This window comes from Pelecanus crispus, chromosome 18 (assembly GCF_030463565.1).
Source record: "Pelecanus crispus isolate bPelCri1 chromosome 18, bPelCri1.pri, whole genome shotgun sequence".
In the NCBI taxonomy this organism is placed as follows: domain Eukaryota; kingdom Metazoa; phylum Chordata; class Aves; order Pelecaniformes; family Pelecanidae; genus Pelecanus; species Pelecanus crispus.
In genome coordinates this window covers 3,697,798-3,839,264 of record NC_134660.1, presented here as the reverse complement: position 1 = coordinate 3,839,264, position 141,467 = coordinate 3,697,798, and the positions used below count along the sequence as shown (strand labels likewise).

Sequence of the window (141,467 nt, the reverse complement as noted above, 5' to 3'; positions counted from 1 at the left end):
TGTGTATCGCTTCTGAACGCTTCACACACTCTACACTTTAAGAAAAAAATAATAGAAGGCAATTAGTGGCCCTGAATGTTAATCGCTGAGCCTGCAAAGAGAAACTCCAGAATCATATTCCCACATCTGATTAGTCAGCCTTTGAAACAAATTGTGAAATATTTGTGCAACAAGAACACGAGGAACAGAGGAGAAGCTATCAAGCAAGTGAGCGATACAATTTGTTATTTGAAACTTCTACTAACCTTCTGCCCATCCTGAATATTCCCTGACATGAAGCCAGCAGCTTTCCCAGGAATCCAAGCCTCCTCTCTGCTCTCATGCCTTGTTCAGAAACTTTGCATACTCCAAGTTATTAACCAACAATATTTTTACTATTTCAGCTCTATAAAAACAGAAGGAAGGATTCACATAGATGACTGAGGAGAGTACAGGACACAGCAAGAGGTAGGTGGACAGGCAAACTGATTTAAAGCATGATTCATACCCCAAAGCCATTGTTGTCATCAAGGGATAAATCAGAGACTGGCCTTGCTCGTGATCAGCAGCATCAGTCTCACCTTGTGATACTTAACTCTCCGTTGGGATCAGCTGTGCCATGATAATGATGGCCCCGTCTATCCCTGCGTCTCGTACTGCTGCTTAATGGCTTCTTTGCTTTTAAGGCGACATACTACGTGCTTTTTGATTCCAGCCTAAGAGCTCATAATATAAGGGAAATGTGTCAAATAATTGGACTAAGTTGCCCAGACCGGTGGAGGAAAAATATTTTTCTGGTTTTGTGAATTTTATGCTTCTTTTCTCTTTATCACTAAGTACCGCCTGGATGCTGGAACCCAGAAGTAGCCTACTGAATCCTACCCGGGGGAGTCAGAACATTTCCTAGAGACAAAAGGAACAATATATCAGTTTATATTAATGTCAAACCCAGCTAATTGAAACTAAAAAATCTTTTCCCCAAATCTCTTGGAATAGACTCGAAACCATGAGGTACTTTAAATGATAAATCCAGCAATTTAGTACCATGTCCATTTGCTTTCTAACATTCTTAGCATTGGGATTCAAGCTTTCCAGCTTTTTACTGCCAGTAAGTTGCTTTGACAAATAAATGATGCTAAAACCTCGATCTGCTCTAGGAGTTTGGGTTTGAAGGGGAAAAAGAGCTACAATAACATAAAAGTTATAAAAACATGGCTTGATCTGGAAGCCCCAAGTTCTCAGTGGTTTTCCCTTCAGTGGGCAGTATGTCTAGCCCTAATTAATACCGTAATACCGTCCTTCTAATCAGGCTGTATGGCATTTTTTACAGGCATAAAAGCAATAAAAAGCCCGCAAAGTTTGTCCCAGATCCTGCCTCTGTCCAGCCCTTGAAAAAAAACTTTTACGTAGTTCATCTTCTGTAGAGGACTTTTACGGGTGTCAGGAAAATTTCAGGTACCCTGCATCGGTATGCACAGACATAAATGCACATACGTGTGTACACATGCATATACATTCACATTACAGAAGGGTCCCAATACAAATGGGGATGAATCGGTCTTAATTTAATTCAAATAAATAGAAAAAGTCATTGACAGCAACACATCTCAGTCATAGCAAAAAACATAGCATTACTGCCTGGTTAGTGCCAATGGTGACTTTGCTACGTCAAATGCACGCCGTCAGTCACTGTCACTCATATCGCTGCTGTGCCTGCTGCTTTTTCATTTGCACACGTGCATTTGTGAACTGTAGTGACCACTCTGACGAGGAATCATAGAATCAGAAAAGACCTTTGAGATCATCGAGTCCAACCACAAACCTAGCACTGCCAAGTCAACCCCAAACCGTATCCCTAAGCGGATAAAATTAAAATTCGTCTTTTAAATCCCTCCAGGGGTGGGGACTCCACCGCCTCTCTGGGCAGCCTGTTCCAGTGCTTGACAACCTTGTCCGTGAAGAAATTTTTCCTAATATCCAATCTAAACCTCCCCTGGCACAACTTGAGGCCATTTCCTCTCGTCCTGTCGCTGGTTACTTGGGAGAAGAGCCCAACCCCCACCTCACCGCCCCCTCCTGTCAGGCAGCTGTAGGGAGCGATGAGGTCTCCCCTCAGCCTCCTCTTCTCCAGGCTGAACACCCCCGGCTCCCTCAGCCGCTCCGCACAGGACCTGTGCTCTAGGGAGTCTCTAGTCCCTCTCCACAGTGACAGGGAAGGGAGAAGACAACCGTCTTGAGACCGAAGGCTCCTCCTACATCAGCAGTTCCATTACTGCCAGTTGGGTGGGAAATTAGAACATCATAAAGTAAACAAATATTACAGCAGAAAATCCCATCAGGTTTAGAGTTCAGAGCACGGCCATATACTGAAATCACATCTAAAGTAACAAAGGTTCCATTACCTCTTAACCAGGAAATGTAGCACTAATAACTGAGTCAAACTGCCATTTTGCTATGGTGTGTATAGGTAAAGGTGCAAAGCATGAGCATCTGCTGACATTTAGACTTTGTAAGTATAAATTGCCTAATAACAATCTAACCAGGAGAAATATTCTCTTCCAGTTCTCCCATAAAACTGGATTAAAATTAACAGCCTGAAGAGATTGTTACAAAATATATGGAGCAGAAACAAATTCAGGAAAACTGAAAATTCAGAAGATTAACTCGTATGCTTCAGTGATCTTCTCAAACCAGAGTAAGTTTAAATTCCAGTGCTGCATTTAACCCCACATCTACGGCGTTTGGGGATGTGGGATCAGTTGCTGGATGCAAACCTCCTGACAGCTGGCGCGTTTTGGTTCTGCTCCCATAGACAGGTCGGAACCACGTTTCAGTCAGGTTTCCTGGCAGAGGGGGGTCCTGGGAACACCGGAGCTGTAGCCTGCCAGCAGAAAGATCAAAATATGTATTGACTGGATACTTAAACATGTTATTCCGCATGACAGATACCCTTCTCCTAGTAAGCATATCAGTAGCTCACGCTGGTGGTGTTAGCTATAGAGAAAACATGTCAAAAATGGACAGCGTCCATTTAGCCTTAGGGATAACTTTCCCCTTTCCTTCATTTTCTCTTGAGTATCTACTTCTCTTCCAGGAGATGACGTTCAGCGAGTGATTACCTTGTTATCGCCGCGTCCCAGCTGTTACTGATACCTTTTGTAGGATAGAATCAATAAATGCTGAACGTGATCATGGAACTTTAAAGGAGACATTTGAACAGATAACAGGATGCGTGCACGTGGCGCAGCAGACAGCACCCGGTACGCACGGAAGCACGCAGGCCCCCTTTTTTGGCGTGCAAATCCCAGGACGGGATTTTTATTTTATGTTCTTGTCCCTTAACATTTGTAAGAGTGAAGCTGATTTTGATAGCCAGGGCTTTAATGGTTTTTTTTTTTAATTATTTTCACTCCAGACGCACGAGCGAGGGGTTTTTTTCCGAAGCTTCTTGAACCCTAAAGGACTTCCCCCGAAGAGACCTGAACATTGAAGGCTGTTTTTAAAAACGACTGCAAGCCTGCGTGGGAACGGGCAGGCCCGCTCGTGTGCCACGCCGGGCGGGCGGCGGGAAGCGCAGGCAGAGCCCGCCGCTGCAGCCCTGCTCAATGAACTTTTTTTTTTTTTTTTTTTTATGAATGGGAGCCCCGGCCGTGAATGAATCCCCGAGCTCTGCGATCCGATTGGCCTCCAGGGCTAAAGCACCGCCCACTTCTCGCTGGGCCAGGGCCAAAGGCGGCTGGGATTGGCGGGCGTCTCCCCGCCCACGGCTTCATTCACAAATTCAATGAAACAAAGGAGCGGCCCAGCCGAGCCGGCGGCCGGCGCGATGCGCTCATGGGCGGCCGCCCCCGGGCCCGCCACGGCCTGACCGGACCGGACCGGGCCGGGGCTGCTCCGCTCCGCTCCGCTCGGCGCTCCCCGGGCTCCGCCGCTGCGCCGGGGCCCCGCTGTCCCGGCCCGGCGCGGGGGCTCGTCCCGGCCGGGGGCCGGCGGGCTCGGTCCCGCCCCGTATCCCAAGTTTTGGGGGGGGTCGGGCGGGCTGTCCCGCCGCTCCCGGCGGGTGGCGGCAGCCCCGGCGTGAGGCTGCGCCGGTGCCCGCCGCGGGCGGCCGGGCGGGATGAAGGGGTACCCGGACCAGCAGGTGCCCCTCACCCTCCCCCCGGTGAGCGGCGGCGGCTCCGCCGGGCCGGGGGGCTCCGGGCCGGGCCCCCCCGCTGATCTGCTCCTCCCGGGCCGGGCGGCTCCGGGCGGCGGAGCCCCGACGGGCGCCGGGAAGAGACCCGGGGAGCCGGGCTCGCTGCCGGCGCGGGACTCGGGAGGTAAGGAGGGGGCGGCGGGGGGCGGCCGGGGGGGGGGCGAAGGCTCCTGGGCAGGGCCCGGGTCCTCCCCGCCGCGCCGAGCACCCCCGGCCCCTCCGCGCTCGGCTGAGCCGGCCGCCTCCCGCTTTTCCCGCAGATCTCTTCCAGGACTTGAGCCACTTCCAGGAGACGTGGCTCAGCGAAGGTAGGCTCCTTCCCCTTGCCCTGCGCCCGCTTGCTCGCCTTCCAGCCGCCCGTCCCTGGACCTGCCTGCTGCTCCCTCGCTTTGCTCCAAACGGGAAGGGTTTGGGGTTTTTTCCCCAGATTTGCCAACCTCTGCCTGGGGCGGGTGCGGGCGCCGGGCTCGCGCTGTTGTGCGGGTATTTGCTTATGAATGGAACTTGGCAGCTGGCCCGCCTGCCTGCTCACAATTTTTGTTTCAGGCTACTTGTAGCTGCTTCAATTTTATGCTAATTTGTCACTTATCTTTGTTGCTTGCCAGAACGTTGAGGGTTTTTTCTTTTTAAACAAACAATAAACTATTCTTTTAATTTGGGGAGCAAAGTGCTTCTCTCAACTTTTTTTTTTTTCCTCCTTCTTTTTTGCGATAATTCTTTGAAGGGACCTTCCTGGAATTTACACGCTGTTCAGTTTGCTGTCTAAATTGGTTTGCCTCTTAACTTCAAGGAAGAGAAAGCTTAAAATCCCAGGGAGTCCCGTTAATTCCAAGTGAAACTAGCTTTAAACAGTATGGTGAACTTGCTCCAATTCCAGTACTATAAATAATCAATTTTCTAGAAAATTCAAAACATATCCTCAAGTACAGACTCTTGATAACTATAAAAGTACTTACTATGATACAGGTACTTAACAAATATTTAACAACAATAACATAAAAATACGCATGGCATTTTGAGCAGGGTTATTTCCCCTAATTTTACCACAAGTGAAGGACAATCCTGTCAAACAGTTCTTTTTGGAAGCTTCCAAAAACGTATTTGCCAAATAAGTAAGATTATTAAGGGTAAAAAACCAAATCAAATGTTTTGTGGTCATTTCAAACTGAAGCGAAATGACACGGATCAGGCAGTATTCAGGTATTCAGGAGCAAGAGGATTGTCAGGATGCAGGAGGAATTACGCAGAGGCTGTTCCAGGACTGAAACGCTCACCTAAGTTGCATCAGAGCAGAAAAATACGTATTAGTTGCCGGTCATCTAATGTGCACACATGCTTGAGACTGGTTTCCCTTAAATCTTCCAAAAAACTTGAGCTGCCAATAGGATACGTTTGCCTTGGAACTGATTTCTGGTAGACTTTCAATTTTAGGCTTTCTCGTGTTTGATAATGTTTTTAGCTCACTAACCTGAAGAATTTGCATAGAAGCTCTCCCAGTACACTTGCCAGGAGCCGAGTGTTTGGAGAATGGGTTCACAGGTACCCTGGGGGAAGGGAAGGTCACCCGTGCTCTCGCAGCACTGGACAGAAAGAGGTCACCTGCTGTTATATCGAACTAGGAAATGATAATGCAAACCCTGTCGCATGTTTTTAGAGTATAGGCAGGTACCTTTTTTTGTACAGCTCATAGCGTCTAATCGGAGTCCAAGTGAAATCTCTGGGAAATTCAATGCATGTTTTAATATTCTGGCTTATGATTTTAGGCTGCAGGTATGGGGAACTTCTTTCTCCCATGGTGACTCCCATTTCCAGAATTTCAACAAGCAGGCTTGCCCTCTGAAGCAAACTGTCATTTGTTTTTCTGTATTCACCACTATGTCAAATTATTTTCCTGAATGGTGAAAATTTTTTTCATTAATGTCTTGTACTTGTCTATATGTTAGCATTTGTTTAAGAGATGAAGGCAACTGAAAACTTAGGAGTATCTTCCTAAACAATGTAGAAGGGAAAAGAAAAGAAAGTGAAAATATGAAATGCGTTATTTATTCTCTGCCTCTACCACATTTAGTTAAGAAATTTAGCTATTTTGTTATTTTATTTACAGTTCTTGGCGTTACTTTTGAAATAAAAGAGAAACAAACCTAAGAAGGGAGCAAACTGGAAATATAAATTCACAACAATCAGCCAGCTGTATGAAAAATGCTAACAAATTTAAACCACATATACGTGTGTGTGTGTATGTGTCAATATATATATTTGTGTGATTTTGTTCATAGGAGCATCTCTTTGTTAGCTTTTTAGAATATTTTTAATAGTGTCTTAACACCCGATTTCTCCTTTGCAGGGTAAAAGTATAATGTCTGCCTATAGATCACTCTTAAAAGAAGCAGATGCTGAAAAATCCTAGGCCCTGTTACTAAAAATCTAAAGTTTTCCTTTACACCATTTTTACCAGAATCTGTTAAATGCAGTGATGTGAAGCTGGCAGTTGGTAACTGTATGGAACTAATTTTGAGCCAAATCATTTATAAAAGTGATTTGGCTTTCAGAGAAACAAAAAAAACCTTCCTTGGAGAAAAGTAGCCCGGGTAGTCGTTACCTGTGCTGATTGCAAGCAGGAGAGCGATGCGGTTCTTCGTGCATCCGTAGGCAGAAAGCTTTGGCTATGGCGCCTCAGCCCTCGAGAGCGGCGCGGGCGGCGGCGAGGCGCCTGGTGATGCGCGCAGTCCGAGCGGCTAAAATAAGCCTGGGCTTGGGCTTTACGTGTCCGATTAGGTATCCCAGTTATTTTAAGTATAGATGCTGCTTTGGGGAGGACAGCAAAATGTCTGTCTGTATTGCGACTGTATGAAGCAGATAACGAATATAAAAATGTAAGTTTTCTTCTGGCAGCTGGCACTTGAGCCTTCTAATATAGGACGGCAGCTGCTGCAGGCACCACTGTCCAGCCGTGAGGCCACGTGCTCTCGCTCTGGCTGGGCCCTTCGCTTCGCATCTTCCCCGCGCCCGGGGGCGTTCAGTACGTACGCTCTCAGCGAGGCTGTCGGCCGTGCGACGGACGGCGGTAGCCTCAAGGCAGTAGGCTGTGAAATCCAAACTCAGCTCACACAATGCGATCCCTGTTATTCCTTCTATTGCAATGTTGCTTTTTAAAGATAATCCATAAAATGAATTTTGTAGGTTTGTGGGGTTTTTTTTCCCTGTTCTCCACCTTTTATCATTTATATTTCCAGTTTGTTGTCGTACAGGTTATTTTAAGGAAGAGTGACTGCAGTGCAAAGAGCTTGGCCAGTTCCGTTCTAATCCACTGCCTGTTGTTAAAGCAGTGTTGTTCCCTAAGGTTTATTTTTGGCTTGGCTTGTCTAGCTTGGCTTCAAGTGACTGAGATTAGCAGGCTTCCATTCCTCATGTCCCTTTGCTTTGACTACATCGCCTCTACTTTAGAGCTGCGAGAGTGCGAGCTTTTGTCCACTCCACAATACAAAAACTCGAGGTCTGCCTGTTATGTACCAGCAGCAGCAGTTCTTGCAGCAATACTTTGTGAGAGATTTTGTGAAACAACGATCTGCTGCAAGCTCTCCCTTCCCCGCAGTAAAAGGGGCGTACAAGTAATTGTTAGAGTATTAAAATATTCTAACAGGACACGTGCTATGGTTAAGGTTCTCCCCGCAGTCTCTCCCAGGGCACACCCAAAAGCTTAGCTCTTCGTCAGACCTGAATTTACCGTGTTAGTTGCTGTCTCTATGCAGGACTGCTCAGGAGGTGGACTGGGGCTGTATCTGAGCTAGGCTCTGAGGAAAAAATACCCGTGGATTAAAATACGGGCTAAATTCTGCTTAGTAATGTGTTCCTGACATCAGGATGGCGTGCCTCTCTTGCTTCCTTAATGCTTTTTCTCTCTGTGGTAGGGAAGAATGCAAAGGTGTTTGTAAATAAATACAGATGCTGCTGTCGGGGAGAAAGCCAGACTGGATCACTTGCTTTGGTGCCCTATTGCTTAAGGATGTGATTGCGGGGTGTGCTTCAACAGAACCACACGTCCCGGCTGTGCAGGCCGTCCAAGAGCACTGTTCCGTCTTGCTTATACAGCTCTGCGAGGGGCAGACAGGCACAAACCATCCTGTAGGAGGGGGCGAGCATGCACAATTATATTTACGGCTGGAAAGTCTGAATGAATTGTTTCCTCTGCGCATGTGCCAGGGCAACGTTGATTAAAGCTTTTCTTGGAAAATAAGGGAAGCAGGAGCTAGAGGAGACTATGTGTGGCTGATTTCTCTGAAATCAGAAAAGCACCAATTACACGGACACTGTTTCAACACAGGAATTTTAGTATAATAGCACTATGGACTATTGCAACATTTGATTTTGTATGTTGGAATAATCTCTCAAGGACACACCTGTGTACCTTGCTGAGTCAACCCGTAGGTGAAGAAGGACAATAAAACCTTTTTCTTCCACTGTGCCATTTCATTGTTTTATTACATATTTTGCAATATTGCAAACTTGGCCATAAAGCCCCATCGTGGTAGGTGATCCATGAATGGACTGATCGAAGCGGGAGATAAGGGGCAGGTGAGGAATTCGCATGAATGGTGCCATAAGGGTCAGCACAGCTGCCAGGCTTCACCAGATACCAGCTTCCAACCACTGCTACGCCTTTCATAGGCATCGCAGGAAGAACAGTTCTGATATTTTAATTTTAAATAAGCATTTACTCCAGGAAGTGATGAAATATAGCGTGAAGTACATAGTGAAAGACTCTTTGAGTGCCTCCATTTTGGACACTGTGGGGAACTCTATCCCTGTGGGCTTTACGTGAGACTAGACTTTGCAAAAGCTGTAAATCAGAATAACTATGAGCCCCCGAGTTATGAAGAGGCATCAGCTTAAAGTGTGCTGCTGACTTTCCAAGTCAGCAGACAAGCACAAATGAGCCGCACCAGTTTGTCTAAAGGAGGCATTAAGCCTGAAGCTTCTTAACATTGAGATGTTAATGCCATTAACTATTTCGAGATGTTAATGTCATTAACTATTTCGGGGCTTACCACATTCGGCAACACCCTGTTCCAGCGAGGTAGTCTGTTCCAAGGTAAATGAGGGCGCTGCAGATTTTCAGATACCTTTATTAGACAATCTTTGAAATAGTCAAATATCTTAGACCTCGCTGTTATTCTTGGAGTTGTACTAACAATGCTGTCCACAGGGCAGATGCCTAAAAATAAGCTTTACTGCACTGATTTGTGGGGAAAGAGCAGCTGTTTGCTGTCAGGTTCCCTATGACTACACCAGCACTTCCTCTTACATTTCCCATTTGCGAAATCCCACATATGTGCAAGGCGCTATTAACCGTTTCTCTCTCCTGCCACCGGATAATTTTATTTTTTTCTTCTGAAATGTTCTCCTTCTGCTGATTTACAAATTGAAGCCTATTCCACTAGTGCCAAGCTATCCGCTGCTTCTGCATCCTGCTGAAAAGATTGTATATGAAGGCATCGATGTTTCCTGTTCTGCCCATCACTTGGGCGTAGCCTTTCCAAATTTATCAGTTGGTAGTTGGTTTTCCTATGCTAAATGCTTAAAAATCCCTGCATGTTATGTTTCTAACGAAAACTGTCAACCCTGAGCTAATAAACGTGCCATTGTCCTTATTTCCGAGGTAAGGGAGAAAGAAACTGGCAGGCTGTTAAGGGATAAATCTGCAGGCAGAAGTGTATTCATTAATCCCAAAGGGAAACTATCCCTAGTCACTAAAGTGCATCCCAGCAGAAAGCTCAGACCTTCCCTGCACAGACTTATCTCTGCCTTACTGTTAATTATGCCATGCAAAGTGCCAAATCTAATTCTCCTCTCTCTCTCCTTCCCCCCCTCCCCTGGCAGCTCAGGTTCCAGACAGCGATGAGCAATTTGTGCCTGACTTTCATTCAGAAAACCGTAAGTAGCGTGGGGGAGATCGCACATCTCGGGGGAGAAGGGCAGGATGCACTTAAACCAAACAAATACGTAAGTGCAACACACAGACGCTGAGGCTAAAGTACTCCTTTTCTTTCTGCGTTGTTGTGACGGTGACAAAAAAACCCAGGCTAACTGTCCACATCTGGAGAATGCAAAAGTATTTCTGTGTGGTGGTAACTCCCGTGGTCCCTTACACAGAGCTGTTTCAACAGATGTGTGTTTTAGGTGGTGGTGGTGGGAGGGGTGAATAATTAGGCACCCCTGAACAGCTGAGAAAATGCATTACTGTGACAATCAAAGGTAAAATTTGTGCTATTACTCCTCCTAAAGCAAAAGAAATTGGACTGTACGTGCAATTATGGGTGCTGCGTGTTTTCAGGTGCTTTTTTGGGGTTCTGCTCGCCTGCATGGCCTCTGGCCGAGCATCTGCTGCCAGCGTGGCCTCTGTGAGATGCCGGTCCCGTCTGCTGCCGGCCGCAGCAGGAGGGCACGGCGTCGCTGAAGAGATACGCTCCTTTGCCTGCGCGCTCTGTTCTTGGGAACTGGCCGCTGGACAGCTTGCACGTGTTTGCACAGGAGTGTCAGGCTGCACCACAGCCGGCTGCTCTGAGAACTGCCTTAAGGATGTGATTGCGGGGTGTGCTTCAACAGAACCACACGTCCCAGCTGTGCAGGCCATCCAAGAGCACTGTTCCGTCTTGCTTATACAGCTCTTGCGAGGGACAGATAGGCACAAACCATCCTGTAGGATGGGGCAAGCATGCACGATTATATTTATGGTTGCAAAATCTGAATGAATTGTTTCCTCTGCGCATGTGCCAGGGCAACGTTGATTATGAGAGGAAATGGGCTTAAGCTGCGCCAGGGGAGGTTTAGGTTGGAAATTAGGAAAAATTTCTTTACGGAAAGGGTGGTCAAGAATTGGAACAGGCTGCCCAGAGAGGTGGTGGAGTCACCATCCCTGGAAGCGTTCAAAAAACGGGCAGAGGTGGCACTTGGGGACATGGTTCAGTCCAGTCTACCCTTGATTGGCTTAGAGTAGACTTGGTTGTGTAGGTTAATTGTTGGACTGGATGATCTTAAAGGTCTTTTCCAACCTAAACGATTCTATGATTCTATGATTAAAGCTTTACAGCTTTACAGGAACCTTCCACACCGTGGCCGTGCAACTCTTTCCGCTCTCCTCAGCTGGCCCTCGCAGCGTGCCACCGCTTCATTCGGAAGCTGGCGCTGGGCTAAGCCTGCATGCCTGACGTGAATGCAGACCGTTCTGAATAGTTCCGTGTTGCAAGCAGCCCCAGGAACCCGGACCCTGACTTTTGATGGGCATGTCAAGGCTACAAGAGGGTGCCTCACGGCTCCCTGGGCACATACACGTCGGGCAGCTAACTGAGGGTGGAGATGTCCATTCAAAGCTGGTGCGGTCAGCTTTGGAGCCCTTCCTATGCTGATACACCTCTCACCCAGGGCAGTTTTCCCCATGAAAACCAAACCACAGAACTTTTACTGGTTGTTCCTGCCGACCTCCTTCCCCTGGACTTGGCCCTGCAGCACAGCCAGGCTTGCGCTCTCAGTCGTATTTCTTGTTTCTTACTCTTTTTGACCCAGAACTGGGGAGAGGGCTGGTCCCACGTTTCACTCTGAATGAATGAACGAGGCAGTTGTAATGCGATAGCCGGTTCCAGCTATTAGGGTCTGGAAAGAATTGGCTACTCGTAGCATAGCTAGCTGCTTGAAACCTCAATGGAGTACAATGTGCTGGACAGAGCAATTTTTTTTTTTTTTTTTTCACCCCTGAGGCCCAGCCAATACATCAGCATTTTAAGATGGGTTCTATATATCTGTTTACTCCGTACGTTGAAAAGAGCTGCTGCAGACAGAAGGGAAATGGATGCCCCAGGCGTAGAAAGACCCTTTTCTCTCTCGACCCTTCCCCGGGCCCGGGGTGTTTGCACAGACGCAGGAGCGTCATGCTCGGGATGCTGAGTGCATCCCAGGCGCGGGGCGGGCCCGCTGGGCCAGCACGCTCACGCCTGCCGTCGGTTTGGTCGGTGCCAAGAGCTGTTTGTGAACGGGCCCCTCTGCCACGACGGGTGGCAGCCCCAGCGCTGGCCATGGGAGCCGGCTGGCCCTGAGAAGGAGCAGGAGCCAGAAACAACACGAGGCTCTGCTGTCTTATGGATTTATTTATTTATATCGATTCTGTTGAGCTGTTTGGATCCCTTTGGGTGCTGGCATGATGTGAAGAGTAAAGACAGGCTTTTCTGGTGTAGGCTAAAACCGAAGGCAGGCAAAAGGAGTTGGGTTTGGGTTTGTTTTTTTTTTCCCGTCTTGCTGAGAAAATTAATTTTGGGGAGGGATGTTGGCAATAGAAAGTGGCGTTACTATCATGTGCTAAGAGAAGCAGCAGCAGCCCTTTCTCCAGCCCTTTTGATAGCTGCCTGCTGCAGCTCCTCCGAAGGCACAGTTAGTCCTTTATGTGAGGGAGAACTGGCTTGAGGATGGCCGGTGCACACACAGCTCAGGTCAGTCCTGAAATAAACTCAGCAAAAATCTGAGGTATTAACAGATCGGGATGTTACTTTCCATCCTTAAAACTGCAGTCAGAGCTCTGAACATCCCAGGCTTTGTAAGCAGCATCGTGTCAGCTTGAAGAGGTGGGAGTAAGCTGGCTGGAGCTAGCCTTATTAAAAGTTGACAGTTTTGATTTGGGGGGCAGATCTTTCCCTTGTTTGAAAAACAAGCCTAGCCCTACGTACCTTTCTGGGGTTACTTTTCTTTCCTTCCTAAGTGTCAGTGACCTCCTCGCAGCAGCAGCAGCAGAGCCCAGAGGCAAAGGTGGAAGATGCTTACCGTGTCCTTCAGCCAGGATAAGCTTTTCTGAGGAATTAGTCAAGGAAGTTTTGCTCCCTGATGGATTTAATTAAGCGTAAGAAGTAATGATACCCACATCCTACTTCCTGGTGCTGTAAACTGCAACCCACGTTTGTTATTCATGAAATTCTAACCAGCCCAGAAATATCCCTCCTCGGCTGCATCAGGCCATGACCACAGACCAGTGCTCTGAAAATGAAAAGGAACCTTTTTACTTTTTTCCTGGACCATCGCTGGTTTTTTGGATGAGCAAAGCAGTTGCAAGATTCAGGGATGTTGGACTGTCAGCGTAGAAGAGATTCAACGGAGGGGAACCTGCATTTGGAAATGACGGGGTAGCTGCCGAGTGCCATCGTGGCAGCCTGCCGCCCAGGAATCACAGTATCCTGTAGAAGGGCCTGGCCTTTTTCCTGAGCGCTGAAGTATAAACCTGATACAATTGATGAAATTAGATGCTTCAAAGGGAGGCTACTGAGAAGACTGCAAGCTGCTCTTTGAACTTTGAGGTGTATTATAGTGAAAGCAAGGACTTGGAAGGCAGACTTCTGTTTTGTACTGTGCTTTAACACTGATGCAGTTCCTTTGGAAAAGGGATTTTAGCTATCAAAATTGGTTGGGTACTTCTGAAAACACTACTTGCATAAGGTGTCTGTGAGCACGTTAGCCTGGTGACAGCCTGTAATAGTATGCAATACATATAATAGTACTTTCCTACAGAAAACCTTCAGCTTTTGTAGCTATGTCTACAAAAAAACCTTACATTTATTGTCCTACAGTTCAAATGATACTATCAGAAAACCTACAATGTGTCATCATATTAGTGCGTTATAATTTAATGCAGTGCTACGCGGTAATGCTACTCATAAGACGTGCTTACCAGGTATGTCAATGAAAGAGCATTTTGCATGAAGCAAACCAAAACTTTGTGTTGAAAAATAGAGTATGTCCATGCTACCCCTTATGATATAACAGAAAACATCTGTCCCAGCCATGAGCAGCTTAGGAAATACCCACTCTAAATCTAAAGCACTTTTCAAAGTGCTCTGGATTATCACAGAACATGTTAACGCTACCTTAGATTTGCTCTTTTAAGGCTGATGTATCATACAAACCTTACTAAAGCAAGGGCACAGCTCAGGAAAGTCCAGTGAACAGTGGTGCGTATCGGTATTTTGTTTCTCTCGGAGCCAGCTGAACAAGGACAAGGTGGTGGCATCTCAACTGACTTGTTACTGGCTGATAAAAATACCTCTCCATAAACAAGAAAAGTGTCAACTCGATCTTTCATTTCTCTCCCACAGTAGCTTTTCACAGTCCTCCTGCTAAGATTAAAAAGGAGCCGCAGAGTCCCTCCTCGGACCCCACGCTGTCCTGCAACCACAAGCAGCCATTCCAGTACCACAATGGCGAGCAGTGCCTTTACGCCAGGTAACACAGCTTACACGGGGGAGGGACGGGAGCTGTCATGAAGTCAAGTGCTACTGCATTATCTAATAATCAAGCGTTACGACAACAATCCGGTCTGTCTGCTGGGTAAGGGCAGTGCACGCGTGCTGCAAGCCAAATTAACCAGTGGGTCAGCTCACGGCAGCCTGCTCAGGTCGCCATTTATTGCTCTGGATAGCTCGGACCAGCGTAGAGTAGATCTGGGCTTGCCTCTTTTTTTCTTCTCCCCAGCGCTGCTCCTCAGCTGTCCTGATGCTGAGAGCAGTCTTGACATCTGCCACGTGCCTCTCTCCCCATTGCTTGCCAAAATCTGTCCCGCAAGGAGCTCCCTGACCCCACTGCCCGCAGTCCCAGCTATTTGCCTGAGCTATAGTACGGCTTCTTCAGTACAGACACCTCCTGCAGCTTTCTGCTTCAAGGGTTATTGCTGTTGTGCGTGGGGGCAACCAGTAAGCAGAAAGAAAGGAGTTTATGCTGGGAGTTTTCTGGCCGAGGTGGCTGCAGAGAGGGACAGCGTGTCTGCCTGTGACGCGTTCTCCCCAGGTGCTGCCACAGCTCCTCGGAGAACTGTAATGCTCCAATGTCTGTTTGACTGTCCCAGTGCCTATGATCAACCCAGACAAGTTGGAACCAAGTCCCCCAGCCCAGGAACCCCGAAACAGTCACCGCTCCAACAGTTCCCTAGACAGGACAGGAGCTTCCTGAGCCCTGCGGGGCCACCCTACCCCACATCCAGCTGTGGATACCTCAACGAAAACAGGTGAGTTACTGCCAGGAGGAGGCAGCCACTGGCCAGAAGGATTGCCCTCCTCGGTGACTCAGGGAGGAGGGGCTGCGGCATCCAGATTAAAGCACTCGGCTTCCAGCAATGACAGGATTCCCCCCGTCCAAAGTACCTGGCACCCACCACTGCTGCCTAGGGTTTGAAGAAGTCTATGACCTTAAGCCCGTCAGATTCTGTGAGTGATGGGCTGTGTAGCCGCCCTTGGAAACATCTTTCATTGGGACTTTCCTTGCCCCAGCTATGCGTGCAGCTCCTACAGCCCTAGTAACAGGCTGAGGCCGAGGAATTTTCTGTCCCTCAATCAGCCCTGCACCAGGGCTGAGATCGGAGGGCCAAGAAAGCAGCCACCCCATGTTCTCCCCCCTCTTCTAGCTCTGCGTACCAGCCACCTGTGGAGATGTGCCGTTCCTTCCCCTCCTCCCAGGGCATGGCCCAGGAAGACCCCATTGCCTACCAGCGCCAGATGTCCGAGCCCTGCCTCCAGTACCCTCATCAGGGCTTCAAACAGGAGTACCACGACCCGCGGTACGAGCAAGCGAGCCGGGCGGGCAGCAGCCACCAGTACCCAGCAGCTGTGGTGATCAAGCAGGAGCAGGTGGACTACGTGTATGACTCGGGTAGGCAGAACCAGCTCTTTCTGACTGCATAAACCAGGCACCGGTGGAGGTGAGCAACCTGCGTCACCATCCATCACAGGTGGTCTTTGGGCTTTGAAACAGTACTACTTCATCTTCAGGAGCATGTGTGGTCTGGGAAACTGGCTGTGTAGCAGGAAATGCAAACAGTTCTGCCTGTTTGCTGCATCCAAGAGAAGGCTGCGACATTCACTTTCTGTACCATGTTCTGAGAAGGACTTTCTGGTAGGTAGAGGAAAGCTTTAACAAGTTTTAGGAACTAGAAGGTGATGTTAAACCCATTCAAACTAGATTAGAGACATGCATTTTTTTTTTTCCCCAGGGAATAAGTAGCCATTGGGGAGACTCTCAAAATTCATAATTAGCCCACTCACCATCAGAAATGGAGAAAAGGGAGTTCCCAGTTTCACAGGGAGTTTTTGTCTTCAGAGGGATGTGTGAGCTGAAAGGGAGAGAAGTGAGGTCAGCTTTTAAGAAATTATACTGAAAACATTCTGTAAATGGCTGCAGAAAGGAAGGAATCAAATATCTTGGACCTTGTGCAGAAAACCTGTCTCAGATCCCTGCAGCAGGAGGGGACCTTCAAGCCCTGGCAGAGGAAAGCTGCTCTGGGTGCAGGGATTGCACTGCACAACCCTGAGCTGCAGCTCACGACACGGTCTGGCCCTGTGCCTTTTCCCTGACTGGAGGCAGAAGAACTGAATTCACAAAATGGAGGCAAAGATGCAGGTCCCCCAGCCCAGCTGGTGGGTGTCAGCTTTCCCTGCTGAGGTCTCTCACCGGCAGCTGACACCCACGGGAAAATCGCTGCAGCAGGTCACGGAGAGAGCTGATGCCCCATTCTGGAGCTTACCATGGAAAATAAACCAGCTTTCTTCTGACAAACAGACCTGAAAGTCTGAAATTAAAACAGTCGAAAGAGACTTGGGTGGCTAACAATAAACTGGCCGATTCCGAGGACAGGCATAAGCGCAGACAGGGGCTGGGCTGACTTGGCTAAGTGCAAGAGAGCTGCTCCGTGTCTCTTGCAGTGTCAACCTCCACCTGCCACTTCCCCATGGAACAGGGCACGCAGAGCAGATAGCAGAGATTTCAGAGGATCACAGGGGAAAAAAGTTTATAATTCCAAAAATAGCTCTCTAGATACCAGATCAGTCAGGTAATCCTCTTATTGTCCCACAAGGGATAAATCTTATTTTTTCAGCAGACCTGTCTAAAGACTTGCTACCCTGCCATCACAATACCCTCTTCTAGAGGGAATGGTGTTTCTGGTTTCCTGGTATTTTAATGGACATTTTGAATTGTTTCCTTTAGCAGACATAAATACATAAACAAAAAGCTCCTGTGAGGGTACAGAATCCACCCCTGTGGCTATGCTGACATTACACTTTCACTGGGTCCTTCTGTCCAGACAGGCGAAGACAATGTGCAAACCCAGAAGAATGCTTTTTGTGAGAGTAGTTTACGATTGTAATAATACGCGGTCTGTCAGCTGAAGAGTACCCTTCTGCCCTTAGCATCAGCAAAATGTCTGCTGAAAGGAATTGCTATACACAGGAGTATGAGGGAAACGTAAGGTAAATCTTTCCAAAGCTCCCAGTTACAACTTCCATTTCAGCTGTGGATGGAAAATAGGTTTAGTTCAGAAAATGCAGGATTCAGAAAACACAGGATATGGAAGATATAAATTGCAGTGCCCAGGCAACAATATGTGCTGCTCAGAGATCTTGAAAAGGCTTTCTGCTTGTTTTCAAACTCGGGCTATTTTTTCCTTTATGTTTTCTCGACTGTTTGTGAGAATGCCCTATCATGATGTGAAAAAGCCAGGGAGACTTAAGACATCTGAAATGACATTTGTGAGACACTGCCTGTAGTAAACTTCAGCTGCTGCTGCTCTCCATTAACATCTTCATAGTACCCCTGGAAAAATGTAATGCCTTCTCACCTGTGAAAACAGTAGCAGATTGCAGAGTTATTTTAAACTAAGATGAGAGGAAACGGCCTCAAGTTGCACCAGGAGAGGTTTAGATTGGATATTAAGAAAAATGTCTTCATGGAGAGAGTGGTCAAGCATTGGAACAGGCTGCCCAAGGAAGTGGTTGAGTCCCCGTCCCTGGAGGTATTTAAAAGACGTGAAGAGGTGGCACTTAGGGACATGGTTTAGTGGTGGACTTGGCAGCTAGGTTAGTGGTTGGACTTGATGATCTTAAAGGTCTTTTCCAACCTAAACAATTCTATGATTCTAAGATGAAGGGGAGGTGTCATACAAATTTAGCCTAATGTCCAAGATTTTGTATTGAGTGGCGTATAGGTGACTGACTGGCTATCCTGGCCACTCTGAAGGAAGTCATGTGATAGTACCACAAACATTTACTAGTGTAATTCATGATTGGAAGCATGATGAAGACGAAGTTGTGGCGGGATGGCTGAGACATCAAAAGTTATCAGTCTGCCACTAACCCTTTAGGAGGGCCTTCAGAGGACATTGGTTAGACAGCTGCATTTACCTGTCCACCTCTGGAGAGCAAGATCATTCTGCCTCTTGTGCTTTTTAATTAAATGAGTTTGTTAATTGTTCTGCAGATGTTCCTGGCTGTCCTTCCATGTACATAAATGTTGAGAGTTATCCAAGCCATTCAAATACAGAAGATACGTTAGGTAAGAAACTCAGTGACTGTTGTCTTTTCCCTGCATTGCATTGCCCTCTAGTACCACCCTGCCTTTGTCCATCACTGCCTGTGTTGCTTTCTCTTTCAGGCTGCAGCTATGACAAGCAGATGAGGTCCTTCACTGATGATGTCTGTGTTGTTCCAGAAAAATTTGAAGGTCAGAGAAAGATTGGCTTCCAGTTTGGGTGTAAGATAGGGTTATCCAGCAACTTTGCTAGCCACTTGACCACTATCTACATAGTTTGTTACACTGTGTTCTTGCAGGTGTTAGCTGTGGTTCCTACCTGGCTTTTTGGTATCCCATTTCTTGAGCTTTTTTAGCAGCAAATGGGCCTTCTAGCACAAGTAGCTTAATTGAGAGTTTCATCAGAGCTCCTCTTGGAAGAGCTGCTGGTGAATTGGCTGCTCTGTTTTATGTGAACTGAAATATTCCAGGGAAACATTTGTGAAATGTGCTTTTTTTTGGTGTGTCCCCCCCCCCCCCCAACTGTTTTTGCATTGTTACCCTTAGAAACACCTTATTTGTTCTTCTCAGCAGGAGACATCAAGCAGGAAGCCGGAGGGTACCGGGAAGGACCTCCATACCAGAGACGGGGATCTCTCCAGCTCTGGCAATTTCTTGTGGCTTTATTGGACGATCCGACCAACTCCCACTTCATTGCCTGGACTGGTAGAGGGATGGAGTTCAAGCTCATTGAGCCAGAAGAGGTGAAACCATTTAGCTTCTCTACAGGCTCGGGGCAAGCAGCCACTGTTTCTGAGGCTGCAAATTCCCAAGAGGCTTTTGCTCTGCCCTGTGAAGGCTCCTGCCTGCCAGTGGTACTCGCTAGACCCTGCAGCAAGTCAAGGTTTTTAGAAGAGGTCAAAATACTTGGGTGACACAAATATCAGGTTTAAGAAAGGCTGCTGGTAAGTTTGGAGTCTCAGCAATGCCGTGAGTCAAATTACCCACTGCGTCCACTTCCCTAGACACTTCACTCAAGCTTGCAGTGACTTGTGCTGCCTTATCACGCTCCACACTTGAGGCTGACATTGAGGTTTGGAGTTTTGAACCCTACTGGTCACAGAAGTTTTCATACAAATCTGGAAGAAACTATGTCCTAGTCTAAATATATCAAAATGACATTAGCTAAGGTGTAATTTCTAATGCTGCCAGGTTCCAAAAAACCCAGTGATACCTGACAATATCTGGGAGATGTGTCTGTAATATCTGTTCATATCTTGCTCCAATTAGAGCTGCGTTTAGCACTGTTCTTGCTACCTATCAACCTTTACAGGCACTTTTAGTGCAGATGAGTTGTTTTGGTGGGCTCACATATGCCTACAACAGATTTCTGAGTCTCACGGACAAAGCTGAAAATCACGTAGTAGGAGGAAGAAAGGCACGTGGGTCTTCCAATGGAGGTGTTCCCCTGTACTTGGGCTCCTGGTAAACATGTAATCCTTGAAGATAAAAGTGTAGCATAGGATGAAGCAGTCCTTTAGCATCCTCAAGCTTTCAGAGTACTGGAGAGTGAGACGTGGTGACAGCAAATGAGCTCTGTAGCGGCAAGGAGAATGCCTCTCTGTGATATACGGTGCTTCAGTTTGAGTTCTACTCTTCTTGTTGAAAAGCTGCTAAATAATTATTGTTTGAGTCTGTTATTTAAGTGTTGTAAATGTTTCTATGTGCTGTGGTACCGTTCCTCAAAAGAGAATCAGCTGGATAATGTTCTTTTGCCCTTGGGTTGGGTTCACAGACATTCACACGCTTTGATGCTTTATTCTACAGGTAGCCAGGCTGTGGGGTATCCAAAAGAACCGTCCAGCCATGAACTACGACAAGCTGAGCCGATCCCTTCGCTACTATTATGAGAAAGGCATCATGCAGAAGGTCAGTTTGCAAAGCAGATGGGTCTTGTGCCTTTAGTGATGTTTGTCAGAGACAGGAATTCTTACAGGTACGGAATGTACTTGAGCTAGCCAGGCACCCTGAGCTTGCTTTCCCCATAATTTCTCTTTGCAGCAGTTAAATGAGGAAGGTAGAAAGGAGCTGAATCTAGGCAACATATGGGAAGCAAAACAAAGGGGAATCATGATTTCTTTCTTTTTCTGTAAATGTCTGCAGTCAGGATAGTGGGGGTTTATGGGGCTGCAAGGACATATAACCAGTCTGGACTTGCTGTTGGTGAGAGAAAGGCTGCCTGGGGGTTGGTCCTACGTGGTAGGGATGGTCTCTTCCAGATCCAGGGCACCAGAGAGGATAACTGGGAGTGTAATTATGCCACAGTACAGACAGGTCAGGAACTGTTGATGCTGTTGCTACCTGGACAAAGAGTCGGCTGGCAGCATCCCATTTCCCAGGAGCTGTTCCAGGGATGACCAGAGCAGCAGGGAAGCAGGAGGACAGCACAAGGAGAAGTTTACAACTCTGATGTGTCTCAGGGCAAGGGACCAGAGCAGCCAGATGGTTTTGCAAGCCGCCTCCGCCGCTGAGGAGCATTGCCTAGTGCTGCCTGTGTGCCTGCAGCTTCGTCTCCTATCTTCCCCGCAGGTAGCTGGAGAGCGCTACGTGTACAAGTTTGTGTGCGAGCCTGAAGCCTTGTTCTCTCTGGCCTTCCCTGACAATCAGCGGCCAACGCTGAAGGCAGAGTTTGACCGGCAGATCAGTGAGGAGGACACAGTGCCTCTCTCTCACCTGGATGAGAATGCCGCTTATCTGCCGGACCTTGGGAGCCTCCCTCCGCAGCTTTACGGCAAAGGCTACACGTACTAGCATTGCTGGGAGCACACTGTGCCACCCTCGCTTGTGTATATAAGGAGATGTCTGGTTAGTACTCAATCACTATAAGCATTTTTCCAGGCCAGCCTAGAGTGGCACTAAACTATGAATACCTGCTTGGGTCAGGAAAAGTGTTCAGGTACACATGTGGATAATCACCTGACAGTTGACAGGGCTCTTGTGTGCTTGTGATAAGACCCTCATATTTGTCAGGATGGGACTCGTTCTCAGCAATGCAGACATCTTCCAAGCAGCGGAGCTGCAGCAGTGCTGCAGCTTCAGCAGCGCATCGGGTAATTGCTGCCTCCAGCCGGAACAAACGAGCCTGTGGCAGTCCCTCTCTTTGGCGAGGGAGGAGATGCTGTCCTACTGGGCTTTTTTTCAGATATGAGGATGCTACAATGCTGCTGCCGACTCCATTCCTCCAGTACACGTACTGAACCTCTGTAGAGCCTGCCCTCTGACCCACACAGACCCACCGCTGCAAGGCCAGTCTCGCCTTCTTCCCAGGATGGCTGCAACACAGTGGTCACAGATCGTATGCCTCCGCTGTGAACTGCTTTGTGGGAACGGGGAATGCTTGTTGTCTTGTATGTGCATGCTCCTGCCTCATCCCCTCCTTGCTCATAAACACTTCATGCCAGGGCTATCTGGTATTTAGGCACTCTGTCTGAGCAGGGTAGCTGGAGGCACTGGCCAGGATGAGAGCAGTCCTGGAGTACACGGCACTACATACGATTTAGGGGAGCTGCAGAGCTGCCTGACTGCATTGCTCTGCGGCACAGGCCAAAGCCAATGTCACCTTCAGGTAGAGGGATTGCAGGAATCAGCAAGGCCTGAGCCCCCAGTTCATTGTAGTGTTGTGGCTTTTCCAAACTGAACAACTTCAACAAACATTCTCAGGATCTTTGAAGACCTGTCAGACTCTTGAGTGTGCCCATCCTGGGCTTGGCTAGAAAATCATCTGAGGCAAGAAAAGAACCTGGTGGAGGTGTGTTAAGAAAAATGCTTTACAAAGTAACCTAAACCATGCATAGTTCTTAATATCTGAATTTAGACCTAACCTCCACAGATGTTTGCATGTTTGAGGGAAAGCCTGGTGTGTTGGAAAGGCAGCTATCTCTGCAGCCCAGGGCAGCACATGCAGCTGGGCTGGATTTGACTGGTTTTCCACAATAATGAAAATTTATAACAGGCACCTCCTCCTCATTGAGAGGTGCCTCACTTTTTAATTAGCAGCTCCAACCATGTGCCCAGTTAGACAAGGAGCAGTACAGCGTACCCATACAGAAAAAGCCTGTTTCCTACTGCTTCAGATGGCTGTTGAGCATCGCCAATGCTGCCAGCATGGTAGCCTGTAGAGGAAATTCTGTATGTTGACCGAAAGCCTGATTTCCCCCATGACTCTCCCCTGCATGGCTAATGCCAACCCTCCCAGCCTTGCCCCTGGGCACGAGGGCCAGGAAAGGCAGCTCTCCCTGCCTGAGGTGAGGCTAGATGCTCGGAGCAGCCTGTTCTGCTGCTGCCTTTGTGTGCCCTGTGCGCTCCAGAGCCTTGGTGTTCTGGCAGCTCCTGGCCCTCCTGCCTTGCCCTGCTCCCACCTGGCAAGCACACGTCCTCCCGTGTCCCAGAAGTGAGGGTTGAAGGGGAACCCTTCCATTGGTATAAGCTGCCTTTACTATTTATGAGTGTAAAAAATATTATAATTAATAAATTGGTCTATGTCTTTGGCCAGTGCACCTTCATTCAGCCCCTGGCTTAGTCCTCCCTTACCTTCTGAGCTTGCTTCGCCATTCTCCTTGGCACCAGCTTGCAGCTTTGGGTTGCTGATCCAGAGAGTTCGGGGACGCGTGTTTACTTCTGAATCTTGCTGGAGTTCAAGAAATGAACGCTTCACTCCCTTGGCATCCTCACAACCAGGACTGAAAGGTCACAGTGAAATACGTAACCTCTGGCTGCACGTGGTGTCAGGGGAACCGTTCTCCGCAGCGGCAGAGAACATCGCCCACGCTCCCACAGACAGTACGCTGGCCACTAAGACAAGCTGCATGGTTCCAATTAGCTTTTCCCTGAACTTCATCTCTTGAGCAGTGGCACTTGCAGGTTGCTTGCTAGGGAAGTGAGCGTGTTCCCACCTGCTGAGCTGGTAGCGTCATCAGGGCAGCGCAGGGCACGCCAGCAGCTGGCACCCGGCCCCATGCGGCAGAGCCGAGAGCCCTGCCAGGGCAGAGCCACCCACGCCGGCCCCGGCGAAGGCTACAGCAAGGACAGGGGTTGCCCTGAAGCAGAGGAGCCCTTTCACACTGCACCTTCCTCGAGAGAGTCAGGTACCTCCTGAGGGAAGTATTTATGCCTTCTGGAGGCAAAATGTAGGTGCGGGCTGTACCCTGCTGCAACACCGTGTTTCTTATGAATGAGCCTAGTAGCTTGCTTTTATTCAATATCTCAGTCTGCAGGATTCCCAAGGAATTTGCATTTATCCAGTGTTCTTTGGGCTACCCTCTGCCCAGCCAATCTTCCTTCCAGAAAGGGAATTCAGGGAGCCAGTTCACATTTGGATGAAATTTTACCTCCATGTTTCACTCAGGTTTGTCAAGTCAGTGCAGCAGATCAATAGCTGCAGAGCAGTTCTGGGAATGAGCAAGATCAGGTTCTCATAATTGAGGGGCAGTGACCTCCAAAGGGCAGAGATTTATAATAACCAGATCAGAGAGTTGGGAGTCAATCAATACACTCTGTGTTCCCAGTTCAGCAAGACAGAGGGGCAGCTGGTTCGGGAAAGCTGTTGGAGGTAAGAGGCAAGTGCCATAAATCTCTCATGCTGGTCCTGAACGTGCCAGCCCCATCCCACCACGCAGAAGATGTTTCAGCTTTGCTATCCAGTCACTCACGTTCCTGTTCATACAGCGAAGTTGCAACAACTTGATGCTTGAGCGGGGAGAAGTGCACGTTGCTGCGTGACGGCAGAGACAGCTGGTGTAACACACCCTTAAGTCACTATCCCTTCACCATAGAAATTCACAGCTGAGCTTTGCTCTACATTAGGCGGGTAAGACAGACATCATTTTTCTTCACAGAAAACCCTCTAAAGACACAGTTCTGCTCATGACAAACATTCTGACATCTGGATGCAAATATACCTAACATTCTCACACTTTTTCACTATTGTTTACTCATTATATTCAAGATTTATTCTAGCGGCTTATTCCTCAGGATGTGATGATGCTTTGGGACCAGCCAGAAATAAATTCTCAGCAGTTATTTCTTCCTAATATAATTTTTTTGAGAATTTTTTTTTTCCACGTGGTTGCTATTTTTGCAATGGCTTTGCTGTTACTCTTGGTACATCAACAATACAAAGCCCAGCAGGAAGAACCATAAATCTACTACCCAGAACATGATGCAAAGTTCCTTTCTGGTTATAGTAAATAATTAACATGTAACATTACAGCATGTCCCAGATGTACCCTTAGAGCGTACTGTCTCGGGCAAAGGAATTACCCCTGGTATTAACGGGTTGCCAAGCAGAGCTGAACTATCTGATGCAATTTGCTGCGACTAACCCAGGAAATATTTCTATCACCAGATTCCATACCCTGAAATAAGTGTGAATAGTGATAATGTAGAATGAGGGCAGCAGCAAATCTCACTTCACGGGTTGAGCACTGAACAGGAAGGCAAGAGAATTATTAGCAAGTGCATTATTCATCTCTTTCAGGCTGTATACAACACGGATGGCTGATGTCATCTGGCTAGGCAAAGCCTCCACAACGGGCCTAGGGCCCGCAGGCAGCTCAGAAGGGTGATGCATCATTCCCAGCAGTGCCGAGAGGAGTGCCAGGAGGAGATCTGCCAGGAAGGAATTCTGGCCTGGCCAGGTCAAGACTCCAAAAGCCACACAAACCAAGCGGCGTCCCCTCAAAAGATGAGGAGAGCAGCAGATAGCCTTCTGCCCCTTTGGTGCCGTTCCCGTCCCACCGCACAGAGCCTGGCGGGAACGTCGAGCTCTCTGTACCAGACACTCCCGTGTACAGCATATTCTCATTCACACCTGTTTAGGAGGCTCAGCAGAGCAAAGGAAAGCAGAGCCAGCCATGGCCCCTTCTGGTCAGTACTTTTAACCTGAGCCCAAGAGGGACTTGTCTCCTTTGCAGCACTAAGCCTATCAGTTACAGCGCGGGGTCAGCGCGCGGGACCCACCGCTCCCTGCTCCGGTGAGCCATGAACCTTTGGCTTTGAGCTTCCAGAGGGAGGTAAGCAGCTCCCGCACAACCCTGTAAAACACCGCCATGGAGGTTTCCATAAGACAGAGTCTCAGGAAGAACTTGCGCTTGCTCTGCTCAGCATTCAGGCTTGGGGATGCGGCGACCGCAACGGGAGCAGTGTCTCATTGACGCCATTCAGCCAGCCGCAGGGCAGCACAGGTAATTCCAAGGGCAGTAACACCATGACATTTGACTCCTTGTAACGCTTTATGGAGGTATAACATTCCCGGGAAGGACGTTGGCGTTAGTTTTGTTGATACGCTCAGGAGATTCATTCTGATAAATGAATCGGCCCTCATGACACCTACACACATCTCCCCATCCTCCTCCGCACTTGAACGGCAGCAACGTTGTAATCTACCACAACGCTGGAAACCATTTTGCACAATGAATATTGATCTCTCCATGCCTTGATGGCTGACACGTTGATGAGAGGGCAGAGGGGGAAGTGGCCGCCGGTGCGCTGAACGGAGGCAGGGAAGAGCGAAGCGAACTCCATGGGGGTCTCAGCCTGCTTGGCCTCAGCAGGAGAATACCACCCCGTCAGCCCCGCGGGCAGCGTTTACTGCCCCAGAGCACACTGCCCTCCCCGCAGCCATGGAGGGCAGCCATGCACAGCCCTCCTCCGCGGCCCGCTCCTCTTTCCCAAGAGCACGTCGGCAGATACCAGCCTGCGTGGCTGTAAACTCCTTAAAGGCGTTCCCGTGCCTGCTCTCTTAAGACAGAGAAGCTGAACAAACATATTCCTTTGCACCGCAGGGAGTCACCGCTTAGGAGATTAATAACCATTCTCTCGGCCGTTGCGGAACTACGGGCAGGCATCAGGTGCGAAAGCAAAGCAGTGGAGCGGGGGGCATCTCAGGGGAGACGATCAGCCGAAACAGCTCATGCACCTGAAGTGCCTCTGACGTTCCTGCTGAGCCGCTGCTTTGTGGCACCTGTTTCCATTTCCCTGAATTAGCTTCAAGCGTGTTTTGAAGGCACTGCCGTTGCTGTCCTTTTCGCTTTGATTCTGTGAGACGGCTAGATGACCTCTAAAGGTCCCTTCCAACCCAAAGCATTCGATGATTCTGTGATCCCCCCTCAGCAAGGGGGGCATGTCCCACTGGCTGACACTGCATCTATTAAACTGATTTCTACCTATTTGAAGATTTCCATATAATTAAAGGATCCTAATACAAAGGAACCAAAGCCCATGACGGGGAAGAGTCACTGAAGGAAAAAATGCTTTTAAGCAGCCCAGCAGATATGGTGTTTTAAAAGCACTTGCACAAACACGTAACGGAGAAATCATGAAATCCACCTACTTTTGTTAAGAGAACATAGCAAGAAATCAGCCCGGTGAACTGCACTAACATCTTGGCACAGGCTGGGGAGAGCCCAACTCCAACATTTATGTCTGTAGGGACCAAGAGACCTCACCAGCCCACAGGGTCCCTGGGAGGTCTGCCAGGCTCTGATTCTGGAGAGGTTTCTTCAGGGGTTGTTCTAATGGAAAGAGGTCAATCCAGGGGTTGTTCCTGTGGAAAGAGGTCAATCCACTCCCTTGCCAGGTCGGGGTCCCTGCCAGCTGGAGCCCGCTTGACCCCGGCTGGCCCTGACACCTCCCACCACCTCGGCCCGGCCCTGCGACGCGGAGCAGTGTGAGCGAGGTGACTTTGGCTGCCCCAGCTCAACACCGGCCATTTTAGCTGAACGTCGCCCCGGCTTCTCAGCACACAACAAATACAGCCGAGTGCCCCGCGCTCTGTCAGCCAGTGGCCGTCCTTTCAGAGACCGCACGCTCGTCTTTGCAAGCAGCAAGGGCTCAGGAGCTGGCGGGGCCTGGGGAAGCGCCCAGGCCCGAGGCTTGTGCTGTGTCGTGGTTTAACCCCCGTCGGCAACCAAGCACCACAGAGCTGCTCGCTGAGCCTCACCCCCGGCGGGATGGGGGAGAGAATCGGAAAAAAAAGGAAAACCCATGGGTTGAGATAAAGGCAGTTTAATAGGACAGCAGAGGAAGAGAAAATAATAATAATAATAATAATAATAATAATAATAATAATAATAATAATAATAATAGAACATACAGAACAAGTGATGCACAATGCAATTGCTCACCACCCACTGACCAACACCCAGCCAGTCCCTGAGCAGCAATCGCAGCCCCCGGCCAGCTCCCCCCAGTTTCTATACTGAGCATGACGCCGTATGGTATGGAATGGCCCTTGGGCCAAGTTGGGTCAGCTGGCCTGGCTGTGCCGCCTCCCGGCTTCTTGTGCAGAGCATGGGAAGCTGAAAAGGCTGTGACCAGTGTAAGCACTGCTCAGCAACAACTAAACCATCAGTGTGTTATCAACATTCTTCTCCTACTAAATCCAAAGCACAGCACTATGCCAGCTACTAGGAGGAAAATTACCTCTCTCTCCCAGCTGGAACCAGGGCATGCTGGAACGGAGCAGGCTCTGCGCACGGCAGCAGGAGACAGCCCAGCAATGCTGCTTTGGCACTGTGCGCTGATCCAGTGCTACTCAAGATACCCTGAGGCAGGAAATATTCTACCCTGACTGCCCCCAGATCCTGAGGCTAATTAAACGCAGAAAAGACCCCAGAGACCCAACAGCCCCCGAGATGAGACTCACAGAGAGCAGCCCCCATCCCTTCCCCTCCCGAACAGAGGGCCGGGGCTGGGAGCTCAGCTTTCTACACCGGCAGCAGCCACCGCTGTGCCCTCAGGGCACCGACCGACACCCGCGGCGCCCCGCGGGTCCTCACGCCTTCGCTGGCTCTGCTCAGCTCCACCGTGCAAAGGAGCGCTCCTTACCTCTGCTGCACAGGAGCCCCGCTTGCAACCCAGCACGTGTCCTCAGCACACGGCGCTCTCAGAGGGCAGGCTACCTGTGGTCCTTGTTTGGTGACAGCTGGTGCCTTTCTGAACACCCTAAATCCTGCATGCAAAAGTGGCCAGGGAATTCCCGCTGATCCTGCTTCAGAGCAAGGCCGAGAGCTTCATGTCTGTAGAAAAGAGCTTGAACGTGAGTGCAGCCCAGAGGGTGGAGAAACCCAGCATTCAAATCACTTCACGAAAAAGCAAATCCACCTCAGGGCCATGAGTCCACCTCAACTTTTCAAGGATAGGGCAGAAGCTTCTACAACACACACGTCTAAGTCCTAAATGGATGTGGTGGAGAATTAACCAAAGGCAAGAGAGGTGTAAGAATTTATAAGGCTTCTCCCCACACCTCTGATAGATTTTATGTTTCCTAAACTTGAAGAAAATCTAACACTGGCTTTCCATCCACAGGCTTTTCAGACACTGTCACTGTGGCAGACCTAGACGGTAGAAACTAACATTCGCATTCCAAAAATAGCCAGGATCCGCCACTGACTGAGCACGATCCACTTCCACCTCCTTGCCTTTTTTCTAGTAAAAGTGAACTAATACCGAACTCAAATAGGAGACTTTTCTACACTCAACAAAAAAGTGCTACTTTCGGTGTAGCTTGCAGAGCAGAGCTGTTTGGACAGACCCACAGGTCTACCAGCTACAAGAACTACAAGATCATTTTTGATCCAAATAAACCAGCGTATCCGTATCGGTGCAGCCCTGCTTCTCCACCTCCAGTGTACAGACAGACCAGCCAGAGGATTTATGTAGGTTACAGAACATACACATACAAAACACATTTGCTAAAATCAGATACTCACTCACTGTATTCCCAGCTGGCTTGAAAGAACAATACATTCATAAATGAAAAATTCCACGAAACTGCTAATGGGTCAGTATCACAGCCTTCTGCAATTGTCACAGGAATCTCATGAAAACCGAATTACTAAAAAACAAAACCCCCATTGTGTGAGTAGCACATTGCTGTCACACTGGCTCTGGTAACAGGCCCATTAATGAGGTTAAGGTAGTTACTATAACAGATGGAGCATGTGTGGGGCTGGCTGTAAAAATCATATTTATCTTTCTTGCATTAAGGGCAAAAGGTTGGTTTCGGATGTGTGTCAGCGTGTGTGCACGTACACGTGAACGTGAGAGTTATTCTCTTGCTGCGAATCCTTTGCTTGCGACAATCAGCGTGGAAATGGGCCTAAGGCACATGCTGCTGGAGTTTGAGACCAAGGCGTGTTCGCTCCATCCATCCTGAAAGATCCCATCTCCACGAGCAGAACGAGGTCCCCAGCGAGGCGAGGAACACCACGTAAACCGCTGGGGACGCAGAAGGGGGACAGGAACCAGCCCATGCTACTCACACTAAATGTTCCACAAGCCACAGTGCTGTTGAGTAGAGAGGTTCACAGATGGCGTGGAGTTCCTCAGAGGAACCACTCAGCGTTTCACATTGCTTCTTGGTCTTCCAGGAGGAGGAGGTGGGGAAAAAAGCAACCATAGCTTGAGCCTTCATCTACACCTCCCCGGACGGCTGGTGCCATTCCGCCAACCTCTTGCAGGAACGGCACTCATGATCCTTCAGTTTATTCTTGCTTAGTTACTCTCACCCCACCTGCACCCATTTTTCCCCTCTGTTCACTTGTAGCTAACTACTGTTAGTTTGTTCTCTGCCAGCAGGCATAAGGATAACCCGGTGCTTCGCCAGCCTAAGCTCTCCCCCCCGACTTACAGCTGAAGCCTCTTTTCAACACCTGAACCAAGCATTACTGGAAGCAGGAGCCACGCAAGCCCGAGGGAGGGCCTTTCGCTGGCTGTATTTGCTGCCATTGCTGGCAGTCGTGAGACTGGAGAAGGGGCAAGCACGTCTGTCTCCTCCTGCCACGTTCGTAGAAACTTCCAGCCCGCAGCAGCGCAGCCTGCAGCACGAGACCTGCCAAAGGCAAGGCGGCTACTTACTGCTGACAAAGGGACACGCGCAAAGAGCGCGCACACGTACGTACTTCTAGCACTCGGGAAGTCTTCAGCAGTTATGCTAAATGTAACACCTCCAAAAACATTCCGGACTAGACACGTGGCCTCTGCTGGCAGGATTTTTGCCTTCAGGTACAAAACTTGTGTTACCAGTTCTAGCGTGTGAACTCAGCACAGTCAAAATGAACCAGATCTACAATTTATACCATTTAAAAATAAGGCAGTTCATTTAGACAAAGGCAGGCTGGCAAGCGCTTACACAAGCACCTCCCACGGGAGAGCTCAAAGAACACTTTCCCCAACCAGGGGCTAAAATAGCTATTCAGTTCTGTAAGTACTGCCAGAATAAAGCATTAAGTCTGTGGTTTTATCCTAGGATCAAGCACCTTACTTTTAGGTTTTTACACAAGCTAAACCAACTAAAAATCACAGACACAGTAGAAGACGTTAGGATGCTACGCTCAGAAACCTCAGAGCAGTAACAGGTTGATAAAACTTGCTTTAAAAAAAAAAAAACGTGTAAGTGGTTTAAGTTTGTAAGCCAGCGTTCTTGTTTCACAGGCTAGTCCTGGATGTGGGGTATTCCCAAAGCAAGCAGCTGAAGTCGACGCAGAAAAGTTTCTGTAAATGAATTAAAGGATATTACTGAAAAAATTACACCAAGGAAAGAAAGAACACACAAAAAACAGATGACAATTGTTCACTTAAAAAAAAAAAAAAAGAAAGAAAATCCTCTCTGTTGATGCATTTTCCCCTACCACAAGTCAGAAAGAAGTTACACTGGAGAAGCAAATACAAAATGAATTTGGAACAGAAATACCTCGAGGTATGCTGTACAACTGAGACCTCCACTGTGTACATGTTTCTCTTTTACATCTTTCATTTCACTTGAAAGTCAAGTGCAAATTTTCATAGAATCATAGAATCATCTAGGTTGGAAAAGACCTTTAAGATCATCCAGTCCAACCATTAACCTACACTACCAAGCCCACTCTAGACTAATCAAGGGTAGACCAGACTAAACCATATCCCGAAGTGCCACATCTACCCGTTTTTTAAACGCCTCCAGGGATGGTGACTCCACCACCTCTCTGGGCAGCCTGTTCCAATGCCTGACCACCCTTTCCGTAAAGAAATTTTTCCTAATTTCCAGTCTAAACCTCCCCTGGCGCAGCTTAAGCCCATCTCCTCTTGTCCTATCGCTAGCTACTTGGGAGAAGAGACCAACACCCACCTCACTACAACCTCCTTTCAGGTAGTTGTAGAGAGCGATAAGGTCTCCCCTCAGCCTCCTCTTTTCCAGGCTAAACATTTTCATAGAATACAGTAACAGATGCAGCAGCAGTTTGTGGAAGGAAAATATGCTTGGAAGAATATTCAACAGGACAACCTTCTCTGCCTAATGCCACAATGAAAAAAGCCTCCAAACTTACCAACTTTCTAATTCTATTTAACTTTATGAAGATGTAACACCACGGGAAAGCTCAGGGCATTTATACAACATAATAAAAACAGTATATACAACATCCCTGCCCACCTTTGTACATAGATACAGATTTCCAATACAGCTACTTTTCAGTGTGAAACATTCTTCAAATTCATTGACTGTAAAACAACCAGCCAACTTCATTCTATTCATTTCAACAACAGTAATTTTAGCAAATGTCCCAGCTTTGGAAAAAAAATAAAAAAATAAAAATTGGGTATCTGCAGCTATGGAGTCAAATAAGTGTCATCTGTTTGCAACAGAAAAAGCAATTTACAGACAGTTTCAGCGTGGCACAGCACACACTGGATAGGCAATTTCTTTTTAAACAAGGAACTGTTACACAATGTTTTACAGACATTTTAGCTGTAAGAGCATATTCTATGAAAAAACCCAAGAGTTGTGATGTCACCAAACATTGTAAGTGGAAATAAAACACATGACACATTGTATAGAAAGTCTAAACATCTGTAACCACTTATGTTCACAGACAGAGCCGTGCTACAGAGTGGATGTGGTTAATTACCGCTTGATATACTAGCCTTCAGCACACAGGAGATGGTGATGAAGGATAAGACTTGCAGTCTGACCTGTGCCATTGTCCAAGTATAACTGACATTCTAGCCGGGTTTCAAGGGATCTTTCCTGCCTTATCCCAAAGCCACACATACTAAATATCTCACCACAGATGGCTTGCATAAAAGACAAATAGTTACACTGAACGGGAAAATGCGTGAAATAGGAAAAATGGAGAACAAGCAGCTCCCAAAAAACAGCCACTGTCCAAGAGCATAAGTAGAAATAAATTCCTTTTAGCAGGGTAAAGAAACAAACTATTCTAGCCTCTATTTGTCTGGTCATTCAGAACAGTTAGGTTGACGCACAACTATTCCTTAGTCATTAACTTCTTGTTGTTGTTCAACTCAGCGCCCAGATTTCCAAGATTTTATCTCTTAAAAGCAGAATGACTAAAGAAGTGCTTCAAGAACCGCTTCTGAAATGATGCAACACACCGAGGACACCCAGGACATTTGTCTCGCAGCTGTGGAATCTGAGGGGTAGCTGACATGAGTACACATTGCCCCCTTGTGCTTTTGCTCTGGAAATACTTATTTTCTGTTACTTTGGTAGGTAAGCTTCAATTGAATGTCCCTTCTTTCAGGACACTTGCAACAGTGTCAAAATCACAGTCCTAGAAATACAAAACCAGTAAGAGTCCACGAGGGAACTAGGCTCATCGCCGCCTGAATGCACGTGATATCCTCCAAGCGTTGGGCTCCTCATAGCGATTGTACAGGGGTTCCAGCCGCTGCTGCTTTTTCTGTTTGCTCAGCTTGGTTGGATCAGAAACCTTGAAGAAAGCTGGTGCAAATTCCACCAGCCAGCGAGGATCAATAGTCGTCACTTCACGCATATATTCCTTGGTGGTCAGCACCAGCTCATGATACACCACCCTGTGAAAAGGGACGGCAACTTTGGAAATTAGTTTTTCCAAACAAGAAGAGACAAGGCAAAGGCTGGACTTGCCCCTTTAGCTCCGTTTCACCCTCCTTCAGCATAAGACTCCTTATAAGCTCCAATGCAGGCTCCAAAAGAACCATCTTCTTTTTCCTCTCCTACCTCACAACTATTCTTCACATAGAACTACTTCATTCCATTTAAAACAATCTCTCTCTCCCCACTTCCTCCCCCCTCCCCCGCCCAACACTTACTGTTTTAAACTCACTTCCATAATACAGAAATAGAACTGCAGGCTTTGACTTTTTGAGCCAAGGCCGGGCCTAGTCTCATCTCTGCACAGGGACTAATTTTAGCAGCAGAAAGAGCCAAAAGCAGACTTGAAACTTTTCTCGCTCTGCTCATTACTGAGGAACCAGCAGCCTATACTTTGATCTGTACTCCACAAATAGTGCACACCACAACCTTTTCAGTTATAGAGTTTGAACTGAAATAGAAAATGACACAATATTGCCTTCCTTACCATTCTGGCTGCCTGTTGAAGAGAGCACTGGATGGGTGGATATAGACTACTTGCTGATCAATGAGCGTCCGATAACCTTCCTGGGGATCCTTCTTTGCTGCATTTCGGAAGAAGCCACTACAGATGGCCTTCTGGACTCGAACTGTTGCCTTCCCACAGGATACCACATCCAGCTTGTGCCTGCCAGACAAGAGTTAGAGAAAAAAAACATTACAGTTCTCCAGACTTGGGTGCAGCTACCAACATCAGATCAGCAAATTTTGTTTAGCTACTACAGTGTAAGAACACTAAGAAAACAAAGTCACTACTTGTCCTTCTTGACGTGCTCACCTGTCCATAATGCCCAGCATCTGCTTGCGGATATCCTGTGCCCTACGTAAGGATCGGGCCTGGATGAAATTTTCATAGCACCAGGGATTTGAAAATTTATTATTCTTCCAGGAATTGTACACAGCCAGCAGAGTGAGGTGGTCACCTTCTGTCTGATGGAACTTGGCTTTCTTTTGATCAGCAAGCGCTTGTTTATCCTAACACATAAAAAAATACGTGTCCATCAGGTACCTACATTGCAGAGACAATCCTTGTGCAAAATGAAGAAGGACATGGGCTCCTTGTCACTCATGCCATGACTTTTTAAGGCTACCAAGAAACAGATGATATAAGACTGAGAAGACAACATAAAATTTTGAGTGGTAAGTGACTAAGGACCAAGCAATGAGAATCTAAAGGTTACTGGGACTGCTCTCGCTAAGCCAAAACGACGGCCGTACAAAATGAAAGCCTACAACTGTTCTTGCCAAAGAGAGACCTCATGTGGACTCTCTGAAAGACGCTCCCATGGGTGACAAGGACCTGACCAGAAAAAATGAACTCCGCATTTATTTATTTTTGTTTTTAAACTTATACTTTTTATTCAATTTCAGCCCCTATTTTTGAAAGGACACTTCAAAGTAAATGGCTCATTTATACTGTAGAAAGTATCTGCATGCATTGAACTAGCTAGTTTTTTATTGGTCTAGAAGCAACCTCAATTACTCATCAACAAAGATGCTGAAGCAGTAGCGTTGACCCTGCTGACCTACCCACCTCTCCCCACTTCTCCAATCTGCAGATAAAACATTAATCAAACACTGTGGCTACACAGATCAGAACTGAAGTTAACAGACTGAACTGCAGCAGGCCATCACAATGAAGAAATAATGGATTCAAGAGGAGTCTGCTGTTGAGGAATCCTACCACAGCAGAGTCTGCTGCTTGCCAACTTCAAAGAAATCAGCACAGGATAGGATTGCCATGAAGAAATACATTCTGTGTATCTGAAAATGACAAAGCCATTCTGAACTCCAGAGCTGGGACTGACTTGGTTTAGGGTTGTATATGTTTACTGGGAAACGCAAAAGAGAATGTCAGACTTCTAACTTCCATCTTCCCACCTGCAAAGAAACTACCCACATCCACAGCTACGGGGTGTTTAACCAAAAGGTACATCAGAAATGTAACGTACGAGCACAGTCTAATCAAGCTACAGATTTATTTTGGCAAACATGCTCACTAACACCCGAGGTGCACACGAAAAACACCCAAACTATAACACTGCTGCTTCTTGGCTGCATTCCTTACCTTTGGCCTGTAGAACACGTTCTGTACAGACAGCATGGAGACTATTGTCAACATTTCCTCGCTGCATCCCAGATGTACAGACATGATCAACATCTTACACAACATAGGCTCCAAGGGGAATTCTGCCATCTGCAAGAAACCTGTTTCAGGGTACCCTTGCAACATCTTGGAAAATCTTGAGTCCTCTCAGTGCAAAAGAGAGCAATGCCCTTTCTTCCCTGTTTCCTTTCCAAAGCAACGTGCTTTACCCAGAATAACTTTACTCAAAATGAAACAAATTATTTGTCTATATTCACAGTCACAAGAATATCCCAATACTTACAGGAAATGTTTAGACATTAATAAAAGTAACCATATGAATAAGGAGATATAATAGCTGCTCTTAAAAAGCAGAAGATACCTAACTATGGTAAGTGAAAAGCTACCGATAAAACACAAGAGAATAACCAGAAAAGGAAACCAACAGTGCCAGGCACACGTTACACAACTACTCTCATGTCAGCCCCTAAATATTTGCAACCCAGCCAGTGCTAAGAAGTATTCTATTTTGCCTACCCTGCGCCCAAGTCGAGTGAGCAGTCCCTCATCATCCAGCGCTCCCAGGGTGTACAGCTGCTCCATGGCAGTTATGAGAGTTTCCATTGGGGGAGCATCCATAAAGTCAAAGGAGAGCAAATCATTGATGCCCATAGCCTGAACAGAGAGTGGAGAAAACCCAAGTTAAAACACTGAGAAGGAAGACAGCAAACTCCAGCCAGAGATATCTCATCATCAAACAACGAGGCACTACAGAACTTCAAGCAACCCTAGCCTCATGTCCTTATCCTGACTGTAACCACAGTCACAAATACATGGCTAGATTTCTACACTTCAGATAATCTGCACTGGCCCATGGCTTTTGCCCATCATTCAGTTTTCCGGTCTGCTTCTTTGGTACTGTTCCATACCCCTCTCGAGCGAGACGCTTCAATCGAGGAGACACATAGGCTAAATGCTGGTTTTGAGGACTTCCTGCCTTGTAAACCAGCATGGCTTGACAGCTCCAACAGACACTAAATATGTCTCCACCCTTCCCCTTTTTCCCAGAAAGGGGGAAAGGCAGCAACTTCCCCAGCTGCTATGTCCTGGGTTAGATCCAGTTTGCAGATTCCCAGAGGGATGGTACATGGTTAGAAGATGCCTACATTTGGAGATCAAAAACCACTCTAAAACAGTGTGTTTTATCTGTAACAACATAAATGTACCTTATATAGGAAATGTGTACTGCCCGTAAGATTCCTGTTTCCCAAACCTCCTGCAACTATTCCGTGCAGCTGAGACTTATAATTTAGGCAGATATTCAGCATTATAACCCTCAACAGAAAAATGCAGGAGCAAGCTCAGTGCCTGAGAACTGCATTCGATGCAGTGTCCCTTCCACGACACCGCTGTTCACTGGAAGGATCTGAAATTACCGAAGTAGTTCACGAGGTTCAAAGTCAGAGACTCATTTACTGAAACACTGATGACCATGTTGGCTTGCTACAAGTTGGTGAAATACCCACCTTCAGGGAAAGTACCGTACTGGCCAAATTTGTTCGCTGGATTTCAGGCACGTTGGTGGTTAGCATTTCATCTCGATAAGCACGCTCTGTATATAACCTATAGCATTTTCCTGGTCCTGTTCTCCCAGCCCTTCCTGCTCGCTGCTTTGCTTGAGCCTAAAGGTAACAAGGCATCTCGGTGAACAGGTGCAAACAGGCACAGGTGAAAACAAGCAAAATAACATGATTAATTATTCACAATTTTACTTGTATTAATGTAAAGAGACTTCCAGTGCAACCCAGGAAACTATGTATTCCTTAGGCACAGCCTCAAGGAGTCTCAGGGAGTCATCAAAAATGTGGTTTTATCACTGGCTCACTTTGATGTGCCATCCAAGCACATGGAAGCATTGAGACACACATTACCAGCAGGAAAAAAAAAGAAATTCAAACACAGAATGCCTACCTGTGAAATGGGTGTAACAACCAGCTGGTCAATTCCAGTCTTGGAGTTGTAAACTTTCTGCTTCACAAAGCCAGGATCGACTACGTAGTATATTCCATCGATGGTCAAAGATGTCTCAGCAATATTAGTGGCGATGACAACCTGCAAACAACAGTTTGATTCAGTACCAGTTCTGTCTCTGGTTGCCAAGCCAACCATGCTGCTCAGCTTAAACAATCCATTCTACATGATACGAGCAGTTTGTTATAAATGCAACTACTAGCATTTAACATCAAAAGGAGAAATATCTTCACAGAGGAATGGAAAGAAGTGTTATCTTAGAGTCAAAGATGGACAGGTTTTAAGCATCTACATTTGGTTTAGATTTGGGCAATACGGGAAAAGAGCATGATATAAATCACAATTAAAAGCAAGTGAAAGATCATTGTAAGTTTGTAAGCAGACTGCACTACTTTAGGGAGAATTTTTGCCTATCACTCAAGCACAATCCATATTTAGAGAAGAATCTTCCGGAGAATATATCTCTAGATACTCATTAGCTGTTTGGTAGGGAATTTACATCCATCCAACAGGAACTGCATTTACATTTCACTGAAGTTAATATCCTTTAAAGGCAGCATTAAAAAACACACCAAGAACATCCCACGCAGAGGTTTGCTACACCAGATGTTTTTATATACATTTTCAAAAGCTTAGATGGCGTGTATAGGCACGTACACAACCAAAAACATGCTCTAGGCTACATATAAGCCACCTTTTCTCCAAACCTACACCACTGTGTCTGAAGTTGTAACTAATAAAATCAGAAGTACTAAAGAAAAAAAGAGACACATGATTAGCGGTGTAATACACCCCACTATTAAAATGTATCAGCAGAAGATGAAGCCACACTTAGCTGAAATTACCTTTCTGCTTCCTGGTGGGGCTGGGTCAAAGATCCTGGTTTGCATTTCACTGGGTAAAGCTGAATATACTGGTAGGATAATTAACTCTGGAACATCAGGTCCTAGAGATTTCATCCTCTCATAGAGGATTTCACAGGCAGTGTCAATCTCTTCCTGACCAGTTAGAAACACCAAAATGTCACCTACACAGGAAGTAAATTAAAACATCCACAGAATCAACTCTGTTCAGTACAACTCCTGCATTACCACATTCCCATCCCTCACTTTTTCCATTTAAAGCAGAGGATCCCCAACTTTTGCTAGCCCCTGGGCAACAACTCTTAGCCAGAAGCCATACTTCAGTCTTTCACCCAACTTTGTCAGCATTTTATTTACTGTATTTGCAGACCACAGAGGATAGTGCCGACAGCATTTTGCTCACGTTACTAATATATGATCCATGACTTATAGAGAGACCTTGCTCCTAGGTATTAGAGTCCTTGAATCACCAATCACCCTAGAGCATTCTCCACTCACCTGGTGGCTCTGTTAAGTGGATCTGCATTACTGTAATCAGACTGGCATCCAAATAATCCGTCTCGGGCTCTTTTGTGTACAGAATTTCTACCGGGTATGTCCTGCCAGGAATTGTGAAGATTGGCGCTTCGTAGAAATACTGAGAGAATTTCACAGCATCCAGCGTTGCTGATGTCACTATCAACTTCATATCCTGCCGTTTCTGCACTGTCTGTAGCGGGACAGAAAGTCCTCAAGTCATTTATTGCCTTTGGGACTATTAACATATGGCACTTGACTTAAGTCAGAGAAATATGACCAGTAATGTCCAGTGTTTTGATGTCTGAGTAGAGGGGCAGCTCACACCAGTACCCAGAATTTCTAACAACGGACCACTAAAGGTCACATTTCAAATCTTTCTTAGCAGCACCTATCACAGAAAGCCTTTGTCAGAGAAGGAAGAGCAAAGCAAGAACACTCCTCTGCTCATCCATCATTATGAGCATCCCGGACTGACAGTTCTCACTGTTTCTGCTGAATTTTGCTTGCTCTGTCTTCACGCAGAGGCTCATCTTCTGAAAATGTGGACTCCAAACCCTTAGGAGCATTTGCTTTGCTTCAGAAGTGACTCTTAGAGCACATGAATGAACTTGTGTGACTCCCTTTCCCTGTGCACTCCTATCCATAGGTAGCATCCAGAGGACACTGAAGCAATAAAAATCAAATGCTACATTACCTTCTTCAGGAGTCCAAAGAGCACATCTGTATGTATGGTCCTCTCATGGGCTTCATCCAGCATGATAATGGCATACTGAGTGAGATCAGGATCTATCAAGCACTCCCTCAGTAACATACCGTCTGTCATGTATTTGATAACTGTTTCAGGGCTGGTACAGTCTTCAAATCGAATGGTGTAGCCAACCTAGAAAGAAGAGTTGCACAGAAACTGAAGCTACAGAACTAAGTTATTGGCACCATTAATTCCCAGTTTGATTACTCTGCAAGCTCATTTTACAGCCTATGAGGGAACAGGCACATGGACACACAAGCAAACTAGCTCCAGTACTGATTTTTCCTACTTTTCCTCATGCTTATTTTGGCATGTTCTTAAGCATGGAAATTCACCTCTTGTCCCAAGCAGCAACCAAATTCCTCTGACACCCTCTTCGCAACAGACATTGCAGCCACTCTGCGAGGCTGAGTACATCCAATCTTTCCTCTTGACGTATACCCCGCCTCAGCCAGGTATTGGGTAATCTGTGTAGTTTTCCCAGATCCTGTCTCTCCGATAACAATCAGAATCTGGTTGTCATGTACAGCCTAGAAAAGGTCATAACAGATACACTTGTCAAAATTTAAGAACAAACAAAACAAACAAACAAATCAACACAGTATATCTAGGACTAGACTGAGCACCTACTGCTCTTGCTCCAGTTGACCCAGACCAAAAATCATACAAGTGTTCTTACTGATCAAGTCAGCAACCTGCTTAACCGTTTAGCTGACCCATCCCTTGCCAACGTGATCCTAGTTTCAATTTTGACTGATGTCAATAAATAGCTGGAGCTTTATTAAAATATACATACATATATATATAATCCTTCAAAATAATTATTCTGAACTACAGTTCTGCACTTATCAACTGGCTATTCACCTGTCAAGATGCTAAACCAAGAATATTTATTTTGAATTACTGCTTGCTCAAACAAGAATGCCATTTCAAGAGTCTTACTTGTATCAGCTGCTCCTTCAGTCTGAAGATTGGGAGACTCTCTCTTTGCTCAATGATGGAAAGCTGGGTCTTCTTACCATAAGAAGCTTTGTTGCCACCAAATGCATGTTTCTTCCACTCTGGGATATCATTGGGCATCATCCCAATACCTCGCATGTTTGCAGCTATTTGCCTTCCATCCACTAGAAAAGAAACAATTTCACCATTATATTTAGGTTCATGCAGCACAGACCCCGATTATCCTGCTCCTATTGTTCCATCATACCTGGCTTCTATACTTGTGTGTTTAAGTATTTTTTATGTTCCTGCCTGTATACCCCCACTATTGCATTCATTTCCATGTAAAAAATTGCTTCACCGTCCATCTCACCTTTTAGTAATGCATCCCTGACAGATAGCAGGATATACCTGTACATTTCCCTTGACATTCCTATTTCCACTTCAGTGGAAAAGCATTTTGTCTTTGCCTCGCTTTTAAAGTGAGGCAGACAAGCACAGCATCAAGACACTCCTCCTGGGTTGCTCAGCTATCACAAAAAAGACAGAGTTCACACTTAGATGTGCTCAGACATACCATCAGGGAGAGGATCCACCCAGTGTGTGTTGAGTCCCATGGGGATAGAATCCATCTCTGCTTCTCTCTGGGCTTGTTTAAGTTCTCGTCTTTCTTTGGCTAAAGCACTCTGCATCATTGCAGCCTGGGACAAGGAACCATCTGGATTCTGGAAAGCAAGAAAAAAAGCGAAGATTTCAAGCACTCCCAATGCTTCAATTAATCTCTCTGTCATCACTGTCCTTTAGAAGCCTCTTCTGAAGATGCTTTAAAAGATCTTAACTTTTCATCTATTTGACTTCCTGGATATTTCCATTTGCCCAGCCTCATGAACTTCCATGGTCATGACTAATATGGGGCATCCCTACACTGTCTAGTCAGAGGGATTATGGGCGCAACCAATGAAAAACAAGTATTTCTCTACTACTTTCTACTTTTAAAAGGTAAGAAAAAGCAGAACAGAGAAAGTATGTTTAACACACGTACGTGAAATGGTTGCTGCTGCTGCAGGCTAATGCACATTTTGGTCCTATTATTCCACTTCACTGTCACCAGGTAAGTAAGAAAACAGATTTGTAAGTAAAGAAAGGATCTTCAGTTGAGTGATAATGTTTTTCAGGGCTCTGAGTAATGTCCAGGTGGAAAACTGGTCTCTAAATTCCCAAATATTTATTTAATTAAATCAAGTACATTGGTTTTAGTCCTGGAAATCTCTTACCTTTACTATTTTGATGGGACTCATATCCATGCTCTGTTTAGTATGACCTCGAAGGAATGGTGGCTCTTCTTCAACCAACTCAATCTCAAGGTCCTCATCTAAAATCCACAAGTGACAATTTTTATAGAAAAGTTAAAGATCTTCTTTCAGGTACATAAAAGCACCTCTTCAAACGGTGCTCCCTGTGTATTCTTGATTATGATGTAATTAGATAGTTTTAAAAGTGAGAACACCGCACGTAAAAAGAATGCACAGACAGGGCACATCCAAACATCACTAATAATAAGGCTAGAGCAACCCTAGTTCCAAATGTTTAAGATAACAGCAAATTCCAAGATGCTTCACATACACTTATATCATCATCTCTTCTTGAATCAAAACATGTCCAGAAACACAAGGAATTTACAAACAACAATAAGACTAATTGGAAATACTACCTTCCTCATCATCAACTTTAGGAAGAATCCCAGTCTCCTCATCAAAGTCAGGAAACTCTTCCTTGGAAAGCACATTAGCCGCAATCATCTGGGAACAGAATGAATACAACATGAATTTGTCCCCATGAACGAGCACAACTCACGCCTAGGTGGTCTCAGTTCTAATGCTATTGCCAGACTTGTAAAACAGGAACAAAGGAATGTAATTTCAGAACAAAGGAATGGTCCTACATTCTAGCACAGGTCTCCCCAAGTCATCCAGTCTCTGAGCAAATAGTCCTTTTGTTATTCTAAATGCCACCAGTGTGAGACAGCTGGCTTATGCATGGCAGGACTGCACTGATGATCACATACCACCTAAGTGCCACTGGACAAAGATCGCGATCCCCCAGGTCAGAGCGATCTCTGGAGGTTACCTGGTCCAACCTCCTGCTCAAAGCAGGGCTATCTTCACAGTTAGAACTAAGCTAGAAGTCCCAAATCACAAGGCGGCAGCAATTCAGAGGCGAGCAATAAGTTACAGAAACAAACAATTAAGGAGCTGTATTCTAGTTCATGAAACTCCCTAGCAATTCTGCTGACTGACACCCTATTTCCCCGAATACAAAACACACCTGTTTTATTTCCCATTTCTCTGGGTCTGAAATTCGGGTGAGGCGTTTCCGTTCAAGGCTATCATCCTCCACCTCCGGGGCATTCACCAGGGACAGGTGACTGGGTCTGTCCGGGTTTCTCATAGAAGTTTCTTCATTGGTTTCTCCAACCAGGTTTCTCCTCCGGTTTGGGTTCAAGTCTTCCCCAGTGTCTTGATCAACATCCTACATTAGATTAATTAATCAGTCAGCTCTACCTATATTACTCTTCTCCTTATCTATTAACACTGATGCTTCCTCTAACACAAGAGAAAAAGCAAGGTGTGTTTCCCAGCGAGACTACTACCAACAACAGCCCATACACAGAAAATGCTATTTTGCATGCTGCTTTTTTTTTTTTTTTTTAGCTGGTGTTGTGAGGTAAGTACACCCCAAGGCCTGGAACACTCTACTTTGCTTTGGCAATGACAGTGATTCATTTAAAATGAAATGCTTCTCTCATACTGAAAAAGGAAGACAAACACTGCAACAGCTTGAGGTTTACCTTGTCACTTAGCTAACACATCAAGTCAAAAAATTGTTAGGAACATTACATCAAAACCAAGAACCTACAGAAGATGAGTAAAAAGTAATAGGCCACTTAAACACAGGACAGTAACTCAATTTTTTTTAACTCCCACTTGAAGGGTTATGTATTCATTTTCATCAAAAAGAAAAAAATAAATAGCAAGAAGAGGCATAATCTTTAAAAATGTTGGCACCCCAAACTATTACAAGCACTACAGAATGTCTTCCATACCTTCATGCTCAGGCTGGTTTTGGATCCAGTGAAGGATAACACCTTCACTTTTACTCTTTGTCCTTTGCTCACAACATCGGCAACATTGGCAACTCGTCCTTCTCTTCGAAGCTCCGAGATGTGGACCAAACCCTCCCAACGCTTCCTGTAGGTGAAACAAACAGAGGGGCATGGCACATTTTACATTATTATGCCGACAGTCCTTCAGATCATTCAGAATCTGGATTAAAATATTTCGTTGCCAACTGATTGTTTGTGTACATTCATAAACTTTTTTATAAGGAGAACATTCTCTGCTGTCTGTCCTGGTTTCGGCTGGGATAGAGTTAATTTTCTTCCTAGTAGCAGGCATAGTGCTGTGGTTTGGATTTAGTAGGAGAAGAATGCTGGTAACACACCAATGGTTTAGTTGTTGCTAAGTACTGCTTATGCCAATCAAGGACTTTTCAGCTTCCCATGCTCTGCCAGGTGCACAAGAAGCTGGGAGGGGGCACAGCCAGAATAGTTGATCCAAACTGCCCCAAGGGCTATTCCATACCATACGGTGTCATGGGCAGTGTGGAAACTGGGGGGGGTTGGCTGGGGAGCAGCGATCGCTGCTCGGGAGCTGTCTGGGTATCGGTTGGCAGGTGGTGAGCAATTGCATTGTGCATCACTTCCTTTGTACATTATTATTATTATTGTATTGTTATTATTATCATTACTATTTTACTTTATTTCAATTATTAAACTGTTCTTATCTCACCCCAGGAGTGTTTCTCACTCTTACTCCTCCAATTCTCTCCCTCATCCCATTGGGGTAGGGGGAGTGAGCAAGCGGCTGCGTGGTGCTTAGTTGCTGGCTGGGGCTAAACCATGACACGGTCAAATTGATTTTTTCTGAAACAGACCTTCATTTTGGCATCAAAACCCAGCATGCCTTATTGTAGCCTCATAACTTCTTTCAGATACTAGCAGAAAAGAGAGCTCAGATGGAATAGTACCAGATTTCCTGTGAACATCAGAAGGTACCTTAGTCCTTCCAGCTGCACAAAGCATCCGAATTGCATTATACTTGTGACTTTGCCATTGTAAATGTCTCCAATGGAAGGCTCCTCAGGTGGTGGACGGTCTATGTGCTTGTCTCTCCATCGCTCATTGCTCCTCTCGATGTACTTCTCTCGATCCTTACGGTCCCTACTGGGACTCCGACTTCTGCTCCTTGACCGGTATCTGGATTTTCCCCTGTTCTTATCCCGAGTCCTAGAACGTGACCTAGAGCGAGATCTGTGCCTTCGTTTCCTGTCCCTGCTACGACTTCGGCTCCTCCTCTTTTTCTTTGCCCTAGCAAAGAAACGTTACAGATTTGCAGTGAAATTCAACAGAAGAACAGAGCAAGCAGGCAATACCAACCGCCAATACCCACCCCCCAAAGACATACTAGATGCCTACCGGTGGTCACTGCTCCTTTGCTTGCCCTGCCTGTCCGCGCTAGGCATTAGAGCCTCAAGTTCTTTAAGTGCATCAGCTGCCACTTTCACGTCATCTTCATCGAGCATATTCTGCAAGAACAGAGAACCATTCTATAAGAAGGCTGATAAAAAGTCTGTTACAGAGAATTAATCTACAGAAAGGATAATTACAAGCATATCTATTTGGAAGGAATGTAAGATAAAAAAAGATCAGACAGAATACGTGATCCAGGAGGGGGAAAAGAAAAAGTAATACAGCTACCCCCCTATTTTGCCACAATATTGAGACAATTCTGCTTGTATACAAGACAGCTTCGTCTCAACACCTCAGATTATTACAAAAATATAAAATGCAAGCCCCTTGTAGCATCTGAATGTCCAAAATTTTTATCTAGTTTGTAATCCATCGTTATTTTGAACATTATGTAAGAAAGGCCAGGCTACAAATTTAATGTCACAAGAGCTTCATCTTCCAGGTGTTCTGCAAAACCGTATCAACATGGCAACTGCTGTAACAGCTATTCCTGATAACTACATGCAATAATACCAGCCTTCTACCTCTTTTGTATTTCATTTCTCACAGTCCACTTTTACCCATGCATTAGCAGGAGACACTCATGTTAATGTGAAAAAACTTGAAACTAAGAGAAACAGGGCGGCGCAGGGGAAGAATTATGTTCACACATGCTCACAAAAGAAATCTGAAATTATGACCTTACCCTGATGTTGGGATTGTCTGGCCTGCAAAGGGCTGGAAACAATTCCTTCAACTTTTCCTTCTCCGATTTGGGTTTGACAGCTGTCTCTGGTTTTGAGATTTAAACCAAAAAACAAACAAGCAAACAAAAACCCAAAACTTAGAAGAGCTAGAACAATTCACTCTTGATTTTCTGTAACTTAATATAAAGTTTAATTTTCATCTGAATGCAAAGGTTGATATTTTACAGAGATTCAATTCAAAGATTACAATGGTACCTTCCTACAAATAAAATTCTCATCGTTAGTGAATCTGTGAAATACATAAATAATCTAAATAGCGTACTCAGTATATTTTTAGTGCCTGAACAGCTTTGCTAATCTACCACTACAACAGAGAGGCTCCCACTGCAACGATAAGATACAAAGTCTTGCCTTAGAAGACTAGAACAGTAACTACATTAATCTCACCAAACAGGGCCAAAACTAGAAAAAACTAAGAGTTTTGTTTTTCTTTTTACACTGAACCAATAAGAGGGACAAGATTATGCATACCTTTGCTCGTAGATGGCTTTGGTGGAGGCCGCATCGTCTGTATGAGACGTAGCAAATTACTAATAAGGGAATCCTGAAAAGTTTAATAAAATACTTCAGCCTAAGAAATGACTGCAACACTGTTTTTCGTCATTAGAAGGCACAAGTGAGGGTTTATTAGCAGAACAAAAAAGCAGCTCAATTCTGAAGATGCATGTTCATTTTTCAAAAATATCATTGGATTTCATGTACATCCTAAAAAGGTATAATAAGTTGAATCTGAAAATTATTATGGTAATTCCATTTAAGTGACTTTTCTGCTTGTCATTTTTAATCACCTATTTAATCCAGCCACAGTTATTTCTGAGGAACTCACGAACCTGGCATTTACATATCATAAAAAGACTTACGACAACATTTGCCTTCGTGAAAAATTGTTTCTTCCCTATTTTATATGCTCAACAAGACAATAAGCAGTTCAAGTCCTCAGAAGGATGCTTCACAAAAACTACAAAAGTTTTTAAAAAAGAGGAGGGCGGGGGAGGCTCGGCTCGATGAGACGAATACTCAACTGCTAACAGCACGTAGTTTTCCAACTGAAGAAAACCAATACTCGCTCCACGCACCTCTCTCTTCAAAACAAAAAGCTCCATAAAATACTCCAGGGCAAAAAGAACATGCAAGTAACATTCAGATCTCACTTACGGTGAACTCAGCGCCATTTTTTTGAAGAACTGCTTTAAATGCGTCAAACGTAGTATTTTTCTCAGCAAGACTTATCACAAACTCGGCTGCGAAGACAAAGCAGAAAGTAAATTAGAACAAATAACTAAAAGGCAGCATAAAGCACTTCACGTTTGGACAAAAGCTGTTCTCCCAGCCAGCGAGGTCTGTCCAGCTAGGGAGAAGCTGCAAGGCGATGGCAGAGGCTTCTGTTCCAAGGCCCGGACCGAAGCACTTTCCCACGCCCGCGACAACTTTTTTTGGAAGAAAAATCATGGGGTTTGGTTTGTTGTTTTTTATTTTTTCCTGAATTCGAGAAGCCCCTTCGCAAAACGCGCCCGGGCCGGCAGAGAGGGCGACAACAGACACGGGCAGCAGCGCCCCGGGCCGCGCTCGCCACGGAGACCCCCAAGGGCCGCGCTCACCCAGGTCCTTGTCGTTGATGCCCAGGTGGTTGTCCAGCTCGGTGCAGACCTTGGAGACCAGCGACAAGTACTCGAGCTTCGCGAGCTCCTCCAGCGCCGCCGGGTCCGCCATCATCGCGCCCTCCACCGCCGCCGCCGTCACTTCCGCCTCCGGGGCGCACCGGAAGTGATCGTGAGGGGGCGGGGGTACCGGGACGGCCCCGCCTGGGGCCGGGCTGCGGCACCCGGCTCTGCGGCAGCCGGCTCCGCGGCTGGCGGCGGGCCCGGCCCGCTCGGCTCCCTTCGCAGGGGGCTCGCACCCCGGCCACCCTCGGCGAAGAGCTCACCGCAGGGAAACCGGCAGAGCGGCCGGGGAGGGGCGGGAGGAGGATCCGGGGAACCACAGGCCTGTCCGCCTGAGGGCAGGAGCCATCACACGGCACGCACAGGAGAGCCAGGCGATCAGGGCCAGGCAGCGTGGGTCCATGGAAGGCGGGTCTGCTTGACTGACCCCCTCTCCTCTGACAAGGTGACCCGCGTAGTGCCATGGGTGTTGTCTGCCTGGACTTCAGTACTAAAGCCTTTGACGCTGTCTCCCAGAGCATTCTCCTGGAGAAACTGGCAGCCCAGGGCTTGGAGGAGCATACTCTTCACTGGATGAAAAACTGGCTGGATGGCCAGGCCCAAAGAGTTGCAGTGACTGGAGTTAAATGCAGCTGGCGGCCAGTCACAAGTGGTGTTCCCTACAGCTCAGTACTGGGGCTGGCTCTGTTTAACATCTTTATCAATGCTGTGGATGAGGGGATTGAGTGCACCCTCAGTAAGTTTGCAGATGACACCAAGTTGGGCAGGAGTGCTCATCTGCTTGAGGGTAGGAAGGCTTTACAAGGGGTCTGCACAGGCTGGATCAATGGGCCAAGACCAGCTTGAGGTTCAACAAGGCTCAGTGCTAGATCCTGCACTTGGGTCACAACCCCATGCAACGCTGCAGGCTTGGGGAAGAGGGGCTGGAAAGCTGCCTGGCCAAAAAGGACCTGGGGGTGCTGGTTGACAGCAGCTGAACATGAGCCAGCAGTGTGCCCAGGTGGCCAAGGCAGCCAACAGCATCCTGGCTTGTGTCAGGAATAGTGTGGCCAGCAGGAGCAGGGCAGTGATCGTCCCCCTGTACTCGGCACTGGTGAGGCCGCACCTTGAATGCTGTGTCCAGTTTTGGGCCCCTCAGTACAAGAAGGACACTGGGGTGCTGGAGCGTGTTCAGAGAAGGGCAGTGAAGCTGGTGAAGGGTCTGGCGCACAGGTCCTGTGAGGAGCAGCTGCGGGAACTGGGGTTGTTTAGTCTGGAGAAGAGGAGGCTGAGGGGAGACCTCATCGCTCTCTACAACTACCTGAAAGGAGGTTACAGCAAGCTGGGCATCAGGCTCTTTTCCAAGTAACAAGCAATAGGACAAGAGGAAATGGCCTCAAGTTGTGTCAGGGAAGGTATTAGACTGGGTATTAGGAAAAATTTCTTCACAGAAAGGGTGTCAAGCACTGGAATAGACTGCCCAGAGAAGCGGTTGAGTCCCCATCCCTGGATAAAAGACACGTAGATGTGGCACTTAGGGATATGGTTTAGTGGTGGACTTGGCAGTGCTAGGTTTGCAGTTGGACTGGATGACCTTAAAGGTCTTTTCCAACCTAAACAATTCTATGATTCTATGCATATGAGCTGGAAAGCCTCCAGAGTGAGCTACTTCCCCCCCGCCCCAGGATGCTTGCATCCACATATGGCAAGTGCACAGCTGGCCACAGCTGGCCAGTTCAGCCTCAGGCACCTTCCCTGCTCTCAGCTCTGCATCTTAAAGCCGTCTCCCCATCAAGTCTCCCATCTCCCTTCGTGCCCATGTACCTGCTGATGAAGAAGCTGCTGCATCACTGGAGCTGTACAGTGGCCGCAGCAGGGGTGAAGGCCTGCTGTACAGAGAGACGAGCCATCCATCTCTGGTCGCATAAGGCCCTTTATTTGTGAACAGATGGTAACGGTACAAGTGGATAACAGCGGTATAGAAGCACAGCTGGAAACCCAACAGCAGGGGAGGGAAGCACATAGCAGAATCCACAATATGGCAAATAGAAAATGTGATGAGCAGGGACGATTTCAGAACAGGACATGGACCTTCTCTTCATCCCTGCTTCAGGGAGGAAGCTGACTAGTTACCATTTCAGTGTGATCTCAGTGGATGATACAGTGAGGAGCAATACTCTGCAACAGCTCTGTAAGAGGTCCTGGTTTAGGAAGCGTATTTTGAAGACAGGATCAGAGACTTTCTTCAACTATTCTGATGCTTTGCTTCTATCCTTCAGTGGGACAAAGGCAGGAAAATGCTGAACTGCCAAGTAAAAATTTTAGTCCAGCAACTCCCAGGCTCCTATTTTACCATCTAGAATGCATCAGGCAGCATCTAAACTAGAACCTAAGGAATAATGTTTAACCCCTCCATCGTTTGGGGGATACAACTACCAGCTCTGGGAGGAGAAAAGGCTGCCAGGGCCGTTCCTCCTGTAAAGTGTGTTGGGTAGTTTTGCAGCTTTAGACAAAAAAAAAAAAAAAAAAAACACAAAAAAAACAAAAAACCCAACCACACCCACCCCAAAACCAGGTGTTCCCTGATATTCGTGCAAATTAAGCTTTTCCAGTCAGAGATTAACTCTCTCATGCTTGTTGAAGTTGAAGGCATTAAATGCCAAAGCATACAAGAAATCAATACAACAAACAGCATATGCTGGGCCCCACACACCACTCGCTGGAAAGCAGCGATTTTTTTGGTTTATGATACAAAATGCATTTTCTTCTTAACAAAACAGATGCCATTAAGGGACAGCTAGTGGATGGGCTTGTTTTAAAAATACACATATACAAAAAAGCATACTCTCATCTGCTATACCGGACAGCTTAAAACAGCAGTCACCCAAGAGTCAGTCTCACAAGGTGTTTTGGCACAACATGCAGTAGTTTTTCTTAAGACTCATAGATCTAGAGACATCAGTCCTGTTTCTCGCTCTTGTGCAGATTGTGCACGTGTCGTTAGATTCTGGTGAAGTAGATGCAATCCAGCTAAAAAGTCTCATCACAGTCCTTTTTCAAGTTATGAAATACTTACATTCAGGACAGAAGTGCAAAATTATGCAAGGAGGGAACAACTAAAGTTAGTCTGACTAGTAGGGCACCGCCTCCAAAGTAGCAGTGAAACGCAAGAGTGTGGCCCACTCCGATCAGCCACGCAGAGACACCCCACGCGCTGGCCCCTCTGCTGAAGCGTCAGCTGTGGTAAGGCACTGAAACAAGAAAGCTGCAATCTGAGGGCAGCAGAGTCCACACTGATAAGGCCAAGTATGATACCATCTTTGCATGAGAGATGGAACTCTTATGCAGGAAACACCAAGCCTCCTGTTTAAGGCATAGGTTGAGAAGAAGCCCCAGAAGTCTGTCTCCCTGTGAGTTGCCTTTGTGGTGGAATATGCCGCACCCAAAAGCTCTGCCAACCTGGCCCCGTCATGGTGGGCAGTGGTACAAGGCGTGAGGTAGCGTGGCATTCCCCCGGCAGTCCACATACTGGTAGTCTTCAAAAGCCAGCTGCTCTGAATGAGACAGGTACGTGCAGGTGAGGGTACCCCTGCAAGGCAAAAGCAGGTCAGAACTGCACTTGCGATTGTCCCAGATGAGACTTCTCATAGTGAGAGCTCCCATGGTGAGCTCCCGCTGCCATCCTGTTTGGTCCCTACGACATAGCCCAAGAACACAACAGTCAAGATACCCTCAGCTCAATTTCACATGTTGGAGAGGGAAAGCATCTTTCAGACTGCACTAAAGAAAGCCTTTACAAGATCACTACCATCAATCAGATGCTTTGGCCATTCTAGAAGCCCATTAAGACTTCCTACCCCAGTCTCTTCTCCCAAGTAGTTGGCGATAGGACAAGAGCAAATGGGCTCAAGCTGCGCCAGGGGAGGTTTAGATTGGATATTAGGAAAAATTTCTTCACGGAAAGGGTAGTCAAGCATTGGAACAGGCTGCCCAGAGAGGTGGTGGAGTCACCATCCCTGGAAGCGTTCAAAAAAGGGCAGACGTGGCACTCTGGGACATGGTTTAGTCCAGTCTACCCTTAATTGGTTTAGTGTGGACTTGGTAATGTTAGGTTAATGGTTGGACTGGATGATCTTAAAGGTCTTTTCCAACCTAAACGATTCTATAATTCTATGGTAACATTCCTGTGCCATTTCACCATTTACCTGTTCCCAAAGTGCTAGTGCAAGTCACAGTGAGTGGCTGTTTATGGAGTTAGCTAGACAAAAGCATATATTTTTCAGTCACTATCTTTCTGTGCCACCTCAAGAGCCCTTTGCATCAAGTAGTTTCTCCCAACACTATGCAATCCATCAGTGGGTAATATAGGCAGGAGGAGATGTGGTGCAGAAAAGTGTAAAATTGACTGGAATCATCTTCAGCTTCTGGCTAACGGAGAGCTTGCAGGTAGAGAGCACAAAGGTCCTGTCAGCCCAGAGCATCAGCTAAGAAGGACAGAGTTGCCTTAACAGCCAGAGCCACTCTCCATGCTGTTAAAAATGCACCATTTTTGCCATGCTTTGAGTAGCATGGGGCTTCTCTGCGTACTTTACCTGTTTACACTTCAGATCACTCGGCACCGATTACAGTTAAAACCTGCATTAAGACCCATAAAACAAGAAACTTGACAACACAGCCCTCCAAATTGCAACAGAAGACCAAGATTTAAACACCTGTGTTTCAGGAGATTGCCAGTGACATTTTTTAGTGACTTGGGAGAATTCCAGCCTTGCATGCCTCCAAGAGATTCACATGTTTTCTCCAATCAAACACTTTTCCTAATATTCACAGTCCATTTCCACATACAGCAGGTGTAAAGCCCAAGCTTTAGATTGGCATAAAAGACCATGACGCAAAAGCAGCTCCTCCTTCCTGAAGAAATCATGGACTCGGTGACAACAGTCTGCAGATGGTGAACCCAGAGGTCCATCTTCCAAGAGCGGCCTCACAACCTGGAGTCTGTCACCACAGATGTGCAGGGAGATCCTGCACAGGCTACACAAGGAGACAATTTCTGCTGCAGAGTTTTCCAAAGTGGCTTAAACTCAGCTAATGAAGACCACTCTGCTATCATGGCTGCATGGAGGCACTCTAGCACTGCTATACCTCATAAGAGCTTCCCTGTCTCACACATCGGGTTTAGCTCTCACTCAGACCCAGTAGCAACCTGTCCCAGCAGGATCTGTATTATAAAGCTGCAGTTGTGCTCCTTCCTCCCTAGCAGGGCCTGTCATACTCTAAAACACAGTCAAGCTGAGGATGGTCCTCTGGTCCACCCCCTGAACAGGAGCTGCCTCAGGCAACAGAATCCGCGGAAGAGCCTGCTTTGTCCTGCCTTGCTCTCGGCAGCTGCTGTCAGAACACTTGAGGCAATCATCCGCACACCCACACAGAGTCCAGGCTACTGAGTCTGCCCCCAACCCATGAGGCAGGCAGGCATAATCGAACCAGTCAGTACTTCTAGCTCTGGACCAAAGAATTACTTCCCAACAGCTACAATCAGCATTCCAGAAAGAATTTTGCCAGGCCAGCTTGCCTTAAGCAACAGTGACAGCTTAAGCCGTCAGTAAGCCTGAATCCAGGGGACTTCTTAGGGCAGTGAGGGCTTTGGAGAATTATCTCCTCCTCACACCTCAGCACACCTAATCCGGGTAACAGCACATGCACACTGCAGGCAGTCCTGGTCTTGAAGAACAGTGACTGCAGACCTTCTTGAAGGGAGCTGAGAAACAATGTAGGTGACATGGATGTTAGTTATAGCTCTGAACCAGGCATCACTTACTGTATATGCAGCAGAACATTGTGAACTTTGACTTTTGTCCAGGTGCAAATGTTACTACAAGAGAAAAGAGAGAGTTAATTTCACAGGAGCTGCCTGCACCGTGTTTTTCCTGTCCTCAATTATTCCATTGCTTCTCTGCTTCTCCCAAAAGGTCTGTCTGCAATACTCTTCACAACAGCTATGTAGGCAAAGTTCTTCAAGCACAGCAGCATTTACATCAGTAAAACATGTTTTTGCTGGCGTTACTCTCTAACTGGGGCTCTAGTAAGCATGGGCCTCAAATATACAGGGCACCACCCTGTCTGCACAGCAGCTTTGGTTGCTGTGAACTTCACACAGTTTGCTGGTCATTTGCAGAGAAGTGTAATTTGTACAAGGTACCTTTAGCTGCTCACAAATGGAGCATTTAAAGTTGACAACCTAGACAGGAAATTGATATCATCACTTACTCATCAGAATGTATGGCAATTTACATTGTTGAGCCAACACTAAGCAGAGAGTACCAATAAATAGAAAAGGAAATTAGTTTAAAATGGATGTACCAGACTTGTATCCAGATCAGCTCCACACATTAAACTGAAAAGGACACACTCACTCAGCTTCGCTCTACAGACAGGACCAGCACAAGAAATATAGTCATGAAAAGCCTATAAGCATTAATATCATTTACTAACCAAGGGAAGAAATATTCAATAATTACTCACTAGGTGTTGTCGTCCATTATCCTACTGGCCACCATATAATAGATCTGCAAATGTGAACACAAGAGAAAGGAGGAAGTACACAAGAACTAGTTATGTTTGTATACAATTCAGAGAGCTGAATGAAGTAGGGAGAACGGAACTCTTGTTAGGTGTCTGAACCTGAGTTTCAAGATCTAGCCTAACAGTTGTTTTTAACAGTAGGTAAGAAAATCAAATCAGAAGTTAGATCTAAAAAAGCCTTAAAAAGGTCATCTAGGCCACACACCTGACCTTTACACCAAGAATGGATCAGCTGTGCTCAAACTTTTCCCACCAGGGTTTTGTCTAACCTGTTTTTAAGCTTGCCATCATTTTAAAGCAAGCGTACAACCCAGCCCACTACCCAAAGAGCAGACATGTGCCTTGCCCAAGAATGTATCAGCTTCAAACTCAGCAACATGCAAATTCTTACAGCACCCCTTCCCAAAGTGAGATGTGGGAAGCTGCACGTGGAATAGCTTTGAGTATTTGGCAGACAGATGACAAAGGAGTGAATCAAGCATACAATAAGCACCTCCCCATCCAGGACACCCAGATTAGTTTAGGAAAAAAATGCAAGAAACAGAAGAGCTCACCTGGCTGCTCTGCAAAGGGCTCATATTCAGCAGGGTTTTCATGGTGGTCTTCCCTACTACCAGGGACTGGTGCAAAACCTCTACGTCTAGCTGCGCAACGCTGACCAGATAGAAGTTGCTATTAGTTATGTTCAGCATGTTCTAGGGAGAGAAACAAAAAAAGAAAAACCCCAAAACACAAATCACCTTGCAGCAGGGCCATATATTGCTGTTGCAAAGCTACTTTAAATATATACTCCTGCTATGACCTTACAGCAACACTGGACCACATTGTCCCTTTCAAATCCTCAGACGTACATCCAGCCTGGCCACAAAGGCATGTACGCTGCAGTGTCTCCCATGACAGTCAAAGGAGGACAACCAAGCAGCTCAAGAATGCAAAAGAAAAAGGATTCCCAGAATTAATCACAGTGCTGCTTCTACACAGCCCCTTCGGTCACTTTGTGCGACTTGCTCGCTCAGAGCCAGGCCAGCCACGCCTCTGATGCTGTAACACACTCTGGACATTGATTCCAAGCAGCCAGAGAATGGACTGAGATGGTGGGAATGGTACGACCGACTTCAGACAGCGATCAGTTAGTTAGCCTACATATGGAGTGGCACGGGAGATAAGCAGGGAGCCGTTCAGGTCCACTCTTTGACTGTGAGTTGAGCACTTACTGTCACATTGAGGTAAATACTGGTGGTGGTGGCATCAAAGCCAATGGAGGAGGCATTCAGCCCTGCAGGCAGCACAGTAATGGAGCGAGGAAACAGGAAGAAAATGCTGAGAGATGTTGTCAGCAGGCAGATTGTCACAGCAAGACATACATAGAGTTTCCTGCAAAACAGCACCAGGGCCACAATCATTCTCTTCGTTTGTCAGCTGCAAGCACCTGCTCCAGCTCAAAGGGAGGAGACAATAAACACTTGGGTGCCAGAAAACTGGGATGGGCTTGTGCTGAACTGTTTGCCAGCTACCATGTCACAGCAGAAGCAGGGTAGAGCCCCTGACACAGTGCATTACAGTATAAATTGCTGGAGATCCCCAACATCTGCTGTTGCTGAAATGACACAGTAAACACCAAACTTATTGCAAGTCAGAGCACAAAGAGTGAAACACCCAAAGTGCTGAGGCTTTCCTTCATATGCAGAAGAAACATTCAAAAGATGAGAAAAGGGGAAAATTTAACAGGACTTACGTTCGTCTAGGCTTCAGCCTCTGGTCACCATATGGAATCAGAGCCACCAGCTGCTTCTCTTGCTCTGAAAGAGGTGGCAGCAGATCAGAGACCCCACTAAGCACACAAGTAAGTAAAGCAAATTGCATTGCAGGACACTGCACAGCAGCCTAGTGTCCATCTGCACTCACTTCACAGGTGATGCTGCCCCATTAGAAGGCAAGTGTGATGCAACTAAGATTTCAGTTTGAGCATTCCCATTTCTGGGCAGAAACAACTCCTCCCCAGGGGCCCCAGGGCAGGCTTTGAGTAATTATCTAGAAACAGCACTACCTGCCTTCCCACCCCATCCTCCCCAATAGAGGCAGCCCACGGAAGTCACAAGTGAGCTGGAGGTGCCAAGACAGGACATTCCTAGACTGGATACAATAAAGACCAACTGGTTCGACCAAGGTCTTTAGGCAAAGAGACACGTACCAACCTCAGAAGGCTCAAAAAGCACCGACACAGCACACAGAAGAATCACCTACCCCTGGGGATCCTTCCTGTTCCCTGGCACGTTGGACAGCTGACATAACCTCGACGTGCAATGCCCATACAGGACACAGAGGACGTAGCAGAGTCATTAATACTAGCATAATTAGCGATTTCATCTTCAGCATCCAGTTGCTTGGGTAAAATCAGTTTGCCTTCGCTCTCCTTTTGGTCAGGTGTTTTCCCGAATGGTGAAAGTTTTCCACCCATAGCTGAAAGAAGAATTTTCTCTAGGTCTCCAACACCACCGAAATTGTCTCTGTAAACAACCTCCAAGAGCAGCACCATTAGCATTTGTAGTAGATCACAAGTATCCTAACATGTAGCAAGTTTCTTAAAGCACAGCTCTGAAATTGCTTTAAAAGCTGAGTTACTGCAAGCAACTCAATCTTTTAAACACTCAGTCTTCTAGACACCCTGGTTGCAGGGAAAGTGGCTGAGAACGCCACCCTACAGAATAGCATACCAGATTCTTTTTTTTTTTTCCTCGTAGTATTTGGTAAGAGAGCAGAATGCTGACTCAAAGCTCCTGAAGGTTTTGAGATGACAACATAGCCCAGAAGAACCACCAAGTCCTTGACTGGTCATTATTCACCTACATCCAACAGGGAACTCACGTGAACATCAAGGCCTTGGCATTCCCAGTCAAGCACAGCGTTACTAACAGCAACAGCAGCCTGACTAAAATCAAATGGCACACAAACAGAATCTAAAAATAGATAAAATAATCTAGTCTATTTTATAAAGTTAAAAATACTGTTGAACTCATTTTCCCAGGCTTCTGACAATCAAAAACTTTTACATCAGCTCCTAGTAACCCTCCCAAAAGCATTAACAATACCAAGCAGAGGAAAAGCAACTGTATTTTCATCACAAGGACATCAGTTGAATGTGGTTTCCTACCTGTGCCAGTCTTTCCTCTAGGCAGCCTTGTTTCAGCAACTTGGATATAGGTAGGATGTTTAGCTTTGATAAACAGCAACTTCTACGTTTGCCCAGATGATCTGGAGGCTTTGCATGAATAACCCCTCAGGGCTCTATTATAAAAGATACAAAACATACTAGGGACAAAAATCACTGTCTGGCAGCAGTGCACCAGCACGACAGAGTTGCAGAGCACAGGGCTCATTCCACAGCCCACAGCCGTGGGCCACAGCGGCAGGACATGGGCCGGTTCCAGGGGCAGCTGCTTTTTTCCTTGCTCACAACGGAAGAGCCAGGATCTCCCTTAACTAGCAGAGGCGGACAGGGCTGCAGCGCTGCCCATTTGGCCTTGGAGGGCCACAGAGGGGCCTTTCAGCAGCCCAGAACCCCAGACTGGGAAATTCTGCAAGACGCTGCGTGGAGGCTTAAGGTAATTCAGTGTTCCCCACCTTCTTGCAGCATGTGGAGGGGAAGGGAAGGACAAAGATGCCTGAAGGATGTGGGCTTTCCTAGCATGAAAAGGGCCTCGTTATATTGTACCACAAGTCCCCATTACCTGCAGTCTCTTGAGGGCCCCAGGCAGCGAAGCTGCAGCTTTACCTGCACTCTCAGTTAATGTTTACCAGCTTTTGAGAAACAAGCAGTGAGGAGGAGTGGCAACCTTTTCACGGAATGGGGACAACCAACCAGGGAAGCTGGGGAAGTCATGAGTGGGTATCGGACAGAGCCAAGGGCACAGTGGGTGAAGTTTAACCCCTTCATGGAGCACCCTTAGGGGTTATGGCGAACCTGAGGGGCTGCCTACCACCCCCCGTACTGCCGGGGAGAGCCCCAGGGTCTGCAAGGGGAAGCAGAACGCAAAGGCAGCGACAAACGCCCAGGGCCGGCGCTCCACTACCACGAAGCAGGGAGGGCGGAAGGGGCTCCAGCAGCTCCCCCAGCAGCTCCCCCGGGCCTGCCCTCACACCCCGCGGCAGGGCAAGGCCACCTGTCCGCCCGCCGCCACCGGGCCCCCCACCCCGCCCCGCCCTGCTTACCGGGCGCCCGCCGCTGCCAGCGGCCGAGCCCAACAAAGTGGAACCGAAAGCGCAGCGGGGCGGGCCCGCTCCAGCCGAGGGAAGTGGGGGAGGCCGCGGGGCAGCGTGGGGAACGGGGCCGCCCCACGTGTGTCAAGAGCCTGAGGGACAGCCGGGGGATAACGAGTTTTATTGTATGGAGAGGAAAGGGCGGTCCGCCCTCGCCTCCCTGTAAAGTGCTCACCCTACATAAGATACAGAGGTCGTATCTGCACTACAGAATATATTATAAATTATACCATGCATCCATTAACAAAATATACAAAGCCAACAGAAATATATCTTAAGCCTGAGCGTACATTATCTAAACCCTAGTAAAAAGTAAAGAAAACGGCATTTCACCCTTCACATTTCCATCCGCAATGAAGTCTTCCTCCTCAAACGTTTTAGTGTTTTGTTAGTCTGTAGAACACATTAACATTCTCAGTATGGAGGTACACACAGAAAGAACATGTGTCCTGCTGGGCATTCCAGACCAAAGCAGACAACCACACTACACTTAGAAATTTCACCAGCTACGGCACTTCATCCATGTCCTTTTCCTCCTCCTCATTCTGGAGTAGGCATAAGCCAAAAGCTACTCAAAACAGCATGCTTACGTTAAGGTGGGAGAAAAACAGTAGTTTCAAGTTACAGAAAGATCTTTATCTGGTCCACAGCAGACAGTTGTACTGGTGTACAGAGAGATGGGAAACACTGCAAAATAGTTCTACTGTATTTCAAAATAAACATTTAAGAGTATCTCTTCCACAATCTATAAAAATAGGTTTAAAACAAAAATGGTATGATACATTTTTTTTCTTCATTTATTTTAATGGTGTCTTATCTCTAGGAGTACTATGTCTTTTTAAAAAATTACTACTACTGATCACCTGGTCAGTCACAATACTGATACTGCTTCAGCTACATTGTGACAAAACAGGAACACCTTAGTTTGAAGCAGCAGTAATAAAATATTTTAGGATCAATGGTCTCTTACCACAGCAAGGGAAAAAAATTTTGCCTCAAAGTAAGAATGTAGCCAACACTGCTGTCACCTTCAGAAGACTGGGCTCTGAAGAGTTATCTATGGATACACCACTGCACAGCAGTGTATGTTGCTCATTTCTTGTGATTCTTCAGAATCAAATCTCTCTCAGCACATTTAGAAGGGAATTCTTAGAGTTCCAAATTAAATGTGGGCATCTAAAGCAAAATCCTGTGAGAAAAATGAATCCTACAGATGAGTCTATGGAAACACAGGAGCAGCTAGAAGCATCACAGGAGACTGTACACTTAAAACTGCTTAAGTTAATGCATTTTTCAAACTATAAGTCACACAATCCCTACCTCAAGCACTCTTCCCATTCCTAAACTTTACCAGAATTTGTACTCCAATTCAGGTCTAGGTTTCTACATGTTCTTCAATTCTTCTCTGTGGTATTACAGAATAAGAGGTTTGCACTATACTGAAAAAAGACAGCTGTCAAATTTTTAACATTTTTACAAAGAGCCTGTAAAGATTCTTAGAAAGGCCTTTCCTACCCTTACACTCCATTTTTAACAAAATACTTTATGTAGGCTGTATTTTCCTGTCAGAGATATGTTTTGCAATATCATTGCTAGAGATGGCTCAATTGCTGCTGGTAAATTCACTCTCCTGCTTCATTCTGCTACAAGAAACAATGACTTTCCTGGTAATTCATCAATTCAACAGTGGTTACACTTTCAGACTTTTGAAAAGTTGTTTGACGGTTCAAGACGGCTTTCATGTATGAGCAACCTTTTTCTTCTAAAAATCATTTGTAAGGTTTCGGTCTGTTACATCGCTATCACACATCGGACAAATCAATTACTAAATCATATCAGAAGAAACAACTGGCTAGTTGTGAGTGTCTTGTAAATTAGGCAAGACTACATTTTACAGCAGCATTTTACATTGGTTCCTATTCCAAAGCTTGTTAAAAGTCAACAAAACAAGTTTCCAGCTGCCTGGGGGCGGGGGGGAAGGAAATCTTACACAAATAAAAGGGAAAGTTCTCATCTGGGTGGAAGTTTAAAGTAATTCTACAGGATTCCCTGATAAAAGGATTCAGTATGAAATTAGAGACTTAAAGACTACTCATTTAACTATGAGTTCCAAATAACATTTCAAATTCGGGTCTCCAATTCATAAGATGCTATGACAAGCACTGTTTGACATTTCCATGAGAAAAAAAGAAAGTCAAAAGCTCAGAGAAAAGCCAAAGTTTCAGTCACACCTCCACACAGAAAGCAGCTGAGGAGCAGCCTGCTACTGTTGCAGTGTTTAGAGTTTACTCAATGCAGAGGATTCCTCCCTCCACCAGGAAGGTTCAGCATCTACCGCTGTACCAGTCACTGTTACTGATCTGAAGCAATTCTGTTACCACTTGAACCATATTATTGTTGTGTTTCTTCAGCAGTCGCAGGTTTAACTGCCTGTCACAAAATCCCATCTCACACAGACTGGACAGAAGCATGGCAGTGTGCTCTTCCGTAGCTGCAGGCTGCCGAAAACAAAAGACAGTAAGATAAGCTATAAAAAGATAATTTATTTTTGCCATTTGAAGCAGCGGTTCTGCATTATACTGGAACGTAATTAAGACACAGGGGCCCTTTTGTCCACAATTAAGCTGTTTATATTCACTTTCACTGTTCACTCACAAAGGTGAATCGCTACTCTTTCATGACACTAAGAGACATGCTTCTATCGCCATGGTATGGATTTCCCTGTCTGCTGGTGGAGCAGCATGCTTCAAAGGGATGCCATCAAGCTTAACATTTTACTGTTGCATGAAGTCCTATGTGGGATATCGATACATTTATAAAACATAGGCCTATAATTACAGGCCTATAATTTTAAGGTTGGCATTCTATTAAACTCACATAGCATTACAGGAAAGGCTTTTACCTGTTCTATAATGGGCGGTCCAGCAAATAGTGCTTTGTAGGCAGAAGCAGCAACTGACAAAGCTCCTTTAACTAGTTCTCCTGCAATGCTGCTTCCTTGAGGGTATCTGCAGAGAAGTCAGGTATTACTTTAGCGTCAGTAAAGCCAGGTGTTTGTTTCACATGAAATGCAAGTCTCTCCCTGTTGACGGGTCATCTGAGATTTAGTTCTTGTTAGAGGGAACAACCTATGATCCAAAGGAATCATTGCTGTTCGGGAATTGAGCTATCCAGGAAGCTTATTCCTTCTTTCTTGACACCTTCTATTACATGGTGGGTTTATGCTGAAGTACATTAATTTGCTTTCCATAACATGGCCGTTTGTGAAGAATTAAGTATTCTCACCCAGAAGAGTACATCTACCCATGAAAGTCTTGCACTGCAACACATCCATTCAGGCCAGAGTAACTACCATCTGTTTTCCATCAATTTTTAAGTCACTTAATATTCTGCTCAATGTTTTGTCTTATTCCTCGAGTCTCAGTATCTTAAGATGCTTAACTTTGTAGCTAACTTATAAAAATCCCTATTTTAAGAATCCTGGGATTTTCCAGACAAAAAGCCCACAAAATTTTAGAAGGATTCAGCTCGAGCTCTTCATACACTTTTGCTTGCCAATTCTGCATCCTTCATATTCATGTCTAAGTAGAAAGCAAGTTCTTATGAAAACATAGCATTACATTTTCAGCATATGCTTCCTTTAAGCAGCAAGGCCTTTCTACCAAAATACTGACTACATGAAATCTGTAAGCCAGTGCTTTTTCCTAGGTGTCTCATTAGCAGTTCTTAGTTTAAAACAGCATTTGGGAAATCATAGCTTCAGCTTCATTACCTTGGGTATTCTGAGCACTTCTGTTTACTAGCTAGAAATCCAGAAGATCCCTGTCCATGGCTGTCTTCACCACTGGGTTCTGGAACAGGAAGAAAAAAGTATCATATCAACATGTCCAGTTAATGAGAAGCTGATGAGATGCAACACGTACATAAATGGAAAGCAGTGGGATTCAGTCCAAAATTAATACTTTCAAGTTTAGTTACCCAGACACAAACTAGGTATACAGGATTCTCACTGCAGTCACAACAATCAAAAGAATTTTTAGAAGTCATTTGGCTGATTAGTCAGTGGGTGTTTACTTTAACATGACATGAACTGCTGTCTGAGCTCCCAGTGACTGTAACAGCAGCTTAAATACATAGCTCATTAACTCCAGAGCAAGGCAATTTTCCAGATGTCTACAAATACTTCCGAGTACCCTCCTACATTTCTAAATTAGTAACGCTCTTAGCTGATCCACAAAGCCAATTATTTCTTTATTCAAGTCTTCTATATAGTAAAATTTCAACATCCAGAGAAGAAAAACAATCATTACTTGGTAGATTTCTGCTCTCCGCTCTAACAAGAAGACATCAAATCCAATACTAGGCATAAGGAATAGGCTATAAACAACTGTGGATGCACCCTTCATTAAGTACTGTCAATACCTTCTCTTATTTGATTATGAGGAGTGGAAGAGACATTCTCTGAAGCAGATATGTTTGGTTCTTGGAATATATGATTCTGAAGAGATGCAAGATTCCTGAGAACATAAGGAAAAAAAAAGTTACTTTTGCTACTTTTGTTCTACATGTACACATGTAGGTAAGTTGAGATCAGCAGACAAAGAAAACTTCACATGCTCCCTTCTTTCCCTCTCTCACACACACCTAATCAGCGAGTACAGACTTTGTAAGAAGTCACAGAATTTAGGACATTCACTCCAGTACACGGACAAAACTTTTGTTGCAAGAATTTCTGTTCAGACACTGAACTTAAGCGCAACACCCTGCAGACTCTACAGCAACGCTAACATAACTGTTTTGTTCGTGTCCAAGAAGCATACCTTTGTGTCTGGGGCAAGGTGTCTGCAGTCTCTGGGGTTAATGGTACTACAGCCGGTGTTTGTGAAGTTGTCAAAATATCACTGACACTGTGGGTCTGTGGCTGGCTTCCCCCTTCTGGATTCTCTGCTCCTGTTTCAGGTTCTCCTCTCTTTTCCAAACTGGGCTGAGAAAGAGCTGAACTATACATAGACTCCCCTAAAGGACGACTGGTGTCAAAGCACTCGGGGAGAATAATGATATAATCCTCTGATGAAGCAGAGGAGCCTTGACTCTGAACATCGTCTTTATCATCATCTTCCTCTTCATCAGAATTGCCAGTATTGCTACAGAGGCTTGCTCTCTCACCAGTCAGTGGAAGGTCCGCTAACAGGGAAAGAAAAGTGAAGTATTAACAATTGTCTGTTTTGTACGGATAACAGCAAAGACAGTATTGTCCCAGATATAAAAGGCAAGTATTCAGGAACAACTGTAAGCCTTTGCTGCTGATATTAATGGTATCATTTTATTTGTCTATTGGGGGGAGGGTGGGGGGTAGTGTGAAAGAGTAACAGATCTTACTGTTAAGCCTATGCAGATATGCTGCTGCTATTAATGCTTATAATAAAAACAGGAGTAAGAGCTACATTGAGAACTTAAACAGTAGTTTTCAGCTCCTAAATTACATGCATCAGAAAGTTCAGAGCACTGACTTCAAGCTACACGTACAAAATATGGAAGCACCAACCATGCTTAACGTATGAGCACTTATTTGAATACCCCATGTCTCAATTTCACTCTTTTTTAAAACAGCTGTTAAACTAGCTGCTTGTTTGGAGTATTGACACCGGTTTTCTGATGTAATAATGATATTCTTGATCTAATAAGGATCAATTTCCTAGAACAGGTCTTCTTACACCTGATTTTTTTTTTTTTTGTAGCCCTTATTACAGCTTTATCTTAAATTCAAACCTATTTTACTTACCACAGTCATTTTCTCTCATTGCCTCTGACTGATGAATCTCCGCTTCCTTTTTCGAAGTGGAATTAGTTTTTATCCTAGGAGATTCTTCATTTATCACATTGCAACTGAAGGTGTCTTGCAAAGAGTCTAATAAAACAATCAGGAAAAACAATTAAAGCAGTATCACCACCTCCAGTGCAGGGCAAGTTGTGGCCAATGTCTGACTGCAAAAAAAGTAAAGCCACAGAAGCCAGCTGAAGACAGCACTTACTCTGGAGGATGTTCTTTTTTTGGGGGGGCCTATGGTCAGGTGCAGCATCCAGGGTTAGAGAGCGAATTACAGTTTCACAGACAAACTGAGTCCCACTCATATCTTCTTCCCCTTCCTCCTGGTTCAACAGATGCTCAGCTCTCCCTTTCACTATGCGAGTATCTGCAGGAAAGCAGGCTTCTGTCATTCCTTTGGAAAGGAAACATTACAGACTGTTTTAACACCACCACACGGAAACGTTAAGTATAAGAACAACTTTTTAGGCTAGTCAAGGCTAATATTGACTCTATGTGTTAATTCTTTTTAAAAACTGAAAGATTTTGGAATTCAGTTCAAGTTGAATGTGAAAGCAATTGAGAAGTATGGGGACCACACCCGGAGTGTGTGTGTGAGTACAGTCTAGTCTATAAAGGGCCAATTGTTAATTCTCCCAACAATTCCAGCAGTCAGAAATCAAGACAAGCGTTCGTATTTCCAAATTCTACATATATTACCTCTGCAATCGAACAGTAGCATCAGACTACAGGTTTCTGAGCCAAACAACTGTTTGTTTTTCCACAGAAGGGAAAGACAGGAGTTAGAATTCTTTTTAGACATCAAGACTGCTGACTGTATGGAAGTGACAATACCTTCCTCCCCTTGCCCCCAAGCTTCCCACGACTCCTGCTTACCAGACACTGGTTTAAATCCACTCCCCTCATTCTCCTCCTCTATCTGACCTAAGCCAGGTTTCTCCAGCAAGGGGCTATCACGTGGCAAAGGGGACATGCACGGAGTCATGTCTGAAAAACAAAAGTAGCAAAAATAATTGGCACTGAAGGAGTAGGAACCCTCCTTCCTCCAGCAGGCAACCTTTTAAGAAGTTATCCTATTTTAAGGGATATTCTTCCAAGACTGAAGAAACCCAGTTATCTTACAAGATAATTTGGTGAAATAAACAACTAGCTTTGCATTACACTGGCACTGGTTGAGCAAAGAAAATGGCAGCATTCTTCAGTGTCTGGAATCTTATGGTCTTGGGGATGTGAAGCTGAAAAGAAGCCAAGACTGAAAAAATCCAAGGGATACAAAGCACTGTCAAATATCTCCTCTAAGATTGCAGCAGGAACTGAAATTAAAAGACAGGAGAGCTGGGAAGACACTCCACCCTGAAGAGCAAATAAGCCTTTTGCACAAATAAGTTCAGCTTTTCATTGGGTAAACAGTTAACTCGGAGTGCTAGAGACAGCACACAGAATACGACAAGAACCTTACCAACAGGAGTATTGTGTGGCACTTGTTCCAGTTCCTGCACAATATTAATGTCCAACAGCTCAAAGGACAGCAAATCCTACAGAAAAAAAACACCACACAGTCTTCATCAAACCCCAAAATGGAATCTTATGCTGTATGTCCCAGCATCAGATCCCATTAACTTACAAGTTAAGCCTGCTCCACTTTGTTAGTTACTCGGCATGATCTCAGAGAGGGCAGTTTTCCCATAACGTACATCCACGTCATAGAATATGGTATGCAAATTAGGGCAGCAAGAGGCAAAGCCAAGTACTCCCTCTTTAGGGGCCAGAGAAAGAGCCAACCCTGTCACTCTTTATTGAGAATCTTAGCCTGTCCTGAACATACCTGCCACAGAGTGACAGTCCCTGATACTAATTCAAGAAAATAGTTCTGTTATATAAAATGCAATATACTCTTCCCAAAAATACAGCGGCTATTTCAGAGCTCAGAAGCTTTTTATTCTTATGGATGTCTATGTACCTAGATATCAAAGCCAAGGTGGTTTGTTTTATCTCTACCTGAATTTTAGCACTTTACCTGTGCAGTGAGGAGATCAACAGATGGGATATAAAATTCTCTCTCGCTTGGAAGATTTTTGATCTTTAAAGGAATAGTTGGCAGAGGTATTTCAGCCTGCTCCATGATTTCACTCATCAGTTGAACACCTGTTTCTGTCTTTGACAAAGCATCCTGCAAAGGGAAAAAAATAATGTCCCAGAAGCCCCTTAGGCAGGCAGCAAATAAAACAGTTACATGAAATGTAAAACCTGCATATCGTGTATAAGAACACAAGTAATTTGAAAAGAGATTTAATTCAACTCATTTTAGAGCCAAAAGAACAAGATCTAACATAAAGAGAAATCCTGTGGTGTTTCAGTTCAATCAAAGGACTAGACAAATAGCTGCAACAGACTGATAACTAATTCCGTATGCCTGTCAAAAAGAACGACCATTTTGGAACTTACAAATGCAATAGAAGTTGTGCTTCTTTTCTATTATAAATAAAAATCAGAAGCAAACAACTAAGAGAATCCCCTGGGAATCGATATAGTTAGGGACACTATGCCATTGCACCAAACAAAATTAACTGCTCCTTCTACTAGGCAATTCAGAACTGCCCCCAAAACTGTATGAGTTACTTGCCTCTTTGGTGCTGGAAGCTTTATCCTTCTGACAGGAGTCAGAATCCTTCCAATTGCTTTCTAGATAGTCAGTAGCTGGGGAGGGATCCACAACAATACTGCACCAGATCCTGGGCCCAAACTGTTCCCCTCTGTGTGACAGTCTCCAGTGAGAGGTGTAAGTTCCTTCTATATTAGGAGCTACAAACTCAACTGAAACAGTTCCTACTTGTCCCGATGGAAGGGATGGCACTACCACATCTTTTTTTTCAGAAGATGCCAAGGTCAGATTTCCCCACATAAGTTTCAGCTGAAATATACAAAAGAAAAAGCAAAAGTTAACTTCACAAGCTTCCCTGCAAACTGTGGGCAGTAAGGAGCACTTCAAGTTCCTCTGCTGAAAGGCCCTGCAGATACTGGGCATGGAGAAGAGGCTGCTAGTAAACATTCTCACATCAGTCACTATCACCACAAAGTAAGAAGATACCCCCATCTTTCAACAGGATCTCAGTCACTCACAGAAGACAGACTTTTTGAAGTCAGAAAAGCAACACACCTGTTGTAAACAAGGATGAACTGTAACATTATATCAGTACTGGAAGACATGTTCAGTGATGTTAGTCTTGATTCCTTTCCTCCTATAGTCTGCAATTGTAAAGAGTACCTAGACAGCTTATTGCCCCAGAATTCCCAGCTTGTGAATTAACAGGCCAAATGAAATCCTGAACAGGTTCTGACAGAGAATTCAGATTCCTAATGCATTCAAATGTATTTTCTAGAACTATTTTAGTGTGTAAAAGTAATATCAAAGGCAAGATACCTTTGTATCTGAGCTCCATTCCACATTGCCAGTATTTTTCATTCGCCAGTGTTTGATAAACTTTGTTCCTGGTTGCAAGTGAGTCCCATCTGGCAAATTCTCATCCACAAATACCGCACTTAGTGTTGGGACAATTGCTTGAAAGGGTTGACTAGGACTCCTGGGATCGGGGGGGAGAAAACAAACAAACAAAAAATACACCAAAACCCACTAAAACTGAGGAAGTCGTTCAGCTGCTATTTCACTGGCTAAAAACAGAGGAGGCCATTTAGTTTGTTTTTGTCTTTTATATCTAGAAGTGTTTCAAGATTCTAACATTTTAGCTAGTGCTTCCATTTTAAGTCTAAACATCACATAGCAGTTTGCTTTCCTTTCCTTAAGGAAAAAAGAAACACATCAAAACAAGATTTGCTCATTTGGAGGAATATTGTTATAATTACGGAAGGCAGGTTTAACAGAGAAAAGTTCACTGTTCTTCAGCTGATTTAGTCTGACAGCACTTTGGGCTATGCAATTCTGTTAGAGAAAGAAGTCATTATCTTTTTGATATTGAATCAAAAAGATTGTGCTATAGTTTAAGCGCCAGTGTCTTTTATTTGGCCTTACAAGGAATACTTTTCAGCAAGATACCACTTTTTTTTCCTGAAAGGGGCTCAAAAATAGATTTAACCCAAAGCTTTACTGTTAACTTGGGCACACTGAGAGGGGACTGGCAAAACAGCTCATATGCATGCCAACTTTCAAACATTAAAAAAAAAAAAAAAAAAAAGATTTAGGACCTAAACTAGCATTGGTTTTGCTCCTGTAATATGCCTGTTCAGCAAAAAGGAAGCAAAGATAGCTATTTCAAGCTGCCTGCAAATATAAGTAACTGATTAAGTTAATTTGACTTTTAAATGCCCTAAATAGAAGGGATGAATTAAAGAAACTAGAACTATACAAGTTTTAACACTTGGACATTCAGAAAACCAAAGGGAATGGAAAATGCAGGGTGGTTGCCTGCCTGACCCTGCTGCCTAGTGAGCCTCAGCCTAAGATCACATAAAAGAGGAAAAAAAAAAGCAAAAAAAAGCACTGAACATAAGCACATAGAACATATTTGACTTTGCAGAGACACTTAATATAGCAGGAAGATACAGACTTTTTTAAAACTGGCAGTAACGTTAATTTACACTTAATTTACACTGTATGCATATATATGTAATCCTAGGCATTCCCCTTCCTCCTAAATCTATATAAATCTGTAAGTTTCTGGTAATAACCATCAGTTGCTTTTTTCTTCTCCTACTCTCCTCCCAAGTAAAACCAGTAACACACACCACTCCACCTTGCAAAATCCATTTAGACAAAATTCTCACAGGGGTCAATGACAAACGATACTTTAAATAAGCAATTTCATAACCTTCCTCCTGTTACTTCAACTTGGTCTCATCATGAAAGGACACATAGCACAACTAAGAAATGCTCAGCTAACAACATCTCTTACAAGAAGGTATTAGGTTGGAGACTCTCAGATTTCAGAGTAGGTGAGCCACTAGTTTCCAATACATGGACAGAGTTCCACAGATGAATTTTCCTGTGCAATTTTAGCTGCTTTTTGAGCTCTCGGACCTCTGCCTTTCGCTGTTTCTTCTCTGCTCGTAATCTTTGCTTTTCTGCCTTCAGAAATCTTTTGTCCATCTGTTTCTGGAGCCTGCAGAGGGAATAAGCCACCTTGTTACAATACATTAAATTGATTAGAATCTAGCTTTAGCCAACAAGTCTCAGTCTCAAAGAGAACACTTCAGAAAGTGTCTCATGCTTCTAGACTGGATACCAGATGATTTTAAAAAAACATCTTCATAGTTGCTTGTGAAGATATTTTGAATGGCCTCAGTGAAAGAGCAAATTTAAAGGCAGGTCAGAGTACACTCAAAGAAAAAGCAAGCTCTCAAAGTTTGCTACCCATCTATGACACAAAATTCTGCCTTTTCTTTATAATTAAAAACGCTGTAAGATTTGCGACTTAGGCCATTTATAAGTATATAGCTATTTTTAGCTACTCACAATAAAGTTTGAGTACCATTTCCATTTCTTGTTACCTCTAGATCTAAAATAAAAGCTGAACATCGACCCCAATACAGGTGTTTCCACTTTGCTATCAGGATAATCTTGTCAGGTACTGACAGGTGCCACCATTTACCTAACTTGCTCCAGAGTAGCAGGCAGGCGACGTGAAAACTCTGCAAGGCTGTAATTCTCAGCAATACATAGTACAGGTCTTCGCAGCTTTAACAAGACATGATTAGGATCATGTGCATATGTTCCTGCTTCACACTGTTCACAGATATTGTAGGCTGGACAAAGGCTGCAAAGCAGAAGAGGCAGAAGGTTACCAAGAGGCAAAGAATTAATGCACTAGAAAGAGACACTGAAGAATAATTAATCCTTACATTTCTGCAGGGAAACAACTCTGTATCATACTACTATTGCAAGCAGTGCCTGAGTGAAACAGAAGCTGGTTCTCTCACTTGTACATCAGTATTTGGAGCCATCTGGAATACCTAGATCAGTATCTCTCTTCTTGGCAGAACTGCAACACAGTTCTCATTTCCTTCTTGAATACACATTGGAAAAAAACTGATGCTTCCTTTAGCACAAGTGACTAACAATTGTTGCTATAAAGCATAAAACGTTATACTGAAATCCAACGCCAGAAACAGCATCATACTTATGAAAATACAGAGGATAAGTCAACTGAAGTATTCAGGGATGCAAAGATTGTTCCTGCAGGAACAGGACTAGTAAAAAACAGTCTGTCGACTTCTGCCAGCAAGAAAAATGAACATCCGAGGAAAATCCCCTGTTGGCACTCCATTCACCACTGCTCCCTAGTCCTAAAATGCCTACCTTTACAGCAATTGCCTCATTCAAATCAAAACCTCACTTAAGACACTCATCAAAACCTATTTCATATTATTAAACTGACAACAGCGAGATCATTAAAAAAAGCATGACCTGCCTTAAGTCTCATTGACTGTCAGAACTAAATAAAGGACTATTACAGACTGGGGGTTATAAGTTTTGCTTTTTTGTTTAGTTAACGGAATGAAACATTTTCCTTTACAATTACTGCACGTTATATGCAAAAAAGAGTGTTTGAGAATATAGCAAGTGTTATAAAGTCCTCTCACTTTGTTTTAACAATCACGTTTTTTCAAAATAGTATTAACCTTGCTCTTATGCAGATAAGGTCTAGTCACCACAGCAGAGAACATAAGTGTTTGTGAGACACATGCTAGAGGTTCTGAAATGTACAGCATGCTGCAGGTTAGAAACCTAGACGTCTATGACACCAAGATAGTTTCTCAGCCTCATTCGCATGCCTTACGTTAGGCTTCCCACACTCCCATCTCTCATCATTTTCTACCTGCACTGGTAGCGAACTCCAACAATTCGGGCCTGGCAGTTGCAGCAGGAGATCAGCCAGTCACACTGGTTGCCATTCCCCACCTGGCTCTCTGAAGTTGGAGGTGCTGCTGTAACAGAGCTCTCAGAAAAATCTGGAGGCTGATTGTGATGGACAAGCTTCTCATACAGTTTCTGTTCCAGTTTCTCAACAGTTTCCTTAACTACTTGTTCCCTGAACTGGAGAAAAAATTAAAGTAGTCATGGATGAGACCCACCTATGCAGCTTCAAAAGCTGGATTACATTGTCCCAAGTCTCCCAATCCATAAGTCAAAAAGCAGCTAAGAATCCAATTACCATCCCCCCCAGCACATTCCAGATGAAATTAAACAAGTATCACATTCCTCAAAGAGGATTTGTATTTTAGAAAATACCAGCCCATAGGTTTTAACAAGGCAAATGAAATTCATATATTCATGTTTACAATATTAAGGTTTTTCCATAACCTTGCACAAAGGGAAGGAAACTAATCTCTGAGACAACACAACTCCCAAACCCCTCTGCAATCTCTATCATTAAGTCCTGATTTTGTCCACCAGGGATGTTTTAAATATAACCATTAAGCTCCCCTATCTTTAGTTTGCAGAAAGAGGCAGCAAAGGAAGGGAGATGCTGGCGGGGGGTGGGGGGGGGAAGCTTAGAGATAAACGCATGTACTATTGCACCACTGTACCTTTTAAGTTTCAAGAACTCCCTAGCCAATTAATTCTTAGCATTCATATCTAACTGCTTCTCAGTGATGTTTATTAGCTGTTCAAAAACAAGTTAAACACTCACATAATCTTAATCTATAGATTATACTCATTGGCCTCCTGAAAGTATTGTCTTAAACTGAACAACTGAGAAAAGCAAGGTCATCAAATGCTATGCTTCAAACCTCAGGAAACCCTAAGTACTACCCTCCTGAAACTGGTCAAACAAGAGTCTCCAACAGCAACATCGTATTTCACGCTCGCTCTCATCATGAGTGCCCTGAAGTTCCTGTGACTATCTGGAGTGCAACAAGGATTCTAGCATGGGAGCTACTTAAAACTACACTAAACCAATCAAGTGCATAAACCAAACAATCCATTTTTGACAAGAAGTGGCATGTATCAAACTTTTTTTTAAGTTAACACCTACACTGTACAGTCATCGTTAGACATTTAGTTTTCATTTATCACCACAAAAGCAAAGTGATTAGGTGCCTAAATGCCCTTTAAGATCCCAGTCACAAGTACCGAGAGCAAGTATGATCAGATCTATAGAGTTAGGCATTACAGGTATTTTTTCCACCCACAGCCTCTTATGTATTCCTTTAAGAATACTAAAATTAAGAAGAAAATACACTTACTGTTTCCAAGTAGCTAGTAAACCATCCTGGAGGATTTTCATTTGTTCTTCCTGTTCTAGCGTGATTTAACTTTTGCTGGGGGAAAACACCAAACAAAACAAACACACCACAAAAATAAGTCACAAACCTTAAATATGCAAAGCTGCAAAAAACCTTGATACAGCAAGTTAACCACTTTCAAATAGCTCTCCCCTCAAGTATCTTTAGGGGGAAAAAAAAAAAAAAAAAAAAAGTTCTTCGGAAAACAGTGGAAAAGCAACACAAGGAAGCCACTGACATTTTCCTGAAAGGTTTCTGCCTTATTAGCATTTGAGTGTAATTACACATCAGAGCCAAAGAAATCAAGTCAACCAGAAGTTACTAGATGGCAATCAGGGCTTCAGGAGACCAACTGCTTTGTTTATCAAAATACTTAAGAATGGTCAACATGAAAGAGTCGGTATTTCTAACTGCAGCATTAAAATATCCTCTTGAAGACACCCAAATAATTTTGCAAGCTTCAATGGGTGCAGGTAGCTGAAAATGAAGACCAACTTCTGAACTCAGACTTTTTATGTATAGGTAAAGATGATGATCAGCCTATAATTACATTGATGAATTCTTTGGTTTAATGAATATATAATCCAGCTCTGCACCCTACCTGAGTTGTCAGCTCCTTTTCTTTTTTTAAGTCTTCCTCTAACCCCTGAGCTGGCATGGAATAGTGCAAAAGAGGTTTCTTCTCATCTTTAAGAGGTGCCAACTTTTCTGTCACAGTTTTTTCACGTCGTTGCAAAGAACAAGAATATGAAGGTTCTTTCAGAGAAGAGTTTTCTTCATACACATGCATCTGAAGTTGATTTCCTTGTTTAGCTGCAATCTAAATAAACAGTACATACACACACCATATTTACTCCACTTACAACCAACATACAAAATCCTGTAAAAACATAGCACTACACTACACTGGAGAGGTTGGGGAAAGACTAACACACACAAAAAGAAAAACTGAGTGAAATGCCAAGGTACAATCAGCTGATCGTCTATTCTGCCTTTCTTAAAGGTTACCAATATGCTTATTAAAAGATTTATTATAAGCAAAAGGTTAATTATGCAGGTATTCTGCAAGAACTTTTCAATCTACAATAAACCTCTTCATATGAGCCAGCACACAATAGAGATTCTGTCCAGGAACTTAGAGTAAACTTTTAATTTATGATTATTTTCAAATTATTATCAGATTTGAAATTCAGACCACAAGCAAAAAGTTCTTGAAAGCATTAGTGCTGTACAACTGAAACTTAAAGGAATGCAATTCTTATTTTGCCCAAGTAAAATTAACTGCTTATAAAGTAACTAAGCATTGATACCAATTAAAGTTATTGCCAGAGAGTACAACATTAGAGCCTACGTGGCAAGAGTTTTAAAGGGATCCCATTAGAGCCCTGTATCTCCAACCATGGGATTACCATTTAAGTGTTTGAGCAAGCCAGTCATTTAACCAATGAATTGGCTGCTCAGGGCCCTCAATCACAACGGCCTATTCAACTCATTTACACAAATCAAGACTAGCCTGGATGGAAAAAAATTGTAGCAAAACATTCAAGCCAGTGTTCAAAGCTAGAAAACTAAGCTATTCTGATTTCCACAGGCCAGGTAATGATGTTTTTTTCTCAGCTACACCAGTTTTAATTGGAGAAGGATGAATATATTGAAAAAAGTCAAAGAGAGCATTTACCTTCAGAGCTTCTTCATATTCCTCTAAAGAAAAAGGGAAAGAAATGTGAATTTTTCCTGTCTCAAACAACAGATGTAAGTTTAGCACATAGTATTTAGGGACCCTCACATCAAGGAGTGTCTCCCATACCTTCTATAAATTCTTTTAAAATAGTGCTACTGAAGGAAGAAGTTTTATATACAGCAACAAGCAAACATATTCTCACAGCCTAGAGACTTAACATTCCATTAATTTAGTCATTTCCAATTTGTTCCTATTGACCAAAAACTCCTTCCTTTGGGAAGAATTTGATGCCCAACCGTACATAAAATCCAAAAACCAAAAAGCAAGCATTCTCAAGAGCTTCTCCAAAAACAGGAACAACATTTGGGGTCTGTTTACTGATTTCACTTCAGTAAAGTAGCAGCTCACCTTTGCTATTCACAGAGACCTGCAAAGAGAAATAATAGTGAGCAACAGCCACTGATACATTTTTGTAATTCTCTTAAAATTAATACGCTTTCAGAATAAACGTACTTTGTTATTCAGAGTTTCTAAAATACCGCTCCTTCAGATATTTGTTATTGCTGCCAGGTTTAATCATTAATCAATGTTGTGGTGTTCTGGAGTGGACCATGTTCTTTATTGCACAATAAGCAAGGTCTCTGGCACCTACTAGCGTCCAGAACAACTGTGGTCTCATCTACTGGAAGTAAGCTGGTGCCAGTACCACTGGGTTCGCTATACAAGTACACAGAGGTTGGACCCAGTTGCTTTTAATGCCCAACATGAAAGAAAGACTTAACTGTTCCTTTAATTTAGATACAAGCCAAGCCCATCTTCTACAGGTGCTCATTTATCAATTTTGCACATAGAAGTTTCTAATACAAGAAGCTATTTAATCACTACAGCATTGCATGATTCTGAACAGCATCTACCCTATTAGTATTTGAAAAATCTTTAACAGATACATCTATATATTTATATAGATACAGGCTGGAAAATAAAGGGAGAATCTTTCCCTGAAATGTTGCTGGAAGCATCTTGACATTTCCCCTTAGCGGGGGGAAAAAAAAGAAAATAAAAACAAGGATCCCCATCTCTGCAATTTAGTAGAGCTACAAACTAAGTAGCAGAACACAGAGTTTGCAAAAGTTATGTTCTCTTTGAGAGCTGCATTCTACTCAAAATCTCTAGATAAACAGAAAGAATATGAGAGGGTGAGGTTATGTAAAGCAGGAAGTTACTCAACAAGGACAACTAGAAGTAACCAATTTGTTTTCTAAGTCAGTAATCTGCTTGGAGATTATAGCATTTGCATAAAACAGACAGAGGATTTGAGTACACCAGATCACTGAAGTAAATGTATGCTAACGACAGGGGACCTACATTTTTCAGAGGAAGGAACATACATGGAAGAGACAGGGCTTTACCATGGCTGCCATCACAAATAGCTGTAACTACCTTATTCTGGTAAAATGGAAAATAAAAAATCCCTCAACAGAAGCATCCCTCCCAGAGCACATAGAACCGCTGGCTGTTTCTATGGGGCAGGGAAAAGGAAAGGCAGTAGCTTCTAAAAAAATATTTTGAAATAAATATGCTACATTAAGAGTGAAACCACAAGACTAATGGCTATTTTCTTATCAAAGGGGCAAAAACATCACCTCTCACCCACATAATAGACACTCCTGAAGGACCCACTACAAATTATCAAGAGGTGGAAAGGTTCACACCAGCCATGTTTTGGTAGACCTGTTGGGAGGGTGGAGGGGTATTTTACCTCATCATTATCCTCATCAATGTATTTGATCTGAACGTTGTCCAGGTCAAATGAAACTTTAACCTGTAAGGAAAAAAGAACACAAAACCACAATAAGACAGGACTACAGATGTTTTCAGCTAATCGTGATTATTAATAGGGAAAAATGTTTTAACCCTTCCACCCCTCCCTTCAGTTTCTCAGTCGAAATAAACACTGTTTTACAAAATCCATTCTTCTGGAGTTGAACAACTCTCCCCAGTGCCTTGCCTCCAACCTCTACTAACTTGCTATAATGAAAAGAAAAAATTAATTTCTTTTATGTTTCACCTTCCCTAGTTAATGTTTACCCCAAAATAAATAATAACCTTTCCATTATAAGAGGACTAGCTCAGGGTTAACAAACTCAGGCATGGTAAACATTGCAATACACAAAGGCTAAAGCCAGCAATCACTGAATGCTAACTTTCACATTAAAAAGCACCAGGTAGACAGTTCACACAGGTGACAGCCTTTTTTCCACAAACCTATTTGTGTTTTGAGAAACGAGGATTAATTCAAGTACTAAAAAGAGCAAAGTATCTCATTCTACTACTCACTGGCTGATGCTCTGTACATTTGAAAATATAAATCCATTGTAAAGATCAGAATTAGAATAAAGCTGAGCAACTATTTTGTATTTTGCATTAATAGGGCAGAACGAACAGCACCAAATGAACCATAAATGAAGGCAATTGTTTCCCTATGTTGTATAACAGTCTTTGAGGCTCATATGCATTTTTGTATCATTTACCTATATAAGCTGTATTTTTCTCGCCAGAAACTCTGCCTGAAAAACTGCTGTATCTGAGACACATTCTGCTGGCCTGGACCTAACAGAACACCAGCAGCCTTAGAAGACAGCAGATGGCTGGGGCTTACACAGCACCACATGAGCACAATGACATAGTTACATACATTCTGCAATGAATGCGCTACAGGCAGGCTCTTCCAGTGATATATCCCAAACTAATGTTGGGAGTGCAGCGAGTGAACCAACTCAGCTTGTCAAGAAGAAACTGTGGTCTGTATCCACATTGTTCAGTACCACAAATTGCTCCCTTAAAACTCAAGCTAGAACCAGAGATTGGGTTATCCCTTATGAACACCAGACATGTTTAATAATCCATTAAAACACAGGAAAGACACAGTGTAACTGATACTACCTTGAAACAGTAATTCACACAACATAGCGCAGGGACACGCAGTGGTACTATCTTGGTTAGAAAAACATTATTGTAACAGAACACCACACCTTCAACAAGCACACCCTCACTCTCAGACTACTTAAGATTAAGGGCAACACCATGCATACATAGCAATCTGCTTCCAGCTTTGGTGCGAGTAGGATTCTGACTAGTTCAGGCATTCCTGCAGGGTCTACTTGCCACCAAATATTTTAAGCCTAAACTAGTGCCTCTTCCAGAGGACTGAAATACAATGAGTGAAGATGCAGCAGTTCTAACTCTGATTTTGAGTAATTCACAATGCAAGAACCTCCTACAAGGTACACTGCAATATGTTAGCTAAAAAAAGAACGGAAAGAGAGAAAACAAAATATTGGCAGGATCTCTTAAGAGGCAACTTTGAGAATAAGCTAAAAAAACAGAACAGTTGCTACAGAATTTAAAAAAAAAAATAAAAATCACTGCAGCTTCATCATAACCAAAGGAATCCTTACTACACAGTTTCAACCTCAGCCAATACAAGAATTTTCACTAAATAGCACTGGAAAGAGACATCCAAACAAAATCTATTCAATATACCAAGTGCATGATATACAGACCTTTGTAAGCAACTGTCTATGCACGCACGGCCCACTAACAAAACCAGTTATACGCAAGCTAGCACACACAAGGCACCAGGAAGCAAGAAACAAAAAAAATGTATGTTAGTGACTCAGTACCTCAGAGAGCAAAGATAAATCTTCAGGAAAATGTTCTATAGGCAAACAGAAGAGTGTTACTTCACCGTATCTACTTGAATGAGTAAAAGAATGGGATAAGAGGAACAGACTGTACTTTACAGGGGTACAGTGCCAAAGCCAAGTGCCATAACTGTGGAAAAGAGCAAAGCACACAGCTGAGGCCACCTGCTCACACAGAAAAACAAGCGACCCATAAGAAGCTTTATCCAAACCAGGCTTTTCACACCGCTCTAAATATGTAACAGGAGTAAAAGTTACTGCTACCACTGGAAGAATAACTGAGACCGCACCAGAATAAAACACCGGTTCTAACAGCCTGCGAAATGGAGGACACGGCTTAGAAAGCCGACAGAGAAGCTGCTGGGCCCTCGGAGAGGCGCTTACGCTCCCAGCACCTCACGGAGGCGGCTCCCCACGGCCGCAGCACCGCGGCTGCGGCAGCACTGCCCCGCGCTGGGCCCTCGCTCTGCCTCCCACGGCGGGGCGGGCCGGGCCGGGCCGCGCTCACCATGGCCTCCACGTCCGCCCACGTCGTGTGCGCCGAGTCCGACACCAGGAAACTCTGGGTGTCCCCGCGGCAGGTGACGCGGAGGTTCACCTGCGGCTCCATGCCGCGCTCCCGAGGAGGCAAGCGAAGCCCTGTCAGGCCCGACAGTCCTAACATGGCGGACCGACCGCGGCCAGCCCCGCGCCCTCCGCGCGATACTATTGGCGGCCCCGCCCGCCACTCGTCCTCCCCGCCGCCCTGGTTGGTTGGCCGGCGGGGGCGGGGCCAGACGCTGTGGCACCACAACAATAAACAGAGCCGGGGAGCAGCGCCAGCGGAGGCGGGGTCGCCATCGGCGGCACGCGCTTCTGCGGTTGCGCCGCAGCTCCCACGGTGAGCGCTTCCAGGAAATCCGTGCGGCGGGGTCACGCGGCGGCGGCGGCAGAGCCAATCAGCCACGCCCGTCCGGCATCACCCTGCCGGGGCAGGGGCGGGACTGTCACGCGCCGGGAAGGAGCTAATAAGAGGCCGCCTCTCGGCTCACGTGCCGCGGCCTGGGTGCGGGATTGGCTGCTCGCGTGCGCCGCGTCCCAGGGCGGTGGAAAGGGCGCGAAATGCGGCGCCGCGCCTGAGGGAGGGCGAGCGGCTCCGGGCCGGGTGGCCACCCCTTGCCTCGCCCCTTGCCTCGGCCTCGGCAGCCCGCAGCAGCGGCGCCCCGCTCGCCCTGCGCTTCTCTCTCTGGGCGGCCGGAGCGCGGGGAGCTGGGTGCTGGGCCGCTTCCCTTCGGCCTGCTGAGGGCCCGTCCCTGCGGGGCCCGTCCCTGCTCCCGAGCTGCCGCCGCGTCAGGGTCGAGTGGTTTCGCGTTGTTTTCAGGATTTGCGATACTTGCTGTAGGGTCTTGGCTGTGCTGGCTGGCGCAGGCAGTTCCCAGCGCCCTTTGTGTAAGTACGTCTGCTGTCTCCCGTACATCCTTTGCTGCCTAGAGAGCTCCTTTTTTTCTGCTGTTATGCTTCTGTGTGCCCTTGCTGAGTTTCTGCTGAATGCTACTTGTGTAAACCCTTTCAGCTGCCACTTTGACTATTAACAGACTTGGCAGGTTTTAACTGTAAACGCTCAGAGTAAGAACTCCACCAATGCTGTAAAGCCTCTCTCAAGAAATAGCAGCAAAGTGTTCGATACTGTTCAACATGTTATAGAAAAAAACATACAGGGGAAAACATGGTCATGGGATACAACAGATCAGAAACAAAAATGATTTTTTCTTTTCCCCCCCGTAGAGTATTTTTGGATGTGAAGGATGGACTTCTCGGTGGTTGCTATTGGAGATGTACAAAATGTGCTTTCAGCTATGCAGAAGAACTTGGAGTGCCCAATATGGTATGCCAGGGCAATAACGTGAACTTTGTATTAGTATAGTTAATGAGTCTTGTTTTTCTCTCTTTTTTTTTTTTTCCTTTCTTTTCAAATGCTTTATCAGTTCTATGTGTTATCAGAAAGCAAAAAGAATTGTATTTTAAGGCTATGTGTATTGATGGTTTGTAAGGCTGCAGTGAGAAAGTGCAAGACAGAACCTGTATGTTGCTCTTATGTTCTAGTAAATTTTGCTTTTTCTATTACAACCTAAACGTGTCAGTCCTCTATCCAGTTAGGAAAAAAATGTAACTGATTGGATTAGGGTATTGTTTGTAAAGCAGGCTGGATATTTGTCCTTTCTCTCTAAAAGGTAAGTGAGGTCTGTAGTTCTTTAATGCAAACAAATGCCGAAATCGCATAGATTCTAGTTAAAGCCTAGATACCTAGAATGTTTGACAGGTTTTTGAAAGACTCTTGCTCCCATTGAACTAGACTGCTGAAGTTATTTCGTCTATGGTGGCAAATGTTTTTAAGTGCTTACATTTTGAATCTATTAGGAAAGATTTTACTTTACTGCTGTGGGAAAACCGAAATAAGTTCTGTGTTGGTAATAACATCTATTACAAAGGCACAGAGCAGAAAGCGTAGAATGCCTGTTGAGCTATGGAGAAAAAACTTGCAGCGAAAGTTTTCTGAAGAGGCAGCATGCTTTTTGCTGAGGTATCGCCATTGGATGGTTGGCTGGGTTATTCACTGACTTAACAAAAATGTTACAAGAGCTAGAATAGGAACTATTTCTGACATCTGCTGTTCTTTATTGCACGTGGAACTTGATGGAATAATAGAAACATCTCAGAAAGTGATTTTACACAGTCTGGTGCTGCTGATTGATAGGAGGAAGCTGACTTGAACATGGAATGGAGATTTTCTAATGCCTACTTTTTTTGTATTTGTGCAGTAAAGATCATGGCAGTGTGCTGTTTCGCTTAAATAGCAAGACATGTTGTGAATGGCGGTTCAAACCCAGGATTTTAGTGCACCTAGCACTTTTGTTGGTAATTATTAGCTGGGCAGAAGGCTGTGAATATGGTGAGGTTGGGCCTGTCTCGCTTTATTTCCATATGTGACATTAAGGCATAAAGGTGTAATCTTTTTTTATTATTATTATGGCAAATTGAAATATTAAAACATCCTAAAATATGAATGAATGAGACTGGGGAATGAATAATGCATGGAGAAGTAACGCTGAGGCTGCTTTTGGCTCTTGGTGTATATTTTGCTATAGGCACAAGTTAGACTGTTCTGCCATAATAGCATTATATTTGGTTTGGCTGTTTTCGTCCAAGTTATGTTGTTGTGGCGATTTAATTGGAATCATTATATACATTTTTTTACATACTACTAGGCTGTAGATGAAACACAATCATAGAGAGGCTTCCTTATGTACATACACGGTCTATGAAACTCATTAAACCTTTCTTATGTAACTAGGGTTTGCAACACGGTGTACGCCCAAATTAGAGCAGTGTTTTTAAAAATTATTTTAGTATGTGTTCAAGGTAAATAAGTGAATTGGCTAGAGCTTTTCTGGAAGCCCTAGTATCAAGTTAAATGTTAATTTTCACACTGTGCTAGACAGGAATGGGTTTAGAACAGAAAACCAGGGGGGAAAGGAATAGCTTAAATATTTTATTTGTGGTGACACATCTGTGCATTTGGTTTATAGAAATGTGGTAAGAGTTCAGTGGGCTCCTGAACCCAACAGAACTACACTGCCCTTTCCTCTTGTCATTGGAGGTCAACATTGAAAAAGAAGACATTAGTGTTCTAACACCAAGTTTCCTGCCCTGCTGAATTTGCATTTCCAGAAAATGCTGTCTTTTTGCCAGAGGCAGACAAAGATTGTGAAGCGCTAGTAGATATGTATGTATCACATAATGGCAGTATTTGTTACTGTACCTGGTTCTCAAATGAAAAATTGTCAAATGTGTCCTACTTCTCTTCCCCACCAAGATTTTTTTTTAATACATTTTTTTTAATTCAGAAAAGTGACTGTATTTCTGAATCTTATTTTGTTGCTCCTATTCTATATGTAACTTCTCTGTTGTTTTCCTTCATTTTTCTTTCTGTAGCTTGGATATGGTAGCAGAGCCAGTTTCAACAAAATGCGATCACATATTCTGCAGGTAGGTTTGAAAACTTGTAATGCTTAGTCTATCTGTTCTTATTCTCCATGTATACTTCTATTCTTTAGTGCTAATGATGTATACTGTGTTTTGGTAACTTAATGTGTAGCTATTTTAGGGGAAAAATCAATTCTGAATGAGAAATAACTGCAGTTTCACAGTTGTGTCAAAGGGGATTGATTAATTCATCGTAGTACCAGAACAAGAATACAGGCATTCAACTGGATAATGAAGGATTTCTACTAAGTCGTGCACACCTAGGCTCAGTTTTAAAGAAAATAAAAGCCTCCCTTTTGCTTCCATCATGATTATTCTTTTTTCCTAGGTTCTGCATGTTCAAACTCCTCAGCAAAAAGAAAAAAGGTGTGATACAGTGTCCTCTGTGCAAGACTGAAGTTACCAAGAGGTAATGCATCTTTGCGAGCAGGCTTGAGGATGGGAAGTTTGAGCTCTAAGGAAAAGTTAATCATTGTCTTAAAAATGTCTTAGCAGAAGACTCAAATAAACGAGAAAAGGTGGTTAAGTAAACTGTCAGTTTCTAAAGGAGTAACTCTTTAGTGCCTTACCTCAATATAAACTTTTTTCAACTGATCACAGGTGAAGACACCATTCTTAGCCAATGTTTGTGCTATCAAGTATAGACTGTATTATTGTTCAGTCATTACAACTAGTTTCTCTGTGCTAAACCTATGTGAGGAAAAATATGAAATTTTTGCTTTGTGATAGTTTTAATTCCCGTAGTAACGGTTGTTTTGGGGAATTGAGTTGTTATTCCTTGGCAACAATTTCTCATTGTCTCATCTTCCGCTGTGCAGTTTTACTCTTTTTTTTTTTTTTTCTTCAGCCTAAATTCTAGGAGAAATAGTAGTAGTTTACCCATAGATTTGTCTTAAAACAACTCACATGGTGATGTTATTTCAGAAGTCTGAAAGAAAATTCCAGATTTAAGCAACTAATTGAAGGATTGTTGGAAACGATCCGTGCGTTTGAGCTTGACACTGGAGTAAAGTGTAAGTGTTGTGAATGTACACCCCCACTTTTTTTTTTAAATAAGATTTTGACATTTGTTTCATAATTATTTGCAGAGTATTTCATTTACTGTGCAGTACTCAATATGGGAAGAATTATCAAGTTTTTTCTTGGATGCAGAAGCATAAGTTTCATTAAGTTCCCAAGGTTTTCCTACAATAACATCTGGAATAGTCTTAAAGGGTTTTAGTGTGCATTTGATGAATCCAACCAATTTTATTTTCAGCTCCTGAAATATGGCTGAATGTGTATCAAATAATCTTTAATCTATAACTGTGTGGCAAAGTCCTGCACTTGATTATGCCCAACCTTGCAGCTTCAACTTCTTAGACAGTCTTAGAGCCTGAATTAGCAAGTGCTATAACAGCGTATGTTAATTCATCCCATTCAGATATATCCTTTTGGAATCCAAATTTATCCTTTCTAGTACTCAGTGCCTTGTAAAGGGTATTGGCAAGTCAGACACGTGCTTGTTTATATTTTGGGAAACAAGATATTGTTGGGGGCGGGTGGGGGTTTGTGGGTTTGGGTTTTTTTCTTAGTATATTGTGCTATAAAAACTAGACTTTCTTTTCAAATTCTTTTCAACTTGTTCAGTCATTCCAAAGTCACCAGTATTGGATCCTGTTCTTGCTAGATTATCCATATAAGCAAAATTGGTTGAGGAAATTAGTTGGCAAGATCAAGATTTTGCTTAATACTTGAAGAGTACTCATAAAGAACAATCAGACTAATAATTCAATCAGATTTCTTTCTTTGATAATTGTTTTTTAGCTGTATATGTGCTAGCTGCATAGGGTCTGTGCAAGGCTATTTTATTAATATATAATGCCTGCTGTCATGCTCGGTATAAGAAAATATTTTTGCTTTTTTTTCCTATTGACATTTTTCAGTTTTAAACAGTCATCACTTTCCTAAAGCATCCACAGAAGCCACTGCTGCTGAGTTCCTGTGTAAAGAAAGTTCTGTCATCCAAAGTAAGGGCTTCAGAAACAGGAAAAAACGTGCTGAAGAAAATGGACAAGAAAACTGCACCTTGGTATTTTTTTTTTTCCCCCCAATTTATTTTTGTGGATTGTGTAGTGTTTTATTTGGAATGTGTATACATGCATATACATAAATGAATGGAATAGGAGATTTTGGGTTGCTTTCAGATCACTGTTTGACTTGAATATTATTCCAGAGAAGGACATCTAAATATTTTTGTCTTCCTAACCTACTTTAAAAAGTAGTTTGCATAAAAGGACCTGAACTTAAAGATAATGTTGCCATGATATATTCCGTTACTGAAACTGGGGTTGAAAGCTTTTTCGTACTGCTTGTTTAATGAGACTGTCTAACTAGTGGTAGGCTTTTTACTTGTTTTAGTGGTAAGGCCATGAATATGTCTTAAGAATTCTTAAGACATTACCCAACTTAGGGTGATTGCTGCATGTATGAGTTTGTTCATGGTACGTTGTTTCTTGTCTCATCTGCTCAATGCTGAATAGAATGTTAAGTAAGATAAAACTGTTAATGATTTGAGCTGTTAAATGCATGATAATTGTTTCTATTAACACATTCCATTACTGATATCAGTATGATAAATGACCCGTATTGGATTTTTGTATGGAGGCTGCCAATTTAAATACTTAGTTCATATATATCAGCCCCTACGCTGTAGTTTAACTAATTATGTCTTATTTTTTGGAAATAGCCTACTGTTATAAATAACTATTCCTTTCTGTTCTCCTGTCAGCAGGAAGCTAACGTGGATACACAGCTTACAGATACCAGGATCAAAAGATGTCCCCTAAGAAACAAAACCCAGAAACGTGACTCTGAAAAAGGGATTTATATAGAGTTGGGTAAGATCTGGTGTAGATCCACACTAGTTGAGCTTATGTATAATGCTTGCAAAGTAATGAAAGGTGATGAAGTTCAAAGTCTTTGTAAACACTAATCTCTCCTTAACACCCAAAATGAGAACAAAGGGACACATGATGGACTTTTCAAAGTTAGTGAATCAAAGAGGGGTTTTACATAACTTATCATGTTGTGCGAAATAACACCGCTGTAGTAAAACTTTAAGGCTCGATGTACAAGATCCAAAAAAGAGAAGATGCTTACAGATGTGAAAAAAGTTACAGTTGTTATAACTAATGATAACTACTGTTTTCTAAAGAATGTTAAGCGTTGTCACCAGTGCTTGAGGCTCTGCTTGACAACCAGAGATAAGAATGAAATCTAATTGAGAAAAGAATATTTCATTCCTGTCTATCCTAGCTTTTCAGAACTTCCTTTTTATCTGGTGCTGACTGCTACAAGAAACAAGACAGACACTGTGCATAGTTTATTTTCTCCCTGTTCCTTCAACAAAAGAATTGTTCCTTTTAACAGATAGTGTTCATTGCCTCTCTCTTTCCTTTATTGCTTCTGCCAGGATCAATCAAAGGATCTGAAACAGATATTCAAATATATTGTTCTGACTTCCAGTTCAGAATTCTAAATACTAGCAGCTGTTTCATGTATAAATTTGGAAATTAGAAACTAACTCTTAGCTAGTTAACAGTAGCTCTCTGTTAACCAGTCACTGTATTTAAACAGAATTTTATGCTGGAGCCATGTAGATATTAATACATAGAAATCATTATAATTAGGTAAAATACTGTACAATTGAACTTGATTTCATCTGATAAAAGCTGAAAGCATCTACCTCTGAAAAGAACTAAGCATGCATGCTTCTGTGATAATAAACCCTGAATGTGGGAAGTCGTCTTTCTCTGAATCATTTCAACCGGAGTAACAGCTGGTTTGTTTTTTAGGCTCTGATTCATCTGAGGAGCTTTTTAAACAGGCAAGCAATACCAGGTAAGTAAAGGTGATTAAGGAATTTGTGTTTTCTAAAGACAGTATTCTCATTCCTACATTTTAGTTTCTTGGCATAGGACTGATAGAATTCTTGAAGCCAACAAGTGAATTTCAACTTTGAGGGTATCAGGGTAGAATGGGTAACTGACTCCCATCAACTTGTCATATAATATGCTTTAAAGCTCTTGGTTCTAAATGTTTTATTGCTTACACTGACATTAGATCTTCAAGAGAAAAGCAGGTACTATGCTTCAGAAAGTAAATGTTAAATTCAGGAACGTGGGAGGGGATCTTTTAAAGAAATGGCCTGAAAATCTGAAGGGATCTAGTTGTGGCAAGTGTCAATCATGAAGCCTGACTTCTCCAAAAACTATTTCAGAGAGCAAAAAGGGAAAACTAAGTATCATCTATTATGTCTGTTGTGTGTTTTTCTTTAATGGAAGTAGATTTCCTTTCCCAACAGGTTAGAAGACAAAGCAGCGCTTCAGGTTTCATCTCAAGAAAAGCTAGAAAAACTTAAGAGTGCTGAGAAGGGGAATGAATATCCTTGCAATACACAGCCTGACAAGCTGGGTGCTAAAGAAACAATTCTACCAGATGTCGTAGGTGTGTTTGTTATTTTGGTGACAAAAATAATTAAGCTTGAAAGAAAGGCCACGAGTTAACATTTTGGTTTCACATGATTAAATATATATATTTGCAGTCTTGTATGTTGTAATTTTGTTGATGCCTACAGCTAGTGACAGCATAATACAAGACTATACCTGTAGACTAGATACTTAAACTGTGGATATTCTGTGCACAGGAATAGAAGGGGAAAAAGTAACTTGATCAAAGTGCAAAACTTATTCTAGTCTACATAAGCCATATTATCCCTCATAATACAAGTTGAGAGCACTGTCTGGTAACTCACATAAGAAGCTGGATGAACATATGTCATGTAATTTGATCTTTCTCCCTTCCTCTAGAGGGAGATTTGTGCAGTGTAATATTCTGTTCTGGGGGGAAATAAGAACAGCTCTTTTAAAACAAAGTAACCATTAAGCTTGTCATTGTTCTTGTGCGTGTAAAATAGGGCTTAATAATTTATAATACCTATAAATCTTCAGGTGAAAGTGATTTCTCGAAGGAAGGCTTGGGCAAGAAAAGCACTCGGAGCAGCACTGAATATGCCAAACCTGGCCAAGTGAATATGACTGAATACCAGAGTTCTCCTTTAAATGTTCTTGCTGTAGACCTACTCACAGAGCAGTGTGACAGAATAGGTAATGCCAGTCCCTTAAGGAATGGGGACACATCTTTCTTTCAGAACACAGAAGAAATGGATGCAGAGCAAACTCTTTGTAACAGTGAAAGCAAAGAGTTTGACTTAAAAGATAGCTCAGAGAGTCTGTTGGATGAAAGCAAGGAAATGGATGTTGTTGTACAAAGTGTGGAAGCTGTGGAAATGCATGAACCTGAGAATGATTCTTTTCATGAAAAAGAACTTCCTCTGGAGAAACTGCGTCAGCCAGAGACAGTTCACTCTGCTACCCTGAATCAAGTCTCTAGGAAGAGACTGAAGCGAAGCATTCAGAAAGTCAATGAATGGTTTTCAAAAAGCAACAAGATTCTGTCTTCCAGTTCTTCCCAGGATGATTCTGCTGGAGCAACTGATGTTTCAGGTGAAGGAGATGCATGTTTGTCAGACAAAGATTCCTGTATTTCAGAAAAGACTGATCCTATGGTAGATTCTGTGGAAATTGCAGTGGTTGAAGGAAACAAGAGATGGTCAAAACAAGCAGCAGATAGCATCAAAGACAAAATATTTGGGAAAACGTACAAAAGAGAGAGGAAGTCAAATCTCCCTATTATCTTGAGTGAGATTGTACCTACTACAAAAAAGGAAGATGTGGCTACTGATGAGAAGTGCTTGAATAATTCCAGCAAAGATGGACTAAAACGAAAAAGGAAGACTACCTGTGTCCTGCAACCTGAGGATTTCATCAAGAAAAAAGATACAGAAGAGGCAGATGGGCGTCCTCAAAGTGTTAACTGGTGCCTTGGAGATGCTGAAAAGAAAAGATGTGATGAAAGTTCTGCTGTTAATGAGCGTCATCTCTCTGAGAATGGAGAGGATAAGACACTAGCAGAAATTGAGGAAGGAGGAGGATCCATATGGAAAAAAGCTACTGAAAAGGTGACTGGCAAGCACTGTGATGGGGAGCTAGAACTGAGTAACTACGATCAGAAAAGCACTAAAAAAAGAAGTTCTGCAGCAAAAAGATGCAGGCATTCTACTAGAACCATGTGTGCTCTAGAGTTAGTAGTGGACAGAAACTCTGCTTCTCCTGATCCAGCTGAGCCACAGATTGATAGCTATCCAAGCAGTGAGGAACCAAGGAAAGCTGATTCTGAGCAAAGACAAGTCAGGCGCAGCAGGAGGCTTCAGTTACTTTCTGAAGAAATGACAAAAGAAACAGGAAAAGGAGTAGTAATTAAGGGAGCAAGAAAGTATGACAGTGATCATGAAGGATCTTTCTTTGGAGACCAAAGGAATGTGTTAGTTCACACTTCTGAATGCAAAGACCTGGGTGAGCCGCAGGGTATGGTGAGTTACAAGCCACTCGCCAATCTGAAGGGTGGTGATCTGGAAGCAAATGAAATACAAATGAGTCTAAAGAATTCATCTGGCACTGTAGAAACTGGAAAAAGTCTCTTGAATCCTACATCTTCATATCAGCATTCAAATTGTAGTTCCTTTGCACCTGATGCAGCTTCTCAAGAAGGGGAAATACAAGGTAGCCCCATCCTCCTACAGTCCCCTTCAATGACTGTGCAGACTGCTTCCCACCCGACTGAAAAGGTGACTGAATCATGTCCTACTTTTACCCAGGATAGTGGACATGATACACAAAATGTTCCAGGGGACTCCAGAACTGAAAAATTGCCAGTGGCTAAAAATGTTTCAGAATTGACCAAGGAAGCTGAAGATAGTGAGTTAGACACACAGTATCTGCGAAATGTATTTAGGCATTCAAAACGCCTATCGTTTAGCCTTCGTCGTACTCCCATGAAGGCATGTGCAGTAGAAGATGCTGCTTCTGAAACTTTAAAGATATCATGTGCTGATCAGGTAGAAAACAAGCATAGCAAATATTTAAAACCAGAAAACTTGCAAGAAGAGAAAACAACTGCTGAAAGCTTGGGTAAAGTTTGTGAGAAAGAGAAGCTTAAGACCTATGAATCTGACCGTGTTAGTCCTGCAACTTGCTTTGTTGGCAACACTGAATGTATGCACGCAGGGGAACGTCAAGATGTTTCACAGGTTGCAAATCAAGGGAATCTGACACCAATAAGAATGGGTACTGCTAGGACTGAAGACAAAAACAGATTGCAAACAGGAGCTCAGGGAAATGAAAAGACAGTGTCAACTGACACAGAGATAGAAAGCGAGTTGAGACAGAATCCAATCAAAAATAATAGAAGCCAAAGTGATCAGAGTAATACAGAAGACCACATTTACAAAATAACCGATTTAAACACAGTCGGTGAAACATGCCTCAGTTCAGAAAGCAAACAAGCAGGAAAGGCCAAAGTTGTTGACAGCGAAGGACCAATACTACATTTTCAGTCCAGATCGATGATTTCTCCTGCAGCTTGCCAGCAAAGGCCTGATGAATTCAGCTGTGAAGTCACTGGAAAACAAAGTAGCAAAAGAAAAAGAAAACAAGCAAAGGGGATTGAAGAACAAGCAACGCAAACTGCTAGCACAGGGATGCCTGAGTGTTTAGTTACAGAGGCTCTAGAACCTCTTAAAGGGGATAGTGATTTTACAGGTTTGTCTGAAACCCCTGATGGCTTACTGTGCTCTGATGATACTGAAGAGAACACCAGCTTTTCTGAAACTGATAGGAAAGACAGATCTGCCGTGTTTGTAAAAAGTGACAATGCCCTGGTAAAAGAACTACGTAATAGAAGTGTTAGTTCTAAGGCAAGATCTCGAGGTATTCAAAGATCTCGAAGAAAAGCACGGAAACTGCAATCTTCAGATGAAGAATCTAGCGAGGATGAAGATTTACCATGTTTTCAGACATTAATATCTGGCAAATCAGTAAGCACACCTTTGCAGATCAATAAACAAGTGATGTCTGTGGTAGAGTCTTCACAAAGTCCCATCACATTGCCTCACAATGGAAGTCATGATGAGAATAATATACAGAAAATGCCTGAAGCTGCCCTAAGTAATGGGTGTGTTTCACCAAGCCAGGAGTCGGAATGCTCAGTCAACTTATTTTCTTCCCAGTCCAACATGTCTGAAGAATCAGTTGATGGAGCACAAGAGCTGAACAAAACTTTAATACAAGTTCATACATCCAAACAAGTGAGCAATGTGAATGAGAGTAAAGAAACTTTCCAAAGTTGTAATGGAAGGCTGAAAAGAAGCAAAACCAACTTCAGAGATGAATGCCAAGAAGAGCCAAACGTGGGAGCAACCCTAGGTACAAACCAAGATTTTTATCTCTGCAGCTGTGTTTGTAATGTCATTGCACCTAGGTTTCTGGTGTTTGCATGAGTTCTTTGTTCTGTATTTATGTGGTGCTTGCTCTTTTAAAGGAATGTTTTGGCCCTAAACAATCAAACAAAAAACCCTCAGTGGTTTATTTCCTGAAAATTAAGTTCTCTCAGTATTCTTTGTTCAGAGCAAAAATTAATAGACTGGGCACTAGAGGCCGGACTGAGTCTGTCTGGGAATCAATTTTTGAGTGAAATGCTAGCTTTCTTACTGCAATGTGATACTTGCATCTATCGGCAAAATTTCATAAAGCCTACCTATGCTTTGAAGATAAGATTAAATATTTGTTGAAATTGGCTGTAGAATTCTGTAGTGCTTATTTTGACCTTTTTATGGCTTTCATAAATATTTAGGACTCTCTCATCACTACTGAAACACTGAGTTCTGTTTACTTTGCCATAGTGTGACATGGTATTCTTCAAAATGTTCACTTAAAGTAGATCTGTGCTTCTAACTTAAGTTTTTTCAAAATTTGTCACTTTATCATTATAGTTAACAGTTGGCTAAAAGGTCTGTGTGGTAAGAGATTATGGATAATGTTTGTTTTGTGGGTTTTTTTGCTTGGGTTTTTTTTTTTCTTTAACTCAGATTTTCTTCCTCCTTCAAGGTGAAGCATCTGGATATGACAGTGAAACAAGTAATGTCGAAGATTCCTGTGAACCATTCTCTCAGGGTGAAATCCTTACTACACAGGTAAGTGAGTTTATGCACTAAATTCTAAAAGTAGTTTGCATTCTAGGACATAAGCAAGTGCATGAAAGCTCTGAAGTCAGTGTGGTGGGAAACTGCTTTCATCATAATTCTTTGTGTCGCTAGGTTACTTCCAAGAGCATAATTAATGAAGAATTGTAGAACTGCTTCTGGGCCATTATTTGTCCAACTTTGCCTTCCATGGTAACATTACATTCTAATGGCCATAACTTGTTATGTGGTATTGATTACAGTGCTTAATTGTGGGAGATGCTAATTAATGAATCTACACACTTGACCAATGCTGGAAACCTCTAACCTTCTAAGGGTAAAGATTAAATCAAATCATTCCATATTAGAATATTATAGATATAAGACGCAACAGGCAGTGTCCAGTGAAAGGTGTGTTTAGCACAGTATGTTTTCTCTACTTCTAAGTTTCCTGATTACTGCTTAATGGCCTGACTTTATGTATTGGGTGATTGGTGTGGGGGTTTTCCAGTTGGGGGTTTGGGGGGGTTTTCTTGTGTGTTTTGGTGTTTGGGTTTTGTTTTGTTTGGTGGGGATTTTGGGGGTTATCTTGTTGGTTGGTATTTTGGTCCTCTCTAACTTCAAGGTAGGTCTTATGCCAAATCTCTCCCTTCAGCATTAACAGCCCTATGGGTTTTAATGTATGTCAAAGAAGATTGAATTTCATTTTTGTGCTTTATGGGTGGTTCTTGTGTTTACTGCATCAATGGAAAATGTGATCAACTGGCAGGACGTTGCTCCCTGATGTAGCTTCATTGATAGACATTCTAAGATATGCCTGGGTTGAATGGAATAGTGGCAGTATGCATTGGTGGGGACTTTTGGGGGCTTTTTTTGCATGGTGGGGGTTTTCTGCTTGGTTGGGGGGTTTTTTACTGATTCAGTAACAAGGAATTTCCACATGGTGCCAGTGCTGGAGCTACAAATGTAGTATCCACTGCTGTGGAAACCGCTTTATCCTGTATAGTGAAAGGTTTTATGTTTTTAAAAGGATCCTCTGAAGCCCTGAGCCCTTATTATGAGGACGTGTATACGTCATGTTTTTAACAGAGGGTATGGTAAATTTTGAGAGAGGAAGTAAGGAAGAGTAGGATGATTTTATTCCTTTTAAACAGTCTTTGGGGCTCTTGGTAATGGTGGAAAGTGCAGCAGCTCAATACTTGATGTTCATGATTAAATTAAGTGGCTAATGCAAACCAATGCACTTGGGGCAAAATTACTTTTAAAGAAATCTGTGCAGAAATTCTTTTTTGTCCTGGCTGATTAAACTCTGGTGAGCCATCTAAACTGAAATAATTTGAACAGCAAAATGACTGTGCAGTTGGGTTTTGTGGGGTTTGGTTTTGTTTTGGTTTTTTGGTAGTGGTGGTTTTTTTTTTTTTTTGCTTTTGACATAGTGTGTGTGCATTATTTGTTACAGTAAAAGCACCACAGTCACCGTTTGAACACATGGTAAAAACTAATTCAAAATTATTTTGCTGTTTCTAATTTTCAAATGTTTGTTAAAGAAATTAATCTTAACTGTTTAAAACTGAGCGTGCTGATGTTGGCACAATCATGTATCCTTTGCAGCAGAAGAATGCTATGCAAAATAACCTAAAAAAACTTCAGCAAGAAATGGCTGCACTTGAAGCAGTGCTAAAGCAGCATGGAAGCCAGGACTGTGAATTTTTACCTATCCATAGAGAGCTGCCATATTCCAGTAGTGAAGGAACACTTGGAATGGAACAAATGAGACAAGAAAGAGGTAAATAGCAATGAAAAACTTTCCCAGCTTTCTTACAAACAGCTGTGTGACTACTATTACTTCTTTTTTCCCTCTACCACAAATTGTAGTGTTAATTTAAAACTGATACGTTAGCAGAATTTCACCTAAATTCAGCTGTTCAGTGAGACATACACGTTTTATTTAGAACTTAGGTACTATGCTTAGTCTAAAAAGCAACTGTTAGAGATCTGTGTGAGGTTACATGGTGTAAGTGTATAAATGGTGTGAGTAGGCCTTGTGTCTTGGCAGTACTAATCCATGTTGCTGTTCTGTCAGTTCTAGTTGTACTCTTGTTTTCTTTCACTGGAATAGGTAAGGGACTGGGAGAGTGGCTGAACACCCAAAAGGGCTTGGCCTCTATTGCTGTGGTAGAGATTGTCCTTTAGCATATCGAGGAACAAGACAGAAATTAGGTTAGGTGTGTATTGGCTGTCAAAAGTAATGCAGTACAGGTCAGGCTGCTGATGGGCAAAGAGCAAAATACCTATCATTTGTAAATCCCCTGAACAGGACACGAACACAGAGTTCCTAGATGAAAAGTGCACGAGGCAGTAAATAAATGGTGAAGAATACTTTAGTAATCGCCAAAGGCTTCTTGTGTATCGAGGATAAAGTGAGTTGCTGTCAGCTATGTAAGTAGTAGTGAGAGGACTTTATTTAAGGTTTCTCTTTGTTAAGGCAAGACAGATACTGAGATTACTGTTCTGACAACCTATCTGCAAGAGAGCATGGAGCATTCTTTGAACAAAGCCTACAGTAAGTCCAGGTGTTCATTGTTGAACCTCTCGGTGTTCTAGAAAGGCACCCGATGCTGACTTCAAGATTTCCAAAGATGTAACGCTTATTGAACTCTTAGATAAATTGCACCAGTGCTTTATTATTCTGCTTGCTGCTAAAAATGTACTTCTAATTCTGTGGTCTTACTTCGGTCAGTTATCTTTATTTTATGAGGGCAGCTAGAATAACTTAACATCCTGGAATTCAAACTTATTTAGTGTCTTACCATGCCTTTACTGTATATGGTTTTCACTGTGGAGTCTTTTCTATCTAAACGCAAAGGCTTTCATCACTGCTGTGGGTGCTAGTCAGATATCACAAAACGATCTGTAGGTTGCTTTTGACTTCCTGAATGATGGCTTTGTACAGTGTGAGGTATGAGACCTTTAGATTAACCTCTATCTTAAAAAAATACGAAAAATAAGAAATTGTCAGCCAGTATGGTGCAACTATAGCAATGGGTCTTCTGCTTGTGCGTTAGTGCGTTAGTTTTTGTTGTCAGAGTGTAGTCTGCATCAGGAAGCTCCTTCATGAAGAAAAGGTAGCTAAGGTGTGAAAAGGCTGAGCCTTTGAAAGGTACACAGTGGTTTGATCAATTCATTCAAAAATCTGAGGTAACAGCATCCTTCCTACTGTGGCTGTTGCTTTGATACTTGGATTCCTGACAGGAAGGTAGGGCCATTTATTGTGGAAGAAATTCTCTAATCCTCTTCTGATGTTGTCTTACTAATTAAGCAGCTGCACTGTGTTTTCAGCCTTCTCTCTATCTCATCTTTTGGACATCTTGATCCATTAAAACATTTAACAGTATATTGAACACTAAGAGACTGGTTACAATCCATGCTTAGTTAATAAAGCTCGTTGAATTGCATGGCATTCAACCTTACTACAGTTTGAGAATATATTTTCATAGAGAAGACTTTGAAATGTGACATTTCTAAGCCCAGTAGGCCAAGTTCATAAGATATCTATAAATAGACTGCTTGAAGATTAAGTCAGTGTATCAATGGTTAGTTTCCTTCAGGTGGGAAAACTACTTAAAATAATTTCATTAATACAATGCATGTTTGCTTAGTTATGCTAGAATATGGATTTTTGATTTGTAAAAACTTAAACTGATTAGAGTTATTGATGGTTTGATAAAAATTACAGGCATCTAGCTATCAAATAAATGCCTGTCGACTGCTTGTGAACAGACACACAGGAATGTGTTGAGGGGATTCAAACAAACTGTGCTAAATAGTGTAAATTTGCCTTCAGCCTATTTTATATCCTACTTCTTCCACCTCATATGTAGCTGACATCTTAGTTTTGTTGATGATTTAATATGTGAAATAAAATGTAGTTGTTGGCTATGCTTCAAATGGCTTAGTATTTTGTGTAGATTTCTGGTTTGGGACACTTGCCTCTCTAAAGCATATCTGGATTGAGGTTTTAGAGAATGCTTGTCTTCTTACCTGAAGAAACAGTTAAGAACTTAAGTTAAGAGTTGCTTTTATTTTGCTTGTTTAAGAATAATTTTTCTTTTTAAAGGGGTAGAGTCAACAGAAGGAAATCTTGAAAATCATAAATGGAGCAGTTCAAAGGGATTTTCAGCCAATGATTTCCATGTTATGCCAAGTGATTCTCTCAACAGTGAAATCAAAGAGTTAGAAAAAGAAAGGTAGATGTTTTTGTTTGTTCTGTTTTGGTTTTCTTCTTACATTTATTTCTAATCTTGTATTTAAAAAAAAGGAAAAAAATCTTGAAATAAACACCTCTCAGCTTTTGAGCAATTACAATAGCTTAGCTGTCGCTACATGGTTCTGATACTTAGAAGAGTAAAAAAAGGTGTTAAAACAAATTCCCCTCTCTCAAGGTCTCCAGAACTGTTCCTTCCGTCTTCTAAATCCTGTTTGTTAAAGAGAACAGCTTTGGAGAAAGGCCTTCAGTGTGACAGCGTTCTGAAGAACAAAGCTCCTTCTGAAAAGACAAAACCTGTACAGGAAGCAGCGCAAGAACATAGTCAGCATCAGCTGGAAGCAGGTAACATTTAAGAGGGAGCCAACACGTTTCAATTTCTGCTTTTTTCCTGCTTGTCCTGGTTTCAGTTGTGATAGAATTCATTTTCTTCCTAGTAGCTGGTATAGTGCTGTGGTTTGGATTTAGGGTGAGACTAACGTTGATACACACTACTGTTTTAGTCATCGCTGAGCAGCGCTTACACTAAGTCAGGGACTTCTCAGCTTCTCGTACTGCCCTGCCAGCGAGGAGGCTGGAGATGGCCAAGAAGCTGGGAGGGGGCCCAGCCAGGCCAGCTGGCCCAAAGTGCCCAAAGGGCCATTCCATACCACATGACGTCGGGACAAAAAACTGGGCTGGGGGAGCGGGCGTGGCTGCTGCTCCGGGACTGGCTGGGCATCGGTCAGCGGGTGGTGAGCAATTGTGCATCACTTGTTTTGTATATTCTGTTATCATTATTATTATTTTCCCTTCCTTTTCTGTCCTATTAAATTGTCTTTATCTCAACCCATGAGTTTTACCTTTTTTCCGATTCTCTCCCCCATCCCACTGTGGGGGAGTAAGCAAACAGCTGTGTGGTGCTTAGCTGCCTGCTGGGTTAAACCACAACACTGCTTTTTTTCATGTTTTTACATACCAGGAAGTTGCAACTTTTTCTTGTAAAGCAAGGATTTTAATTTATATATTCCTGGTCAATTTAAAAAGATGTTACTTTTTGTTTCATTGGTTTTGTTTGGTAGCCCAGCTGTATAGCTGTCCATCAGGAGGGGGCTGGACAACATTTTGACGGTAATGAGAGTATTTATCTGTCTCGCATATAAATTGGTACTTCTTGACAGATATGCTACTAAAAGTTGCACAGGTATTCTACTGTCTCAGGTATAGATCAGGAAAAAGTAATGATAGAGGCAAAGGTGGAGTAATAAACAAATAAGGAGAGGAGATGGCTGCAACATTTAAACTTAAAAGGTAGAGCAACAGCCTTCCACCATGACTGCAAGAAGGATGAAATTGTTTCAAGAAGTAATTTCTCCTTTTTCCCTTCAGAAAACGCAGATGAGCAGAAATCTGGGACCAGGCTAAACAGTGCATCTGTCTTATCAAATCTCTCTGGAAATGTGACCAGGAGTCCAAATAGCTCTTCCTCTGTAAGGCTGCTTAACCCTCGAACTGCAGAAGCAACAAATAGTTCTGTTGTAGCTCAGAATGCTAGTAAAAGCTGTGCTCAAGAATGTAAATCGAAGAGAAGTGTGTGTTTTCCTGTATCTGTTCTGCACAATGTAGCCGGGAAAGAAAATGCTACAAGTCCAGTTGTGACTAACAGAAAAGAAATGTCAATTGTGGCATCAGGTCTGAATCAAAGTGAACATGTAAGTATATTTCAGAAGCTTTAGAGATCACTTGTTAATTGTTCCAAATTACCACTACAGTCCTCAACATAGAGAGATCTAAGTATAATGGAAACTAACCTTACAGGAATTGCAGATCAGTAATATAGCAACTCATGTCAAACTTTCATTCCTAAAAATATGAAGAATGCTGCCTGTAAACGGCACTATTAAGCTTAGTGAAGTTTGAACTTTTTAAATGACTGCCTACTGTCGAGGGGAAGACAGCATTATTCCAAAGCAAGAGGACTTTATTTCCAGAAAGCCTTGGGGCTTGGCAGGGAGGGGGCTGTTCGGCTGGTTGGTTCCCTTAATGTTCTCAGGTGCTGCTGCTTTACCCAAATTTTGATCCATAGTGAGGATTTTTGTAATTAATCAATTCTGAATTGCTAATAAACCTGTTTGTATGATCTATTTCTAGGAAGATATGGCTTTTGGTTTATAAACTACTGATAGAGAGCTCTTCTTTACTTTAGCCTGTTGAATGGTGCCAAAATTATTGACTTTTAAGGAAATGTACATTCTGTGTGCCAACCCAAATAAAACCATTACTTTAAAATAACTATCATATTATGTTATACTCCTATAAACTGGAGTTGTTGGGTGGTTTTGTTTTTTTTAATCTGTTTGCTAGCTATTAATTTTCTTAACTACTTTTCAGTTGATGGTGCAGAAGTTTGCAAGAAAAACTCGGAGCACTTTATCTAGTCACATTACTGAAGGAACAACCCATGTCATAATGAAAACAGGTTTGTTGGGGGCTATGTGAACAAACCCTATAGTTACACACCATATAGAATTTTAACTCTAGACTAACCAACAAGCAGACAGTTCAGCAATAAATTTGAATAAGTTTGAGGAGAAGATATTGTTTTCTTCTCATAACTTTTTTGTTTAAACTTGGGGATCTTTCTTATTCTATTTCACAGAATCAGAGTGAGGGTATGTTTTGTTCCCTTGTGTGGTTTGAAGTTAATGTTACTTAATTTTTTTTTGTTTTCCTCTAGCTCTTGGTCACAATTTTCAGGTGTTTACAGCATGTTAACATGAATTAATTCAGAACCAACCAAAAAGAAAGCACAATAGTTCATAAAGAAATGGGATACAAACATTCTGGAAATAAGATGCAATTTTGATTTCCTAATTCCTTGCAGGGATTATAAATGCTGTTTCATTGTAAACTTTGGAAATAAACTTATCTTTAATAGAAAACTGGAAGTGGGACTTAACTGTATGTATAACTGATGGTAATTGATAGTGAAGGCATTCTTCCAAAGGAACAAAGCAGCACTACTGTTTCATCGTAACTATTATTTGCATGCTTAATTAAGGTATTTAAATTAGGGTTTGCTCTTTGGTAGAGCTTAAGAATCCCATTATTAAAAGCTTGAGGGAACTTTATAGGAACTTCAGTATAATACTACAGTTTCAAATTTGACAGATATATTGTATCCTGAAACAGACAGCCTTATATTGACTTCAGGAAAGCATAAACATTCCTCAGTAACATTAAGTTGCTATATTGCTGTGTCTAGGTATAGCTTATATTTAAGTTCTATACTGAACCTATCACTAGCTTTTAACCAACATTTTCTTAAAAAGCAAAATATTTTGAGCCAAATCTAGATGTGGGGTATGCTATATACTGTGCTTGTATTTTGCTTCATAGAAGCACATCTAGCTGGCTCATATTTGGATACAATCTATCACATCAGCCTTTCTTGCTTTTGAAAACCAACGTAGAAAAGGAGCCGGAAAATCCTGTTACTCCAAATCTACGGATTCAGTTTTTGCTTTTTTCTTCAGGAAGTGCATCATGGACACAATGACCCTGTGTTTTTGGAGAGGCAGATTGTTCTGTCTTCATACAAATACAGATAGGATAAGCTGCCTTCTGAAGTTGTGCCTGTTTCGGTAGAGTAGACGATGATCTTAAATGGCTAGTTATATAAAAGTTTATGCCACCGTTAGGCACTGTCCTACTATTAGTGTCTTCTGTCTTGACTAGTATTCATGCTTTTTCTTGCCTCTTTACTGAATAACTTAAAAAAGGTTCAGTAGTTGTACATGTGATTAGTTTCTGCTCATTTCCTTCCGTTTAGTAGAATCAGAACACTAGAATTTCGGAACCGTTCTATAGATGGTCTTGACATTTTGCTGCTGCACTTAGCAAGAAACTTTTGCTTTTAGGTACAAATAACCTGAGCTGGTTTTTTTCCACTAATGGCAAAACTGAAAGAGATCTTACTCTTGTTTGCTCTGCAGATAAGGATCTGGTGTGTGAACGGACACTGAAGTACTTTCTGGGTATTGCAGGAAGAAAATGGGTAGTTAGTTATCAGTGTAAGTACAGTGTGTTTTGGAGCTAAATGGTCTCTGCCCTTCTACAACAAATGTACTCTCCACTTGTTCCAGTTAAAAAAAAAAAAAATCTCTTCATGTCTTGGCATCTGATGTTCTGCAGAGTTTCTTCTAAATACTTTAAAATAAATAAATACCCCCAAACAAACAGCAACATCAAGCTTCTTTCTCTTCTGAATACTTTTCCTGCTTTCAGATAGGTACATTGGATTGCTCCCTACCCTGACAAAAGCCTTTTCTCCCTCTTAATTTAAATCTTTGAGATGCATGGTATCAGTTAGTGCAAAATTAGTATTATTTATAAAAGGTTAAAAAAAAAAGAATCTTTAAGTTCTTTCAGGCATCATACAGTATTCAGTTTCCCTTACAAATACCTTCAATTTAATACAGCAATGTAGTCAGACTACTGGCAGTGGAAGAACAATTTTGCTGGATAAAATGACTTGTCTTGTTCTGATCTTTTTATTTAGGGGTAATTCAGTCTTTCAAAGAAGGAAGGATACTGGATGAGGTAGGTCTTTTATCTTAGAGTGAAATGTCAAATGTGTAAGCAATGCTGTTACGTTGATAGACCTGTTAGTAGCCTCAGATACTGTCTAAACATTTAATATATGGAAATTTGGCTCCGAGAACTGGGATGTGAGTTTTACCAAATGCTAGGACCGAAAGCCACACTTAAGCTGTATGTATTCATTGTTGTTGAAGGCATAATGGGTCCCTATTATTTTTTTTTGGAACAGGTTGTAGGCATTTTTTTTTTTATAAGTGTTCCTGCTGATACTGATGGATTACAGCATAGATCTGTTGTCTGCTTAAGGAAATAATGTTGGAACATAGCTATATACATAGTTTTGTTTTGCTTTTAAGCTTTAGAATAGCCAACTACTGAAAACACGTTCCAGCATTTACTACCTTACCTAGCAGAAATGGCTTATTTGATATGACCCTGATTTAGGTGGATTTTTGTATTCCTGGGTAGTATTTTGATTTTCATGCTCTAGTATGGATTTTTGGAGAAAGTCCTATTAGTGATACAGTATGGATTTCATAGATCTAATGAGCAGAAATGCCCACTTTCTGGTATGAAATCTATATGCCCTTTTGTCAAGCCATGGGTGAGAAGGAAAATCTTAGTCCCAAAAAGGCCCTAGGAAGCGGTGTTAAAGGCCCTCCTGTGCTTGGGGTGAAAGGGGGAAGCTGCTGCAGAATTGACCTGGGATGCCAGAATATGCGGCGGTTGTTAACATTGTCAAACACTCTCACATTGCTTTAAACAAGAAGAGCCTCCAATTATGATGGGAACCAATTTTTTTTTTTTAAGTAAACTGAAAATATGCAGCTGCTCTTCATACTCTTGTAGCAGGTTAGACTGCATGGAAGTTTTGGAGAAGTTTCAAGCAAGTACTGGAGAAATGGGAGTTTGAGTCAGATGTAGGCCTGAAATTATCAAATGAAGCACTGTATTTGTTATTAATCTATATGCTAAGTGAATGCCTTGAAATAAAATAGATGTTGAAGATCTAGAGGTTATGTACTGATAATTAATTTCTATTAAATGAGACTTTACTGATAATTATATTCTTGGAGTGTGCCCCTTCTTTTACACAGTTTGCTAGACTACTATAGAGTTTGACTATGTTTTGCTTCTTTAAAAAGCAGCCTGCAGCCTGATGCTGCAGGGGTTTCATTCCTGCTCTCCACCATTTTTCTTGAAAAGCTTTTTAATTAGTTTTCTGCACACACTTAATTGTAAGGTTTCCAGTTCTGAAATCTGACAGCTTCTTCCTGTTCTGATCCAGAATTCTGACCAGAAAATTGTTCTCAGTCTCTAATTTCTGATTGCTTGTTTATGTTATATTTCAGGAGAACTTTGAAGTTAGAGGAGATGTAATCAATGGGAGAAACCACCAAGGTCCTAAGAGGGCTAGACAGTCTCTGACTGAAAAGGTAGGAGCACATCAGGAAGGAAAATCCTGTCCTGCTGTGACTGTTTCAGATATGTGGCTATGCTAGCTGAATATCTGGCCCTTATTCCAATTTCTGTGCTGTTCTGTATATACAGAGTTGTACAAATTAAGCATTTTTATACATGAAAAGGTGAGCTCTGTCAGCAGCAGTGCAGATATGCTCAAGTGCCTCACTATGCTTAGAGTGAATGCTGTCATTTTATAACATCGGTATAGGATAGCACAGGGTTGAGGGTTTTTGTAACCTCCAAAACAGAGGAATATCATCAAAGACCTTCAGATATACTTTGTGAAACCGTGATAGCTTGATAACTAGTCCTAGAAGTGCAATGCAACCAGCATATTAAGTATTGTCCTTTAAAGATACCACATGTACTCTGTTAACGTGTTCCTTGTTTTTCAGATCTTTAAAGACTTTGAGATCTGTTGCTATGGACCTTTCACTGATATGACTACAGGTGTGTCATTTTAGTGGAATTAAATGAACTCTTAGCATAAAAAAAAAAATGTTTGGAAGGGGATTGTGTGCATTCACCAGAGTTTTACATTTGACCTCTTCTTTGATACCCTTGTAACTCTCTTACTCTGAAACTTTCAAAACACCTACGTGAGGTATATTGTAGGTAAAGAACTTTATCCAGTTCTATCTCCAGATAGAATGGAAATGGTGTTCTCTTCTATTTGGATGTCCTCAGAGAACTGCTCTGGCAATTTTGCTGTATTTCAAAACAGGCCTTTTATCTAGTTTATCTCTGATTCTCTAGCAATGAAGGAAAAGCATTAATATCATGCTGTCTGGTAATTGTTTTAGATGCTGTTGAACACTTGTATTTGAGCATTTTCTCTTCTGTTGTAGTAAACAGTTCCTAAGTATTGTTTTTCTAGCAGTTGACACATCCTCAGTGTAATCTCTCTCTAGCAGCAGATGTTAAAAGTGAAACACACAACAAAGCTAGGAGTTCATATACAAAGAAAAACCTGGGCAGGGTAGCTTCTTTTTTTAGTTTAAAATTGAATAAAGTATTGTAGATGTTTTGAAAATTAAGCTAGAATTTTTCTACTTAAAATATTTGTAACTCTCTTCCCATTTTTGTGGCTTTTTCAGCAGGTACTTTCTGAGTTGTCCAATATAACTTTGTTTTTGACTGGGTGAAATATACTCACATCTCTTGACATTTACAATAATTACTACAGAGGATGCAGTGCTTTCACCTGCTGCAGTGATCATCAATTATGGCTCTTATACTTGAGAGACTTATTTATCTTCTTCACTATCAATTCAGCAAATTGGTGGAAATTAAATACTTTGGCTACTTTTGTTAATGAGAGATAATCGCAGTTCTAACTTCTGATTTTTAATTTTAATTTCATGTCTTACATCCTTATGATAAGAGGAAATAAATTGTTAGTCACTTTCTCTTTAAGTTTAGGCATGTGGTGGTTTGCTTTTTCAGGGTTTTTTTGTTTTGTTTAGTCCTGATTAGAGGGTGAGGGAAGAGGGTGAGTTGATGGTTCCTCAGCAGGAAAGTGAAAGGACTTATTGTCTACTAAGGCTTACGTTTCTTTCAAAGGATGATAGTTTATATCTTGGAACAAACACATGACTGCTTAGGGAATAGTATCAGTTTCAATGGGGTATAAAACATTGAAGTAATAGACTGTTTATCTGATTTCTTCAGAACATCTAGAATGGATGGTGGAGCTCTGTGGTGCCTCTGTAGTGAAGCAACTTCATCTGTTCACACACAAAACAGTAAGTGTTAATGAACGTTACACTGAACATAGTGAACGGTCTATAGTTAGGTAATACACAACACGTTGACAGATTACATGGCCTTCATGGGCTTGTCAAAGACTGATGCATACAGGCATGGTAGAGAGAACTGTCTGCACAGTAATGATGCCAAACTACGTGGCAACAGTTCATAGAATCATAGAACCGTTTAGGTTGGAAAAGACCTTTAAGATCATTCAGTCCAACCATTAACCTACACTACCAAGTCCACACTAAACCAATCAAGGGTAGACTGGACTAAGCCATGTCCCAGAGTGCCACGTCTGCCCGTTTTTTGAACGCTTCCGGGGATGGTGACTCCACCACCTCTCTGGGCAGCCTGTTCCAATGCTTGACTACCCTTTCCGTGAGGAAATTTTCCCTAATATCCAATCTAAACCTCCCCTGGCGCAGCTTGAGCCCATTTGCTCTTGTCCTATCGCTAACTACTTGGGAGAAGAGACCAACTCCCACCTCACTGCCCCCTCCTTTCAGGTAGTTGTAGAGAGCAATAAGGTCTCCCCTCAGCCTCCTCTTCTCCAGACTAAACAACCCCAGTTCCCTCAGCCGCTCCTCACAGGGCCTGTACTCCAGACCCTTCCCCAGCTTCGTTGCCTTTCTCTGAACACGCTCCAGCACCTCAATGTCTGTCTTGTTTTGAGGGGCCCATAACTGGACACAGTATTCCAGGTGCGGCCTCACCAGCCAGTTCTTGTGTTCCAGGCTTTGGCCACTCTATATTAGAAGACAGGGTAACTTGTAGTGGAAAACTGATCAGAATACTCTATGTAGGCCAGATAGCTAATCTCTCTTGAAATCAGCACTGAGCCTCGCTTCCCAGTGCAAAAAGCCTTCAGTGCCTTAACATAGTCACAGCATTCCTGGAGAGAAATCATAGAAAAATCTTGGGAACTAATGTCTTTCTCTATTACCACTTTTTAAAGTCCTTTCTGAAGTGGTGCGCTGAAGTAGAGTTAGCCCAGTTATCACTCTCCGCAGATAGGTGTGAGAGTGATTTAATAACAGATAACAGTAGCATTTTTATTTCCTTATCTTGAAATTGTAGAATTCTACTGCTGTCGTGGTTGTGCAACCAGATGCGTGGATGGAAAACACAGATTACAGAGGTAAAATGACACACTGTCATGGACTGTTTTGTGGTACACATTGAATCTCTATCACCTCAGTCCTTTTAATAATTAAATATCAGAGAGGTTTGTAGAGGAATCGAAGTAAAATCCTACTGCATCTGGAGATGGAGGTATGTCTTGGAAGAAAAATCTGAAAGAACAAGGTATATTATCCCAAGAATGAGCAATGGGGTCTTAAAAGGTAGTCTGGCGGGCAAATCCTATTCTTGGCTCAGTTGTCCTGCATATCATCAGGTTTACAGAAACTTTTCTGACTGGAGATGGTTTCTAAAAGGTGGGTAAGCATGCCCTTGGAGGACTAGTAAGATCTAGGAGAAAGCTGCAGATGGGACAAGATTCTCTTGGTCTGGAAAGAATATCTAGCTACAAAGTGTTAACTGACATAGCTTTGCCTTTTTTCTTTTTTCTTTTTTTTTTTTCTTTAATCAAAATACTCCAGAGAAACCATGAGACTTTGAAAGTGCAAGTGTTCCAGACTAACTTACTTCTAAATGAGATAGTGGGAGTTATGGGATGAATGGGAGCTAGTTAGGCTACAGTGGAGTTCAACAAAAAAATGGAGCGGGAGGATGATGTAAAAACAACAGCTGTTTCCATGGCACTGGGAGAATGAGAAAATAAAGAAAAAGATCCTGAAACAGTGAAGAACAGTCTGGGAGCACTTCAGTAATTTTCTGTTGCTTCTCTCTTAATGAGACTCATTGCTTGTCACATACTCAGTATGCCTGAGCAGACAGGAACTGAGGCTTTGTCACCAAGGTCCTAAATTAAAAGATAACAAGGACTGCACTCTTTGCTTTTAGTGTTTATTCTGTGCTGTTCAAAACTTCCTGCCTGACCATTTGCCAAACAGCTATTCCTTTTGGAGCAGCAATATTACCTGCATTGTTCAAAGGAGGAGTAGTGCCACATCACTGGTTTTAGACTCTTGTTTTTCATCAAGGCCTTTAAAATGTCAAAGATAAAGCAAATAGCTTAATCTGAAAGACATCAGTAAGCTCACCTTAAGCTTGCTTTGACTCATTGGTAATAGTTTTATCGTTTGTGTCTTTGTCTTACAGCACTCCAGCAAAAGAAGAATGTTGCCATGGTGACTCGAGAGTGGGTATTAGACAGTGTTGCTTGCTATGAGTGCCAGGAGTTCGATGCTTACCTTGTGTCCTAAGGGTGATCTGCAGTTCTTTTTCCCTTGCTCAGAGATTCTCATCAGTGCTGATACTTTAGTAATTATTTTAAGGACTGAGAATTTTTAAGTCACTTACGCAGAGATTACGTGCATGTAGTGTCCTTGTTCAGAGTAAAATAACTACATTTTTATTAACAATAAAGTTACTTAAACAACATTGCCATATAAAGGTGGAATTACCCACTGTTCTTTAAAGATTAACATTTCTAATTTCAAAATAGCCCTTTAAAATTAATGTAAAACAGATTTTAAAAGTTAGAAAATTTAGAACACAGCCTCCTCAGAGAAATAGTGATGTATAATTTACCATTGCAGCCAGTTCCTGTTTATATATGCTTGAGGACATTTTGGAGACAGTCATTTACAAGAGTAATATTGGGCTCAGGACTTGAATTAAAACGTACTTGCACTCATGAGTAATCTCCATATTTTCATTTTGCATAAATACATACCCTGAATAAGGGGGTATACCACTACAATGGAATATTATTTTGGCATTACTAATGCATCAGCCTGGTTAATCTTAGACCGTGGATTACAGTTGTGTTGAAAACTATACAAACAGCTTTCCTGTTGTGTATAAAAGTGCCAACTTGTCCTAACCGGGAAAATCATCCACAAGTACAGCCCCTGAAAAGCCAATGCTTGATTCTCAATGTAAGCCAATCCTTAAAACCACAAGCCTGTACCAGTGTTGTGTTGGTCTTACTTCTGAGATGTGTGTGTGGCACCTATGAAGAGAATAAACAGATGCACTTTAGTATCCCAGTGACCTATAATAAGCCCTATAAGAATCTGCTTCTAATAGCCCCTGCCTGCAAAATCAGACTGCAAAGAAAATAAATTGCTTTTTATAGAAGAAATATGTTACTACTTTCTGTTGCCAAGCAATTCAACTTCATAAATAATTTTGTACTTTCAGAGCAGAAAGAGAACCAGTTTTCATAAAGTTGTTGTTTTAAATAAAAAAAAAAAATTGTAGCTAAGTTCAGAGAATTGTTTCATGGTCGGATGCTGCTAGGTTGTCTTGGAAAGTTATAGAAAGTATGTTTATAAATATTGGAATGCTCAAAGGAAATAAAATTATTTTGGCAAGTATTTTACTTAATTGTTTAGCTTTTCTTATGGGAATCAGTCACTCAGTCTCTGCATTGAGGCATATAAGAAAAAAATACCTGAAGTCCAGCCTCCTGGAATGGGGGAAGGGAGTGGAGACTTACTGGAGAAGGTCAAAAACGTAAATTAGAATTTCAGAGCTGGAATCAGAATTGTAATTTTCTTCAACCTGAGGAGCAAATGTGTTATCAAGTGTCTTGCAGTTGCCAAGTGGAGGCAAATGTTGTCTAACTAGGCATGGCTTCTGGTAGCGTAAGTGCTGGAAGCATTTCCTCAGTTGACATACATTACTGTTTTCTTCTGTGTGACAATATTTCGTAATTATTGAGGCTGTTCAACACAGCCTCACCTTCAGACTAGTGCTCCTCTTATCTCTAGAGCCCACATTGGGATTTGTTTCTTATAATCTACATTTCAAAAGATAGCTGGGGGGGACAACTAAATGCTGCCTGTTAGATACGAGTAAAAGGCCAAGCAAGACTGTTTTGCATCTGCCACTGCGAAATTGTCCCTCAGATCTTGACGCAGAGGTTGCCCTTTCTAGCAGGTAAGGTACTGGCTCCAGCTAGATAATTGTCTGTAGGAACGGCACCTGTGCCGTTGCCCTTCTTTCCTTGGAGGTGACTAGACTAGATCTGTGGAAACTATTTCTAATGAAGTAAGTATAATCCATGAACTTTTGTAGTAATCTGCATCTCATTTAAGATTTGAATGAAGTGAAATGGTTTGAATAAACAGATAGCTAGATGAAGGATGTGCTTTCAGAGAAGTAAGACAGTTTAAGGGGAGCTGATGTGGCCTCCGTCATGGAATCCATATTGACGTCTCTGGTCTGACTTCTATCTTCAGTAACAAAGCCCCAGCACTTGGAGCTTCACAGCCGCCATATGGGTTGGAAATGCCCTTTATACGTGAGGATCAAGCTGGGTTTCCTCCCTCTTTGCTCATATGCAAGAGCAGCTTGCGTGGTGACACCTCCCAGGGTAGGAAGCCTCTGAGGTGAATGCATTTTTGAGACACGGCTGGGCCATGCTGTGCCTTTTACAGTAATTACCTGAGGGCAACGAGCAGCAGAATCAAACACCATTGAAGAACTAGACACCCAGTTAAAGGGCTGCACACGAACTGTCCTAGCAATCGGCATGTGCCTCGAATGCTCTTCCCTAGAGTGAGGGAAGAAACAAAGGAAAGGCTGGTGCTTGCTGTAGGTTTGCCTGAGGCTTTGCCATCAGGTAAGTACTACGTCTGTAATTAAAACTGCTCTGCTTTTGTAACTTAACAGGAGATTTTCTTGATGCAGCTGCATCAGGGTCAACTTCTAAAGAGCCTGAGCGCTGCTGCTGTTCATGTACATACCCCCTCCCGTGGTCCCAGCTGCAGGAGGAATCTGTTGGACACGGAGCTTTGACCCAGCCTTTCTGGTCAGTACTTTCATCTGTTCAGGCTGTTTTCTCCAAATCGGTAGGAGCCGGTGCATCAGAGTCATGTTTTACTGTACTGAAGTTTTCAAAACTACATGGGGGGGATGGAGCAATTGACTTCTTTCCTTCCCCTTTTCTCTAGGCTATTAAATGCTAACTAATTCCTAATGCAAAGGAGAGGAATCTACTACTTTTGGGGGAACAAAGTGCATCCTGTGCTAATGAGAGCTAACCTCGCGCTGGGGCAGTAACCAGTAACCGGCCGGCTTTGCTGCAGCCGCTGCGCTAGCGTTGCTGCAGCCCATCCCTTTTTCCCCTTAAGGTGGTGTTGAGAATCCTTAGCATCTCCTTCTGGGTAATACATTTTGCCTGATGCCTGGCTATGCCATGCACTGTTTCTCTTGTTCTTCACCGAGCCTTCAGCTGTGTAGAGTAGGAATCACAGCTGTAGCACCAGGCAGATTCATCAAAAACGTTTAGCCTGGATCTTGTCTAACATCTGAGACCAGGCACAGCCCAAAGCCTCAGGCCCTGCAGAGGTGTTCTGGGGCTCTGTTCCTGCCTTTTCACCACCACAAACGAGCTGAAGTATTTCTGTGAGGCTGCCTTATCTTACCAGAGAAACTGTTAACAAGCCATGGGGGGGCAGAAGCTGTCCAGGGCTTATTTTCTAATATATGGGAATGAATTCCTGGTTAAAATTCATGTATGTTAATTAGGTATAGCTTTCTCTTGCATCCTTATCAGCCATGCCGATGTGGAGGCCAGCAGAGAGTAAGCAGCCTGTTACCAATTCAGGCTGTCCTTTACATTTTGCTGCTAGGCAGCATGGAGTTATGCATTGACAGAGCCCACTCGGGTTACATTAATGTTGTTGGAATAAATGTGTAATTGCTGTTTGCTTCATAGCTATTGTGGAGGCTGCAGACTGAAGCAACGGGGAGAGGTTTGTGGACTGTAGGGGGTAATTAAGCGTCAAAGTAAAAAAATTACTCAATAGTCAAAAGCCCTTTGCGTTTGGCAATACTGAATTTTGATGTAGGATTCTGCTGCTTCTCAAAGGGAGTTTCTGGTCCTTAAGAGAACAAAACAGCGGACTTTCTCCTGGAACATGGTGCAGCACATCTGTATCTAAAATGGTTGTGCAGTGCCTCTGATGCCTTTCTCCTTGCTATACCAGCCACTTCCCGCGTAAGGGGGTGAGAGTGAACCGTGTTGTCGCTCTTCTTTTTCCCTCTGTGGTCCTGTTCCTTGCTCAGAACTCTTTAACATGCAAGAGTCTGGGGCCACCACAGCTGCTGCTGACGATGCTGGAAGCACCTGCATGGCATGCATGTTGGAGCCTGATAGCTGGAAGAGTCCACATGCTAGAAATTCCAGCTGGGTTTGTTTAGCCTGGAGAAGGCTAAAGCAGTAAGGGGTGGGGTATAATTGAGAATCCCCTTTTACACAGCTGCCCCGTTATGTCAGTTTTTACTACAACCTGAACATGCAGGATGGTGCCAGCATGCTGCTTTTCCCACCTCTGACTCTGCAGCCTGATCTGTAGAATCGGCATTACACAGGTAGGGTAATTGGTGGTGGTGGTGGCTGTTTGCTGGGGAACACCCTTTACATTCCTGATAGGTTATGGATGGCAGCTTCTGCTCAAAAGGGAGGTGAAGGGGGGCTTGCTCTCTGTGCTATAATGTAGAGATTTTAAATGCATCGACTAGCAGAGCCTCGTAGTCATTATGCATCATAAATGAGCTTCTTTGAGGTTTGCTTTAAAAGAACGTTCAAGTGGGAAATCCATTTAACATATGTAGGAGCCAAAGGAAGGAGAAGACAGCAGCTGGGATTCCCACAGCAGGCTCTGTCCTGCTGTACAGACATCTCCCTTGTTCTTCCCTCCTTGGGGTTTTAGATGGGGGGGAGCTCAGCTTTTAGCCTGCACTCCCTGCCTTGCCACTTCGCTTTGTCATTATTGCTTGGAAAGGGACTTTAAAAGTGCATCTTTAATTTATTGGAACTCCAACTTGTCTACCTCCTTCCCTCAAAGGAGCGGTAGCTCCCTGCTTACGGGACTGATGGCAGAATCTGCTGTGTGTTAGTGCAGCACAGGGCTTCCAGGAGGGAAAGTTGGATTCCCGTGGGGCTGCAGCGTTGTCTGGCCGGGGTCTTTCTCTACACAGCCCCACAGCAGAGCAAAGATTCATGAGACTTCACCGATTTAGAGAGAGTGCCTGAGCCTTTTCTACACAGACTGGTGCGAGCTGACTGAAGGGCCGTGGGCTCTGGCAAGCACGTTGTGCTGGCACTGCCTGGATTGCAAGGGCCACTCACACAGCAATCATGTGAAGTGGCAGATCTCAAAACGCTTTACAGATGTGATTGATTCTTTCCTATTCCTCTTCTGCTTGAGGCTAGATATTACTGTCCCTACTTTATGAGTTGTTTCTGGTCCTGGGTAGAGCAGGAGCGGTTTTGTGTACAGGCTGGGAGCATCCCAGCCCTAACCGGTGTCTGCTGCACCAACTGCTTCCCTGTGAAAGGAGAGTGACGAGGGCTTGCCTGTGGCTTGGGATGGTAGGCATCCTTTGCAACAGCTTTATTCTGCTGCCTTAGACTGGCTTTTCTGTGGGTGCCTTAAATTTGAGATAGCATTCCTTTTGAATTCTGTGAAGCTGTACGTGTTTTGGTACCTGACCAATACTGCTGATGAGCAGCAATGACTATATGTCTAGCTTTTTGCTGAAGTAGTTTGCTCTTTAAAATCCTCCCTCTGCATTTGGATCCTTACACAAAGAGTTATTTCCTTGCAGATCTGAAGCCATTTATAAGAGAGCAGCTTATTCATGGATGCAATTAGAACACTTGTCTGACTCATTACTAGAGTTAATGGTAAATCAAAGAAATATTCAGTATGTTCCTATAATTATTCTTGGTGATTTGCTGGATTGTTTTCATCTTGGGTCTGGTGTCAGTTTTATTTTGCTGATACGAATAAAAACCTTGTGCATAATCTATAATGATCCATCTTGGTAGAAAATACACATGAATTCACCTGGTTCACAGGACAGATGATGCGAGCTGAGGCTAAGCAGTGAAGGTAAGGGCTTTGTCCTTGTCTCCCTGTGCTGTTCCGGGTGTTTGCTGGCTCTCCTTTAGAATCTTAGCTATGATCCTGAGGCTGCAAAAGGACCCTTCAGACTCTCCAGGTTTTGTGCGGGGATTCTTTAGCGCAAGTTGCACTACACGCCTTTCTTCGCTGAAGGTGTATGGTAAGCGTTTGGCTTGGATCAAAGTGGAGTCTGCTGAAGAAGATCAATTTGATAGAATGTTAATTGTTTGGACTGTAGGTAATAGCTTTTCTTGAACAGGCAGTAAGAACAGACACCTTCCCAGAAAAGAGGTGAGAAGGGCTTTTCTGAAGGGATTTCAAGACTCGTGTTTATGGAATCAGTGCAGCACTTTCAGAAAGGTGGGGGAATGTGTGCGGGGGCTGCCTGCAGGCTAAGGCCAGAAGGCGTGGAGGCCAGGGGCAGAGCACAGGCTCTGTTCTGGGGTGCCAGAGGCAGGCAGAGACTGTTCTGCAGTTGAGGTGGGTTCATAAGGTGCCATGCTGGACCCATGTAAGAATGCCTGCACATCAGGTCTTTGCTTTAACAAGTCATTCACCTGTGAAGCACAGCAGTGTGTTTTCCAAAGGTCAAGAAATCTTGATTTCTGTGGTGGCAGCGTGACTGTATCCTGTAAAAGCTGCTGGAGCAAAGTGAAACTGTGTGGATTGTCGCTTGTGCTGCCTGTCTGATTCCGGGGCCACTGCAATAGATAGAACAGCCCACACACAAAGCAGGCTGACAGATATTCAACCACGTCTCTCAGAAGCAACAGTCTGAGCTTAGGAGTTACTTAAGGAAAGCAGAGAAGCAGTTGGTGCTTGCAGTCCTGCCAAGCATTTGTGTGTGAACTAATCTCTTCGTCCTGTCCTGGGTAGGAATAACAGAGTGTCTCTTGCCTTGCCTTTTGCCCAAAGCATGGAGACAGTCCATCTTCAGTTACAGCTAACTGCAGGGCAGCAGCAAGACGAGGGCTGAAGATGAATTTTTATTCCTTGCAGTCTATGGAAGGGCCAGGATCTGAGACAGGTTGTTTTAGCCTTGGACCGGCGTATTACCAGGAGGTTACGGAATAGAGGAGGGTGGTACAGTTGCTCTCATACACACATTAGACTCTGAATTCATTCTTATCTGTGTAGGTTTGTCTCTGTTTGAAAGGATGTGCTATTTATTATGTGCCTACCAGCAGCTTATAAGCCTTAGCTTAGACTTGAAAGCATCAATTCTTGTTTGCTTGTTTCTTTGATGTAAAGAGCACTTCTGCAAAGCAGTTCCTTCTTCTGCCATGGAGCGAAGACATTCACAGCTCATCAGGCTCTGAGCCTTTAATGTTGAGAATGCTGGAATGATAGTATTTGGCAGGCAACAGGTACTTATCTTCACAGGCACATGAGGGAGGGCAGATTCTGCAGGCTGTGACTTATTCATGTGTTGAGTGCTGCTGCAGTGTCTAATTAAAAAAAAAAAAGCTTTCAGGAGATGATTTACTGTAAAGTTCAGATTTTTAGCATAACACAAAGTCTTTTTGCCTAAAGCAGGATGCAAACCAATCGTACCTTCATGTACCTGGTCAAACCAGTAGCCAGGGTCTCCTTTCTACATTGTTTGCTGCCAGGCCTGCAAAATAACTATAGCACTTGGCCCTTAGAGAGGTTGGAGATCTGAATGCAACTCAAGATAGGCATCTGGCTTGACATGGACTTTTTATGTTAAGGTGACATGGTGCCTGCCTGCAGAGGAACGATTCCAGTACTGAAGTTGCTGTTGGAAGTCAAAAGTTTGCAGGAGAAACTGTTGCTGGGATTTTTTTATTTCTTTTTTTTTATGAGCTGCAAGTCTGGTTATTGCAGGCTTTGAAATGAAGTACTTAGTTGTACAAAGATTTGACAAGTTCTTTCTGTGAAAAGCAACCTTTGGTCTGACTTTTTTTTTTCTTTTCCTCCATCCCTGATCAGTACCCAATTCCTGGATGAAAAGCACAAAAGAAAGGCTGTGCTTAGTTGGGCCAGGCTGCACAGTGAAACAGTTCTTTCCTTCCAGTTCCCTGTGGGGATGGTACCCTACAACATGAGAGCTGGCTGCATCACATCTGCTGAACAGTGCTACTGTTCATCAGAAAAACTGTTCAGGTGCACAGCTAATTCTTGTGACTCCCTGGAGTACTAGCTGTCCTGGCTCGCTGTGCCTGCCGTGCAAGGGTTTGGGTTTCCATCAGACAGGACGGGCATGTAGCCACTACGCTCGTGTTCATTACAGTCCTTTCTGTTTCTGTCTAGTCACAATCCATGCAGCAAACAGATTCCTGGATGCTATGGCTTTATCAGCTAATGAAATCTGAGGCTGTGTCTGTTTGAGCATCTCCCAAGCAACCTCTAAGTTCTCTTCCCTGTGAACCAAAATGTCCAGAAATACTAATGCTGCATCATTACCAAAGAGTTTCCATGCATGCATCTTGCAGATGCGTACAGCGCAATCACGTGTGTTCACATGTATGTGCCGGGTGTTTCCGAGCTAGCTGGTGAAGACACATCTGCAAACAGAGGCTCAGAACATCAGTGCCCTGTCCTAAAGATGGGGAGAGTTGCCCTAGCTGGATTTGGGTGGAGGCTGTGACTGGTTTGTCTGTAGGCTCTGCTCTGACAGCCCATTGAAGATTTGAAGGGGTAGTGCTGAACTTACAGCAGACGAAGTGCTTCAGTCAGGGCTACGCTGTAGCAGGTCTGTGTTAGGCTGGAAAGTTGGACGTGTCACATTGTGTGAGGCTTTGCTGAGCAGAAAACCCTCATGAGTTGATTGGTGAGCCAAAGATAGAAAAGCTACCAGCCTGTGGCCGTGTCCTGCTAATGAACCCTGCTGAAATGCAGTGTTTGAGCAGATAAAAGCACCATTTCAGCTCAAGCCGGTGTTAGTGCACAAGACTGTACTGTACGCTTGCTACTCGGAGCTGGCTCCTTAGCCAACAGCATTAGCTGCATGAGGGTCTGCCTTAGCTCTTCCAGCCAAGCCAGGCTGTGGGAGCCCATTTGGTGGAGAGGTGCAGGACAGGAAGAAACCCTGAAGCAGATTGAGCCTTCTCCTGAAGCTGGCAGAGCTGCTGCCGAGATACTTTTCGAGCACTCACCAAGCACGATTTGACAAAGGGCAGACTGATCCGATGTGAAAGCAGTGAATCAGGGCAGCTATTTATACTGCTTCTGCAGGGATGCTGGGTCAACCGTTTCCCACGAGCTCTTAATTCCTTTGTTTGCCTTCTCCAACTCATAAGAACCTCTCCAGAAACTTCCTTAGGAGGTGTGTGGAGGATTCCCTCTCTGCTTGCACTCACACATTTCTCATTCCTGGCTTGGAGGACATTTTGATTCACTGAGACTCTGTTTCTTAAGTAATCTCTTGGGGGAAAATCATCAGTACTGGTGAGAGAAACACCTCAAACGTGTCAAACATAGATCAAAAGCTTACACTTTAGAGGAAGAAGAGTTGGTGCCCAAAGCCTCACCATCAACCAAGTACTGACAGACTGTCACTGTGGCTAGAACTGAGTGTGTGTGCGGGAAATCTTCAAAGAATTTTCTATAACCTGTTTCTCACCTGGTGATTGTGATTATTTGTCATGGCAGGGAACTAGAGCCTTTATTTGGATTGGAGGGCGTTGACATACAGGGAACTCCAGAGGCTGATGGTGTTCCTGTCCCTCTGTTCAAAGCATCAGGTCTGGCCCGCCTTCTTGATGCTGGTCTGGGGAACTAAGTTCTTAGGTCCAGTGCACTCGATCCTATAGCCCTATTAGGAGGCCCTTTTTCCTCACCAGGCCTTTGCTCTAGATCAGCAGATGGAGGAAACCTATTTTCCCTTGTCCCAGGAAGAGGACTCAGTGCTGAGTCCCTATAAAGGATGCAGACTTCAGACTGGTCAGTGTATCGTATAGAGTTCTGCATCCATTCCTTGAGAACGGCTGAGCATAGAAATATTCATTTTCATTTTTAAATTATTAATTAATTTTGGGTTTTGTATGGTCAGTGAATTGTAGAGAGGTTTGTGTGGTGTGTCCTGCAGTTAATACTCCCCTTGAGAGTTGCAGAGGAGGGGGAGAGAAGGCTGAATTGTCTCTACCCTTAGCCAAGCAACCAGACATGCATCTGTGCAAGTGTGTGCTGGCAATACTAATCAAAGAACGGCTGGCAGAGCCCTGCCCAGCAAACTCTCTGTTTTACTGTAGCAGCTCATTATCTTGCTGATCACCATGCAGTCTTCTAAAAACCACTGACCCCTTCTTCATCTTAATTTGACTCTGGCAACCAGACTACGGGGCGGCGGTTTCCCCTGCCACAGTCCCATAGCAAGTACAATGCTTTCTGCTGTGGTAATGAAAACCAAGCAGCTGAGAATCTGGCTAGATGTGGGGAAAGTATACACAGGTAAACAAGTAAAGACATGGACTTACACCTGATCTACAGAGTATTTCTTAAATCTCCACAGTTATGGAGGGTTATAACAAAAACAGCTGCGAAAAGCCAAGGCTAAGCCACAGTGCTGGGAGTAACCGTACAGAGAAGCACAGTGTCATTTTCTCGTGCCTCCATCAGATAAAAACTGTGAAAACAAATATCTCTACATGAACTGTCTTTAATTGATCCTGTAAATGGAGGTAGAAGGCTGGAAAAGGATAGCCACCAACTGGAACCATTTATAGTGCTGTGACTGGGAGGTGTGTGAACTTTCTCTTGCAACGTGTCCTGGACAGGCTTCTTGGCCTCGACTCCAAGTAGAAACTGTTCAGTGGGCTTGTGTCGGGGTGGAAACGTGCTCCTGAGTGAAATGAGGGCTGGTTTTCCTAAGGGTCAGAGTCTTGCCAACTGTTTAAAAAGGTTTTCCTTTCCCTGAAACATCCAAAACTCATCATAAAGCCCATAACTCCAAAGGAACAATGTACGGAGTAGCTGGACCTGGAGCTAACTGCTGGGAGCGACTGGGACAACGGTGCTGCTGGAGCGGAGGTGGATGTGCCTGATGAGGTGCTGGGGCACCCCTGTTGCAGACCACGGCATGGTGTAGTGGTGCGTAAGTGGGCATGAAGGAAAAGCTAGCTGCAGCAACACAGCCTGGTGCAACAGCCTGCAGCGTTGACGGAGCCCCGGGCACGTACAGAGCCTTGCCGCGCTGAAGCTGATGGTTGCCCCGAGGCGGTGGCGTTGCTCCTCTCATCCCGGGAGCACTGCTGCAGGGTGCTGCAGCACGGCAGAGGTCAGGAGGGGCTGGTTTGGGCAGCGTGCTTCAAGGCCAGGCCTGCTGCTTTCACCCGGGCAAGACTTTGCTTGGAAAGACTCCCAGGGGCGTATTGCAAAGAGGGCTAGAGCTGCTCTGGCCTGCTGGTGATGGTGGTACCACATCCGTGCAGGACTGTAACTACCAGGCAGCAGGAGCCGCTCTTCGGGCTCAATTATAATTTCAAAGCAACATGCCAGGCTTGTTTCACTACCTAGATGTTAACAAGCTGACTCAAAGAGGAGGAGGAAATTTCATCTGTGTCTTGCACATCATTATCTTTCCTATCTGACTGCCTCTGTGCCTCCCCTTCCCACTTTTCTGTGGAGAGAAATCAAGGGCCAAGAATATATTCATGCAGCACAGGCAATAGCCATAGACTTGGGGGGAGGTTCTGTTTAAGGAGCCTCCTCAGGCCAGGGCCTGGCATGCTGTGACCTGATAGAATAAACATGTTTAATTACCTGCATTAATATTCAGGCCATGAAGTCATCAGTATTTGTGTTTATTCATTTATATAAATGGAACAAGCTTTCCAGAGCACTGCTGCTGACAGCACGGTCCCTCAAGGCCCTTCCTAAGAGAAGCATTTGCCATTTTGCATACATTTCAATTAATTACGATGGGCTGATTGATTAAATGAAAAAAGATGATGAATTGACAGTTGTAGAAATCAGCTGAGGTCAGAGTAAACACATGGAGAAGCCAAGCAGTTTACTTGCAGTTTGATTTTGACCTCAGACCAATGGTTCTCTGTCATTTCTTAGATATGGGGGTTTTGAGCACTTTATTGGAACAGTGTATTGATAAAACAGAAGAAAGAACTTTATGACAGAGGCAGACACTGTTCAGTGAAGAAAAAAAAAAAAAAAGCAGCGCTATTGCCAGGAACCCCAGTATCTTCTCTGCGCTTCTCCAGGTCTCAGATCCACGGTCTGAACTAGGCATTTCTTTCTCACATTATCTATTTGCCATGACTGTGAAAGGTTAGCGGTACTGGTCGGAGCCGAGAATAATGCTGGATTCTTACATTCGTCTCTTCCCATGCACAAATTGCAGCCCCACCCTGCAATACCGACGCTGCTCCCGTCTTACTCGCAGCCACTCTGCTGCAGTGTCACACCAGCCTGGCTCTGCAGACATCTGTTGGCAGGCTGCCTTCCTCCCATGGCACCTCCCGCTGCTCTCGTGCTGGTCTGCCTCTGAGCACAGAATAGGTGAAACCAGTCCTGTGCTTAATAGCTGATTCAGGAATAGATGGAGAACGATGCTGAGGCAGGGGTAGGATCATCTGCAGCGTACGTGCAGCCTGGTAGGGTTGTCTGAGGGTCCAACCTTGCAGTAATGTACGTTTCAAAAAAAAAAATTTAAAAAGCAACAGTCTGCGTACTTACAAACCCAGCCTGGACCCCTGTCAAATTCCTCCTGGAAATGAGTCTGTACTCCAGTGTGCAAAAATGTGGGGATTGCTCCAGGTTGCTTTACTGCCCTTGGCCTTTTGGCCAGAACACCAAGACTGCTGTAAAGAGCTAGCAAATGCCAAGCGATCCTTGGGCCACGCGAGACAGGAGTGACGCGGGTAAGCCACAAGCAGGGAGTGCACAAAGCCGCCCAGGACCTGAAAGTTCAGATAATGCTCCAAGTATTGCTGAGGCTCAAGAAACACAGAGTCCTTCCTTCCCTTATCTCCCTCCAATCTATGAAGCTGTGTGCTAAGATCAAAGGGCTTTTCACTAGAAAAAGATTACTATTAGAGGGTGTCTGTAGAAGATCTCAGGGGACCTCCGTGTGCCTAAACTTGAAGGCAGAATTTGGTTACCCCAGTACCAGATGTCATCTACCAGCCTGTTGCAATGGCCTGTACTATGAGTATGTAACGATGCTTGGTGCCTGGACTCAACCCGAGTATGGCTTTTTCATTGAGTTTGCACAGCCAAGGCCGTAAGAAAGGAAAACAGATTCCCAAAAGGCTGCTCCAGAGGACCCAAGTTCTGGCGCACAAATTGGAGCTGCGGGGAGGTGGGGGAGAAAGATGCTGAATCAGCAGAGGGACAGGGCAAAGGACTTATAAGGATACCAGTTCCTTAATGTCAGGAAACATGTTTTAATTCTACAGCCACACTGCTAGGATTGGCTAGAGGAAGCGCTTGCCTCTTCCGAAGACCCTGGAATCCTTCCCGAAGACCCTGGAATCCTTCCCTTGGCTTCTATCTTAGAGTTATAGAAATCAGATGTCGAAGACCTCACGTATCTTCCAGTCTGGTCATCTGCCAACGCAGGATCGTTCCCAGTAGCCTGACAACGGGGTGACTGGTTGCCTTTGACGGCAGTGGGAGGTAGTATGTTATGGAACTTCGGCATCTGGTTCCCCACACCCTCTGTTCTGATACCTGTCAAGTCTGCGCTCAACATTTTGCAGTTTATAACTGTGTAACAAACCCGGTGATATTCCGTAATGACATTTTCCCTATATGTGCCTGTCAGACTCGATTCTGTCCTTAAGTTAGACTCCTTTGGAGCTGCAAAACTGACCCCAGTTTTGACAGGTGAAGAAAGATAGAGCAGTCCAGAACCAAGCCATTCAGAAATCTACGTGTCTAGGAAAATTTGGGGGTTACATATTCCATCGGGATTTTTCAGGGTAACCAGCAGTAAATGTTACAAAACTAAATATGGAACTGCCCTTCGTTCCCTACACTCACCCAATCAGGGTGGCACCTACGTTTCCACAAGTTGGGATGACCTATTGACTAGCTAGATTCTTCTCTCCAGCTCCCTCTGTTGCTCAGGGATAACAAACTGGTTAAATAAGCTGCAGTTCTAGCTCCAAAGTGAAAATACCTCTTCAGTGGGGGAAAAACAAACAAACACCTTAGTGGAGAAGGAGTCAAGCCCATTCAACACAATCTACCTTTCCCATCTTAAGAGGACTGACCGATCGTTGTCCAGATAATTTTGGAAAAGTAATCAGTAGAAAGTCCATCACTGATAAGCTTTGCTTATTTATTACTAAAGTGACAGGGGTTTCTGGGGGAAGGGGTCTCATTCTGACAACATCTACAGGAGAGACAAATAATGAAGGGGCAAAAAGGCAGCCCAGCAGGAGTACTGAAATCACGACCGCTGCTGGAAACCGTGACTTTCAGCAAAGTTTGCAGAATCGTCTTACTGCGGCAAAGCTAAGGCAGCAGCCCCACCATTTTCATGGATGGCAGCTGGCTTGGTATCTGTGTCCTTGTCATTCTCCACAGGCAGAAAGCGCTGGCTTCAGGAATAAAGGCACTGAAAAGCACCCCAGCGCTCAAAGAGCCCACAAAATGAATTGTAAGAGTGGGAACCCCAGCAATGCCCATCTTTGCCTGCAGAGCTTTCCTACCACTAGAATGGAATAGAAACATTTTGTTTCTGAAAGAGAATTTGGCATGTTTTAAGGTAAATGTCAAATTACTGCTGGCTAATTAGAGACCTTAACCCCAGAATTAAGTCCTAGGGTAGGCTGAGTGGAAAGGTAAAAGCCCGGTTTGAGAAGCTGCATAATGAGCAAACATTAACTATCAGGCACAGACCTAGAGGAACCAGAGGGCAGTGTGAGAGTGTCTGATAATCTCACAGATAAATATATGGGTAGGCGCATTAATATGGAGGTAAACACTACGCTGTTCAGTACACTCAGTAATTATCCCAGGGATCACCTAATCTATGTCAGAACTCTCTTTGATTTAGCTCGCTTCCAAGCTCCTGTATAAAAACGAGCAGCATGTTATTCCTGATTGTCAGCTCCAATACCAGATCTCTTGGTTTAATGAATTACAGGCAGCCCTTTGAGATTGCGCTCTCTACTTACTGAGGGCAGACACGCAGGTGTGTCGACACAGTCAAGAAACATCTGTGCTGCCGGTGAGCACAACAGGTACAAGAGAAGGCACTAGCCCTGCTTATTCCTAGGGATTTCAAACAGGCTGCTACACGCAGACTGAAGACTTGCGTGGTACTGCTGACTGTACCGCGTGTACCCAGGTGGATCATACAAGCTGTGAATAAAATGAGATTAGTCTTGTGAACAGCGCAATTCCCTGGGATGCTGCTCAGGTTGTTATACCGCTCTTCGCTGTTATCTCTGGATACTTTCCGAAGGTCTCAGGCAAGTTCATGAGCATTTATCTCGTGCTGAAACCAGCTTTACCCTTGGAGGGAGAGCACTTTTCTTCAATTGTATTAAAAAAAAAAAAAAAATCAGAGTTTTGTTTCTGATTCTTACGCCAATTCTTCTTTTGACCCCGAATGCATCCTTATGAGCTTCCATACCCACTTGTAAGGCATGGAAAATGGCACTTCCTAACCTTTAGGGTGGTTTGCAAGGATAAATTCATGGGTTTGCAATGGTCAGCCGCAGAGGCCACTGACACCTGTGAATAAATGCAGTGATTTGGATACATTCAGGAGGAAGCTGCCTGTTTATCAGCAGAAGGCGCTAGGTGTTTTCCAGTTCATGGGGTTTCGGCAGCCCTCCGCCCTCTCCTTGTTCCAGCAGCTCCTCCCTCAAATGCTCCAGTGCTATTCTTTACGCCACCCTTATAATTAATGTTGACTAGTGATGCAGAGGAGTACATACTGGCTTCATGATGTCAGATATGTTCATTAATTATCACCCAACTGACTATAAGGCTGATTACAAAGACCTAGGATTTTCATTTCCTTAAAGCCCACTTAGCAACACCAGGAATCGAAGAAGGTTCCTCATGTAGACATTTAATGAGTTAAACCACTTCTGACAGCAATTACACAGCATCTCATACTTATATTCCTGCTTCAGACAAAGACCAAGGTAAAATCTTTAATTAAAGCTTATCAGGCAGCCCCTATGAATGGGATGCAGAGAGAGGCCTGCCTTCAGTTATATTTTCTTGCATTTCGACCAAGGCACGCTACCGATGTGCATTACACTTGGAAACTGCTAAAAGGCTGCTCTGTTATGAACGGAAGAGATAAAGCAAACAAATCACAGGCAAATAATTCTGAGTCCTCAGTCTGTGCTTTTTGCTGCTTGAGCGCTACTGCATATACTTTGCTGTACTAATTAACAATAATAAATATTCACTTCTGAATCGATAACGTGTTTTCAGAAGCACGCCTTGCAATGCAGAAAGGGTACTTTGTGCTCTGCTGATCAGCTCACGCTTGCTCTGCATTTCACCACCAGCTCGCTGCAGCAGGTAACGTCTCTATGCAGCTGTCTCCAAAATGCAGTTACCTCCTCTTCCATACAGGAAAACTAAGGCGGCACGCTTCTGCAACAGCAGCCGAGGTAGCTTAGATGGATTCAAACAGGGTCTGAACCACATTTGCATTACAGCTCTCCTGTAGAATAGCAAAGGCTCAGATGGGCTATAGATGTGGCTGTATGTCAGAGCAGTGTAAGCAGGAATTAGCATATGTAAGAATGAAGTCTTCAGGTTTTCCATTTCTCATTCTTATCATCTCCTTGTTCAATAGAAAGAGTGGCAGCTGATACATGAATGTGTTAAACTGAGGCCAGGATTTCAAATCAAAATATCTGGAGGAAATTGATATAGTAAGGTTTTTTCCTTGACCCTTTGGACTCCCGAAACAGGATTTAGTAGAATGAGAAAAATATGCTTCAGCATAGGCTATTACACTGTTGGTTTTTCCTGAGATGCATTTTGCTAAAGAGTCATTATGAAATTGTGTCATGGGGATTTTTTCAGAGGTTCAAAGTAGTTTTTAGGTGTATATTGCTAAAATTATTAATACATACTGTGGTTTTAGTGCACTAGGCATGATGCAATGCTTTTTTTTTTCATTCCCAAGGGAAAACAAAATAAAAACAGAACTCAGGTCAAGTATTTTGAGGTTTGCTTAGAATTTCTGGTACATTTGACAGACTTCTTTTCCTGAGAATATTTCATTGTCCTGTGACCAATTTTTAATCTGTTAATTTCTGGACTTTCTGGGACGTGATAGCATTCCAGTAACTCAAATCAAAGCTGAAGCAGTGGAGGGCAGAGTTGCCAGGTCACGGTTATTAACAAGTCTGGCACAGGCTTCTCTCTGAGAAGGCTGAAGCTCTGGCGTTCTGGTAATGGACTTGTGGGCTGCTAGGAAATCCTTTCATCGCTAATAACTCATAGCAGCGCCTGCAGTGAAAGACGGACTAGGATCGTTTGGTTTTCCAAGACTCACAGGCTCAGTGATGACACCCAACCGTTTCATTCTGTGATTAGACCCTTCCCTAGATAGCAAAAGGGCTGTGCCCATCTACACTGTCCTGCTCTGTCTGAAATTACTGCCAGTAATTTAACTGCTCCTGAGCTTTCAATAACAGAGCTGCACTGAGTTTATCCCCAGGAAATTGTGGGAAATGGGCAGGAACAGGTTCCTTGGGATGCTCAGTTCAGGCTGTGTCATGGCAGGGCTGTCAGGGGACTCCTCCCAGTACTATTGTAGTGAAGATCCTGAACTCAGTGAGCATGAATAAGCTATTTGTTAAAGAATAAACAACGTGTGGACTGAGAAGGTACAGGGTTAACCCAGTAGCTGCTGCTGAAGTGAGCAGAGACCAGGCCTTGCCATGCAATACCGTCTTTGCACTCCCGTGCCATGTTGAGTGAGTTGAGCAAGGAGACAGCCATTCAGCAACGCTCTGTGTCACATACTGCTTGAGAAAAGAATTTCAATATCCTTGCTCCCCTTCCATTCCTCATCACAGGCTGACTGACACTAATGGAAAATATTTGTCGATCCACCTAGGATGTTATTGATGGTCCACTGGCTAGAGAGGTGTTTCATACGCCCTCTCTGCACAGGTGTCAAGCTTGTTGAATAATTTGCTTGGAGTGTGTGGGAGACTGGGAGACTGACAGGGAGGAAATGTCATGCCTCGGATGTTTTCCGCTTGTGCGAGGAAGACTGGACACGCGTGCTGGGTACGAAGGTTTGCGTCGGTGCCACTCTGTGGAATGTGACTTAGGCCTAGTTGTCTTTGGATGGAGACGCAAACCCTGTGAGAGAGGATGTGGTTATTTGTGCGCTGCGGGTACACATGCCATTAATGTTTTGCTTGGATCGGATCCAAAAAGTCTGGACAAAAGTAAAAAGTATTTCCAGTTTGGGAATGACATTTCATTCCTGCCTGTAAATATGGGACAATGGAGACGTAATTTCTTGGAGGGAAAAAGAGAACGGCTTGTTAGTCGTTGGGTGCCCTGACTGTTTGAATTAAGTTCGAAGAAGAGCAGGACCTCAGGCAGTTAAACCTCGCCAGGTCTTCCCGCGGGGAGCCCCAGGCTGCGGCGGTGCTTGCGCGTGCGTGCGGCGGGCGCAGGGCGGCGTGCCCGGAGAGCAGCGGCAGCGCTGCAGCGGGGGTGACTTCTCCACCCAGGCTGGTGACCTGGTGCATGGTTGGCTCTTGCCTCCTTGGGGTCTCTTCTGCCGGGGGCTCTGGCGTTTCTCTTACGCTTGGGATCTGTGCTGGGAGCGCTTTCAAGTTTGCCTCCATCAGCAAGTCTAAACACAGATTGATCATCTTGGAAAAGGCTCTTGTTAAATGTGTTTAAGGCAAATATTTACTAAACAGAATAAATAGTGCACAGTCACCTCAAAATGTGATAACTTTTTTTCCAACAGGTATTAAATAAACATTGCTAGCAGCCATCAAATCTAAGAGCTCATGGAAACTCCCTAGTATTAATTGCTTGGTTCAGTTCCAAAGGCAGCTTATGAAAACGTACAGACATTTTTCCACATATGTATCATATCTACTACTTTTCTTTTTTCCTTTTTGAAATACAACAGATTGCGTGTTTATGTGCTAATTTCTGGTGCAGGCGCAGCACTAGATAATCAGATTGACACTCAGTCAAAGTGCTTCCAAAAACTACAAGCACAAGTATCTGATTTCTTCATATAAATCTTATGACAACAAAAGCATAAAAGGGGTTAAAGCCTGAAAGAATAAATAAAAATTAATAGCTGCAATTGCAAACCCGTATTTTTTTGTAAACTATTAAAGTTTGCATTTGTGATTCATCTAGGATGTCTTAAAATGTAAGGGAAAAAGGAACTTTGCCTATTCACAGTTGGTTCTGAAATTAAGTTTCTATTGGGAGGCATACCAGTCCTTGCAGATTTGGAGAGCAGAACTGCATTTTTACAAAGTATGCTTGAATATATCGAGATGTGGTTTTGATCTTTTCCTGGTAAACCAACTCTGGGAGCAGGTCTCACTTCTTTGTCCCCGTTGTTCCTTACTGCTGTGTATTCCCTTCCGTCTGCGGAGTTTTCTCTTTGTCATTTTGCTTCAGTCGCTGGAGAGGTGTGGTTTTTTTCCCGAATTCAAAATGATTCAATCATCGCTTCCTCCACTTTCTCAACCTCTAAGAACTATGGGCTCTTGTGGGAAATCAGAGACGGTGTGCCTCCCGAGAGCTCCTCCTTACAAAGATTTTTTTTCAAGGACAAACAGGCCCATCTCTCACTGAGCGTCCAGCTTAACTGTAGAAGTAGCCACATCTGTGGAAGTTCACCCCCTTCCAGCAGATTAGAGAAGTGTGAGAAAAGAGGGAGAGAGAAGTGTAAAGAGGGGAGAGTCCGAGAAAAATCAAAATTGTGAAAATGGGAAGGGAGAGAAGCTCACAGAGAAAAAGGGGCAGAGAAACTGAAATTGCAGTGACCTTTTTCATGTTTGCGTGATTTTAATGTTTGTTTCGGGGTAGCTCCTGCATCCTTCTGCCCAGAGCTTACTGCACGAGTGCTGTGTCTGCGCAGTGGGAAACAGCCCTGGCCCTGGAGCTCACAGCCTGCACGGCCCGGGGGAAGGAGGGAAGGATGCAGGAGAATGGAGCTGGTCAGAGAGAGAAAGATGGTTCAGTTCTCAGCCTGGAGGGGCCTGTGGGAGCTCCCAATGTTGAATCCTACCTACGGAGAGCTTCCTGCCCGTTAGAGACATGTCATACCCGGCTGTATTTTAAGACATCTAAGCCGGACTCTTTCTAATGGTGACAGAGTTGCAAGGCTGGGCTTGGGACAGCAGGAATTAACCTGTCTACACAAGAAAAGACCAGAAAAGCAGGTTTGGGAATGGCTCTGGCAATAGACAACTTGCCTGGAGACAATGCAGAAGTAGGAACTTTAACTAGGAGGTATCCCTAAGACAAAGCAGCGGAACAATATCTTGTCTCTGCTTGGTACCCGGTTGCATCTCTGCGTGAGAAAGATTGGTCACGTTTGAATGATGCCAACTCTGGTGCTGGGCCAGCTGGTTGCTGCATGGTGCTCTCGCTGCAGAAATACTCATAAAGATCTATCACTGAGAACGGCGGGCTGCTGGGCTGATGAATGAGTGCAATGCATCACTCCCATTAGGCGCCCTGCTTGCGCACATATCACCCAAACGGAGGCTTTCCCCAGGGAAGTAAAGGCCCGCAAACAAAACCCATTTAATCGTGGAGTCAGTACCACGCTTCAGGCCAGGAGCTGCTTTGCTGGTGCCAGCTGAGAATCCAAGCACACAACCAGGTTTTCCTCAGCACAAGGTTGGGCATCAGGTTTGCAGCCTTTCTGCTGGCATTGTCTTTTCTTGCAGATAAGCTTTATTTTTTCTCATTGCCTGAAGTTTTCAATAGAAATGGTGCAGTGACCACTGTTACTGCATACACGGGCTCTGTGAGTAGTAACAGCGTTAATAAGCACTGGGCTTTTTGCGTCGCCCCTTCTCCTTCTGCCACCCAATGATTTGTCAGAGAAAATCAGTCCTACCTCAGACAGGTTTGCACAGGAGATTTTGTGCAAGGAGAAGAAGATTTAAGTGTGCAGAAATTTGGGAAACACCGCCTGGTAGTATGTTCTTCTTGCCGTGCCAGAGAAAAGCAAAACTGCAAGCTCCCTGATACTCCATTTCATGACACTGGGCTGTCCAGTCTTGCCGCCTGCTTCCTGCCGCACTGGAGGGGTGCTGGTCTTCATAGTTAAGTATTTTGCCTTCGTTAGTGGTCAAAAGCTCTTAGTCAACTATGAAAGTGTCCTGCCTCCCGTGCATTCCCTTGTGCACACCCTGAAGTGTGGAAGTTGGGCGTATTTGATACATACCTTTCGAGCTCTGTTGGTATTGACATACTTGCCCCTGTGTATACCTGCTCTGTTTTCATCGCTTTCAATCATTGCTAAGCAGCAAATGTCACCAGACTACGACATGCTCAGAGAACCATCTGGCTGCATACTGCAAGCTGTGAATGTCCCCTGTGAAAACCAGCTAGCTTCCTAGATGACCACAGCACGCCGAAGAGGTGCAGGGGATGTCGTCCAGCACAGCCATACCCTGCAGAGACCTGGCCCGTGATCAGTCACCTCCTCTCATCCCATCTCATAGCCGGTCCTAGGAAGAAGCAATGATCACCACAAAGCGGTTCAGCTACTGCAGCAGAGAGGATCGCTGGGGATGAAGGAATTTGCCTGCACGGGTTCAGCGAATAAGGTTGGTGTCGTGGTTTAGCCCCAGCCAGCAGCTCAGCACCACGCAGCCGCTCGCTCACTCCCCCTGCCCCAGTGGGATGGGGGAGAGAATCGGAGGAGTAAGAGTGAGAAACACTCCTGGGGTGAGATAAGAACAGTTTAAAAATTGAAATAAAGTAAAAATAGTAATGATAATGATAACAATATAATAATGATAATAATAATAACAATATACAAAATAAGTGATGCACAATGCAATTGCTCACCACCCGCCGACCGACGCCCAGACATATCCCAAGCAGCAATCGCTGCCCCCCAGCCAACCCCCCCAGTTTCTATACTGCCCATGACGCCATATGGTATGGAATAGCCCTTGGGGCAGTTTGGATCAGCTATGCTGGCTGTGCCCCCTCCCAGCTTCTTGTGCACCTGGCAGAGCATGGGAAGCTGAAAAGTCCTTGACTGGCATAAGCAGCACTGAGCAACAACTAAACCAGCAGCGTGTTATCAACATTCTTCTCATCCTAAACCCAAACCACAGCACTGTGCCCGCTACTAGGAAGAAAATTAACTCTGTTCCAGCCAAAACCAGGACAGCTGGTAAAGCAGTGTGAAATATTTTGAGATGAACAAGAAGCTTTAGATTGGCACAGCACTGAGACTACCTATAGCTGAAACTACCTATGGCTGACTAATTCCTGTGTGGTCTTTGCTCAGTGGACAGGACTGTCGCGGACAGGACTCCGCCATACTAATCACACCAACAGCAAAATTAACTCCCTCTTCCGCCTCTGTACTCAAAGCCTCCACATTAACACTTCAGATGCATATAGATTTCAGTGCTGGAGAACTTGTGGGTTGCATATAGGTTTTGAAATCAGAGAACACAGGCACAAGAGAAGCTGGCTCCTAAAGGAGAAGACACACTAACAGGGGAATGGATTGTCAGAGATTATTTTCTCCCATTACTTGTAGAAATATTTTACAGAGGCAAAGATTGTTGGTAATTATCTCTCTCTCACTTGTGAGCCAACAGGCAGCTGAGCATGAAGCCTGTCTGCGTTCTGTGCTAGATTGTTTGTTTTCCTGTCTCAGGAATTCAACATTTCCAGTCTATCTACCCTTTGTAAGAGCACTATGTGCCTGCCTGTTAAACAGCAGTATGTAGTCAATTTGTACACAAGATAATGCCCTATCCAAAGGAAATCAGATCCTTCAGCCAGTGAGCAAAGGGCAGAGCTGAGGTGTGAAGTTTCCTGACACAACCCCTGGCAAAGTGGCAAAGCGCGGAGAAATACTGAATCAAAATGTTACTTTGCAAGGCAGGGGGCCAGCGGCTGCTGAAAACGTGATGGTTTTTCAGATGCCTTAGCTTAAGGGAACCTGGAGCCTTGCAGATTTAAAAATTGAAAATGTTTAATTCAAAAGTGCACTAGTGCTCCAAAAAAGGCAGAATGCCTAGTAGAGGTAGAGCGACAATCATAAATGGGAGGGATCAAGGGACTATTATCTGGAGACCACACAGTTCCAAAGAAATAACAAGAACGTGCTTTTATAAAATATATACACTTTGCCATGCAAAAATCGAAAAACTGGTACCCCACGTAACAAGACTGTCATTTGTCCAGGTATTGTAATAATTGGACTAGTAAAAACAAACTTACAGTAATGCATGTATCCAGAAGCGTATGGGCATCTGCTCACACTGCCACTACTAAAAAAACCCAAGTAAATAACAGAGTTGGGTGATTGCAAGGTCAAATCAGAGCAGAAGATGTGAGGGTGATGGTTTTGGAGCAAATGATCTCATTTCATTCCTGGAAGGGTGGAGGTCTAAACAGTCTGGAAGCGGATATAAACATTACAAAATATACCGAAGGCAAATGCATTCTTGTACTGAAAGAACAGCATGCCTAAAACGTCGGATCTGCAATAAAGGGCTGTGCGTGTGATGTCAGAGGGACGACTCTCCTTTGGCTACACGTGTGATTATCGGTGCCTATATCAAACACTCATTTCTAGACCCCCGTGGCTGCAGCTGCAACAGAATTTGACAGCCAGCACCATAAGGAATCGAGAAAGCTGCTGGATTTGTCTAGAGCCAGTCAAAACAACTAGTAGGAGCTCTGGTGGTGCCCCATCCACACAAGCCTCTAGGACCATCCTGGGCATGTAGGAAGGAGCAGATTTTTTGGAATACCACAGGTGACGTTTTTGAATGGCAATATATTGTTTATAAGACACCAAAGCTTATTCCAGCACAGCTGTGCAAGACTATGAGGAAGTGCCAGGCAAACCCTTCCCTTTCAAATAATGACACCCTTTTTGCAAGCTCACCTTAGAATTACAGCTGATAACCTGACGTGAGCAGTGGCACTGGATCCCTCCTGGTTCAAAAGCTCTGCTTGACCTCACAGAACCTTCATTTCACTCAGTCCGTTTCAAACGTTACACGCGGTGAGCCGTGACAGGTTTCCACTTCAGACAGTCCAGTTGAAGAGTCTTTGATGTGAGTTTCACTTCACTGTCAGAAAGCAAAAAGACACTTTATATTCAAAAAGATGTTAGGTGTGCTGCGTCTCAGCAATCCTAGCGTGGCCCCTCCTTCTCATGCAATAGGGCCCTGACTTCGTGGTCAAATCTGGAAAGACTTTATGCCCCTACTGCACTTCATGAGCTTGAAAGTAACTTGAAACGGAAGAAATGGACTCTTCAAATGCTTTTGACTTCTTTCTATTTGATCATCCATTCTACTTCCTTTTCCCTTGGGTCCTCTGTTAATCTTGCAGGTCATGGAACTTTATTAAAATAGTACACCAGGAAGATGCTGTTAATGATTAATAAAGGCTTTATATATTTCTTTTCAATAATTTAAGTTCATTGTGGTCAATGCTATTACACTAAATACCAGGTTAATTAGTAAAGATGGGATTCCTGACAGGTAATTGTCACTGTAACATTATCCTGCCTTGGAAGGTGCCCATTAATTAACACTTAAAACCCAACTTGGAATCGTAATAGAGTTTTGTTAAGGTTCTTGCCCTTCTCACCTATACTGATTAATTATCTGTCATCAACAACATTACTGCAAGGACTGTTGTGGAGCAGATGACCCAGTGCTGCCTGCACGCAGCCATTTTATCAGCTCTTGCAGGAGGGGTCAGAAGCTCCTCTAACTCCTGCCCCATCTCCCTGCAGCATCCTGCAGCGCCGGGCTCCAGCGGCCACCCGTCACCCAAACACAAAGGCCGGCTCTGGCTGGGCTGGGTGGCAGAGTCGGGCTGCAGGAGGACCTGAGGAGCTCCTGAGCAGGACCTGAGGAGCTCCTGAGCGGGACCTGAGGAGCTCCTGAGCGGGACCTGAGGAGCTCCTGAGCGGGACCTGAGGAGCTCCTGAGCGGGACCTGAGGAGCTCCTGAGCAGACCTGAGGAGCTCCTGAGTGGGACCTGAGGAGCTCCTGAGCAGGACCTGAGGAGCTCCTGAGCGGGACCTGAGGAGCTCCTGAGCGGGACCTGAGGAGCTCCTGAGCAGACCTGAGGAGCTCCTGAGCAGACCTGAGGAGCTCCTGAGCGGGACCTGAGGAGCTCCTGAGGAGGACCTCAGCGCCCAGACAGCGAGAGCACCAAGGCAGGATTCAGACAGCTAAAGGAACCTTTACCTCATGATGTTTTTCTTTGACTTAAATCAGCATTTTCCATCAGAAGTATCCTGAGCTCATTACAGAGACCATAAACTCACTTGCAGGCTTGCTCTGAGTCTCTTGGTGACAGACTTCACAGATAGAAGAGGTCTTGGAGGGCTTCCAAACAGAGTAACACGGGCTTATCAAAACAAACCTTAACATCACATTCACTCCCATCCAGGCTAACCGCCGAGAATTGCTTTTTTTCCCACTGGAGAAATCACTAGCACGGCTTTTGTGGCCAAACTTAAATCCTGCGCAATTAATTGGCCATTGCACTGGGTGCGCAGACATGGAACGATTCGGAGTGTGCGTGGCAGCTCAAGCGCTGCTCTGACATTTAAATTCACATTCGAGACATGAGCCAGAAAAATGTTGCCGTACAAGAAACTATCAGGCAACTGGGGCCCTGCAGATAAAACCCATTAGTACCATGGAATGTGATTATTCATTAACTGCTCTTAACCGCGACATCAAAGAACCTGTTATATTTATAATTTCTTTCAGCAAGCAGCCAGAACTATTAAAAACAGGTAACCCTGTTGAAAATGGGAGAGGCATCTCATCATCTTAATAAAGAATTAAATGAGGCCCAATTTTTGAGTCGGTGTCTTTGCAGTGTCACCTTCTCCAAAGTCTATGGAAATAGTGAAATCTCACATGAGAAAAATGTTTCCAGTATGTTACAGTCCTAAATGATTTTTGGAGCCGTATTTTATGTATTCTTGCCAGATAATGGCAGGTATTGATCTACGAACTCAATGATATTTGGCTTTTAAAGCAGAGTTTCATTTGAACAATGGCAGCTTAACTCTGGACAAACCTGTGCCATTTCTTTGCTGCAGAATTGCCCGCAGTGGAGGACATCACACCCTAGACACATGGCATCGTTCTTAGGCCTGACTGAAATTAATGGCAAAATTCAGGTTGATTCCGGAAAGCGAATATAGCATTTTGGCCTGTGCACCAGCCAGGTGGGGTCTGGAACTGTCCTGCATTATACCAAGAAACAGTGCAATGTTTTGAGCCTCAGAAGCGCATTATACGTCATATTGCCACTCTCTGTTGTATTATATATGTTGTGTTATATTTGAGCCGGCAATGTGCGCTGGCAGCCCAGAAAGCCGACCGTACCCTGGGCTGCATCCCCGCAGCATGGGCAGCGGGGCGAGGGAGGGGATTCTGCCCCTCTGCTCCGCTCTGGGCAGACCCCCCTGCAGCCCTGCGCCCAGCTCTGGGCCCTCGGCACAGGACATGGAGCTGCTGGAGCGGGGCCGGAGGAGGCCACAGAAATGCCCCGAGGGCCGGAGCCCCTCTGCTGCGGGGCCAGGCTGGGGGGACTGGGGGTGCTCAGCCTGGAGAGGAGGGGGCTGCGGGGAGGCCTGAGTGCGGCCTGGCAGGGCTGACAGGGGCTGCAGGAAGGGGGGGCAAGCTTTTGGCAAGGCCTGTTGGGACAGGACAAGGACTAGTGGATTTAAACTAAAGAAGAATAGATTTAGACTGGACATAAGAAAGAAATGTTTTACAGTGAGGGTGGTGAAGCACTGGCACAGGTTGCCCAGAGGCGGTGGAGGCCCCATCCCTGGGAACATCCCAGGCCAGGCTGGACGGGGCTGTGAGCACCCTGGGCTGGTTAAAGCTGTCCCTGGCACTGCAGGGGCTGGGCTGGGTGGGCTCTGAAGGGCTCCCACCCAAAGCGTTCCGTGATTCTATGATTCCATGTGTCCTGATTTCGGCTGGGATAGAGTTAATTTTCTTCCTAGTAGCAGGCACAGTGCTGTGTTTTGAATTTAGTAGCAGAAGAATGCTGGTAACACACTGCTGGTTTAGTTGTTGCTCAGCGCTGCTTATGCCAGCCAAGGACTTTTCAGCTTCCCATGCTCTGCCAGGTGCACAAGAAGCTGGGAGGGGGCACAGCCAGAATAGCTGATCCAAACTGCCCCAAGGGCCATTCCATACCATATGACGTCATGGGCAGTATAGAAACTGGGGGGGTTGGCTGGGGAGCAGCGATCGCTGCTCGGGAGCTGGCTGGGCATCGGTCGGCGGGTGGTGAGCAATTGCATTGGGCATCACTTGCTTTGTATATTATTATTACTACTATTATTATATTGTTATTGTTATTATTTTACTTTATTTCAATTATTAAACTGTTCTTATCTCACCCCAGAAGTGTTTCTCACTCTTACTCCTCCAATTCTCTCCCCCATCCCATCGGGGCAGGGGCAGTGAGCGAGCGGCTGCGTGGTGCTGAGCTGCTGGCTGGGGCTAAACCACGACGTATGATTAAGGGTTATTTTTTTCACTCGCTCACATGCTGCTTGCTTTGGCTACTGATGAGGTAAGATTTTAACAAAGCAGAGCAGTTTCTCCTGAGCAGTGCTCTGCCGCCGAGCGCCCGTGCTGTGCTGCTCCGGGGGTCCCTGCGAGCTGGGGCTGCCAGGGAGGAAGAGCCACGCTTTGGAGATCCGCTGCCAGGACCTGCGGAGCGGGCTGCTCTGCACAATTACACCACTGGGGTTTTACCAGCAAATGCTCCAGAAATGCTGGTAAGGGAGGAAAGAGGAAGGAAGCTGTCGTAACCGAAACCTGCTGGAGTGAAGGACTGCAGAGCCACCAGCCTTGCGCAGCCTTTGTGCACACGTCTGCTCGTCCGATGGCGACGGGGTGGATTTTGGTGCAGACGGCCTGGGGGACGCTCTCCTTTGCCCAGCCACGGGGCCGCTGCTGGCCCGTCTGAACCATCCCAGGTTGCGCCGCGCAGCCGGTGCGCAGACCCGCGGCGCTCCGGGGGTGGATGCGCTGTTGGTACCAAAACAAGCAAGCAAGCAAACAAAAAACATTTTCAAGTGTCCTGTGCCCTGAATGGTTTGGGTGGTTGGTTTTGTTACTTCAGAACCGCATGGGCCAAACCGGCTCTAAAGCCGTTCAGCTATGGCTATGCTTGATCCGAGCGACCCCCGGGCAGCTGCAGCCACACGCGGTTGGCCCAGGCCAGCCCAGCCCAGCCCAGCCTGCCACGCAGGGACGCTGCGGCTGCAGTCAGCACCGCAGCCGGCCCCGCGCCGGCGCCCGCGGGAGGCAGCGGTAACACCCCCGCGCTGGCTGGTGGCCTGTCTTAGTTCCCATCCCTGGGTGGGACCGCTGATGCGGTTCATACTATCGCTAAAGCACTGGCAACTGCAAACTGGAACCAAAAGATTAATTGAGACAGTCCTTTTCTGGACGTCACGGGAATGGTGTTTCTTTTAGTATTTTCCTTCAAAATGCTTTAGTAATTCACCAAAGGAATGATGTCCCTACCATTTATTACCATTTTCCGGTAGTACCTTTCCTGGTGATTCATGCGCTGCATCTTTATCATCCGATAATTGTTTTCAATTTCCACATTGTGTCAGATTTAATTACATCTCTGGTGTTCAATCCAGTGATTTAACTCTTTCTCTTTGGAATCTCTATTTTCGTTATTATTTAGAGGCAGATTTAGATGTGCAATGGGGATCGTAGGTCTTCAATATAGAAGGAAATATCCATTAATTTTTATTTAGGGCTTCCTAATAAGTAGTCAGGCTGTGGATGTCAGCCAGGATTATCCCCTTACCATATCAGCTGGCATGCTATTAGGAAGCTGGGTGGGTTTGTGTGTCAGGAATATACCCTTAATTGTACTTACGACCTTTTATTTACTAGTCCAAACTAGGTGGATCAAAACACCTCTTTGTTGATTGCTCATAACATCTTGCTGTTTCTTCTGTAGGATGAAAATAGTTTTGTATTACTCTGAACCATACTGGTAGTCCCTTGGGGATTCCGGTAAAAGAAAGATACTTTGAGAGCTTGTGAACAGCAAAGAAGGTACTCCTTGAAAAGGGCTTGCGGATATGATGCATCGGTTGATGCAGAAGCCTTACAGGCACAGCTACAGACAAGGTGGCTGATTTCCATTGCTTTTCAATGCAGAGGTAGGCTGCTGGATTTGGGAATTCCTCAAAAAATACTCCTGTTTTAGAAGAGTTAAGATTCAGCCCAGAGTTGTCTGGAATGCAGCTGATGATGATCAAAACGTTTGTAAACCCATAGGAACCCTGTTGTTTAAGTTTCTAAGAAAACCAGTATCACCTGATTTTGCAATTAAAATGTCTTGCGGCTGCTCTGAATTATTAAATAGGTGGGTTGCAGCATAGGTCCTCCGGGAGCTGTCATGTGTCCTTCAAGTTCTTTTGGGGTCCTCGTGGGAAAAGGTGGTTGGTAAAGGGAACTTCAGAAATCTTATGTTAATGGAGAGGGTCAGAGTTAGATAAAATACCAGCCTAATGCTTCAGTGGAGCTGCAAGTTTCTTTGTGGTTTGTGGAGGTTTAGGAGCTTTTCTTTTTAGAAGAAAACCCTTTTCTTCTTACGTTCCCTGTTCTCAGTCTTTCTAGGAAGTGGAAAACCTTTAGAAACATGCAAACGTGCTTTTCTTGTGACCTTACCAGCTTCTGAATCCAATGGGAAGCCTATATAGGTGATGGGATGCTTGATCAACTCTTTCAGGATCTCTGCATCCCCAGCAGAGGCGAAATAAGCAGAATGCAGTTAGGATAAAAGAGAAACATATTTGGGCAAGCTGTAGCAGCCCTTCTGATGTCTGATAAGAGTTGGGGGGTCAACAGTAGTGGACCGATGAAGGGAAAATAAGGGCGGGACGTTCCCCATTTGTATTGCTTGCTGCAGTACGTGTTCTGGGTCAAGTGCGGGGGGGCAGCCCTGCTGCTTTGTGACCCCCTGTCACTGGTGCCCCAACAGCTTGTCCTAATCAACCTGCTTCTCGGGTGCATAAGAAGCTCCTGTGTCATACCAGGGATATAAATCCAAGAAACGCTGCACAAATGCAGAGAGAAAAAAAACCTCGTTCCCTGTTGGGGGCAGGCGCAGCATTGGGAAGCTGCTTGGCAGTGTGGCACTCTTCCCGGGGTGACATTAGGGGTAGAGCAAGAATGCTGATTTCTACATGCTAATTAGCCACGGCAGCCTGGGCTTGGGGGCTGCAGACAATAGCTCTGCTGTGAATGAATCCGGCACGCACAAATGCGCTTTTCTCAGCATGCGAGATAACTTAGCAGCCTTTGATCATCGACAGCCAAATGCCCCCTCTCAGACTGGAAGCCCCTTATCAGCTTTAGGGGGGTGCACTCTGCTCTCGGTGCTGCCAGCTTTCTCACATCAGGCTTCCCATTATTTTCAAGAATTAACTATTTATATACCTGCCAGTCTTACACCGCGAGACGAGAGAAGCACCACGCTCTGCGCCTGGTAAAAGTGCTTCAGTGATAAAGCCCTGGGAACTTGGGAGTGCAGTGGCCAAGCGCAAGGTCTGTCCCTGGGGCGAGCCACAGCCCCGGGGCTTCCAGCTCACAGAACTGCGGCAGAAGGAGCAGTGCCACCCCCGCGCTCAGTCTGTGCTCCAAAGGACCTCTGCAGGCATCCAAGTGGAGCTCAGGTCTCCCAGACAAGCACCACCACTGCTCAGGCTTAAATTCATCTGTCTCAGCCCGGCTTGCCTGGTTGCCTGCCTGTCCCTGCCGGAGTTTGGGCGCACAGTCGGGGGACTCAGCCGTATGTGGGCATAGGAAACCCCAGGGTGTCGTGCTAGATTGGGGAGGGCTGACTCTGGGGACAAAGTTTGTTTTCCTGGCTCTGCCATACGTATGCTTGTGACCTGAAATCAGATTTTCTCTGTGCAACTACTTCTTCACCTATCCGTACATGCTGAAATTCCCCTCCTTTGCTTGGCAGCGTTAAGCACCTTTGACTTACCCGCGTTCCAGCGCCTCTAAGAACAAGCTAAAGGATCCATCTCTGTGCTGACACAGAAGACACCAGAGGAGAACATTCACCCAGATCCATCAAGAAAGACTGGACCCTCAGGGTTCCGTTAACACAGCCTAAACCAAGTCTCTGTACATCTATAAAGAGGATTGCTTTCGGGGGAAGGACCTGTTTCCATGTGTACAGATGCACACATTAATTCATTTACAGGCTTGGGACTGTGAAAATCCCAGAGATCAATATTGATGCTCGGTAATGTAAGGTAGTGATACATAATGAGGAGCAAGGAATCCATTTACCTCTCAGGTGTTCTTAATAATGGGATATTAGTAGTTATGGGACATTTGTTGGTATAGATGTCCTCTCCTTTCCTATAGGCAGGGTTTTGTCTTTTCTTTAGCAGACTTATTTTTCTGAGATGTGACTGTTCCCTGTAGTAAGATCCTGATAACGAGTAATGAGAGATTTACGTACGTAGGGTATAAACATATTTTGTGAGGAAGCTAATTTACTTCCGGATACCGATACTTACGGATACCGTGGCTATCCAGAAATCACCCCAACAAGAAAGCAGAGCTCCTGTGGAGATGAGCAGGCAGCCGAGGACATGGGTTACACCGCAGGCTGGCAAGAAGCACCCATTCCTCGATGGCCCTGCCGTTATCGCAGTCAGTCATGGGAGCGAAGCAGCTGCTCTGCCAGTTCTCGCACTCGTGCTTCGCCGCAGTCACTTGAGTCACCCCTCCGCTGACCCCCCACCCGCGGATCCATGCAGCCTCGGTGCCAGACCTCGTCCTTCCCAGGATATAAGCTCCCGCAGTGGGGCGTTGCCTCCTGATGCCCGCGTCCCTCCTCGGAAGCTGCAGCTCCTATGATGAGGCACCGTCCTTGCAGAAGCAGCTGGTGCAGAGCTCTCCTGGGAGAGATCTGGGCTTTAAGAGAATTATCAAGTTACCGCTCTGGGAGGAGAACGTTTTCTGTCGTGATCCAGACTGAAGGGTCTGTCTGTCGCAGTCAGCTAGCTGCTTCATCATACCCCATGGATATGGAATACTTTTTTAGGCAGGACACCTGCACTGGCAGTGTTGCTCATTAATTTTTCTGCAGGCACTAATTAGAGGCCTCCAGTCCTCCTCGCTTGCTATGTCTTTCATGTGTCAGTCCCACTTCTTCCATCTGCTTGGTTTTGTTTCCCTCTTCTGTGCTGACTCATCTGCCAAAGACAGCCTGCGCGTGTCGGGGGACTCCTCGGGTGACCCGTGGCCGTTGTCCTGCAGCGAGCTCTGGAGGCAGCCGCTCCTTCTGTCCTGCGCCTGTGAGTCGAAGATTTGCACCATGCCAGGACGGGCAGGCAAGGTGTGAAGCTGGCGTTCAGGCAGCCTGGAGGGAGCAGAGAGTTCACACCATGGAAGCTAGAGCCAGCTTTCACAAGGCCCAGCACTCCCAGTTGACCCGGAGCTCTCTAGGCTGTGGTTTAGACCAGAAGCTGGCTTTGGTGATTTGAGTCATTCTTTCAGGGAACCCGATTCCCTCCATTGGCGAAGCAGGAGTTTAGGGTATCCAGTCTCCTAAGCTAACCCCCAGCCCACCCGACTGCGAGGATGCCCAGCTCGCAGTCAGTACAGTTCCTGCCCTCCTCGCGTGCCGGATCCTCCTTTCGCACTCAGATGAAGGTGGGAAGATGCACGCTGCCTTCCATGCGTCTGTAAGGCAGCATGCACTGAGGTCAGGTCCGTGTGCGTTTCTGCTGGCTGCAGAAGCTGAGAATTAGAATCCCACACTGGGGGATCCAGCTGCTCCGTGCAGCTGGGGCACCGGGTTGTTATCGCTTACTGAGTTACCTGGTGCTTTCCAACAGGAGCGCGGCGCCTGGCGCTCTGACCGCTGGGTAGTGAGGGCCACTGTTACGTCCCGTGCACAGATGTGTCGTTGCCTTTTATTTATTCCAAAATTACCTGCCATTAACTTCAGCAGCTTCCTCGGAGCTGTTCCCATGCTGAAAAGGGGGGGAAAAAAACCCAACACACTTTCATTGTCTACTTTTCCATCTACTCCCTTATATATACAAAAAAGAAATCTCCCTAACTGCTCCAGGCAGGCTGCTGGCTTGGTTTGGAGGAGTAGAGACCCAACAATGGTTTTATTTGGTCTGTTCTGTGTCTGTGGCTCTCCTTTCCTCCTTCAGATTTTTTTTTTCTTTTTGCCTTTTCTCTACTTCTTTTGATTTTGCTTCCTGTTTTATCTTGTTTATTCCTCTGTAGAGAAGGAAAGCGAGGGAGAAGGAGAGGGACTCCTTTGAAAAGTCTGGTTAAATGAACCACTGTGGGAGTCCAAATACTCTTTATAGTCAAGCAAGCTGGTGGAGAAGTGAGTGCCAGAATATTAAGCTGCATGCTGAATGGTGACTGCAAAAAGCAGCCCTTAGAGTCCTCTTCGGAGGGGGAGAGAAGGGGACGGGGACACTCGTTTCATTTGCCCAGAATTCAGTCCCACTCTGAAGTCACAAGCCCAAGCCTTCAAAGAAGGCTTCAAACAGTTGATGTCTGGGTTGTATACGAGTGTGGCAGATGCGTGTTTTGGGTTCAGTTCAGCCGTGGCAGCATCTACATTTTGGTTTTCATTAGCTTCTAGCAGGCTGTACATTTCCATGCTCCGCGCCGGCAAGATCTGCATCTGAGCTCTGGTCCTGCTCACTCTGGCAGAATGCACATCTTTTGGCTGCTACATGTTTTTTCACTTTAGTCTTTTTTTTGGCTGTTCTAGAAGCAGCTGGGCACAAATTACTTTCATTCCAATATCATTATTTTCATACCACAGGCTTCCAGCTAGTTAGAGCTATAGTGAGGAGGGGGGGGGGGATAGCAATGACATTTCCCTTCAGTACAGAAAATAAACAAATTCACAAAACCAGAACCAAAAGCTTTCAAGAAAGATCCTGACACTTTTGTGTAACCCCAAACACCAGCTGCTTTTCTGGCACCACAGCTTCACCTGCGGTGCTGAGCGCTGAATATGGCTGGGAGACGTCACCTGAACGTGTCTTGTGGAAAGCAGGGGGAAGACCATATATAATACAGCTAGAGGCAATTTTGTACATATATATAATATATAATTGTAGAGGCAATTTTGAGTCTCACATCCTCCTTTCCTTACTTGGGGGGATCTTGTGGGAGTGGGCACTGTAGATTCCCCTGGCTGTAATGAACCTTGTTCATGCAGCCCGCTACTTCTGAGCTGCAAGTCTTGATCAACACATTTGTTCTGTGCTCTCTAGTCTTGACAGCACCGTAAGCCAGCATGCCTCTGCCGGCGCGGCATTCAGCACGGTAGAAACAGCTCCATAAATTGAAACGCGTGATGCTGAGGCCCCCACGTCTCCCACAAGATGTGCTTTGGGAGGTTTACTTTGGGAGGTTCAGCCTGGCGTGCTGCGCAAACACTGCGGTGATGCATGTGGTTAAAGCCTTCGGGGAGGGGAAGCTGCCCCGCACTGCCCCGCTCTCTCAGCTGTGGTCCCTCAGGACAGATCCCGGGCAGTGTCATGGTGTCCCTTGGTCTGTCTCACAGCTCGCAGGGGTTGGCAACACATCCTGGTCCCTGCCAGAGCCCCACCACCACTTCCAACACGTGGAAGTAAGCCTGTAGTTGTTCCTGCTCCAGCTGCTTCGGAGCAGTGCTGTGGGGGCTGCTGCTCCCTCCTCCCCACTCCAAGACGAGGTGAAGCACAGGAGCAAGGGCTGTACGGACAACCAGCAAGATTGATCCCTTCTGTCCAGTTTAACACGTTCAGGCGCTCGCCCGTACGACCTTTGCAGTGCTCTAAAAACACCGTGCCTGCAGACAGCAGCAGCACTGAGGGAGTTCGGGGACTCGGGCTCCCGAGGAAGTGCCCTGGAAATGCTCTCTTCCCTGCCTGTCCCTCCTCTACGGCTCCACATTTCTCCTCCCGGCTTCCTCCCACTCAGAGGGCAAAGAGGCACCAGATACACTGGGGGGGTAGCAGCAGAGCACTGACTGCTTGCCACTGGGTCGGAAGGGCCATCAGCACCCTTCGTTCTCCGCATTTCTCAGTGGCTGGGAAAGGACAGGCTGCTGCGTGAAAGCTGTGATTATTGCCGGCTCCCGCCGCCCCCCGCCCTCCCAGCCCCACCGCTGATTCACAGAGGTCAGGCTCTTTCCTGCCTTGTGCTTTTGTTCTATAAAGCTTTGCTTGTCAGCAGCGACCCAGCCACGTCTCCGCGCATTTCCAGTATGCTGGGGGAGCCCTTCATGAATGTCACTTTGCATTTGGTCCCAGGCCTGTTAACCTTGACCCTTGGCCGCAGCGTAGGCTATGGCCATTAAAGCCGGCTGTCCGGGCGTTCGTCACCACGTGGATCATTTCCGCAGCGCTCTGGTGCTCGTGGCTTTCTGCTGGTGGGGGTGGCCAGGGGCTCGCAGGTCTGCACAGCAGCCACGCGTGCGCCGGACAGGCCCGCTGGCACCACACGCCCACCCGAGCACCCCTGAGCACCCCTGAGCACCCCTGAGCACCCCTGCTCCCCAGGCACCGCTCACCTTCGGGTGCAGCTTTCTCCTCGCAGCCTGCGCCGCGGCTAGCTTTTTCTAAGAGGGAAAAGCGGAGCCCAGAGCTTTCGCAGTGCCTTTTGGCAGCTCCCCTCACCGAGCAGGGTGCACCTTTCTCTTCTCTCATGGCTTCCAGTGCACGTATCGCTGGGAATCCGTGGGCTGTAGTAGCTTTCTCTGGGTTTGCCAGTGGCAGCTTCCTGCCCCTCCACGTCTCTCAGCTAGGAGAGTGTCAGGCTGTCCCCCCTAAGGCAGGCATGAGGAAAACCCTGGTCCCACACTAAGATGCTCCCGGCAGCACATGACAAATGCCCCAAGTGTTTAGAGAGATGTTGGGTACCGTGCAGAGGCAGGTGGCTGTAGTAAATGCACTGACACAGCAGAACTGCAATGCTCCGTCCTCCTGGAAACCACTTCCTTAGAGGTCAGCACCCTAAAATACCTTTGGCTGTCCTGGGTTCTGTACTTGGGCCACGAGCAGCAGCAGCAGAAATGCTCACATGCCTGCAAGAAAGGAACCTGCTGATGGAAACTGAGGATATAAGAGCTTAGCCCCATGGGCTTTAGCATCTTTACTTCACCCCGCCCAAGGATCCAGCTCAGCTAC

The 141,467-nt window shown here is 44.5% G+C and overlaps 5 protein-coding genes across 12 annotated transcripts; 2 read left to right on the top strand and 3 right to left on the bottom strand.

Moving 5' to 3' along the window:
• Positions 1-4,096: 4,096 nt before the first annotated feature.
• On the top strand, positions 4,097-21,289 carry ETV4 (ETS variant transcription factor 4). Its single transcript, XM_075722908.1, has 12 exons — positions 4,097-4,137; positions 4,213-4,298; positions 4,435-4,482; positions 10,052-10,105; positions 14,302-14,428; positions 15,048-15,206; positions 15,603-15,847; positions 18,449-18,523; positions 18,623-18,691; positions 19,070-19,242; positions 20,306-20,407; positions 21,068-21,289. Exons 1-12 carry the CDS (start codon positions 4,097-4,099, stop codon positions 21,287-21,289), a joined length of 1,401 nt encoding a protein of 466 aa, XP_075579023.1.
• A 10,439-nt stretch (positions 21,290-31,728) lies between these two features.
• Positions 31,729-47,668, bottom strand: DHX8 (DEAH-box helicase 8). 3 transcript variants are annotated; one of them, XM_075722890.1, is made up of 23 exons: positions 47,547-47,668; positions 47,104-47,189; positions 46,420-46,492; positions 45,888-45,973; positions 45,149-45,258; positions 44,729-45,040; positions 43,718-43,862; positions 42,940-43,143; positions 42,326-42,413; positions 41,889-41,986; positions 41,192-41,339; positions 40,618-40,799; positions 40,011-40,205; positions 39,622-39,807; positions 38,907-39,117; positions 38,391-38,572; positions 37,486-37,626; positions 37,041-37,196; positions 36,052-36,189; positions 35,497-35,625; positions 34,207-34,403; positions 33,877-34,056; positions 31,729-33,349 (listed from the first exon to the last, which is right to left on the bottom strand). In XM_075722890.1, exons 1-23 carry the CDS (start codon positions 47,659-47,661, stop codon positions 33,130-33,132), a joined length of 3,582 nt encoding a protein of 1,193 aa, XP_075579005.1. In that variant the 5' UTR covers positions 47,662-47,668; the 3' UTR covers positions 31,729-33,129. The 3 variants fall into 3 exon arrangements, with proteins under 3 accessions (XP_075579005.1, XP_075579006.1, XP_075579007.1); XM_075722891.1 differs by having other exon boundaries at positions 47,596-47,623; XM_075722892.1 differs by lacking the exons at positions 44,729-45,040; positions 45,149-45,258; positions 45,888-45,973; ... (1 more) ...; positions 47,104-47,189; positions 47,547-47,668 and adding an exon at positions 44,701-44,715.
• A 2,539-nt stretch (positions 47,669-50,207) lies between these two features.
• TMEM106A (transmembrane protein 106A) lies at positions 50,208-58,254 on the bottom strand. Of its 4 annotated transcripts, none has more exons than XM_075722914.1 (8): positions 57,325-58,254; positions 56,418-57,016; positions 55,909-55,972; positions 55,388-55,547; positions 54,728-54,868; positions 54,114-54,157; positions 53,410-53,463; positions 50,208-51,177 (listed from the first exon to the last, which is right to left on the bottom strand). In XM_075722914.1, exons 2-8 carry the CDS (start codon positions 56,713-56,715, stop codon positions 51,057-51,059), a joined length of 882 nt encoding a protein of 293 aa, XP_075579029.1. In that variant the 5' UTR covers positions 56,716-57,016; positions 57,325-58,254; the 3' UTR covers positions 50,208-51,056. The 4 variants fall into 4 exon arrangements, with proteins under 4 accessions (XP_075579029.1, XP_075579031.1, XP_075579032.1 ...); XM_075722916.1 differs by having other exon boundaries at positions 56,418-56,633; XM_075722917.1 differs by lacking the exon at positions 57,325-58,254 and having other exon boundaries at positions 56,418-56,691; positions 56,888-56,933.
• A 245-nt stretch (positions 58,255-58,499) lies between these two features.
• NBR1 (NBR1 autophagy cargo receptor) lies at positions 58,500-78,540 on the bottom strand. The gene is made up of 21 exons (XM_075722893.1): positions 78,392-78,540; positions 75,939-76,001; positions 74,588-74,606; positions 74,177-74,199; positions 73,100-73,318; positions 72,460-72,534; positions 71,088-71,305; positions 69,861-70,025; positions 69,165-69,371; positions 67,679-67,838; positions 66,881-67,168; positions 66,275-66,427; positions 65,717-65,792; positions 65,134-65,244; positions 64,463-64,651; positions 64,213-64,338; positions 63,251-63,614; positions 62,853-62,947; positions 62,203-62,281; positions 61,333-61,438; positions 58,500-60,928 (listed from the first exon to the last, which is right to left on the bottom strand). Exons 1-21 carry the CDS (start codon positions 78,491-78,493, stop codon positions 60,755-60,757), a joined length of 3,012 nt encoding a protein of 1,003 aa, XP_075579008.1. The 5' UTR covers positions 78,494-78,540; the 3' UTR covers positions 58,500-60,754.
• Positions 78,541-79,191: 651 nt separating this feature from the next.
• Positions 79,192-106,513, top strand: BRCA1 (BRCA1 DNA repair associated). Of its 3 annotated transcripts, none has more exons than XM_075722887.1 (23): positions 79,192-79,311; positions 79,648-79,747; positions 81,856-81,909; positions 82,235-82,315; positions 82,831-82,919; positions 83,832-83,977; positions 84,680-84,785; positions 85,743-85,788; positions 86,252-86,394; positions 86,898-90,269; positions 90,951-91,036; positions 92,636-92,810; positions 95,142-95,271; positions 95,467-95,633; positions 96,657-96,979; positions 97,659-97,746; positions 99,263-99,340; positions 99,829-99,869; positions 101,222-101,305; positions 101,729-101,783; positions 103,005-103,078; positions 104,166-104,226; positions 105,312-106,513. In XM_075722887.1, exons 2-23 carry the CDS (start codon positions 79,668-79,670, stop codon positions 105,413-105,415), a joined length of 5,583 nt encoding a protein of 1,860 aa, XP_075579002.1. In that variant the 5' UTR covers positions 79,192-79,311; positions 79,648-79,667; the 3' UTR covers positions 105,416-106,513. The 3 variants fall into 3 exon arrangements, with proteins under 3 accessions (XP_075579002.1, XP_075579001.1, XP_075579003.1); XM_075722886.1 differs by having other exon boundaries at positions 84,677-84,785; XM_075722888.1 differs by lacking the exons at positions 99,829-99,869; positions 101,729-101,783; positions 103,005-103,078; positions 104,166-104,226; positions 105,312-106,513 and having other exon boundaries at positions 84,677-84,785; positions 101,222-101,259.
• Positions 106,514-141,467: the final 34,954 nt, after the last annotated feature.

Coding starts and splice junctions, on each gene's coding strand:
- BRCA1 (XM_075722886.1), top strand. CDS start 79,668: ATGGACTTCTCGGTGGTTGCTATTGGAGATGTACAAAATGTGCTTTCA. Junction 79,748..81,855: donor AACTTGGAGTGCCCAATATG/GTATGCCAGGGC, acceptor TTCTTTCTGTAG/CTTGGATATGGTAGCAGAGC. Junction 103,079..104,165: donor ATCTGTTCACACACAAAACA/GTAAGTGTTAAT, acceptor TTGAAATTGTAG/AATTCTACTGCTGTCGTGGT.
- NBR1 (XM_075722893.1), bottom strand. CDS start 78,493: ATGGAGCCGCAGGTGAACCTCCGCGTCACCTGCCGCGGGGACACCCAG. Junction 72,535..73,099: donor AAAAGGAGCTGACAACTCAG/GTAGGGTGCAGA, acceptor GTTTTCCCCCAG/CAAAAGTTAAATCACGCTAG. Junction 62,282..62,852: donor TCATAATCAAATAAGAGAAG/GTATTGACAGTA, acceptor TTCCTGTTCCAG/AACCCAGTGGTGAAGACAGC.
- TMEM106A (XM_009490269.2), bottom strand. CDS start 56,715: ATGCTAATGGTGCTGCTCTTGGAGGTTGTTTACAGAGACAATTTCGGT. Junction 55,973..56,417: donor AACAGGAAGGATCCCCAGGG/GTAGGTGATTCT, acceptor CACCTCTTTCAG/AGCAAGAGAAGCAGCTGGTG. Junction 53,464..54,113: donor ATAATGGACGACAACACCTA/GTGAGTAATTAT, acceptor TTTCTCTTGTAG/TAACATTTGCACCTGGACAA.
- DHX8 (XM_075722890.1), bottom strand. CDS start 47,661: ATGATGGCGGACCCGGCGGCGCTGGAGGAGCTCGCGAAGCTCGAGTAC. Junction 38,573..38,906: donor CCACTTAACAGAGCCACCAG/GTGAGTGGAGAA, acceptor CTTCCTGTGTAG/GTGACATTTTGGTGTTTCTA. Junction 33,350..33,876: donor TTCAACAGGCAGCCAGAATG/GTAAGGAAGGCA, acceptor CCCTTTTCACAG/GGTGGTGTATCATGAGCTGG.
- ETV4 (XM_075722908.1), top strand. CDS start 4,097: ATGAAGGGGTACCCGGACCAGCAGGTGCCCCTCACCCTCCC. Junction 14,429..15,047: donor GAGCAGTGCCTTTACGCCAG/GTAACACAGCTT, acceptor TGACTGTCCCAG/TGCCTATGATCAACCCAGAC. Junction 18,692..19,069: donor TGTTCCAGAAAAATTTGAAG/GTCAGAGAAAGA, acceptor TGTTCTTCTCAG/CAGGAGACATCAAGCAGGAA.